The sequence below is a fragment of the Camelus ferus genome, chromosome 22 (assembly GCF_009834535.1).
Source record: "Camelus ferus isolate YT-003-E chromosome 22, BCGSAC_Cfer_1.0, whole genome shotgun sequence".
NCBI lineage: Eukaryota > Metazoa > Chordata > Mammalia > Artiodactyla > Camelidae > Camelus > Camelus ferus.
In genome coordinates this window covers 5,181,863-5,326,041 of record NC_045717.1, presented here as the reverse complement: position 1 = coordinate 5,326,041, position 144,179 = coordinate 5,181,863, and the positions used below count along the sequence as shown (strand labels likewise).

Sequence of the window (144,179 nt, the reverse complement as noted above, 5' to 3'; positions counted from 1 at the left end):
CAGGTTACAGGCACCTGCTGGGGGCCCCGCTGCCTGCTGGGAACTTCGCGGGCCAGCGCACTGAAGTGAGTCCTCTCCGCGCCAGTGAGAGCTCAGTCACTCACACCGTCAGTCTGCCAAAATTTGTGGAACACCGTTTCACCCCAGAAAGTATGGTCTGAGCTTCCACGATGTGCCAAACACTTATATATATTTTTTGCCCCATAATCGTCCATGAAGAGGGCTTTTCCTGTCATCACTCTAAGCTGTTTATTACAATTGCCTAATTGACTGCCTATGGCCATTTTTAATTTTTAACTTTTTTTTTTTTAGTATTTATTTATTTTTGTGGGGGGGGGCGGTAATAAGGTTTGCTTATTTATTTATTTCTATAGGAGGTACTGGGGATTGAACCCAGGACCTTGTATATGCTGAGCATGTGCTCTACAACTTGAGCTGTACCCTCGCCTCCTTGTATTCTGATTTAAGGAAGTATTAAATCAGAGCATGATATAGGGAGAGATTCTTTGCGGGGGATGGAGAAGTTGATTCAGATTGGAGGAGACCTGGGGAAGTTTCAAGATGAAGCGAGATCTGGGCTGGGTCCTGCCAGGCCAGGGCCTTGGAAAGTTGAGGTGGGGAAAGGGCATTCAGGCATGGGGCAGGGGAACGCCCTGAGCAGAGGCTGGGTGGCCAAATAAAGAAGGGTGTGTGTGGAAACCAAGAGCCGACCCTCTGGAAGGGGATTTCCCTGCAGGGCAGTGGAAAGGAGGTGGTTAGTCAGAGAGGAGGCAGGGAAAGAAGGTTCCCCAACTGGTCTCTGAGTGGCCTTGGGCCAGTCACCCACCTCTCTGGCTCTGTTCTCCGGTAAACCCAGGTTAATTAGTTTCCTCATTGGTGAAATGGGTGTGATGACAGGGTCTTTGTAAGTCTCAGTGGGCAGTGGCTGGTGGAACTCCCAGCCTGACCCATCCCGGCGAGTCCTCCCTGACCAGCTGCTGTCCCTGGGTAAACCAGGGCCTTCGTCACCTTTCCCAGGAAATCCAGGGGCCAGGAAGGCTGCTGCTGGTCCAACTCACAGGGTTCTGAGGGCAGGAGGGGTCCCACTGACCATCACTTCTGTCATTCACTTGTTTGCTTGCCCAATCACTCACTCACCTACTCACTGACTCCTTCAACAAATATTTACTGAGCACTGGGTGCTTCGCCGAAGCAAAATGTGTCAGGAATGTTTCTAACCTCGAGAGAGAACACACAAGGAAATTAAAAGTGCAGGGACTATGTGATTATGTGCTCCCTGGATGGGGCAGATGAGAAAGGAAAAGACACAGGAATTGGGAGGTCGGGGTGTGACGGGGCATGCCCTAGGGAGCATCTCCTGGAGGCCATCTGTGGAACTCAGATGGGTGGGGAGGAGGAGGGCCTCCAGGTAAAGGAAGCTGCTCACTGAGCAAAGGTGCAGAGGAAGGAGCACAGGTGCCGGTCAGACCTGCTTGGCTGGGTGGAATGGGTGGAATCTGGTTAATCCGGTAGCCAGGGTTGGGCAGCAAAGGGCCAGGAGGCTGAACACTTCCTGCAGCCTAGGCTCTCAGGCTGTCGACAGGACAAACTCCCAGGCTCCTGGAAGGGGGTTGGGAGGGAGGGTCAGCTATGGCTCCCTTCCACGCCCATCAGTGCTCCTTCCCCGCTGGATGGGTAGGAAGGAAACTGCATTTTTGGAGCAGCCTCTGCCTCCAGTTCACTGTGTGACCTCAAGTAGGTCACCGTGTTACTTAGACCCTCAGTTTCTAAACCTATAAAGTTGGAGCGACTGGGCCAGATGATCTCAATTGCTTTTCCAGCTCTGGGACTCTAAATCCTCTGACTGTTGATTCCAGACACACGTGTCATTGCAAAGCTACCCAACCAGTTAGTTCCTCAGCAAACACCCTCCCCACCAGCCACATGAGTGGCCTAGACGGCCATGTTTGTGCCTCATGACCTCTCTGCCCTGGCCAAGCTAATCGGACCAGATTTCAGAGGATTCCTGGCCCTGGAGAGACATATTCCATAGCAATCAGATCGGTTCTTTGCAGAATTTAAACCAAGAGATCCAGGCCCTGGATCACGTAGATAGATTAAGCCTGTAGCTGCAATATTCTATGAAGAAGAATAACTAATATTGTTGCAAACTTGTTCCCCAGTGGACTTTGTTTCATTCTCACATCACCCTGCAAAGTAGGCTCTATTAGTGTTCCCATTTTACAGATAGGGAAACTGAGATTCAGTGAATTACTATATTTGGCATGTTAGGGTATGCAGCTGGTTGAGATATATTCCAATTCTCTGGGGGAAAAAAACTAAAAATATATTTTCCATCATACACCTATTGAAAATACTTGGAAAGTATTTGTAGAAGAAACCATTTTATTTTGTTCATGTAAACACAATATATTATATACTGAAATCCCAGTAAGAATTCCAAACAAGTCCTACTTGTGATGAAATAAAGTGTTACTTGGAACCGGCACAAAATATAAAGAATGTAAGAAATGAATCTATGTGGGGTTTCTATATGGCGGAGGACTTCCATTGAGACCATGTGAGCATATATCTGCCATTAGGTCGAGCTCTTATTTTAAGTCTTTGTTATGGGCCTCTCATCGATAATATAGACACACTGGATATATTTAGCGGGGAAGGGAGAAGGAGGGACGTGGGGGTAGAATTTGTCTACATTGCTGCCATTTATTGATAATGTTCCTCCATCGGCAAATGCAGTAACCAAGTTCCGTAGACAGGATATGACCTGGGTCTTCATCATTTCATGCTCTTGCCTCCCCAGGGCATGATGGAGAGCTGGACCAGAGCTGGAGCAGGGAGAGAAAACCTGCGGATGATGTGGATCTGCCAGCAGGAGGGAAGCATGTGCTCAGAGAGACGTGGAAAGAAGGCGTTGGTTTCCCTGAAGCCCAGCGCACTTCCTGCAGCTCACGTCTGGAGGTTGCCCCAGGTCTTGGTGACCAGCTTCCTTTGATGTGAACTTTGCCAAGGAAAAAAGTCTGTTCCAGGCAACCACACAGTTCCTGATGAAAACCTCAGTGTGATGATTATGTCCCATTAATAAATATGGCGGGTGTAATTCCTACTCCATCAGTTTGACTAGGTAAGAAATGTTGCATTACTTTATTTCCTCGAAGTCTAATTAAATCGGACCCTGAGTCCACCTTCTTGTCGAGGTGACTGGAAATTTGATCTCAGTTGTCAGCAAGGTGAGTGGCCCCGTCTACCTTAGGGCAGCCCCCAGTATGGTAGACTCCCATCTGAAATGGGTCACCAGGACAATCTTCCAGCCATGGCTGCTGTTGGTCTCCCCCTGGTCCCTCCTGTGTGGCTCCCTAGAGGAAGGCATCTCTGGCCTCAGTTAAATGTGCCCCCAGCCTCCACCCCCTTCCCCATCATGGGGAAGCTCCCCTCTGTCTTATTGCACTCAGAGGTGCTTGGCATCCTCTCTTCCCTGTAGGGTAATAACCTCAGGTTCAGGCTTTTGAAATACAGAAGCCAAGGAGGCAGGCTATCATTGACCATCTTCTATGTATCGCAGGGGGCTACCTGTTTGCACTGGAGAAAGGAAGAGTGAATATAGGGGCACAAAACATAAAGTAACCCCCCATCCATAAACCTGACACGGTACAAGTGTGTGTTCCCAGTGGCTGCGGTGCCCGCACTTCTGGTGACCTCCCTTCTCCAGGAGGCCCTGTGGCCTCCGTACTCAGACCCTCCACTGACTTCTGTGTGGGTTCCTGGAACTCCGCCTGCAGCGCAGACCAACTGGCTCCAGGCGGCAAGGGGGAGAGAGAGAAAGAGAGAGAGACAGACAGACAGACAGCTTCTGGGTCCTAGCCCCCGGCCCACGCCCACCTCCTAGAGACCAGGGTGCTGTGGCAGGTGTGGTCAGCGTGAGGACCCAGCAGGCCCCCCGTGAGTTGTTGCTTCCTCAAACACACTTCCCAGAGACATCCTTCCCAGCCCAGGCCACTGCTGTTTCTCCTGGATTCTTCCTTGGAATAACTGTAGGTTTATTTTTATTGGATGTACAAAAGTCATTCTGCTTAAGCTCACATCTGACCTCATTTCCTTGTTTAAAACCCTCAGCCTTGGGAGAAATCCCAGACTACTCAATGTGGCTTTCAGACCCTTGTGTCATCCGCTCCTCGCTCACCTTCCCTCTTTGCATCCATTTGCTCTGGGCTCCAGAATTACACGCGTCCTTTTCCTCGCTTCCTCGGGCCTTCGGTTGTGCTGGGTCCTGGGTCCTCTGCCTGGGACGGTCTCCCCAGCGGCCTCACCGGCTGAGCCGAAATCACAGGGTCCAGTTGAGGATTCAGTGAGGAAATGGACACACAACACAGAGGACACCTAGAAAATGTGCCGCACTGCCATGTGTTTGTGCATCAGATCTTCTCTCGTTCCTTCCACGAATGTCCCCTCTTTGTGCTCTACCCCCAGCTGAATAGAAACAGAGGAGACTTTGTTGAGCTTAACTTGTTGGTGACCGACAACAAGCTTCTTGGCCAAGAGTTTGAGAAATAAAGTGAAAAAGACTGAAGTGACAACCATCATTTCTTGGCACTGACCGTGAGCCAGGCCCCGTGGCCTCATTTAATTCACAGGTCCCCAGCCAGAGAGTTTCTATTTATCTGGTTTTATGGACAAAAGAACCAGAGGCTCAGAGAGTTTAAGCGACTTATCCAGTGTCTCAAGTTTATAAGTGGCCCAGTCCAATCAGAACTGGATCTGAGTCCGAAGATCATGCAGTTAAATACACCCCCCCCACACACACACACACTTTGCAGTCACAACCACAAACGTACACACACATACTCATACACACACATACACATTCCATAGTGTATTTTCCAACACTACCAGGCAATTAACTCAAAACTCAGTGGATACCGAGTGAAAGTTCTATAATGTAATTCAATTCTGACACCATCTAACTGGAAATAGCGTGAGATCCCACAGGCTAAGGCCTTAGTCTTCCAAGACAGTCCGCCCTCCCTTGCAGATGCCAATCGCAAGTCCAGGCTGTCACGTGTGCTTCCGATCTGTCAGCTATAAATCAGAAGCCATGACTCTCTCTCCTTGGGGTCCCATTAATTTGCTTGAGCAGCTCACAGAAGCCGGGAAAACATTGTTCTTACTAGTTTACTAGTTCATTAGAAAAAAATAACTCAGGAACAGCCAGATGGAAGAGATGCCTAGGGGAAGGCGCTGGGGAAGGGGCTTCCACGCCCTCCGGGAGGGCACCGCTCTCCCTGCACCTCCACGTGTTCACCAACCGGAAGTTCTCTGAACCCCATCCTTTTGGGGTTTTATGGAGGCTTCATTATGGCAGCCTGGGGTGGGGGGAGTGAGACTGAAAATTCCAACCCTCTAATCCTGGTTGGTTTCCCTGACAACCAGCCTCCATCCTCAGGGGCTTTCCAAAAGTCACCTCGTTAGCAAACTCAGGTGTGGTTGAAAGGGGCGTGTTATGAACTCCAAAGATAACTTTACTGCTGCATCACTTGGGGAATTCTAAGGGTTTTAGGAGCTCTGTGCCAGAAACAGGGATGAAGACTAAATATATATTTATTATAAAGCACAATATCACATACAATATCGCACACGCACATGCACATGCACACACACGCGTAAGGAGGGGCACTGGGGACGTGCCCCAGCCTTGCTGCCCTGACACTGTGGTTTCATTGGGGTTTAAGGAGCTGCTGTCTCTCCTGAAGCATCTTCCTCCTCACGGAAGTCCAGATGATCAGGGCCAGCAACGAGATGTGCTCACTTCGGGGAGGGGAGACTGGGCCCTTGTCCCAGGACCGCCCCCCTTCACCTGCCCTGACCAGCAGTGCAGACATGCTGACCATCGGCAGAATACTTCTCTGATTTCTCCAACTTCCTGATGCTTTAATGATTGTGCAGCCATTATTCGTTTCCATGGACTGAGGTATAGATGTCATTTTTGATTTAAATTTGAGTTTTTAAAGAGGAAAAAAATTTAAATAATGTCTGTGAATGCCTGTCAACATTTTAGTGTTTCAGACATGTCCTCATTTTAGAAGTGACTAGTCTTGTGCCCAACAGACTGGCCCATCTGCAGTGTTACACATTCATTCATTCACCCTTTAAAAAAATGTTTATGAAGCACCTGCCATCAGCTGTGATAACAACCACGAACCAAACAGGCAAGTTTCCTGCATCCAAGGAGACTCCGGGAGGGGCATGGAAATCAAGTTAGCAAACAAACGAATAAGCAAAATAATTTTGGGTAGTGGAGTGTTATAGAGACAGTTCAAAAGGTTCTGTGATACCCCAAATAATTGAAAGCAGGGACTCTTTAACAGATGGTTGTATGCCAGTGTTCATGGCAGCATTATTCAGAGTAGCCAAAAGGTGGAAATGACAAATCACCAGCAACTGACGAGTGAATAACCAAAATGCGAAATATACACATAGTGGAATACTATTCAGCCTTAAAAAGGAAGGAAATTCTGACTCATGCTACAACATGGATGAACCTTTGAAGACATTACGCTGTATGAAATAAGTCAGGCCCAAAAGGAGAAATACCAGATGATTCCACTGAAATGAGGTATTTAGAACAGGCACATTCGTAGAAAGAGAAATTAGAATAGAGGTGACTGGGGCTGGGAGAGGAAGGGGATGGGGAATTAATGTTTAGTTGATGCAGAGTTCTTTTTTGGGGATAATGAAGGTTCCAGAGACGGATGGTGGTGATGGTCGCACAACATTGTGACTGTAGCTTACACTTAAAAAATGGTTAAAATGGTAAATCTCATATCATGCATATTTTACCCCAGTAAAAAATATTGATTTTTTTAAAAAAGGTTATATGCTAGCAGGGGAAGTCTAATTTACCTAAAGATGGTTGGGGAAGGCCTTTCTGGAGAAGGAACATTTGATCAGAGTGAGGCAAAAACAGGACCTAGCTTGCTTGGCCAAACTGTGGTGAGTGAGTAGGCTGATCTCCTGGCGGAGCGGGATCACATGGGAGAGGCGGGCAAGGGCAGCACCGTATGGGACCTCGTAGGCTAGGGTAGGGCGTGCAACTTCTATTCTAAGAACAGTGGGAAACCACGAAGAGACTGTAGCCGTTGGCATGACATAATCCGTTCTACTCTTTAAAAAGACCGCTCAGGTCTCTGTGCGGCACAGAGGGAGATTGCCAAGGGATGCTAGGGGAGCAGTGGAGAGGCGATGTGGTCGCACAGGCAGCAGATGAAGTCTAGCTCCTTATGCACCTCATCCCCTGACCTCCGCTCCCTGACTGTTTCTGCGTCACGGAGCAGTGGGCCACATGCTGGGAAAGGAAGATGAGGAAATCAGAGTGTTGAAATCTGCTGGTGTCTCTGTCAGTAGTAAAGACTCCTCACTGTTAGGAATGGGGCCTGGCCCACGCGGCCCCTCCAGGAGCCCGATTCAGCCAGCTTCCTGGAGGAGGGGAAGGCACAGCGATCTGACGTCAGGGCCAAAAGCAGGCAGGCAGCGGCTTGCAAGGGTATGGACCTGAGAGTCCGGCGGGGCTGGCTTGACCGCAGCTCTGGCACCAGCTGCATGTCTTGGGCAAAGAGGTTCACCTCCCTCGACCTCAGTGTCCGCATCTGTAGAGGCATGAGAATAACAGTGCTTGCGCTGCAAGGTCGTAGCAAGGCTTCAGTAAAATCGTAGGTGTCCAACTGCAGCATAGGGTAAACACTCAGTAAAGCTTTTCACCGTCCTCATCATTATTTTGCTACTATAGCTCTGAAACATCGATTCCGTCTGCTCTGGGTACATTAAGATCATGAGACATCTCCATCTGAAGGTTATTATTGTATTTTTTTTCAGTGGAGGTGCTGGGGATTGAACCCAGGACCTCATGCATGCTGAGCATGTGCTCTACCACTGAGCGATAGCCCCCACCCCACCCCCATCTGAAGGTTATAAGTTGAGTTTAAGCCCCTTTGATTAATAAGGTTGGCTCCTTTTTAAATACTCTGTGAGCATCTCCAGGGGCAGAGTCTGCATCTTCTTCATCATCTTTTTCCGCTTTGGGTCGCACAGTAGGCGTGGCCATCTACATCCCTTACTACACTAGTCCTTGTGCACTCTTCAGGACGTGCTGCACGTGCTCCATTAAGGCAAGGTTGCCCCTCCCCCAGGCATCACCGTGTTGATAGGGCACTGGTTCAGAATCTGGACTTCATGTACTTATCCTAAATAATCAAAAGCAGGATCTTTTTTTTTTTTAATTGAAGAATAATCAGTTTACAGTGTTGTGTTAATTTTTGGTGTACAGCATCATGTTTCAGTCACGCATATACATACATATGTTCGTTTTCATATTCTTTTTCATTATAGGTTACTACAAGATATTGAATACGGTCCTACAGTTCCCTGTGCTCTACAGAAGAAACGTGTTGTTTACTGAAAGCAGGATCTTGAAGAGAGATTTTCACGTCCATATTCCAAGCAGTATTATTTGCTAAAGATGGAAACAACCCAAGTGTCCATTGACGGTTGAATGGATGAACAAAATGTGGTAGACACATACGATGGAATATTATTCAGCTGTGGAAAGAGAGGCACTGCTGACCCATGCCGCAGAATGGATGAACCCTGAAGTCATTATGCTAAGTGAAGTGCCAGTCACAAAAGAAAAATACGGTATGATTCCACTTACATGAGGTACCTAAAGTAGTCAAATTCATAGAAACAGAAAGTAGAGTGGTGGTTGCTCAGGGGAAAGGGAAGTGAGAGTTGTTGTTTAATGGGTATAGAGTTTCAGTTTTGCAAGATGAAAAGTTCTGCTTTGTAGCAGTGTGGATATACTGAACACTACTGAAATGTGTATGTAAAAAGTAAGAAGGCAACCCACAGAAGAGGGGGAACGGATTTGCAAATCATACATCCACCATATAGAGAGAACTCCTAGAACAACAAAAAAAGCAAATAACCTGATTCAAAACTGGACAAAGGACTTGAATAGACATTTCTCCAAAAAGATATGTAAGTGGCCAATAAGCACATGAAAAGATGCTCAACATCACTAATGCTATGATCTGAATGTTTGTGTCCCTCCAAAATTCGTATGTTGAAACTCTGTCTCCCAAAGATGATGATATTAGGAGGTGGGTCTTTGGGAGATGCTTAAGTCTCATGAGGGGGGAGCCCCCATGAATGGGATTAGTGCCCTTGTAAATGAGGCCCCGGAGAGCTCCCTTGCTCCATCTGCCATGTGAGGGCACAGTGAAAGCCTGCAGTCTGGAAGAGAACTCTTAGCCAACATTGCTGACACCCAGATCTCAGGAAACTTTCAGCCTCCAGGACTATGAGCAATAAATTTGTATCCTTTATAAGCCACCCTGACGATGCATTTTGTTATAGCAGCCTGAATGAACTGAGACACTAATCATTAAGGAAATGCAAATTGAAACTACCATTAGCTACCACCTCATACTCATTAGGATGATTACATCCAAAAAAAAAAAAAAAAAAAAGGAGGAGGAGGAGGAGGAGGAGGAGAAGAAGAAAGCAAGTGTTGGCATAGATGTAAAGAAATTGCAACCTTTGTGCACTATTGGTGGGGATGGAAAATGGGAAAATGGGACAGCTGCTGTGATATGGTAGGTTCCTCAAAAAATTAAAATAGAATTACCATATGATCCAGCAATTCTGCTTCTGGATGGATACCCAAAAGAATTGAAAGCAGGGTCTTAAAGAGATATTAGCAGCACTCATATTCATGTCAGTATTATTCACAGTAACTAAAACATGGGAGCCACCCAAGTGTCCGTCGATGAATGAATAGGTAGGTAAAATGGGTCGTATATATGCAATGGACTATTGTTCAGCTTTAAAAAGGAAGGAAATTCTGACACGTGTTACAACCTGGATCACCTTGAGGATATTATGCCGAGTGAAGCAAGACTGTCACAGAAAGACAAATACTGTATGACTCCACTTCTATGAGGTACTTAGAGCAGGCAATGTCCCGGAGACAGAGAGCAGAATGGTGGTTGCCAAGGTGTGGGGGAAGGGAACAGGGAGTTCTTGTTTAATGGGTACAGAGTTTCAGTGAAAAAATGAAAAGAATTATGGAGATGGATGGTGGTGGTGGCTGGACACTATTATGAGAATATTTAATATGACTGAAGACTGTACACTTAAAAAGAAGAGTGTAAATTTTATGCATATTTCACAATAGAAGAAATTGAAAAAAAAAGTAACATCATCTCTCTTCTGATCGAACCCCCCCAATATCTTCTGTTTTCATTCAGGGTAAAAAGAAAGTCCTTACAGAGGACTTCAGGGCCCACATAACTGGCACTGTTACCCTGGGACCTTACTGCCTACCACCCTCCCACTGGCCCTGTGCTCCAGCCTCTCTGGACTTCCTGCAGTTCTTTGAACATCCTTAGCAGACCCCTGCCCCAGGGCCTTTGCACTTGCACTCCCTGAACCCGGAACCCTCTTCCTGCTGCTGGCTCTATGGTGTGCTCCTTCCACTTTTCCAGGTCTCTACTCACTATCTGATATGGCGTATAGCTCACTTATTAATCCTGATCATCATCAAATACCCACCCCCTGCAAATGTCAGCTCTCTGAGGGCCAGGATCTCGCCTGATTCCTAAACTGCTGTCTTCCCAGAGCCCGTCTCAAGCATGGAGGGGCCTCCGTATGTATGTGCCCAGTGAATGAATGAATAAACTCAGTGTTCCCATCTGCAAAGAGATGGTGACTTGCAGGGGTTCTCAAGGTCTAAGAGTCTGTGATTGGCTGAGATTCACTGTGCTGTGCCTTTCCTAGAAGAATGAGCATCACTGGCCATTCCAGGTGAGTGTACTGGGTAATCCCATGGCCAGGGCCCAACCTGGAGAATGAGATTGACTGGGTTTTTCCCCAATTTCTGCAGTGAGCTCCTCAAGTTCCTGTCAATCAGATAGCCCCTCTAGCTGGCACTTTTCCTAAAAGGGATGCTGTGTGCCCACAGTACCAGGGTGGAGTTCTGGATCCTCTGGGAAAAGGCCAGAAGAAATACAAATGCTCCTCCCCGGGACGCCGAGTTTTCTGGTTATATGCAGCAGACGGAGCCCAGACCCTCTTCCCAAGCCTTTCCACCACTCAGGCTGGGAATTTTCCTTCCTGTGCACTGTGGCAAACCTGCCTTGGTCATGACATCTGGCAATATTTCTCAGATTTCCTGGCTTTTTCTGTGCATCGCCATGGAAATGGGCCCCTGGCTCTCCAGAAAGACATATTCCAGTGACGTTCACTGGCACCTCCGAGGGCCCTGAAAATGCACACACACTACACACATGCATGCACACACAATGACCTCAAAGGGCCTTTGCTTTAGCTGCCCCGTGACACCACCAACATGAGAGAGTCACATGGCGGCGACTTAAGACTCACATGGGCTGCTCCTGCGGCTCACATGCAAAGAGGAGGGGAAATAAGCTTGGCTGGCAAACAAGATAATCTTTGCAGGAATCTCTTGCGCTCTCCCTCCTGCATTCAGCTAAGAGGCAAAACCAGGAGAGGAGCTTTTTGCTTTAAGGCAAATCAAATCGTTGTTCTAGGTCTCCCAGTGGTGAGGGGACGCACAATGCCTTGCTCTATTTAAAGGGCACCTGTGACCCCATCCCCTGTCGGTGTGCCTGCCATTGCATCATGCAGCTGGAAGAAGCTATGTCTGCCGTCCAGGCTGGTGAGGACCCCGCTCTGGTCTCCATGCAGATCTCACACACACAGCTCAAGCACACGCTTCACACACACGAGCACACGGGTGCACGCTCGCAACATGTGTCCACCCACAGAGGTCATTTCCACGCCCCCTACACACAGGTGCATCTCTGTGTACATACATGCTGTCCCTCGTACTCCCCACGGGCAGAAACAGACCCACATACAAGCCCATGCTTCCACTCAATCACATCTGCCAAGTGCATATTTGCTTATGGAGGACACTGATGGAATGATTTACCAAAATGGGGCCCCTTCTACCTCAAAATGAGGAGCTCCTTCACCTATGCAGGACCTACAGAGGTGGGGGGCAAAATTTAGCTTTTTAACCTTGAGCCCAACCCCCACTTTATGGTATAAAAGTGTTGAGACGGAGGACGTTGAGAGGAGAGACAATCTTGGGGAAAGTTATGGGAATCTGTGGCAGGCCCTGCTCAAGGCAGGAGAAGGACTTCCTTCTCATCCTAAGCCTGTGGCTGGAGGCTATCAGAGGACCACTTGGGGAACTTTGTTTCTGTCCCTGGGGTTTGGAAAAACACACGAGGCCGGAGTTTGCCCCCCATCCAAGAGATCAATGGTCAAGAAGAGGTTGGGCTGAGGAAAGCGGAGGGGAGGGGCACTGAGCTGTGAACGGCCAGCATGTGTGGGGCAGAGAATGATTGAACATTTCCCATGGTGATGTGGACCAGGCGGAAGAGAGAGCTGGCTGGAGACCTTCTCTAAAAAGGCTACCCAGGTGTAATGACCTCGATGATGAGTCTATAAGACATGAAGATGGTACACAGCCAGCCAGCATAGACAATCCACGGCTTACAGGAATCGCAGGTGGGAGACCCCGCAATGATAAGGGTTTCTAAGGACACACGGAATACTCAGGAGAGAAAGAGTCAGGCTTAAACCTCTGCCAAAGCCAAGAGAAACCAAAGCCACGGACCATGGGTACCAGGAACCATGGAGAGGTGAGCTCTCTCCAACCCCACCCTCCATTTTACCTGAAGGAGCCAGAGAAGACCTAGGCAGCCCTAAGCAGACCCCAACTTGGGGGAGGAGGCATAACTTCACTTTAAATAAAATTTTGGAGTTCCTTCAATTACCCAGACTACAAATGTTCATTACGGAAATGAGACCATTTCTGGGGACATGAGTGTCTGGGGAAGATTTGTTATTGTGCAAGATGAGTGACCAATGAAATTGATGGTGAAATTTCCACCTCTCAAAGATTTTATCCCAGGCAGCGGGGAGAACGGCATCAGGTTAACAGTTTACAAGGGCAGTCCTAAGAAAAAATGAAGGTCTCTGGCACCTAATGACTTGTGCTTTTCTACCAAGAACTGTACCTCTGTACAGTCAGCCTGATGGAAAGATCTAGCAATGAGCTTTCTGCATCCAACCTACACTCCCACCAACACACATTTGCCATCTCCTTGGACAGTGACAATATTTGATTTCTTCACCTCCCCCTCAACCTCCCCCACTCCCGCTCAGCACACACACACACGCACGCACGCACGCACGCACACAGACTCACTCACCATTAATGCCGTGGTTTTGCTGCAAGTCAACCACAACCAACCTTGGAAACAGGGCTTTAGCAACCACTACAAAATTATACATTCTTTTCCCTTTTAGATTCAAGGATAACATGTGAAAAAATTATCACATTTGAGACCCCAGACGGTGATGTTTTATCTTTTAACCTTTTATATCTTTGGCGAAAAAAGTTGCAGTGTGACCTTAGACCATATATTAGGTTGAACCGTGGAAACTGCAATGACCTACAAAACTATTATATGTGTTTTAACTGAATACTGTATCTTTTTTGAGATTCTAGGTCTAAAATGAGGATAATTCACACCTACAAGGATTGTTGTGGTGATGAAATGAACAATAAACACCAGGAATCTGGTAGCCAGACCCACCAGTTTTCAAATGCATCTTTGCCACAGGTTGATGGGAACCAGCTGTCCTGCTGTCCCGAGCTATGGCTGTCTGATATGTTACCCTCCCTAGACTCTGGGAGGGCAAAGGCCTTTAGAGTCCTTCTATTTTCTTCTCTCCTTTCACACGGACTTTTCTTATTCTCTGACTTTCATTTTTATAGCCTCTTAGTCTTATTTCAGGGGTGGAGGAGCTGCCCCTCTCTCTCTGGGGGTATTACTGCCATGGGTCTTCTTGTCATTCCTTGGCAGTTGGCTTCTGCCCTCAGCATCATCTCTGCCACCTTTTGATTCTCTTCTTTTCTGTTTGTTTTGTTTGGTTGTCTGGTGGCTTGTGCTGGTGTTCATCTGTAAGAGCTGAAAAGCTGTTGGAAAGCTCATCAGTGGGGCTTGTTGATTTCAGCGAGCGTCACCATTGTGCAGAAAAAGCGGCGACTTGGTTTTGCTCTTAGACTGCTTAGCTTCCCTAGGAAGGAGTCCTTCAACCTCCAGCCTGGGGGCTGTTGTCCTGATACCCAGGGCAGATCTCTGTACTCAACATGGAGACTTTCATTTACTACCCTTGTAAAATAAAATCTTTTGCACCTATTCTGATCTGCAGTAGTGTCTCTCCAATTCATCTTTCTCCAAAGCAACGCATCCAGGGTTTTGCTGTGATAGAGGAAGGATATTTGTCTGGATTTATCGGTTGAGGGAGGGAATGGTGGTGGTGGTGATCTCGCTATTGGTGCTGACGGTGCTGGTGATGCTGGTGGTGATGGCTGTGATGGTGGTGATGGTGGTACTTGCTGCCTCCTGCTGCTTCTGCCATTCCTACTATTTTCAGATCTACTCCTCATCCCATCTCCAAGCTACCTGGTATCCAATTCCTGAGATGCTTTGGGGTCTTCTGGTTTCTCTCTTGTAGGCTTAGATTAAAGCTTTCTCTAGTTGGCAAAGCTTATTACTCTTACCCAAATGCTTTCCCTTTTCATAAAATTAATTGATATGTCTAAGTTCCCTTTTTTTTTTTCACTTTTCTAGACTTACACCTTTGATATTCCCTTGTCATTTTCGTGGTGTTTAAGAAAGAAGCAGATACAAATGAATGGACTTGATCTCCATTTTAAAATGAAAGTCCCCCACTGCTCTTTTTTTAAAAACCTAAATTTTGCTTCTTCTCATCTTATTTTCTGTTTTTTTCTATTTTATTTTATTTTACTTTATTTTATTATTTAACATATGAATAACAGATTCCATTTGCAAGCACATTCAATGGCCCAAAATACACTAAGAGCTATGAGCTTGTCTCTACACCATATAAACTCAGACACCAAGAGTCTGGATTTCTCGGATTAAAATGGCCCTGGGCCACTTCAGTTTTCTTCAGTATTTCTGAGAAATTTTTTTTAAAAAAATGAAGATGTGCTAAAACAAAATTTAGAAAAATTATGATATGTCTTTAAACATTTGCATTTATCAAATTCACACTTTCAACACTGACAAAAAAACACAAAGCAATGTAATTATGCTATTCACAAGATAATTACAGAATTTATTAAATATATTAACTCAGAACACATGGGCAGAATGGAACAGTAATGAAACACAAGCTTAACACAGCGCCATGAGGGTCTTCTTTGAATTCTACCTCACCTCAGACGTCACATCAGCCTTCTAAACCTTACGGCTTCCATGAATAGTGAGGCCATGGTGTGTGCTTCCGCCCTCCCCACGCTCCCGCCTCCACCCAGCACTGATGCCGTGATGAGATGCCCCGGGGAATTTCAGCTGCGCAGCTTCCACGAAGCGCAGCAAAAGCCGAGCGGCCAGAGTTGGGAGCAAACACTTGCGCCTGCGCAGTGGGCAGGGGTGGGGGTCGCAGTGGCGGGGGTCGCAGTGGCGGGGGTCGCAGTGGCGGGAGCCCGGCTTCCTCACCCGCGTGCGGCGCAAGGCAGACGATGCTCTCTGCTTCTAGTTCGCATCATGGCCCGGGTCTTAACACACCACCAGTTCTCTGAAGCTGGATGTCTCCTGGACCCTGAAAGATATTATGCAAAAAAGGAGTTAACTGACCAACTTGGTATCTCCCTTTAAGATATCCAGGAAACTGGACTCAACCCTAGAAAAGCTTGGAACCGAGGTGGTTTCCTCTCTGTTCAGCTCACCCTAACATTTAAAGAAATTATATACAAAACAGAAGAAAAACATTCTGCATCTTCACTACTCACCAGCCAAGTAAATCATCCAGATTTTTTCCTCTACGTTTTCTATGGATGATATGATGATATAGACACACACACACACACACACACACACAAACACAAACACATGTATCTTCAAATAAATAGAACACTGGCTCAGAAGCCAGACAGAACTGGATTCAGATTCTGACTCCCCAGGGAGCTATATTCAATATCTTGTAATGACCTATAATGGAAAAGAATCTGAAAAAAAATACATATATATGTCTATGTATAAGGAATCACTTTGTCATACAACTAACACAGCATTGTAAATCAACTATACTGCAATAAAAAATAAAAACAAATTGTGTCTCCTTTCCTTACCAAATGCATGGCCTTGAGTATGTGGTACAACTTCTCTGAGCAACAGTTCTTCATCTGTACCAAAGCGGGTAGTAAGAGTATCAACTTATCTCAGAATAAAATAATGTGAAGTAATACAGGAGACATGCCGATCACCATGCCTGCCACGTAACAGATGCCCAGGAAACAGTAATCAAAGTTATTGTCATTGATTCTTTAAGTCAATAAACATTAATTAAGCGTTTATTAAGTGCCAGGTAGCAGAGAGAGAGAGAGAGAGAGAGAAAACACAGAGTGCCTGTCCTCCAAAAATGCCTCATCCGGGGCCAGAGGTGGACACGAGGATGAGTGTCTCTGTGCTCAGAATTTTCCATTTTGTGTTCTAGCAATGGTGGGGCTTGAACTAGGCTGGGCAGGAAGACAGGGAGGGAAGACCAGGCTGGTCAGGCTGTGGGGGGTCTGGGAGAACGTGCAGAGAGACAGTTTGGGATGCTGCCATTTCATGCCGAGTATCAAATTACAAGCACTTCTGATGTTGCTATGTAATCTTCCCATCATTTTTGATGACTGCGTACTATTACATGGCTTCAGAGTACTGTGTTTTCCCTCACCTTTCCCCTGTCATTTGGTTTTGAGGTTGCCAATTTGGAGCTATTAGCGATATCACCACAATGAACATGCGTGTGACAGTTTTTTTCCTTTCAGGAATTATTTCTGCAGGATAAATTCTAGGTCAAAAGGTAGGAACAGTTTTTCAGAGCTCTCACGATTCACTGCCAAGCTGTTGTCAGATGATTCACACCCTGAAGAATGTCATAATTTTATGTGTTTTGTCAGAAAAGGTAGACCTGGTACTTCAATGTTGTTTTCATTTCCATTCCTGTGATGCATTGTTCGGTGGAGGAAATTGGATTAAAATGAGTATCTTGGGGAGAGAGAAGGGAGGGAGGGGGCAGGAGATTGTGACTGCAGGGACCGGGCGTGGAGGTGGGTTTCCGCCATGCCTCACGAGGCACAAGACGAGAAGGAGGCTTATAAGCTGACACCAAGCGTGTTTCTTAATTGCATTGTTTGTGTGTTTCCTTTCTTCCGTGGCTGACTAAACGAATAACTAACGTGGTAATCATCACCCCTGGATGTCATAATCACAAGGTACGAAAAAAAATGGTCATTTCTCACCCTGACTGACAACGGGAAGATGGTGACTCTTAACTAGGGGCCCTTTGCTCTGCGGAGCCCTTCGAAAGCTTTGGGAAAGCAATGGAAAGCAGCATAATATTTGCCAGCCTTCTATTATTGATTGGCAAGCTGTAGGAATTGTTCTTGTGGTCTGCCTGTTGCCTGTCTGTCGTGGCCTCATGGAAGGAGTGGGACCAGCCCAGGATGGAGGGGATTAAATTGCCACAAAGTCCTGAGCCAAAGGAGGGGAGGAAGGGGAGGCCGGCCCCTTCTGCTCCCTTGTGCTTGTTCCACAGAGAAGAAGCCAGTGCAATGAAGGGGCCAGATGGATGTGTCTGGTTTTCCCAGATCAGAGAGGACCCCCAAAGGAGGCCGTGGTAGACACATCCAGGTGGGGTGGAGGATCCTGAGAACAGAGGATGGGGCAGGGGAGGAGGAGAGCTTGTGGCTCGATTTCTTGAGTGGCGTTAGCAGGCTGCCCCAGGCCATGTCCAGCTGTGTAGAGATGACAGTGCAGCCTGTGCAGAAGTGAGCAGCTGGATACATGAGCCCGAGACAGCCATGAGGCATGCAAGGTTTCAGCAAGTTCCCAGGGGCTGCAGCAAGGGACACTGAGACACCAAGGGCGAGTTAGAACCAGGGGCAAACAGCTGGACCGTGGACTTCAGTGATGGTGGCCACCCACTGCCCCACAAGCCAGTTGAGAGCAATTATTCTCAGCGGGCACCAATCCAGGGACCAGTCTAAACCAGGCAGTCCGCAGCAGGAGGGAAACCAAGAAGAAAAGAGAAGGGACATGACTTACATGTCAGGGTCCCCATCAACCCTGACACCAGCTGCTACCTCATGCCACCCACATTTGGGAGATGTTGAACCACTTTGCATAGCAGAGGGAAAGAATCTAGACTTTCTGATTTTCAGGAATTCTAAGAAGGAGGGAGAAAGTAAAGGAGATGGATGGGAAGATCTCTCAGCTTGAATGCTGTAGCAGAATGCCATTGGCTGGGTACCTTGAATAGCAGGCATTTATTTCTCACCGTTCTGGAAGCTGAGAAGTCCAGATCAGGGTCCCAGCATGGTTCAGTTCTGATGTCGACCCTCTTCCTGGTTTGCCGTCTTCTTTGCTATGCCCTCGTCATGACCTGAACTCCTCCCAGACCCACCGCCTAATACCATCCCATTGGAAGTTAGGGTTCCCACACATGGATATTTGGAGGAGACACAAACACTTGGGCCACCACAGAAGGGAAGGGCTGGCTCAAGAGACAGCAAGATAGTGGTAGGCGTGACCGCAGAGAAATCACAAAATTGGATGGAGAAGGGCTGTGTGCTTTCAAGTCTGAGACACTGGGTTGCTCCGACTTGGAGGTGCCCTGTTCTCTGGGAGCATTCTCTTTATGAAGAGACAAAAAAATGCGGGCTCTGGCAACATCTGGCAACATCCAAATCTTAGTTCTCCCACGTAGGAGCTGAGTAACATTGGGCAGGTCACTTGACTTTTCCTAACCTCATTCTTTCTTCTATAAGATGGGATAACAAGAGCCCTAGTGTCCTAGAATTATTGTGAGAATTACATGAAGAAGAATTTGTAAAGCACTGTCTATGGGGCCAGCGTGTGGTGAATAGCATGCAGTGTTAGCACTGATGGTGACGAGGACGAGGAGGGTGATAATGGAGACGGTGCTGATGACTGGGGTGCACACTGTCCATTCTCCCCCTTTCTTTGCCACCAGAAACGTACCCAGTCTCACTGATAAATCACAGGTAGTCTGAGGCAATTGTGATATTTTCCCAGCATCCCTTGAGGCTGGAGGTAGTCATGTGACCCAGTTTTGACCAATGGGACTTTAAGGAAGGCTGTTGTGGGCACTCTGGGAAAGCTTTGCTTATCCAGTTTAAAAAAAAAAAAAAAAGACAGACTTGGCTGTCACATACCTTCCCTCTTTGTTCTGCCTTGAACACCATTGTGGTGTCTGGAGCTGTGAGAGGATCATGTGCTTCTGAGAGACAAACATGAGAAGTGAGGCCAAGAGACTCTGTTACCAGCCCTGGCATTAGCAAGCTTCTGACTCAGGCTATCCGCTGCCCATCCTAGACCTCTTGTTGGAAATAAGGAGAATAAACTGCCGGGTCACATTTTCAGTTACTTGCAGCCAAAGACATTCCCAACAGATGCAATGATGGTCTATCCTTCAGGAGCAGAGATGCCCAAGTAGACTTCTAGGTTGCAGGTCTATCCTGCCCTCCAAACCTGTCCCATATAATCATTTCCAGTTTTCCAAAGTATCATAACATCCTCATCCCTAAAAAAAAGTGTGTCCAAGGAAATCGCCCCACTTTTGTCCTGCTTTCAACTGATAAGCGAACGAAGTGAGGCCGGGTTAGCTTCTATAACAATACCATGAAAGTTCTGCTTCCAGGAAATCAATGATGAAGAAATGGCGATGGAGGTGGGGTGAGGAGTTGAACTGTGATCAATATTATCTTGAAAAATCCAACACTTGTGTCCCAACTAAGAGATCCCACCAGTACCAAAGTCTAGATTGTTCTCTGGCCCTCAGTTCATCCCTTAACCCAGACTACTCCTGGTCCATCACAGCCCCCTGAGGTCCAAGTTGAACGCTCTAGGTGCTCCTTAAGACAGAGGACCAAATCTTTGTTATCTCTGTAGCCCCAATGTCCAGTATGAGGCTGACACATTTGGGGGCACAGATTGAGCACAACGTTGAATGAATGAAGGAATGGGAGAGAAGGAGAGATTAGGACAGCATATTTTAAAGCCAGAGTCTTCAGGCCCTCAGGAGTCCTGAAGATAGAGAAGAAAGTTACATGGCCAAGCAGTTCCACCCATGGGCTCTGGAATCAAGAGAAGTCAGTTCAAATCCTGTTTCTGCCCTGCCACACTTCAGCTGCATGGCCTGGCCAGGTCACTCATCCCTATACATCAGTTTCCTCTTCTGTGACACGCAGCCTTAGTTATGACAACCTCATAGGGTTGGCGATCAGTCAGTTAGCCAGTCAGTGAATGGCCACAGAAAGCACTCTATGGATGAAGAGTGTTGTTTTAATGTTATTATTATTATTATTACCTTCGTGCCTAGCGAGCATCAGGGTCACTTGGAGGGTTTGTTAAACACAGATCTTGCTGAGCCCCACCTGCTGAATTCCTGACTCAGTAGTTCTGGGCTAGTAGGGTCCAAGAATGGGCATCTCTACCAAGACCCAGGGGATGCTGATGCTGCCAACCTGAGAACTGTGCTTTGAGAACCACTGGCCTTACTTACTACTTATGAGGCCACAGGGAGGCTGTGCTTTACAGGAGGCAGTGGAGAGGAGCGAAGGAGTGAAGGGAGAAAGGCCACAAAAGCTTGGACATTCCAGCACAGATCTTCCCAGCTCATGTGTCCCGGCTGGAGCTGTGTCTGCCCAGAAGCTGATGCCTCACCCGTCATCAGGGTCCTGAAAACACCTGTACGGGTTGCGCACTGAACAAAGGCATCCAGCTTCAGCTTCAAGGGAAAATGGGGCTGAAATCTCCAGACAAGATGCCTTTTCTTACTATGCATACGGTCCAGCCCTTAACGGGGAGTTGGCGGGTGGGGGAAACTAGGATATCTGGCCTATTGCCTCTGGCCTCGGTCAGGCTCAGCTCTCTACCCCAGGCAGCCGTACAAGCATGATCACGTCCTCCAAGTGCTGTGACTTGAAAACATTTGGGGATGTTTTACCGCACCGTCCAAATAGCCACTCGAAACTTATGTCTGGTCCAAATTGAGCTGCACCATACGTGTAAAATCCTTACCAGATTGTGAAAATTTAGAACAAAAATTAGAAACTCATTAATAATTTGTTTGATCTTGATTACACACTAAAATGTTAATATTTTGAATATATTAAATATGCTACTAAAATTATGTTCACTACTTTCTTTTGACTTTTGAATGTGACTACTAGAAAATGTAAAATCACATATGTGCTCCCATTGTATGTCTGGAAAGAGCTGCCCTAGAGAGAAAATGAACATTTGGCAGAAACTGTAGGTGGTTTGGTCTGTCTGCAAGGGTGATGGGGGGTTGAGGGGGCCGGTAGTTGAGCCACTCAGGGGAGGCCGAGCAGGCCCAGGGCTAGGCTAAGTACTTGGACTTGACCCTACGGGGGACAGAGGGTGATTCAGAAGCTACGAGAGGCAGAATGACCTGATAAGACTGTTTAGAATGACACCTAGAAGCAGAGTGAAAGAGGGACGGGGAGGTCTCACGAAAAACAAAAGTCCTGAGAAGCAGCGCAGTGGAACTGGAAAAGGAGCCAGCCAGCGGTCAAGTTCACACGCCCCAAGTTCATACCGGGTATACTCAGGCTCGGGGTACACTAGTGGTTAAGAGAATGGGCTTTAGCGCCAGACTGCTCTGTTCACATCCCAGCTCTTCCCCTTCAGGTCACCTGTTTGACTGAACTTTGCTGCACCTCAGTTTATTCATCTGTAAAATAGGGGTCTGTATCATGGCGTTGTTACGAGGCATGAATGTGTTCAGAGCTGTAAAGTGCTTACGACAACGTCTATTTTGTCCTGCTTGGTCACACGCTCATCTCTTACTTTGCCAGGAGGATGTGGTCTCATGACTGGATTAGCCTGGGTCCTGTGCCCAGCCCAGGTGGACAGGCAGCTGGGCCTGTCACCCCAGGACAGGGGAGAGGCGGGGAGCGTGCCAGCACATACAAACAGCAGCTGCCCCGTCCGCTCCTCCCTCCTGGCTCGGTGACCTTAGGCAAGTGACCCAAAGGACCAAAAGCTCAACTTCCACTTCTGTGAAACCATCCTCAAGAACTTGTGTGTATTACGCAACCCCAGCCCCACCGAAGGTGGCCAGCTAATAATTTAAGGTGATGCTGCTGTCATTGGCAGTAAAGATCTGACTTTTAACTGGGGCTGGACTGTGATCTGAACTGGGAAGCTGTCCTTTCTAGGGGTCAGATCACACCTCAAACTCCCGAATCAGTGTCAACAGAAACATCAGCTGGGACTCTGGGGCTGAGACCTGATGGGTGGGCCCTGGCCTGGTGTCTGTTTAATAAACATCCCCTAGCCTTCGGGAAGGCTTCCTTCACTCGCTACACACTTTTGGTCCAACCTGTTCTTCTTTTGTGAGCTGAGGTTTTGTAAGAGGCCAAATTCCAGGCTGGGGCAGGATAAACAGGATCCCATGGCTAATGATTGGTGAGCTGGCCTGGAATGCAATTTACTGCAGATTTCCATGGAGGAGAGTTGGTCACCCCCTGGACAGTTTACAGGGAGGCTGTTAAAACAGGAAGGAGGTTCCAAGCTTTGCTGGACGGCTGTTTGGCATTCTTTTCCACCCTTTTTAAAGGAACAGAGATACCTGCTCCCAACTGGGAATTCTCTGCCTCAATGTTTTTGACCAAAAAAATTAAAGCCTCTTGGTCAAAACCTTATGTTTGTCCAGTGCTTTGCGGCTTAACAAAAGATTCTCAGTTCTAGCACGACTTGAGTTTTGCAGGTGGAGAAATTGGAGCTCAGAGAGGGCAAGTGACTTACCCAAGGACAAACAGCCAGGAAACAGCAGGGCTGGGATTAAAAAATTTTCCATGAAGCAAAAATAGTGTTTGTGCTCATTCTTCTGGTTCATCCGCTAACCCTTCTCGCTGAGGGTTAGCTTGACTTGAATATAATCTGGCGGGGAGGGGATTGAGAGGGTCCTTTGTTCCCATATGGGTATCATCATGGTGGGGAAATATTTTCCCTTTTACCGAGCTCAGAATTTTAGAAATCTGTTTTCTTGACCTCACACTGTCCTTTTCTTTTCAAACATAGCCCCAGCCTCTCCAACCCCACTCTGGTGTCTGTCCCATCTCTAAAGGGATTTCAAGGCAGACAGGTTAATAAGAAGAGATCTGAGTTCAGTCTTGGTCTCAGATCATAGGCAAATCACTAACTCTTTCTGGACCTCAGTTTTCTTATTCGAAAAAGAGGTGTGTAAAATCTAGCTGAGCCCTGAGCGGCCATCCATGTGTCTAAAACTTCTAGTCTGGCCCCTGCCTGACACAGGAGAGCTGAGGCCCAGGGCAATGTCTGGCCCTTCTCTGCACCTCAGTGACCTGTTCTACTGGGGACAGCCACAAGCCCCCCCCAACCCCAGGCCTCCAAGGGATGGCCCTGGCTGCCCTCTCTGGCGAGCTAAGCGCAGCACTCGTGAGAACTGATGGTGCAGATAAAGATAGCCAGGCTCTCCCTCTGTCCCCACACAGCCTTCCTTCCCCAAGGCAGCTGTGGACTGGCCTGGGGGTGGACTGGGTAACATCCCAGAATGATCTGGGCTTGGGGTGGGCAGGCTCCGTTAACTCACTCTCCTAATGGTTCTGGCTGGTGATCTTTTCTCCTGATTAATTTCCAATTAGCACTGGGGAGCCCAGCTTGGGTTCGATCCTGCCAGTTTTCAGAGCCAGTTCTCAGTTATTTCTGACTTGGCCAGACCCAGGGCCTTCCTGCTTCCACGCGAGCAGCCATTCAGGGAGGGCCTCCTGGACACTAAGACCACGTTGCCACCCTCACAGCAACTCTGAGAAATCCGTCTCATTGTGACCATTTTGCAAACGTAGAAACTGAGGCTCAGGGATGCAAAGTGGTGCCCGGGTTCCCACAGGGAGTAAGCCAACAGGCAAAGCTGAATCTGCCTTGCAGATTTTCAAACACACGTGCATTTTCGTTCCATCGTGTTCTTTTTCTGTTGAGCCAGATTCACTGCCTTTCCATCGCAGGGCTTGAATCATTCAGAAACTATCTGCAAATAAACCTCAGGCCTTGTCTTTCCCATTGGAAACCGAGATTCTGTGACAATCGGGCCATTTCTAAGCTAGCCAGGAAATCTGGTCGTGTTAGGAAGAAGCAAAGCCATTTGGGTTTTAATAACGTGGTGAGAAAATTGTGTGACTTTAAAGTCTTTATTAGCCCTGGAATGCATTTTCCAAAGCAGGAATTAGCTGACACAGGCGGAGTGTCAGCTGGAAAAACAAGGTCTGGGTTAGGTGGCCCAGAAAAAAACCTGCTTCGGTGCCCGGAGCCTCCCATTGATTTCAATTGCTGGTTAGCACAGGCCAGCAGAACAATTGTCCCATTGGTGAATGTGCCATTAGAAATGACCCCACGCAGCTAATGGGGGTTTAATGCTGGCTTGCTTGGTCCTTGCTATGGTTCTCGCTCGCATTTTCCGTAAGAAAATTACCTGTCTGTCATTCCCTCTAAACTGGTACAGTAATAATTAGCCAGGCCCCGAAGAGAAGCTGGTTACCCTTCACCTTGGCTGGATGAAAGCTCAGTGACCCATTAAAGTGTGTGAAGTCATTTGACTCTGGCCGGCGAGGGAGGAATGCTGTGGATATGTGGTAGCAAATGGTTATAATAACTCACATTTGTTCATCATTTCACAATCTTCAGAGCTCAGGGTAGCCTTGAGGTCATGAGCAAGAATTCTCACTCAGGGGTCAGCAAATTCGTGACCCGCGCTTTTGCAAATGAAGTCTCGTTGGAGGGCCTCTGGGCCTGTTCATTCACGTGTCGTCCGTGGCTGTTTCTGGACCGCAGGAGCAGAGTTGAGTTGTTGTGACAGAGACTGGCCTGCAAAGTCTAAACTCAGTATCTGACCCTTCACGGAAGAGGTTGGCTAACCTCCGCTCTAATTCACAAAAGCCCAGTTTGAATCCTGGATCAACCACTTACCAGCCGTGTGATCTTGGACAAGTGACTTTAACTCCTTTCTTTACTTCAGTTTCTCCGTCTGTTAATTAAAGGTGGTAAGAGTCTCTAGGCGGTCGGTGCTCCCAGCACTCACCAGCTCCTTCCGTTACACACTCTTGCACTTGGGCGTGACCAGGGGACGTGCCCTCGGCAGTGAAATGTAGGCGGGAGTGATATGCATCCCTTCTAGACAGAAGCGCTTAGAGCTGGGATGGGTCTGCCACACTCTCTTTCTCTGTCACGTAGACCAAGGAGGCCATGTGCCTTGGATGTTGTAACTGCTGGTTGATCAGTTGGGTTTCTGACGGATTAAAATGACTAGAGATCCCCTCAATGCACAAAGGACATTTAACATGAGTGAGAAATAAATTTGGGGTGTTTAAACCACTGAGATGTGAGCATTGTTTGTTACTTCAGCGAAACCTACCTTATGCTAACTAATTGACCTACTTCATGGGGTTTTTGTTAGGATGAGATGAGACTGGTGTGTAAGATCTTTAGAATAATGGTAGGCATATAATAAGTATTCAATGAATGCTAGCTGAAATTACTTTTATTTTTATGTCAATGATTATTTTAAAAAAGTTTTTTTCATAAAGGATAAATGTTCATAAATTATCTCATTTTCAACTTCACAATGACTATGAGGTAGTGACTATTATTTTCATTTATTTATTCAGTAAGCATTTAATGGGCACTTGTTTTATATTAGGTAAGATACTAGACGCTAGGCTCTAGAAGTAAATCAGAGAAGCTTTCAGTTTATAGAGGGGAAGTTCATCTAACTCAGACTTTAGATTGGAAGTGAAATGAAAGGAAAGTGTCACAGAACCTTGGAAGGTAAGTAGGGGTTACCAGATGGGGAAGGGAAGGAGGGGCATTCCAGAGGGAACCAGCATATACAATGACATGGAAGCTGAAATTATATGCTATTTTGGGGGGAACATGGATTGAATTGGAGCAGGATGATATTTTGGTTAGGGATATAGCAGACAGCACTGCTTGACCATTCAACAGATATTTGCAATCAACTTATATCTCCCCAACTTCACACTACAGAGAGGAATAAGATACATGATTTACCAGCCTCCCTTGCAGCTAGAGATGGCCATGTAACACAGTCTCATCTAAAAAGATGTAGAAGTTTCCCGGGGAACTTCAGATTAAAACAGAGAAGCCAACAAAGAGAGCTCCTCAATGCTACGTGTGAGTGTAATGCCTGGAGTGGTGGCAGCCATCTTGTGATAATAAGGAGAAGGCCAAGAGAACTGGGGAGACATGGAACCAATATCTGGACCTTGGGTTGCAGCTAAAGCAACCATGGAAGCATGTCCCCCCAGACTCCTTGCCAAGTAAACAATATACATCTTTGTGATTTAAGTGACTGCTTATTTGTTATCTGCAGCCCAAAGTATCCTAACTAATGGGAAGTCATGAGAAGTGAGACTGGAGAGGTTAGCAGGGCCTAGATCATGCAGGGTCCCTCAAGGCGATAGAGGCAAGTGAAGGACTTTGTAGAGGAAAGGGAAACACAGGCTTAAAGAGGGTAAGATCACTGCTCAGGATCCCATTGCTGTAGGTGTCAGAGCTGGAATGTGCACAGAGACCTTCCAAGCCAAAACCAAGTCTCTTTCCACTGCTGTATAAGGCATTTTGCCTCTTCCACTGAATGGCCCTAACCAGCCTCTACAGGAGAGGCTTGCTCATGGCTTGTTTTGGCCCATGGGTCATTTCTAACCGCATGCTGGGTAAATTGGGATTTTGCCAAAGCTTCTTTCTATTCTGGGACCACATCTGTGAATCTCATAAATGAGGAGATTTGAGGAGGTGTGTGGAGAAATCGGAGAAGGTAAGAAGGCAGAGCAACTTAAAGCCGAACCGGGCTTGGGGGAAAGACTCACAAAGACCCAGGACATGGAGGAAGTTAGAAGCAGGAAGAATGATGCCAACCCTTCTACCATCTTGGTTTCATTGGCTGAGAAGTAAGTCACAGCCACAGCACCCTCTCCTGCCTCTCCGTAGTTTGCGTCTCTCTGACACATGTTACTCCAACAGGCATCTATGGGACCCCCAAGCTCCTCAGGGTCAGGACAGTGCCTGACCCAGCTGTCTCTCTCAGAGCCTGGCCCCATGTGTGTGACTCAGAATGGGCACCTCTTAGCATCTGCCCCATGTGGACTGAAACTTAAGACAAAGGAAATTAGGATTGACCTCATCTCTAGGGTGGCCACCTCCTCAAAAGATAGCGTCATAGGTTATCCTAAATTTTTTCCCCAGGCTCCTTAAGCCAGGGTAGACCCGACTCATGTATCAGCCACTCCCCTGCCTCCACAAAAATAATAGCATGAAAAATCCACTGCTATTCAGGTCTGGTTTAATAGCTTAGAGAGCCAGTTCTGAGAGCCAAATGGCCTGGCTCTGCCACTTACTAGCCGCGTGGCTCTGGACAAACAGTTTACCGTCTTTACTTCTCAGCCCTCTCATCTAAGAAATTATCGATTCCATATGCTCGTGAGGATGAGGTAACACATTGAAAATTCTGACGTGCACGAAGCACTTGATCAGTGTTACTATGATATGGTTCTTGTCATGTCAGTCGTGGCTGTTATGATGATCATGAGTCAGGGCAGCCCTCGGGGCTCTGACCCTCACTGTCACCCCACTCCAGCTCGTGGTGCTTATAGGACACAGATCTGGAGTCTTCTGTGCATGCCTGATGGTTGCCATCTAGCCTGCGATTACCTCTCTGGATTTGGAATCCGTTTACTTGCCCCCAGGACTTGGAGCCCCGCATTCCCCTAGAGATTCTGGCTTAGTCAACCCCTCAGGTCCCAGTGTCCCCTGCTGCTCCAGGTAGAACCAGCCCTGACCCCACACTACCCCCGCCTCCCTCTGGATTCGTCCCCTCGCCCCAGCTGCCACCACTCTCTGCGCTCCCACCGAGAGAGGAAACAGGGAGGGGAAGGGTGCCCTGGCAGGCCCGGCCATGCTGAGCCTCATTTGTGCGTTTCCACCTTCACGCTTCAGTGGCTGTCACCCCTGACTCATCAGTCAGTTAGCAAACTCCAGAACCATCCCTCCTCCCTGTGGCACTTCACCCAACAGCCCATCCAGGCTGCGTGGGGCTATTTCTGAGGGAGAAGTTTGCTTGCCTGTGTCTCTCGGCAGCTGCCCTCCCGTTCTCATTGCTCCGAGAGCATCTCAAGGGCAAAGGCTCTGTCTCTTCTTTCTTTGGCACTTCTGAAGATGGGTGGAGAATTTTGCTTTTCACAGCGGGGAATCCTGGCCCAGCTGGTGGGCTGATCAGGAAGGTTTCTTATTATTGTTATTTTATCTTTTTTTTTTTTTTAACATTTTTAATTGAGTTATAGGAAGGTTATTATTTTAAACAATAATAATAGTAGCTCACACTTACTGAGCATTTGCTAGAAACCAGGCAGGCTGCAAAGCACATTGTGTGCCTTAACTTGGAGAATGCTCACAATAATGTTGGGAGGGCAGGTGCTTTTTTAAAATTACTATTTTACAGATAAAGAGACTGCAGCTTAGAGAATTACTTGCCCAAGTCGTACAACTAGTAAGGAACAAAGTCAGGGTTTGACCTCAGCCTTTCTGACTCCAAAAAGGTGCCCAAACTGTGCCTCTCAAACATCTGGGGACACGCAAATCACTTGGAGACTTTGTTAAAGTGTAACTTCTGGGTTAGGACCTAATAACGGAGATCGAAATTGCGCTATATGTCCCCCTGGTCTGTTAGGTTCACTGCAGGATGTTCAGTTAGGTTCTTTCCTGGAAGGAATGTCCTGAAACAGAGTCACGGAGAAGGCTGGTGGCTAGGAGTCCTGGGTTTGAATTCCAGCAGCCCTTTAGTTACCATGGCAACTTCCACTCTTAGAATCTCAGCTTCCTCATGGGCAGCAGGGAGCTAACTGTACCCCTGGATGGAGGCTGATGTGATGACGCCCCTAGTAAAGGGCTCTGTATGCTGTACAGAAAGGATGGTTATTAAAGTAAGAAAAACCAACATAATATTATTACTAGTAACAACTCCCACTTGAATGGACCGTGGGCAGAGTCCTGCAACATTGCAGTCATTCGAGTTTTCATTCATTCCACAAACTTTTTTTATTTTTTGTCATCTGCTGGTCAGAGGCTAAGAGATTCATCGGGGTTTTATTGCACTAATTAGGAGCTTTCACTAAGTCAGCATCTGATCCTCTAGGACCCTCTGTGAAGTGTCGTTTTATACCCCTGGACAGATTCTCCCAAGCCTCGTCCATCTTTGGCATAAGAGATGAAACAGGAGGAAAACCTGGCTCCAAAAAAAAAATAGGGAGAGAGAATCACAAGGACAGCCTGACCGAGCAGGAAGGCTGGGCTGAGCTGACGCCCACCGCTGAATTCCCAGCCACGGAGGTCCGGCGTGGAGGGCAAGAGATGCGTGGGAAAGACATTGGTATTTCTCATTCGGTCCCTTGGTTTGTCCTCTGTAAGATACTGGATAGGAGGGGTTAATGGTGGCTACAACTTCTTCACCGCCCCTCCCATAAAGAAGTGATTTCTAGTTTTCCTCCCCTTGAATCTATGCTGGCCTTGAGACTTGGTTCGTAATAACCAACAGAATGTGGCAAAAGTGATGCCTTGGGGCTTCCAAGCCCAGGCCTTAGGAAGAAGACTGACAGCTTCTTCATTCTCCCTCTTGGAAGCCAACTGCAGGCTCTAAAGAAGCTGGGGCAGGGAAAAAAGCCTTGAGGGTGAGAGGCCGTCTTGGGCCGTGTAGCTCCAGCCAGGCCTCCAGGGAAAGACAGGTGCCCTCAGCTACACCGTGTGGAGCAAAGGAACCACCCAGCTGAGCCCAGTCCACCCACAGGATGGTGAAAAAATCATACATTATTGTTGCTTTGAGCCCCTATGTTTGGGGATGGCTTGTTCCATGACAACTGATGCCTAAAAACACCCCCCGTTCCTGGAATCTAATTTTTTCCCCTAATCTTCCCTTTTATTTACACATCCAACGAATATTTCCTATGTGTTAAGCCTATGGCTCTGAGTATGGTCCCTGCAGAAGCAGCAGCATCACTGGGGAACTTGTTGGAGACGCACATTGCGGGCCGCACCCCAGACCTCCTGCATCAGGAATTCTGGGGCGGGACCCAGCAACCTGTATTAACAAGCCTTTCGGGTAATTCCAAGACAACACTCCTGTTGCAGGACTGCTGGGCTAAGCCAATGGTTCTCTTCCCTGAGTGTGCATCTTAATCGCAGTGGACTTTAAACACACATCCTTGCTCAGGGCTCCCAAACCTGCTGAATCAGGTAAGGCCGAGGGCTGTGTTGTGTTCAGATTTCCATGCTAATTCTGCCGCGCAACCATGGAGGAATCAGAGATGACCCTACGAAATTGGGCCCTGTAGGCCAAGGTTTCTCAAGCGTTGATGCATAAATGATTTATCTGAAGCTTTAGTAAAAGTGCAGATTGTGATTCAGAAGATCTGGGTTGGGGCCCGAGGTTATGCATTTCTGATAAGACACCCACATGCGGCTGGTGCTACAAACTTCACTCTGGTAGCAAAGCTCTGGGAAGGGTGAATGACTTAAAAGCACATGACACATCCACACAGAAACTGACACACACCGTTCTGTCAATGCTCCAGTCAGAGGTAGGTCTACAAAGTGCTGTTGAAGATGCCCCACTGTCTGGCCCCAAGGCGTAGTCTTTAAGGCACTGCATGGGATGCTATTTTAGCTTTGCCTCAAAAGATGAACGATGAAAAGGAACGTGCCTAAAAGACTTGGAGGATCCTGGGCATGCATCCAGAGGAAGCTCTCATTCAAAGAAATACACGCACCCCAGTGTTCATAGCTGCACTATTTATAATAGCCAAGACATGGAAGCAACCTAAATGTCCATCAACAGATGATTGCATAAAAAAGTTGTGATATGTACACACACACACACACAAACACACACACTCACACGCACAATGGAATACTATTCACCCATAAAAAGAATAAAATAATGCCACTTGCAGCAACATGGATGGACCTAGAGATCATCATACTAAATGAAGTAAGTCAGACAGAGAAAGACAAATATCATATGATATCACTTATATGTGGAATATAAAATAATGACACAAATGAACCTATGTGCAAAACAGAAACAGACTCACAGACATAGAAAATAAACATGATTTCCAGGTGGGGGGGAAAGGGGTGGGAAGGGATAAACTGGGAGTTCAAGACTTGCAGATACTAACCACTATATATAAAACAGATAAACAACAAGGTCCTACTGTCTAGCACAGGGAACTATATTCAATGCCTTGTAATAGCCTATAATGAAAAAGAACATGAAAAGGAACGTATGTATGTACATGTGTGACTGAAACATTACACTGTACGCCAGAAATTCACACAACATTGTAAACTGACTATACCTTAATAAAAAAAACAAAAGAACATGGAGAAAGGCATTCTTTTCTCTTTCTAAAAAATTGTAGTAAAAGCCACATAGCACAAAATTTACCATCTTAACCATTTCTGAGTGTACAATTCAGTGGTACTAAATACATTCATAATGTGCAACCGTCACCACCAGCCATTCCTCATAATTCTTTTCACTTTTTAAACTGAAATTCTATACCTATTAAACAATAGCTCTTCATTCTTCCCTCTCCCCAGACCTTGGCAACCACCATTCTATTTTCTGTCTCTGGAATTTTACCTTCTCCAAGTACCTCATACAGGTACAGTACTTGTTTTTTGGTGACTGGCTTATTTCATTTTGATGTTTTCAAGCTTCATCGACACTGTAGCATATTGCAGACTCGCCTTCCTTTTTAAAGCTGAATAATAGTCCATTATTTGTGTAGACCCCATTGTGCTTATCTGTTCATCCACTGATGGACACTTGGGTGGCCTCCATGTTTCAGCTATTGTGGATAATGTGGCTATAAAAATGGGTGTACAAATACCTCTTTGAGATCTTAGTTTCGATTCTTTGGGGTATATATGCAGAAATGGATTTGCTGCATCCTGTGATAATTCTATTTTTAATTTTGTGAGGAACTGCCACGCTGTTTTCCACAGCAGCTGCACCATTTTACATTCTGACCAGCAGTGCACAAGGGTTGCAGTATCTCCACATCCTTGCCGGCACTTGTTGTTTTCAGTTTTTACTTTTTTTTTTGTAGTAGCTACCCTAATGGTTGTAGGTTGGGAAGAGCCTTTGTTAAGGAAGCCAAAAAGAGCGACTCAGTGTGGCAAGGGTCTAGCAGGGCAGCATAGGGAAAAAGGAAAAGAAGCCAGAAATGATTTGTGGCTAGATTATGAATGACCTTGAACATCAAGCTTAAAAAAGGTTTGAATTTTATCCCTTGGGCCATGGGGAGCCATGGACGTTTCTTCAGCAGGGGAGTGACGTCTCTGCAATCAGAACCTGGCTCCCACATAAGGTGGGAAGGGCTGCCCCGATTGCCATCATGACCCCAAGATATATATGATGAGACAGAGCAACACACTGGAACTTGGGGGCTTGGAATGAATGTAACAGACCAATATTTTGACACAGAGGTGGCTTGTCTTCCTTTAAAGAAAACAGTCATCCCATCTCCTTGAGGAATTGTCCCGAGGAGGAGGAAAAGCAAAGCTTACACTCCCAGAGAGCGTAACTCTGGTCACACGTTCCAGTAAGTAACGTTCTCCTTCCACGATGAACAGAAAAATGTGCGTGATGGAATGAAAATCCTACTGGCCGGCTCGCCGTGGGCAGCCACAGTTACTATGGAAAATTCCTGATAAAAGTCAGCAGAAGAATTTCCTAGCTGGCGACTATTATTAACAGGCGCTTCAGCCTTGAGCTGACATTCAAGACTGGGTTCTTATGTCATTGCACAAGGCAGGTGATTAAAACCCTCTGTTTTTTAAAAGCAAAGAGAAAGCACCCACCTTTGCCAGGCTGACTACCCTTTTTAATAACCCACGTGATCCCGCCCAGTTAGCATGAGAACAAAACTGCAACCATGAAATTATTTTAAGAAGACCATAAAAAAAGAAATTTGCTTGAGTGATGTTTAGGAAGAAGGGGGGACAGGGACCCAGGCGGGGACCCACCCAGGCGGGGACCCACCCTCTCTCTAAACTAATTAAACTGTACTCTATGTCCTTGGGTAGTCCCTGACATTTTTCTGGTTCACTCAGTTTGAATGGTCGCGCAGGGATCCGCGCCAAACTCCCAAATGGCCAACTCAAAACAAAAGCAAGGTCCCCGGAGTATTCCTGAGCGTCCTGCAAATTGAGGGAAAGTTATTTTAAATTAATCAACGTACTTCAGTTGCAATCACATCTTGCCTTATGGAAAAGACAGAAAACAAAGAATCTCTGTTTGAAGTCCAACCCAGGATGGACTAGGAGGTGACATGGACCTACTATAGTCCCTTCATTTTCTTTTCTTTGACATTTTCTTCAAATCATACCCAGCTTTGGAAGAAGCCCTTGACAATGGTCCCTCATTTTTCATCCACTCACCCTCCCCTGACCCCCCACCCCGACAATTTATGTCTTTCCCACTCACACCGGCTTTTACCGGAAGCCACTGGCAGTTTCCTTAACATCTTTACAGGTGAGTGGTCTATTCGCAGCCTGGTAGGGTCAGACATTGATTAATGGCTGGGAGCTTTGGTTTCTGGCAAGACAAGCCTTGGCTGAAGCCAGAGAGATTTTGGGTGTTGGTCAGGCTCTCGCCAAAGCCAAACTGAAAAGCGTTAAGAGTTTTGGACACAGCACAATTGTGTATGTGTGAGACATGAAATCCCTTTGGAGACATGAGCCGGAATATTGTGCCCTTATAAGCCTTCAAAATCATGTTTACAGACTCCTTTGGAGTTTAAAGAAAAACTCTTTAATGTTGACGAGGCAGTAAAATTTGTGGACTACCAGGTCCCTTTAAATTCCGAAGAGGTGTGAAGCAGAGAGAAAACATATAATTCAATTCATTTCCATTTGAGCAAAATGCAGCCAGCACCGCTACGTGCGACATACCGATCGGGCACCATCCTTTGAGTGAACAAGATGAAACGGATAGAGGTGATTCCCGACTTCAAGGAAATCAGACTGTTCTGATTTAAGAGGGTATTCAGTCTGATAAATAGTAGAGCTGCTCACGGTGATAAGCCCTAATTTTTCCACTACCTCCTACAACATGCGACGTGCACACGTACGTGTGTGTGTACACACAGCTACGAGGCTGTTCTTACCTCCTGGCAGTGGATGCGGGCAGGCTCTGACTGTCTCCTACTGCTCCGAACATTTCTCCAACTCAATAGAAGGGAAAAACAGCTGAAGTCATGGGTTCCCTGTGGAGGTCAAGACAACCAGGTGATTGACTAAGAAAGTACGGACTTCTGGAGTCTGACAGAGGTGTGCGTCCTGGCCGTGCCACTTACTAACTCTGAGCTTGTCACACGAGAGACACAGCACCCACCTCTCAGGGTCAGAGAGCCATCTCCAAAATAAGATACCTTAAGCCAATGCCTGGCACATGGTTGGCTCTCAATGCCTAACAAGTCCCCTTCCCTCTCCGTCAATGCCCAGTGTGCCCTGCGCAGAGGTGGTGGGTCGAGTGGAAGCTCTGCCATGCTGTCCCTTCCCACAGTCCCCTGTCCAGTGCATCGCGCATCCCGTCTCCCGCCCCAGAACTCCGTGTAGGGTGCTGTCTCACTCTTTGTGGAACAGCTGCCTCGCCTCCTGGTCTGAAGGAGGGGCTGCCAGGACGGGAAGCTGCTGGGAAGATCAGCAACCCAGGTCGGGCTACTTCCTGTTTTGAAACTCAGGGCCTTGCTTGCAATCAAGGATGAGCAGTCGAGGAGTGGGGAGGATAGGTCCCAGCACCACATGCATAAGGGCTGCCCGTCACCCATAGTTAGCGCTCCTAACCCCGTATCCTCGAGCCTGCTTCTGGCATAAGAGTGCATCCTTCCTCCATGGGGTTCCTTTGCATCAAAATCCAAGATGGAAGGAAGGCATTATCTGGTGGCCTGACCTGACGTAGGAAGGATAGCCTTTATTCAGCCTTCCACCTGGGCCCACGGTATATGTTGTCCAACCTTTGCCCCCCTTGTGTTCTCCGTCCCTAAGCACGTGGCTAAGAAGGAATGGTACTGGTGCAGCTGGAAGGGCTCCTCACACACTACTTACAGCCTGCCAGGAGCACTCTGCCTGAACCCCATCTCTTGTCTTGGTATCTGCAATTGTCTCCCGATCACTGCTTCCCACACTCTCACCCTTGCCTTCCTGCAGCCCCCTAGTCCACACCCAGGTGGCAGCGGTCGACGTCATCTTTCAGAGTGTAACTCTGGGACCCAGGCCAGGCCAGCGAGCGTACAACATCCCCCTGGCCGGTGGGACTGGTCCAGGGATGGGCTGAAATCCATGCTAGTGTCGTAACTCGTCCGCTAAGCACCTGCCGCAGGCCAGACATGGGACAAAACACCTAACTGTGCGGCATCTCACTCCTTCACTTGTACAGTAACCCTCCGGGGTCAGTGCTGTTATTAGAGCAGGTTAGTAACTGGCCAATCAGGGAGGGCACAGCCAGCACATGAACTCAGTTCTTTCCGACTCCAGACCCCAGGCTCACACTTAAGGGAGAGGGTGGACACAGGGCGCTCTGGGGATGTTTTCTGCAAACAATTGGATTTGTCATTTTCAGCATTTGTCTTCTAGTAGGGATGGTGTTACAGTGCAATATGGACAAAATCAAGGAAAACTGAACAGCTTGTCTGCTAGGGGCTTCTCCCCCTCTCTCCCCTCCCAGCAAGTGTGATAATGAACATTTTATTTTTTTCCTGCATAAAATACCACCCCATCATAGAAATCTGGTGGGTCTTGGCGCATCTTGGTGGACTGATCAGTTTCTCCCTCTGAAACTGATGTGGACATTTTTGTGCATTCATCTTGGGATGAGGTCTCATGTGAGATCCTTCCTATTTGGTTGGATATGAAATAAAATTGGCTTTGTGGCCAATACCCACATCCTCAGCACCCTTCACAGACTCCCCAGAGAGAGGAGGAGGCTTGTGCTGTGGGGCAGAAATCTGGGGTCAAAAGGATCATTGTTAAGAGCTGTCTGATCTCCAGCCAGATCTGCCAACCGGCTAAACCCATCGGTTGGTGGGATGATGATTCTTCCTCCCTGGTCTGGTGGAGGACCAGGCTTATTTATGCCTCCTGCCTCCTGCCTAGCCTGGTGCCAGGCACATAACAAAGACAATGAATAGGAGCTCTTTTTACTCTTTTTTCTACAGAGAGGAAGACTTGGTTTCAAAACTCAAGCCTGGAATCCTCTGTTGGACTGTTTATGTTCTAACTTCCTTCCTGATCTTGGTCTATTACATCTATCTTTTCCTAATCTTGATTTCATCTCTCTTTATAAATTTCTTCTTCACTGTATTATTGTACACACATAGTATTAGATGTATTATTATAAGAGGCACATAGAAAGGGGTCAATTACATACCTATAAATAGCTATTGTGAAGATGATTTATCAAAGTATTAATTTTTCAATCTGCCATAATCACGTAATCTTGTAAACCCAGATGATGATGAAGCAGGTTGGTGGGGGAAGGGGGTTGTGTGTGTGTGTGCGTGTGTTTGTGTATGTAGGTGTGTCAGAGAAAGACAGAGACAGAGAGATGCTTTGAGCACACCATATATAACCCCATAGTCGACTTGGATCCTGGGTTTGTGATCTTTGTCTGCTGTCTTCTGATAAGCCTGGGTGACTCATTTCTTTCCAGTCTGTCCATCTGTCACAGCCTCCTGGCCACTCCCTGGGTTCTAGAATGATCACCTTTGACCCTCTTTCCATGGGATCCCAGGGTTACCCACAAAGGAACCTTTGAACTTCCTAATCTAGTGCAACCTTTCCATTTTATAATCGAGAAGAATGAGACTCAGAGAGGGAATGGGACTTTCCTGAGATCACACAGCCAGCGAGTAGCACAGTCAGGACCAGAACTGAGGTTTCATGCCTCTTTGTTCATTCATCCCTACATACACATATTTATTTATTTAAAAACGATCTTTGAGGGTGAGCAGGCATCAGGCATGTTGCAGGCGCCAGAGACGCAGCAGTGGGCAAGATGAACACTGGGCTCCCATCCTAGAAGGGCAGATTAACCCAGATGGACCAGGGGATTTCAGATTGTGCTAAGTGCTACACAGCCTACAAAGGGACACCAGGCTAGCGAGGGAGGGGTCGGTGTGGGAAGGTAGCAGAGATCCCTTTAAGTAAGGCGGTCATCAAGGGCCGCTTTGATTCTGATGTCTGAGCCAGCGGCTAGCCCGGGGAAGACCCGAGTCCGGGTGCGTGCATGAGGTTCCGAAGAGGGCACCAGCTTGGCTTGTTCCAGGATCAGGCACGCGCTCCACGGGGCGGAAGGAAGCCACAGGAGAGGAGGCTGAAGGGCACAGCAGGGCCACCGCAAGGTCTCCTGCTCTGTCTGCCTGGCCTTTCCTCCCGCGTGCAGCCCAGCCACAGCTCACCTCTTCTCTCTGGATCAGATTTACACTCAGCGGTATTTTTAGCCTTCTCTCTCCAGCGAATGCGCCCCACATGAAAGAGGAGACAAATTTATCTTTGCGGTTGAGAAAGGCTCACATGGGAGAGGCAACGTGACAACAGGAAAGAGCCTGGGCTTTGGACTGCAGGAAAGCTGGGTTTGAACATCAGCTCTGCCGCCGAACTAGGTGTGGTCCTTAAGTAAGATTACCTCCCGTCTCTTCACCTTGATGTCCCATCTGTGAGATGGAGTCAGTGAGAACCGGTGTTTGTACAATGCTCGGGCAGGTCCTTTATAAATAGTCTCTCGATTCTTCCCCAGGAGCCCTCTTACACTGCTGCATGAGTACCTTGCTTTACTGCGCTTTGCAGATATTGTGGGGTTTTTTTTTTTTTTTTTTACAAATTGAAGGTTTGTGGCAATCCTGTGTTGAGCACGTCTACTGGCATCATTTTTCCAACAGCATTTCCTCACTTCATGTCTCTGTGTCACATTCTGGTAATTCTCACCATATTTCAAAGTTTTCTCAGTATTATCATATTTGTTAGGGTGATCGGCGATCAGCGATGTTACTACTACAACTTGCTGAGGGCTCAGATGATGGTTAGCATTTTTTAGCAACGAAGCCTTTTTTAATTAAGGCACGTACATTGCTACTGTAGACAGAATGCTATTGCACACCTCATAGACCACTTTGTGGTATAAACGTAACTGTCATATTTCCTGGGAAGCCAAAAAAAGTCGTGTGACTTGCTTTGTTGCAAATACGCTGTTTATTCCGGTGGTCTGGAACCAAACCCACAGTATCTCCGAGATCTGCCTGCATGATCAAGCCCATTTTATACTGATGAGGAAACTGAGACCCAGAGAAGGGGACCTGAAATTCCAGCCCCAGTGGTCTTGTATCTTGCATGTGATGCAACTGTTAGGAGGCTTCAAGGAACTGGGTTCCCAGCCTGGACGCTCACGGTACTTAATCAGTCTGCTGTTTACCCTAAGGAAGCAGATGAATAGTGTAGCAACCAGATGCCCCGTGGCTGCAAACGGGAGGCAGGGGAGAGAAGCAACGCTGGTTGGCTGTGTTGCTTACCAGGACACCTGGGACGTTCCTCTTGCCTTTCTGCCCTGGAAAAATCAATGAGTTCATCTTATTCCCACCGTACTTACTGGTGATCCTTCAGCTACGATTCTTTTCCTCTGGGTTTCCACATTATTCAAGGCCCCTGTGAACCAGGCAGAGCACGCCCCGCCCCCGGGCTCCCCGGGCACTAGGTCCATCCGCATCACGGCCCTTATGAAGCTGTATGGTAATTACCTTTCTTGCCCCGGGCCAAGAACACAAATAGAAGTCCACATATCATAGGTCAAAGTATTGAAGGTTATAAATCAAGCTAACAAACTGTTAAATAAAATATGTTCTATCCACATACCTTGACAAATATATCTACCTAACAATCGGGAAGGCTAAGATGGAGTGGAGAAATCTCAGATGCCTCTGAATTTTGTGCCTCAATCTGGTGATGTGAGAAAGCTAGTCCCCAGTCCCAGGTCTGGCCCCGCCCCCACCCTGGTTTCTGTCCTGTTCTGAGATGGGCTTTGTGCAGGCCAGCACCTGAGGGGACCGCAGCCTCATGTCCAAGCCCCATGCTCTATTCCCCCTCCCCTCCAATGGCTGCCCTTTGGCCTCACTGCTTTCGGATTTGCACAAGGGCAGCTCTCTCAGCCTTTGGGAGGACAGACAGGGGGAAGGAGTCTATGCAGATTCTGGAAATGGGCTCTTAGCCATTTGGACAAAGTGTCCACAGTCCCCAGTATGTGTGCACAGAGCAGGATCCGGAAGGACACTGTCTTGTAGAAATATAATATGAGCTACAGATGCCAGTCGGGTGTGGCATTTAAAATTTACTCTTAGCTCACATTACCGAAAAACAAAAACAAAAACAAAAAAAAGTAAAAAGAAACAGGTCCAATTAATTTTAGTAATACATTCTATTTAACCCAATATATCCAAAATCCTATCATTTTAACATGAAAGCAATTATTTTAAAAAATTCATGAGAAATGGTACATCCTTTTTTTGTCCTAAGTCTCTGAATTCCAGATAGCATATCTCGGTTAGGTAGGTCCAGCCTCATTTCAGATGCTCAGCAGACACTCAGGAGCTAGCAGCTTTTGTGGGAGTGCAGGTCTAGACCCTGGCGACCCCAAGTGTGGTCGAGGACCAGCAGAACCGACAGCACTTGCGGAGTCTCAGGTCCCACGGAACACAGAAGCAGCCTTTCAGCACGATCATCAGGTGATGGGTTTGTCCATTAAAGTTTGAGAAGCTGGCTGCTTCAGAAGCTCCTGGACCGGCTGACTCCGCTGAGGGCGGGTCGGAGCTGGACTCAGAGCCAGGCAGGGGTGCTCTGAAGGGTGGGTTTGCTGGACTGTGTCTATTTATCCACTCCATCTTCCCTCGAGACCCTTCCAAATGGGCAGAAAAGACCAGCACAGCCTGAAAAGGGAAAATGTGGAGGGCTTGGGGAATAGGAAAAAGAGTCATAGTCATCTGTGGAAAGGAAAAAAAAAAAAAGAAGGAAAATTGTGGTCACAAGGAGACAGCAAGCCAAGTGCCCCTGAGGCAGGTCTGGGGCGGAAGCTTTGAGGAGACGGGACTATGACGGGAGATATGGTAAACAGTTAGGCTGGTTTCTGGGCATGACGAGGTGGGTGTCTAGTAAATGAGAGAAGTTTAAGGTCACCACATGGGAGGCTTCTGAAAAAAGCTGTACGGGGGGAAATTCTTGATCACAAACCCTTAATCTGCAAAATCAGAACTGTGTCTCAATCAATGAAATTTGCCAAAGGTTTGAACAGACATTTTGTCCTGAGGGTAGAAGCCAGTCCCATACAGCACTTTTCATGGTTTCTCAAACACACTAGAGGTGAAAGTTTCTATGGGGAGATATACAGTGGAAATTTCATTGTCTTCATCATTAGCATAATGAATTTTTTGTTTGTTTGTTTGAGAGAAGCATTTTAGGCTGTTAGGTTAAGCTGGCCCTGTAGCAGGGTGGGTTGGGTGGGTGATAGACCTTTTTGGATGTTTTCAGATGAAAATGAAGACAGAATGAGAGAAATTAAGGTCTACCTGAGCACCATGGCTTTGCTTGATAGATAAGGTGTCTCCACAAATGGGCACAATCCTCTCTCAGATGAGGGCAGGTGAGCTTCAGTGGCAGAACAAAATTTTTCCTATTAGCAAGAATCAACCGGGGTGTGGGGGTAGGGGATGGCTGCTTGCAGGGAATCAGCAGCCTGCAATGGGGACAGCTGTCCCCATTTTACAGATGGATAATGTAAAGCTCAGTTAGAAAATTGTGGAGTTGAGATTCAAGCTCATTTTTCCTGGCTCCCCAGATCTTTGCGTGGCCTCGTTCCCCCTGTGGATTTATTAATAACCCAGAACCGGGAAGGCATAAAAGGTTGGTTCTGTTGGCAGTAGCACACATTCAGATATAGATTATAATTTGGACACACATTGTCAGAAGAAGCGCCTGTGGGCTTATGCTTTGCTCGGCAAGAGATTTTTAAAATTTTATAAATTTATGTTCTGTATTAAAATTAGGAGATTTCAGGGGAAGGGTAGAGCTCCATGGCAGAGCATGTGCTTAGCATGCATGAGGTCCTGGGTTCAATCTCCATTACCTCCATTAAAAAATAATAATAATAATAAAAATTAAAATTAAAAAATTTGGAGATTTCACATTAAAATTCTGATTTCTGGGTCCATCTGAAGAAACATGAGAAGATCTGGCCCCTCTGGCCTGCCAGTCCCTCGTGGCAGAGATCGGTGGGAGCTGAGTAGCAGCCGCTGCTTTTAGCTGGGGCAGGGCACCTAATTTTCCTCATTTCCCAGCATTCTCTCTGACCCCCGCCCAGTTCACCTATTTGTGTTGCTGGCCTTGTCCCAGGCGGCAGTTTACAGCCTCTTCCACCCAGCCCTGCCCCCACAGAGCCTGTGCCTGCACTGATGCTGATGGGATCCAGTAGCATCTGTCCCCCATGCCAATGCTCCCCGCCACAATCTGCAGCCTAGAGTCCTTGAGGAAGGGCAGAGATGGGCCAGTGGGAGCTTCGGGAGGGAATCTGAGTTCTCCTGTGGGGCAAACAGTATTGGGACTCTGTAGGACCTCCCTGCAGGTGCTGCTCTGCAGCCCAAGACACAGCCCTAGGAGGAAGGCCTGGGGCATCACTCCCGGGGCACAGGGTGTGGATACGGAGCCCCAGCCTGCGAGCAGTTTGGGCAAAGGGGCTGGGATGGAGGAGGTAGGGACGAGCCGGGCTGCAAAACCTCCCAGAAGCTGCTTTCTGCTGAAGCTCCCCAATTTTCCTGGGCAATTTCATATCTCCTTAGACTCTCCATTTGTCCTCGGGGACTTGTTTTAGCTGTAAAACACTACCCGGGGACTGACTGTCCTCTAGCTGAAACCACTACCACAGGAAGTTGTGTATAAGCGTTGGGTCTATGTCTTCCTTTTGTTTTTCAGTTCTGAAATACTGCTTGTTTGTTTTATCTTAAGTACATTCATGAATTCATTTGGACAGTGTGGCCCCAGGAGCACTCCATTACAAAAGGAGAGGCAACAGCAATCTTAAAAATGCTGATGATGAAAGTATAGCTAAGAAATGAGACAATGTAGGAGAAAGGTCCTAGCCCAGTGCTGAGGACACAAATACTCAGGGAATTCTCAGTCCAGTGGGAGAGCCAGACATATAAACAGGCCATTACACTGGAATCTGAGCAGGGCGGTGCCAGAAGTAAACAGAGGGTATTCTCGGATCTTGGAGGACCGACACCTCCCTTGAGATGGGAAAGCTTCTGGAGGAGGTGATGACTGAATCTTGACATAAGAATCAGCCAAGCGAAGAAGAGGAGAGGGATGGTCCAGGCAGAAGACATCAAGAGAACAAAGCTCTGGAAACTGGCAAGAACAAGAGCACAGTGCGTGGTGGAACCTGCATGTTCCTGGAAGTTGCACAAAAAGGTTTGGGAGGAGGCTGGAGAAGGAAGGAGCAGGTCTCTGAGGACTGAGGATAGGTGCCATGAAGGGTCTTAGGTAGAAATGTGACATGATCAGACATGCTTATTAGAATGATCACCTAGACTTCAGATGTCTTAAGGCTGGAAGATGGATTGGAGGGTAGTTAAAAATTTTTTTTTTGGAGGGTAGATTTGAGGCCAGCAACTGCTCAGTATTATCGCCCACTAAGGAAAGAAGGAAGCTAATATTTGTCCTTCTGTTTCCAGGGTTCTTGATCTCTGTAGTTGGAACTTCCATTTCCCATCCAGTCAGAAACTTGGACATCCTCCTTAACTCCTACTTTCTCTTACCCTCTGTATCACCAGGACATACAGAGCGTACATCTTCAACATCTTCCCAAAGTGTTCATTTCCCCCTACCACTGCCAAGTTGACATCATCTTCCTCCTCGGTGGTCTCCTAACTGGTCTCCCTGCCCCAGGTGTTTGTTCTCCCCTTCCCAGGTGTTTTCCAAGTCACAGCCAGTGGTCTTTGTCAAATGCAGACTCATCCGGACACTGCTTAGCAGAAATGCCTCCAGTGGCTCACTTCAGTCAGGGTTCCTACTGCAACCAGATGGCTAGCCTATTTACGCAGAACATAAATTTATGAAAAGGGTATAAAGCAACATATGACATCAACAGAAGTTGGTTTGTAAGCTATCGAATGGCAAAGGACATGCCTGATGTCTCAGTCATTTGATGCTGCATAACAAAACATTCCAAAACTTAGTAGCTTAAAACAGCCATAACTGTAGATGATCTCTCAGGGCTCTGTGGGTTGACTGGGCTCTGCTGAGCAGTTTTTCTGCTCCACATGATGTTGGCAGGGGCTACTTTCATCTAGAGGCTCCACTCGGCTGAGTCAGCTCCGTCTCACAGTTGGTCTTTGGTCCTGGCTGTCAGCAGGGAGCTCAGCTGGGGCTGTCAACCAGGCTTCTCTGTTCTCTATGTGGTCTCTCCCTGTGGCATGGGCAGCTGGATTCCAAAAGGAAGTATTTTAAAAGGTGTGAAAGTGGAAGCTGCAAATCTCCTAAAGCCCAGCCTCAAGAGTTATACAGCATCACTTTGGCTGACTTGTATTAGTCAAACCAAGGCACGGGTCAGTCTGGATTTAAAATGGACTCTTCACGGGAGTAGAGGCAAAAAATGTGCAGCCATCTTTGAAGGCACCCTCCCTCCTAAATCGTTGACAGAGGATCCATAATAGGTTCTTAATAAATATTTGTTGAGAATTGATCAATCAATTCAATCATTTACGTATTTATTAATTTTGGAATCACTGACCATAAAACAGATCAGTTGTCCTCTTGGAATAAGTGAGAAGGCAGCTCCCCATCCTGAAGTGAGCCCACCAGACCTGGGGTCGGACCTTGTCTCTCCTCTGACACTTAGTCTTTTGGAATCTCAGTTTGCTCATCAGTAAAATGGGGATAACTATGCCAACAAGTGGGAACCAAAGACTTCAACCTCCCACTTCATTCTGAACTTAGTTTTTCCCTCTGCCAAATGGGGATGAGACCACTGACCTGGCAGGCTTGTGAGTAGCTAACCTGATAATGAATTATAAGGGATGCAGTGCAATGCCTGGCACAGAGGAGTGTCCTACATACACATCTCGTAAATAAACAATGATGGACAGAAGGAATATTTTTATAAGGCACACACATAATGATTTTCTTCCTGTTAAAAAAAAAAAGATAGTCTCAAATGATAGACTTGGATAAATTATGCCTCCACCCCGTGTCACAAAAAGTGCAGAGGGAATTGTACAGCATATTAGAGATAATTAACTCCAAGTTGAATCAGGGCTGCCAGAATTCAGGAAGGATTCCTCTAGTCAGTCTTGCCCTAAAAAGGCACTGAGGCACATGTACGGGAAGGAAAATAGAAGCCAATTAATTCAAAACATTTGGTACCTTGTAGCCTCAAGAGGTTTAGTTGGAAGCACTGAGTGACTGTGACTGAAATAGCAAGTGCGTGGGGGCACGTGGTAGGTTGGACGGAGCTGATTCGGCCACAGTCCCAAGGAGTCCAAGTCCAAGGTGATGTCCATTTCCAGGCACCGTGGACTCCAAGGTAAAATGCAACATCAGGGCCAGTGGGTCTGGAAGGGGAGCTGAGAGCAAAGGCTCATTCTATCTCTGGGGAACTATGTTTGAATCTTTACCCAGTCGCAAGAGAGAAAGGAAGGGAATTGATCAGGCACCTGCAAATGTGCTGGGTGATGGGCGGAAAGGCTCCTGCACAGTGCTTCTGTGAATCCTTGCAGTGCCCATGAGAGGCAGAAGAGGAAACAGGCCAGGGGAGGACAGGGGTCTTGTCCAAGCTCCCGTCACAGCTGAGTGGCCCAAAAGGAACTCAAACTCATGTTGCTTTCACTCTATGCCATGTATGTTTCCCACCCCATCAGGCATCAAACACAGTCAGCCCTACTTTTAAGGTCCGGCCATAACAGCCCCCAAAGAAGCTTCATCCCCATACTGGAAGAAAAACAGAAATCAAACGACAACATGGGACAAGAAACAGAGGACCTGGACTTAAATTCCAGTTCTGCCTCTGCCCCAGAGATCGCTACCATATCTCAATGACTTGAACTCATACGTATTTTTTGTTTCCACATTTTAACATCTGAGAAATCAGAGCATAATTTACAATGAACGGCATGTCATAGTTTGACAGTGGTTATTCTTTCTTACTGGTTCATAAAATAATGGTGTGCTTTATAATTGCTGGTGCCTTTATGACCTATTATTTATTTTTTTAATTTTTTTAATGAAGTGTAGTTGACTTATAATGTTAGTTTCAGGTGTACAGCAAAGTGATTCAGTTATACATGTACATACATACGTGTTTTTTCTTTTCAGATTCTTTTCCATTATATGTTATTGCAAAAAATTGGATATGGTTCCCTGTGCTAGATGGTGGGTCCTTGTTTTTTATGACATATATTGTTATCATCTTCATTTCTCATGGATGAGTAACAAACAGCCTGTTCCCAAGCGAATCAGGGGTCTCCCGCCTGTCTCCCTGACTTCCCCTCCTCCCAGGACACCTTCTTCTTGCTACATTTATGCTCTCTTCCCACCTCTCACCATCAGTTTATTCTTATTTATACTGGGTACTGTTGGTTGTCTTGTTAACACTCTCTCTCCCTCTCTCCGGGCTAACAGAACCCGGATTTGGGTAAATCTGTCCACCCAAGGAGGGTAGAGGGGTTACCCTACCCCACTGCAATTAGATGCCCAATCTAGTCATGGCTGGTGCCATTTCTCTGATTTGGGATTGGTTTGGGGGCGGGGCTTGTGAGTCAGTTCTCGTTTAAGAAAAAATATACCTGGTGCGCAGGGGGAGAGGGCGCGTGGAGAAGCCTTCTCTTTTAAAAATGACACAAGAGAAGTTTTCTTCCTTCCCTTAGGCACAGATCTGAAATATGCCTGGAACTACAGGCAGCCGTTCTAGGACCATAAGAGGGGGGGGTGCAGCCTTGGGATGCTGGCACTGGCAGTGACCCCTGGAAGACCCCACATTCTAATGACGTGGTTGAGCACAGCTGTGTCCCCCACTTTTCACCCTCGTACTTGAGAACGTGCAGTCAGGGACACCAGAAACTTCCTTATCATTTAAGCCACCTTGAACTGGGTTTTTCTGTTACTTTCTGCTGAGAATGTAGGCATAACCTTAAAGCTTTTCTGCTTGCCTGACCCCTCTCCCTCTGGCTGGCCCCCCCAACTTCATCCTTCAGTCCACCTCCTAGGTTACTCCCGGTTAACTCCCTCCCTGTTGGACATGCCTCTTGCCAGTCACTTCCGTTCCATCTTGTTCTGTTTCCTGTAGACCCCTCGGGACTCATCAAACTTCTCCTGTGTAGGGGCAGCACCCTCCTCCTCCACGCTGGAACGCAGGGCCCCGTGAGGGCTATTTATCCCACTTTCCAGGTCGCAGCTCAGTGCCTGGCATATCGTAGGCACTCAAGAAACCACTTCCAGGCAAAGGAGAAGTAGAGAGCTGGCATTCTAAACCGAAGCACCTCCCACCTTGCTAGACACCCCATTTCAGAACGCTTTTCCTCTCTCTTTTCAGATTCAGGTTCCTTGTTTTCCTAGAAGTGCGGGCAACTTCCAGTCAATTAGCCTCCCTGGCATTTCCCCCTCATCATCAGCATTCTCCCTTTGCCCTTGAACTCTTAAAAAACGGACAGTCAACATATAAGCTGCTTCCTGGTCTGCAGTTGGTTTCTCTGCCCAGGATTGATGGTTCCCTAGGCTGAGATCCCGGGCACAGGATTGGAATGGCTTTATCATGCCTCTGGTCCACCACCTCCTCTGCCGGGAGCCTTCCACCTCATCTGCTGCTGAGGAAAAGAAACGTCATGTCACATTGGCAATGGCACCATGGATCCCAAGAATTCCTCAGTAAGAAGGAAACTGCAGCTCAGACGACGAAAGTGATCTGGCCACAGGCAGTGAGTGGAAGACATGGACGAGAATCCTTGGTGTGCTCTCTTTTCAGGCTCCAGGATGTTTTCAATAATCTGTTACTTCTCTTAGATGGAGATGGAGAAAACTGGGGTCAGATCCCCAGAGTTGCCATTACCTCCAGAGTCACCTTCAAATTCTACGAGCCTCAATTTACCCAACTGAAGGTTGGGGTGCTCAGCCAGCCTCTTGGTTGTACGTGTGTGTTTCTTAGAAGACAGCACAAGGGCTGATATAAGGCTGATAAAAACACCAAATTAGCTTCTTCTTTAAGGCCAGGTTCAAAAGCCCATCTTAATCAGGCATTTTAAAATTTGACCTCTTATAAACACGCATCCCTGTCCTTAAAGGATGCTTAACCTAAAGCATCCTCGTCTGACGGGCCATCTCTCCCAGATCCCAGACATCTGGTGCCTGCGGCTGGTCCATTAGCTGCCTCACCTGTTCCCTCCTCCAACCCCTGCCAGAACAGAGAGATCTGTTCTCCACCTCCATCCAAGCCACCATGAAATATTTAAGCAGCCCTGAAAGCAGATAACTTATTTTGACGGGCTTCTGCTAGGACTGTGGATTGAGTTACAGATGAGAGGTCTGATCAGCTAAGAAGAAGTTGGAGGTCTGGAGCAGGGCAGGCTGCAACAGAAGGAAGGAACACGAACAATTAATCGCAGCTTCGGACGCCACTTTTTAAACAAATGCAAACTTTGCAAGCTCACGTTCGCTGCAGACTCCTAAGGAAGTACCCGCGACCTGAGAACCGATTCGGGATGGTGGAGGACTGCAGTCTTTAGAGTCATAAAGATCTGGGTTCAAATCCAGCCTGGTCCCTTTCTAGTGCTACTTCCCTGGTGAGTTACTAAGTTGTACTCGTTTCTCTAGCTGTAAGTTGGGGAAAGTAAAGCTCACCTCCCAAGGTTGCCATGACGCTTAAATGTGATAAGGTATTTGGAGGTACCTGGTAGGTGGTTACTTTATGCAAATTTCCTCCTCCTGTCCAATCCGGGGCTTCTTATCCAGATTAGCTTTAAGACATAGCCAGGCATCACTTGATGAACATAGGGTCACCTGGCACAAATTTACTCCATCCAGACACTTAAAACATACCCCAGACTCAGAATTTCTTTCCCATTTACCCTATTCCCCCCCAAAAAGATCTGAGGCTGTTCATCACAGAGTGTGTTTATATAAACTCCTGTTAATAAAGCAGGAGTAGGAATAATAAACAGCAAATGTTTACAGGGTGTTTACTCTATACCAGGTACCGAGTTAAGTGCCTTACCCACATTGTTTTTCCAAAGATGGAAAAAAGATCAATACTCGGGCAGGCAGGTGGCAGTAGATCTTCTAAGCACTGGTGGCCCATTTCTGGCTTTAATGCCAGCGTGACCCTGAGTTCTGGGTCATGGTTATAAAATCAATTCGATAGGAGAAAAAAATAAGGGGGTTTGGGCTAGAGAGCTTTAACGTTACAGTAGCAAAAATAATTGTTCCTCCAGGAGTCCCAGCAGTAAAAGTGTTTCTGTAGCTGGGAGTTCACAGCCCTAAAACCTAGGTCAGCAGCTCCCGTGGTGCTGGACCACGTGCCACTCCCTTTATGGCCACTGGTTCTGACACTGGGGCAAAACATCTTCGGTATTTTCTTATCCTCTCCATCGTCTTTTCCAGCTGGTGTTATGACGAAGTCTCTCAAAGCAAATGTTACAACTTCAAAGCCTTTCATCAATCACCCTTGTGGTTCCCTTGGGGGGACCCTGTAAGGCAAACCGTACACCATAAATAATCCTTTGGGTTATAGCCAGTTTGCACAATGGGCATTCACACTGTAGGAGAAAAGCCTGTGGTTGAGGGTCTCAGGTCTCTCTGAGCTCCCTGGCAGCCCATTCCCAAAGGGAAACTCAGGTGAAGTCGGGAGGGAGCTCTTCCTCCCAAAGCACACAGTCTGGGTATTGATGCTTTGACTTGGCTTCTTTGAAGTGGGTGCCATCTAACAGGATTTGGGCTGGTTGATTGCTTTCCACCCCTCTGGCTGTGTGGGGATGAACATGGTATCTGTCTGCCCTGCTCAATACAGAACACCTGTAGGATTCAACAGGTCCTAGGCTCCCCTCCCATCACCCCCGGAATGTGCCAGTCTGTCTACACGCACAGATTCCACACACACCATTTCGAGGAATCTTAACAAGTCTCCTGTGAGGTAGACAGTACAATCCCCTTCGACAGATGAGGAAAAGGAGGTTCAAAAAGAGAAGATGAGCTGTCCAATCACACGCAGCCAGCCAATGGCAGATCTCAGGCTAGACCCCAGGTCTCCTGATTCCACTGCCGCTTCTGAGAGGTCCGATGACAGACTTAATCACACACGGAGAGCAGGTCACAGAGCTGGGACTCAAACCCAGGGCTCTAGACTCCGAGTCCAGACCTCATCCTACAATAATACACAACCTCGTAGCTTCCACACACCCACCTGATAAATATTTGCTGTGCACTTGCCAGGGACCAGGAGCTACTGGAGGCCCTGAGGGTGCTGCTGTGAGCAAGACAGACAGGATCTGTGTTTCTTGGGTTCACCTTCTAGAGGGGAAGAGAGACTCTAAACAAGGAAGCTGGTAAGTTGGCAGAATCATTGTGGTTGGGATGAGTCTCATGGTGGAAATATGCAGGGGCTGTGGAGGGGAGAAGGGGTGAGGGTGAGGGGTCGCTGCTTTAGACAGGAGGTCAGGGAGGGCTTCTCTGAGGAGGTGATGTTATCTGAGAACTGCATGGTAAGCAGGAGGCAGACACGGAAGAGAGAACAGGCGAGGGAGGGCCTGGAGGTGCGAAGGCTCTGTGACAGGGACTGATACGAGGGTGGCTGGAAGGTCATGGATGAAGACTAGAAGTAAACTTGGGGTGGAGTCAGACTCTGGCTAACTGCTTGAGGATGCGTGGAGGGGCTGAATATTTTCCTACGGGCGACACAGAGACATTGGCAGTTTTAGGCATGGAGGTGATGAGGCCAGATTTGCATTTTAGAAAGATTACTTTTGGCTGCTGCTGCTGCTGCTGCTGCTGTGTTTGTGTGTGTGTGTGTGTGTGTATGCGCGCATGTGTGTGTGTGCTCATGTGTGCTGGGGGTGGGGGATAGGGGTGGCAGGTGGGGGGTCAGGGAAGCCAGTGAGATGCTGCTGTGGCGGTCCCAGCACATCTAGACTAGGGTGGTGGTAACGAGAATGGAAGAAGGAGCTAGATTTGGGTCATGCTGAAAAAGCAAAATGATCAGTACTTATGGATGGCTTGAAGGTGAACAGCGAGGGAAGGGGAGGTGTTCAGAATGTCTGGCCTCAAGCACACCAGGTGCAGAACAGGGGCTTCTATTTTGGGGCTGTTAGAACAGGACTGTGAGGGCAGGGCCTGGGGAAAGATCAAGGGCCCTGCAGGGAGGCTTGAAGTCTCGAGTCCCACCCAGCAACGGGAGCCCTTCCAGCAGCAACCGGACCCCTCCGCCCACAGCACAGGCAGGCAGATAACCATCCCCACTGTACCCAGGGCCTTCCAGGAGCCCCAGCCAGCCAGGCCCTGATGCAGCCAGGGCATTGCACTCTCTAGATTGGGTTCCTGGAAAAACTGTTCCATTATTGATAAGGAGCCCTCCTGACATCACTGAAAGATGATGAGGCCCTCTCCTCACTGAAGTAACGCCTCTCTGCCCTGCAGGTCCTGGTCCCCCAGCTCCACAGCTGGAGTACGGGGTGGGGGGGGAGTGGGGGAGGGGGCAGGCAACAGTTGAAATGCAGCCGCAAGAAAAACACTCAGCTGCATAATAATCATCGTCATGACAATACTGTAATAACTAACATTTTCTGAACAGTTGCTGTGTGCCAGGCTGGGTTCCAAGGGACCACATGCTTCTAAAAGAACTCTAAGAGGGAAGTGCTGTAATTATTCCCACTTTACAGGTGAAGAAACAGAGGCCAAAGGAGGTTAGGTAAGTTGCCCCAGGTCACCCGGCTTGGAAATGGCCAAGTCAGGCTTAAACCCCAACAGTCTGGCTCGACAGTCCCTGGAAACTCCCACTGCTCTGAACTGTCTCCATGTGCTCGCCCAGGTGGGGAGCTGGAGCTGGCCGCAGGGTGCCTCCTTTGTCTTTCCTTGTTCAGAACGAATCCACTAGTGAAACAATGTCATCAGCAGCAACATGGATGGACCCGGAGGTTATGATGCCAAGTGAAGTAAGTCAGCCAGAGAAAGACAAACATACGGTATCACTTATATGCGGCATCTAAAAAAAGGACACACATGAACTTATTTACAAAGCAGAAATAGACTCACAGACATAGAAAATAAACTTATGGTTACCAAAGGGGAAAAGGAGGGGAAGGGATAAATTTGGAATTTGGGATTAACAGATAAACATTACTATATATAAAATAGGTAAACAATAAGCACAGGGAACTATATTCAGTGGCTTGTACTAACCTGCAATGAAAAAGAACATGAAAAAGAATATGTATATATACATATATGTACAACTGAATCACCGTGCTGTGCACCAGAAACTAATACAGCATTGTAAATTAACTATGCTTCAATTGAAAAAATGGAAGAAAAATGACTTCATTCACTAGAGGATGTGGGAAACATGGAACTAAACCCCTGTTGTGGTCTTATATTGACTACTTTACTTAATTGGATTCATTAGCCCCCCTATCAACTGAGGAATCTTGTCATGTCTATTTTACAGATGAGAAAACTGAGGCTAAGAGACAGGAGAGGTTTTATCAAAGGCTGGGCAGCAAGGAAAGGATAGACCTGGAATTTGATCCTTGGTCACGGAACACCAAGGGCTGAGACCTCTAACTTCCTTGCATGGGTATGTATATGTATATTGTATTAATAAATTGCTCAAGTTCATTGAAAAGACTTACTGTTTGAACACAGAGCTCTGAAACACATCCTGATGCGGTGAGGGGGGACCTCCTGAGCGTGTCCATCCCCAGTGAAAGATTCACTCAGAAGCTCAAATTCCAGCTGCTTCTGTGTTTTCTTTTCTCTGATCGTGGGCACGTGCCGGTCTGTTCGTGGCCTTAGAAGAAAGGAAGTTCGATCCTAGACCCATTTTATCTTCCATCCATTTACTGCTTTGATATATTCTATGATTTCTGTCTATTTTGCTGTCTTCAACTATTTTCCTTATTCCTCCTTCCTCTCCTCCCTTGCCTCCTTCGTCATTCACCCCGAGCTTACGGAGCCCTTGCTCGGCTGCTGTGGTGTTGCAGAAAGAGCACCGATAACGGGGCTGAACAGCCGGTGCTCAACTCCCAGCTCTGCCCTTTACTAGCTCTGCGGCCTTGGGCGAGCTCTTTCCTCGCTCCCAGCCTCAATAGCCTCACCTGTGAAATGGGTTAATTGTACCCTCTGTTCCACAGGGGTTGCCACCAATAGCAAAGCCGGTTGCAGCATGACACTGTCTGGCATGGAACGTGGCGTGCAGACTTGTGCTCGGTGAATGTGGGGGGACGCTGAGACTTTGGGCGTGGTAGGAGGCAGAAGGGCCAGATGCAGACGCTGCCTTTTAAGAGCTCTCTGCCTAGAAGGAGAGAGAGGGCAGAAATCAAGGCAGACTGTGTCAAGGGCCATAGGAAGAGGCACTTGAAGTTCCTGTGGACTAGCAGGCATTGTCATGGCAATGCCTTAGGTTCTAAAGAACAGCCTAGAAACACATCCCTTTCTCTCTCTCTCTCTCTGTGACGGGTCAGGAATATGTTTTTCTAGGCCAGATTCAAATCCGCCCTGAATCCTTAGTAAAATAGGGCAGAAGGTAATAAGCAGGGATGGAGGTGATGGTACCTATGATTGAGGCCAGCAGGTTTAGAAGCAGCAGAAAGCTCCCTCGGGCTGGCCTTGTCCACGGGCAAGACCCACAAGTCCAGGTCTGCCCCGAGTCCCCCTCTGCCACCTCCCAGCTGCGTGACTTTGGACACACGCCCCACCACCCGAAGCCTCAGGCCCGTCACCTATAAAATACAGCTAACGATCAATGGTTCTATCTTCAGGGTGGCTAGGGGGAGGGCTATGAAAGATTCAAGTTCAGGGTGCATGGAATAGGCATAATGAGGACCAGCTTTTAACTTCTGTTCTCTCTTTGGTAAGTGGGGGTGTGTTTGGGGGCTCTTCTGAGACAGGTGGATTTTATTGGCCAATTAGAATTTTGGCAGCTCTATTGCAGAATGACTAAAGGGTAGGCACTTGACAATTTCATGTTTTCAATATTCGACAGAGGAAACTGTCAGAAGCACGCGTGCTTTTAATCAATGGGAGCAAGCCATTTATGGGAGGGCCAGGCTCCTGCATCCAATTTAGAGCCGAGCTCAGGGGCAACAACCATCTGACCCGATCTCATGGTCCTATTGCAGCGTGGGTTTCCGGAGACTACACAGGGAGGAAGTCCACGAGTGCTTTAGTCGGCAGCAGCCATCACACTGGGATAAACACCGGCAACAGGCCAGCACCAGCAATGATCTTCAGAGCTTCACAAAGCACATATACACACACACAGAGGCTCCGCTGAGCTCATGCATGCAGTCAGCTCATGCATATGCATGAAGTTAGCGTTCAGTGACCAACCAAGGGACACCTTCTGATCAGGAAAATAAAGTGCATTAGATCAGGGAAGCGGAACTCCGTTCAAATCCAGACTCTGTGTCTTTCATCTCCCTGAGCCTCAGTTTCCTCATTTGTGAAAAATGGGGCTAGTAACTGGGACTGTAGGGAATATTAAGTTGGAAAATTGATATGAAAATGACCTGACACGGTGCTGACAAGGTGGTAGGGGCTTAATCAATGCCGGTTAAATTAGAATCTGCCGAGGACTTCAGGGACGTAAAGATTTAACGAATATTCATCGGGATCCTACAGTATGTCAATCTCGTGTCAGGTACTGGGCAGACAGAGATGAATAAAACATGCCATTGTGGGGTCTGCAGTTTAAACAGTGGGACACCCACATGCAAACATCAGGAGAGCCATCCCAGAAGCGAAATTTATGCCAGGTTTGAAGGATGTGAATGGGTTTGTAGTCAGAGCTGCTCCTAAGCTTGCAAAGTCCTCATTGGCCGTTTTGGCTTTTTGGAGAATGTAGCCATGGAGAAAAATGAGATCCCATAGTCGATTCAATTTGAATTGGTTAAAAGACTCCATCCAAAGTGTGGAGGGACAGGAGGTGAGGTCAGGTTCCCAGTCTGGCCTGCATGAATCTAAATATGTACCAGCCATCCACCTCCACAATCCCTGGAACAGGCTGCCATCACTAAGACCCTTCATTTCTCTTGGCTTTTGAGTCTCCGGTCCCAGGAGGGCAACAACCTCTCTGTGGTTCCAGTTGAGAATGAGTGTTCCAGAAATCTTCCTGTGCCCGTCCAGACCCACACGCCACCCTCTTTCACCCTGCTCTGTGCCCTAGTGAGGCTGATCTTGGTGGATTGAATCAACGAAGCCCCTGACCCTCTGGTTCCTGGTTGGGCTCAAACGATGGGGAGCCTGAACAGGAGGCTGGAAGGAGGCAGGAAGATGCGGTTGGTTATTTGTTTCCCTGCCTCCGCCCTGCTGGGCCCCTGTCCGGTTGGCTGAGTCCCTCTACCAAAAGCCACAGCTCCTGCCAGGTGGACCTCTCCATACAGCACTCTGTCTCAGGGTTCAGGTCACCGCTCTGTCCCCTCTCCCTTCAAGCCTAGGGGAGGTGACAGTACTCAGCTATTACCAGCCCCAGGGAACCGCGCTATCTCTGTGGTTCCCCCACACCTTCGTAAATAGCTCCTTTATTCAGCTCTCCTCCAGTTGCCTAATTTGAGCGTGCCATCTGTTTCCTGCCAGCCCTGACTGACACCTCCAAGTTCTCAGCCTGGAGACCGCTTTGCTCTGTGCATATATTTTTCTGGACCAGTGGAAAATGAGGCTGGAAATTTGGCCACGGCGAAATTGCCCTTCCGAATCTTTGCACATCCTGTTTGCTCTTTGGTTTGGAGCAGCTACAGTCACTTTTCTTCCCAGCTCTAAGGAAAAGTGGTTTTCAAGCCTAATCTGAGCTCAGGAACCTCAAACGTGTGTGTGGACAGAATTCACATGAACTACTGGGGCCTGTTTATCTACCACGCGTGCTGGTTCTTGGGATTAATTTGCAGTCACATGGGCCAAGCCCTCAGGAGAACACCTGGTATACAGTAGGCACTCGTAAACTTATTTGCTCATATCAGTGGCTTGTCTTTATTCCCTAACAATTCACACAGATATTGTCCCAAACATTCATTCTGCTTTGTCGCCGTGTCATTTTACACCTGCAATGTGGAAAAATATAATTCACGTTTTATTTTTGATCTCCTGTGGCAGAGTGGGGGTGGCAGAGTGACGAGCCATGCTCACTCTACCTACTTCCTGCCTTGTTTATTTACCAGCTATGACCTTGAACCAGCGACTCAAGGCCTCTGTTCATGCCTGTCTCCTCATGTGTAAAATGTACACAGTAATGGTCCCTACCGCTTAGATTTATCGTGAGGCTGGGACGACTTAGCTGTGTAAAGCCCTTACACGTGCTTATTATGATCCTGCAGTTCTTTAATCCTCATCACCACCCAGAGGTGTATGTGACTGTCAGAGCTCTGCAGGTCTGTCTGACCCCAAAGTCTGGTTCCAGCACGCTGCCTCTAAGGCCACGGAGATTATGCTGGGGACGAAGCTGGAGAAGGGGTGTAACGAATATATTAACAATGGCTGCTGTGTTGGGTCATTACCATCCCCGCAGGATCGTGCGTTAAGCATCTTACACGCATTATCCCGATTTCAACTTACAATGATGCAACGAGGAAACCATTATTAACCCCATTTTATGGGAGGAAACTGGGGCACCGAGGGTTAAGTTACACATGTAGGGTCATGCATATTAAGTGGCTCTGGCAGCATGGAATCCTGGTCTCTCCTTGACTCAGACAGTCATGTTCTTCACCACCAGGAAAGGACGGTACAACGTTTCTACTGACATAACTCGTGGATCCTACAGAAGCCTGGTCGGGTGGGGGATTCTGCACTGTGAACTCCATCCCAGTATAAACCTGGTTGGCATCCTCTGCTGCAGCAGTGAGACGCGTAGCTCAGCACCGAGGCTGGCAAACGCAGATCTGATGTAATCTATTCCATTACTGAATGCGCAGTAGCTCATGTTAAAAAAAAAGAAAAAAAGAAAAAAGAAAGAAAGGGGGAAAAAAGGCTGTAAAAATGGCAGGAAGGCAGGAGGCTTAGAACCCAGCCAACTGAAAAGTAGCAGCTGGCCCTGTCAAAGCTGATCACAGTGGCCCTCAAACAGGAAGCAGGGGAGGACCCTAACTGGCCAGGTCATCACCATCCCTGTCCGTGGGACAATAAAGGATGAGGGCACTTTGATAAGGCCCGGTTCAGCTGGGCCCAGCTGTACAGAGCAGTGTCACTGCCTCAGAGGAGACCATCTTGGGGGTCGGGCATCCCAGTACATAGGCCTCCGACCTCGGTGTGTGCTGTCATCGCCCAGCTCTGTCATCACCCTCCACCGGCCGCCCACCCCAGGACAGAGGGAGACTACCCTGTTTCTCCATTCAAGGCCTTCCCTCAGGGAGGAGAGATGGACAAAACGCAACAGGAAAATAAGATCTGGCTTCATCCTACAGAAAAGGAGGACAATGTGTGTCAAACTTGGCATGAAAGAGTCTGCGGACAAGGTGGAGGAGGTAGGAGCCCTCCTGAGCAGGAAGCCAACAAAATCTAGCAGCCGGCAGCTGCCGGGAGGGAAGGGTGAAGCTTGCTAGAAGCAGCCCCACTGTAGGTGGAAACCTGGCCTCGCTAGCTTCGGGAACCGGAAGCCCTGGATTCCACTCCTAACTCGGTCTCTCCTCTGGGATTCCAGCCACCAAAGCTGTACCCTGCGACCCCTCCTGTGAGCACATCTGATTGGGCCACGGGAAGGGGTCAGCTGACCCAAGATAGACCAATCAGAATCTCACCGGGAAGGACCCCCTACCCCACCTTGAGTTTGTTTTGTTTTGTTTCTTTTTTTCCTATCTTGTGCACCGCTAAATTCCAAGTGCCTGAGATAATGCCAGGCACGTAGTAGGTACTCGGCATATATTGAACTGAATCTTTCTCTGCACTTGGAATCAGGATTCAGCCAACTGGTCTCTGCAAGGGCTGGCCCTGAGGGACCCCCTAACCTGGGAGCTGAGGCAGCCACGATCTGTATGTTCAAAGGATTGAGGACTGTGCAGAGGCAAAAGGAGGAGGACGAAGGAACAGGAACGAGAGGAATGGAGGCAGAGAGAGTCAGAACAGGCTTCCAGAATACATCCGTGTGTCCTTACGGAAACGATCCTCACCCCCTCACCCTCCTTTCTCCTTAAGCGCGCTTGAGTGGGTCTTGATATTTAAAACCAAGTCATTCTAACCACAACAGCATGTCCCCTTAAAGTCCTTCCCCGGAGGGATTGGTGAAAATTCCTGTGAACTCTTGAAGTATTTTTGGCTCAGTGCACTTGGAGGCACGAGGGACGACTTTAGCCCCTGCCTGATCTGCCTGCTGAGACACCGAGGTGGGAAGGTGGGATGGCACTCTGGAGCATGACTGCCTGGTTTCCAGTCCTGGCTCCTTCCCACCCATCCTGCAACCTGTGTCCGATGAACCAACTTTCCCGAACCTCAGTTTCTTCCTCTGCAAAATGGACCATATAATAGCACCTACCTCCATGGATTATTTTGAAAATATAAAATGCTTTGCAAGAACTTAGCCCATGGTTAGTGCTAGGTAAGTACAAATAGTATATCCAATACAGTTACAATTTTTAAAACCTTTTTTTTAACGGGGAATTAAGTGTATTTATTTATTTTAATGGAGGTACTGGGGATTGAACCAGGACCTCATACATGCTAAGCATGCGCTCTACCACTGAGCTGTCCCCTCCCCCTCCAATAGACTGAACAAGCAGGATTCTTGTAATAGCAACTTGATTTTTGTCTCCCATCTCCCTTTAAACCTATTCATTGCGTGTAATCTGTTCTTCACTCTAGAATGAGATTATGGGCAGCCCCATGAATTTTCTAATCACTACTAGGTAATAAAAGGTCCTGTGGTCACTTTAAGTCAGGAACAGCTTCTTCAATTCATTACTCAGCTCTTGTCCCCTCTACCCACCAGGGCCCAGTGCCAACAGGATCTTGCTGGTTTGGTGTATCTGCTCCTCCACTAGCTCGCTAACCTAGTTTCTGGTCCCTCCAAGGATCATGTGGCGATAGAGAAGGAAGGTAAGGGGGTTAGGACAGTTCTCAGTTGTTTGGTACCGTCAAAGCCTGGCTTTGTGCTCTCTGAGTCTGACAGGTGTTTTCAGTTGACAGTTTCGCACCCAAGTTTTCTGGAGATGCTTCTGCTGGACCGCCTATGATGACAGGCCCTGGCTTTCCATTTGGCCAGTGTCCCCATTCCCCCTCTTGGCCTCTCCCTTCAGGTACTTGCTTCAGACAGGATCCCTCTGACAAGGATGCCAGGCTGACGTTCCTATTGCTATTCTGAATGTGACAGTCCCCTGGCCCTCGTCCTCTTTTTGCCTACCTCTAACCTGCCATCTTAGGGCCATGTCCCTCCTTCCCCTTCTCTGCTGCCACCAGCCACTGCAGCTTTAGTGAGCAGAGTCAGGGCACACAGAACAAGCTCTCTGAGAGTCCCCATGGGCTGGGGCTGCAGGGCACTGTGGAGTTTGCATAAACTCCTTCTCCAAAGCTTCACAAAACCTTCCCTGAAATTTCAACAACCACCCCTTTTCGATCCTCCAAAATGATGAGGAGCTTTGAGAAGGGTGCAACTGGTGTTTAGAATTTTCTGTTTTGTAAACTTTGCACTTGACTGGCCTTGCCCCTCCTGCGGAACGCAGCAGCTGCCATACCTGGGCGTCCTGGCTGAGACTTCCATTTGACTCTCCTGTTAATAACACATTGCCAGATGAATGGGTAAAGAAGACATGGTATACATATATGATGGAATATTACTCAGCCATGAGAAAGAAAGAATTCCATTTGCAGCAACATGGGTGGACCTGGAGATGATCTCACTAAGTGAAGTAAGTCAGACAGAGAAGGACAAACATCATATGATAACACTTACAGGTGGAATCTAAGAAAATAATACAAATGAACTTATTTACAAAACAGATATAGACTCACAGACATAGAAAACAAACTAATGATTGCCCAAGGGGAAAGGCAGGGGGAATGATAAACTGGGAATTTGGGATTAGCATATACACACCACCACTGCAAATATTAGCCACTATATATAAAAATAGATTTAAAAAAACAAATTTCTTTTGTATAGCACTGGGAACTATATTCAATACCTTGTAATAACTTTTAATAACAAAGAATATGAAAATGAATATATGTATGTATATGCATGACTGGGACATTGAGCTGTGCACCAGAAATGGACACATTGTAACTGACTGTACTTCAATTAAAACATAATAAATAAATAATAGGTAAACAACAAAGCCCTACTGGCTAGCACAGGGAACGATATTCAATATCTTGTGATAACCTATAATGGAAAATAATCTGAGAAAGGCTAGATATATGTAGCTCAGTCACTTTGCTGTCCACCTGAAACATCGTAGATCAACTATACCTCAGTAAAATAAACAAAATAAAATAACGCGTTGACATGTACTTTCCGTTCACAAAATGTGATCAGCTGCATTATTTCACTTATTCTTTACAGCAACTCTAACGAGGTGGCGATTCCGCTCTCCCCATTTTTATGATGAGGAGACTGAGGAACAGAGACGTCAGAAAGCTTGTCTGAGATCACACAACTGGAGACTCAGAGCCAGACTGGCACTGTCTCCCTGACTCTTTTCCACTGCGGCACACAGCCTCCCGAGGGGGAAGGCAGATCGAAGCTCTGTGCCCTTGCTCTGTGCTGTGTGGTACTTGGGCTGTGGGCCTTCTGCGGCCCCAAGACACTCCCGACTCGAGGGATGTCCTAAAGGCCTGCCCGGAAAGGTGGCAGCCTCCTCAATACAGAGCTGAAACACAGACTGGAGACTTCCTTGAAGCGGACTGAGGCAGCCAGCCCTGTGACTGGCAGCTGGGTTCAGAGAACCAGCCAAAGAAAAGCCTTGCTTCCTTTGCAGATAAAGCGTCCATTCTCAGCCATACACACTGGCACAGACACTCACAGACCAGCGCCTTCAAAGGGCCGGACAATGAAACAGACACAGGCAAGAGCAAGAGATGTTTTTTTTTTTTTCCTTTCCAAATGCAAAACCCGGATAATACTCAACACTTATACACAATTTGCATATGAGCTGACATTTTTTATAGGAAAGGCAGAGATTTCTTGGTGCCAGAATTTTGGGGGCAGATGGCTGGGGGAGGTGTCTATGAAGACAGCTTTATAGCCTGTGGCCACTTCCTCATGGTGATCAACACATGGGCCCCAAACACACCAGCTCGTCCCCCCTCCCCACCGCCCCCCAAGTTTCTTGTCTTCTACCCATCTTCCTCTCTCTCCTCACCTTCTCTCTCCATTACTGATGGTTTCTAGTGGCCAGCCCTGGACTAGCCACAGAGATGCATAGCATTCAGACTTGCCCTCCAGGGGCTCATAGTCAAGTCGGGGAGGTGCGAGAGGAAATGAAACCAACAATGAAAATGCAGGATAATAAAGTAAAGGTGGAGATGCATGCAGAGAGCTGGGGGAATCCCAGAGTGAGGAAAGGGAAAGAAGGCTGGGGGTGGGGGTGTGGGCGGGATTTTCAAGATGTTTTACAACTGAAACCGATGGACTGGGCAGAATGGTTGCCTAATCCATCAGAACAAATTCCAGCCTTTACATAAAACTGGGTGAATATCAGCTCGTGGTAGACCGAGAGAGAGTTTCTCGGAGGAGAAGACGCCTGAGCTGGGTTGTGAGGGCTTGGTCATTAGGCAGACAGACTTCAAGAGCACAGATAGGAGAGTCAGTTGGAGGAACTATCGAGACCTCTTTGTTCCTGGCCCCTTAGAGGCCCAGAGTTGTCAGGAGACGTTTGTTGAATGAATAAATGAATGAGTGAAGTGGAGGCAGGGTGATGGGAAGTCACAGAGGATGAGACTGAAGAGGGGCAATAATGTAGCTGCCATGTATTGTTGTCTACTGTGTTCCCTCCTGCCTGTCAGAGGGAGATGAATTGCCAAGATCAGAGGAGTGAAGATATATATATATATATATATATATATATATATATATATAAAATACCTAAGTCAGTCCCTGGCACGGACCAGGTGTTAAATCGGTGTTAGTTATTATCATCCCGAAGTTACAGATACACACGTTGAAACTCAGATTGGACAGCCAGGCCTGTCTGACAGCAAACCCCATTCTATTAGCCCATATCCTGCAGGGGAGTAGGACTGTTTCACTTATGTGAATTGCACCATAGCTATTTGGGAAAAGAAAACACACAAAAAAACAGAACATTTTAATTCTCAATGGCCTGCACCACGGAGTAATTGTGGGGAAGAGTCCTGGATGTGCAGTTCCCCTCACTCATGGCCTCTCACAGCTAAGCATCTCAGTGTGATTGCCACGCCACAAGGTTCTTAAATGCAAACCTATACTTTGGGGCTTAATCAAAGAAACTGTGATCTGGTCCAACAATGGAAGCTAAACCATCTTATGGTACAACACACATCGGACAGGAAAGTTTAGGCATTTTCAAGGGTGGTTTTTACAATATACATTGCAGTAAAAGCTGAAGTGTGTTGTAAGGTTGTGCCGTGTACAGCCACCAGGGTTAGGAATAGTGAGTTGATCTTCGGGTTCAAGGCCCTTGGCTTGGCGGTCATCCTTATGCCCCTTTGTCCTTGGAGTGTCTAGAAACCTCTGATTCTCAGTGGCCAAAGCACCCAGATTTTGTCTGAGACCCAATATTGGGGTTTTCCCAGCTGTGGGAACACAATGAAAATATAACAGACCCCGCTCTGGTCTTGTGGATGCTGCACCCTGGTTCTCCCCTGCTGGTCTTTCTGTCATTAACCTTTGAGCCCCCGGAATGAAGACTCGATCTCAGACTTGGAAAGTCCTCTTCAGGACAAGAAGGAGCTTCTGAGCTGAGACTGTTTCTCTTGACAACCTGAGCCTCAAAATTCAGTCTAGCCATCGCTTGGATCCATATTTCCAAAATGACCAAGCCTAAATTAACCCAGGCACCAAATACCATCCAAATTTTACACTATGTGGAGAGAAAAAAAGGAAAATAAATTCAGACTACTTCATCATTCGTCTCTCGTGAACGCATCATCCTATGAATATTTTTCTTTAAAAGACTAATGTGCTGAGGACTAGGGAAGACATATCTGTGTGTGCATTCATTAAGTCTCCAACTCAGAAACACATTCTGGGACTCATTATTTTTTAACTAACTAATCAGCATGTTTCATTCATAAATTGGGATTTATCAGTATAGCACATGAAAGGAGGGAACATATTATTATTTTAATTTGGTTAATATGCAAAAACGTGCTGTGTTTGTAATGACCTGCTTTCAGTGAATAGAAGCAGGCTGGAAATAGTAGCAACTTCCTCTAATGAGGGTGCTGGCTCCCGGCCCCAGCTGTTCACCACTAGACTCCCTGCTTGCTCCCTGACCCATCAGTGCGCGTGTTCCTCTGGTGAGGGGGCAGGAGCGATTTCCTCACCAGGGGGAAAACTGAACGCCTCGTGTTTGTTCTGCTGATAGAACCAGTTATATCTGCTTTGTTAGTGGGAAGAAAAAGCCTGGAGCGTGGGGGTGGAGGGTGGTGGGAAGGAGTATTCACTTTTGTTGCCTGTAACACACACACACACAGACACACAGACACACACATACACATGCCCTGAAATTGTCAAGACTAGGACCAAATCTATTAATAAGTGATTCCACCATAAAAATCGAGTGATTCTTGTCTTCCTAGCCTACTGTGCCTGCCATCCTGCCTGTAGCCTGTCTGCCATGCGAATAAATCCTCTATTCTGAAGTCCCCCGATAAAGGGATTTATTTATCAGCCCGACCTTAAAGAGTGGCTCCTCCCTGCTCTTGGGCATTTCTGATTTAGAGCCACGGAGGCAGGTTCGCCTGTCTATCAGGAGTCTCGATGATCTCCCTCCCCGCCCCTCCAAACACCAGGTTGGGCTTTGAACCACAATCCTCTATTGCCCTTCTGGCCGGGGGAACCTCTCTGGCCTCCCCCAGGAGGGCAGCGTGGGGAGGGGTGGGGGCCCGAGTCACGCCGGCCCTCCCAGGACACGCTGGAGCAGGGTCCAGCTGCATTCTTTCTCTCCAGCCCTGGTGCCAGCCTGCCGAGGACTCCGCCCGGGGACATCCTGATGTGGCACATTCTCCAGCCAGGCGCTGCCTTTGTGTTCTAAAGGAGGACATTTCCTCTTCTGTTTTTTTGTTTTTTGTTTTTTTTGCTTTTCCTACTTGTTTGTTTTTAACATTTTTACTCTAGGAGCTATTTTTAAATTATGAAAGAAATATACATGCTTATTGTAGAAAATTTAGGAAAAGCAGAAAATTCTCCATTAAAAAAAATCTAAATGCCAAGAGACAACCAGCCTGCACAGCCTCTGTTTGGGGTATTTCCTCGTGATCCTTTGTGCCTGGGGTGAAACAGGTCCCCTCAGCCAGTGAGAGCAGTCTGGGCTTCCTCTGTTTGGGAGGCACATATGAAAGCAGGATGGAAAAAAAAAAAAAACCAACTGTGCTGTATTTTAAATATTTATGTGCAACAATCAGAGTCACATGGTGTCAGCAAGAGGAGCTCTGTGACTCTGTGTGACTATTCAGAGCATCCCTGTGATTATTTATATAACTGCATTTAGAGATCATGTCAAAAGTCTAAATTTGAGACCTTGGGGGAACATGCAGCCCAGTCAAATCGCTCTTCTGGTTCCCCTACCCGACCCCCGTGGCCCTGTGTATGTGTATCTGGACTTATCTTATATCTGAGATCATACTACCTTCACATTTTTATATTCTGACTCAGTATTACTTTGTTAACACTTTTACAAGGCAATAAAATTTTTCTGCAACGAGGTTTGGATGACTACTCAACATTCCATTACATAAACTTGCCATTGAAGCTTTCACCGGTTATTGTACATTTCAGATGATTCCCCCTTTTTCCCCACTGTGATAAATAATACTGCATTGAACATCTTTATATGAAAATCTTTGTGACTCTGAGATTATTTCCTTTGGATGGATTCCTAAAAGGGAAATTGCTGGATCACAAGGTAGGAACATCTTAGTATCTTGTTTCGTGTTGCTCAATTTGATTCTAAATAAGTGGCTCTGATTAACCCTGAAAGAATATTTTCATCATTTTAATTAATCTTTAATTTGCCGAAGTAACTCATCGAATACACACTCCTTGTAAAAGATTTGAAAAGGGAAGGCCTATATCTCTTTTCACTACCTCCTCCAATCTCTGAACCCCTCAGAGGTAGCCACAGTTTTCATTCCAGCAAAAGCCCCCAATCAATGAGATTTATTAAGTCTCTGCGTGTTTATATAAAATGTATATCTATAAACTAATAAAAGCGTGTATATCTCTTTAGCTATAAAAAAACATGGCATTTTTGTGAGCGGATTTTTTTAGGTGAATGATACCATTATTGTATGTGTATTACGCGATTTTTTTTTCCCCTCAGCTGTCTGTCTCATAGCCTTTACTGCGTGTATATAAATCTACCTCACTCTTTCTAACTTTTCATACATTTCTGTGGGATAGAGTCAGCCTAGTTTTGATAGCCACTCATCTAAGTATGAACATTTGAGTTGATCCCAATTGTTTTTCATTTTTACAAATAGTGCTGCAATGTGTACATCCTTGTATTCAAACAAATGATTTAAGCAGGTTTTTCCTCTACAGTAGAAACCAAGAAAGAGAATTTCTGGCTCATGGTATATGCACATTTTTTTTAATAATAAATAGTGCCAAATTGCAGAGGACATTTTAAATTACTTTTATTAAGGATCTAGAATGCCTTGGATTTGGGCTTAATTATTAGGATGTATTTCTGAAGTGTTCTATCAGGTAGGACGTTACCCAAAGATCTGTTCATGTATTCATTCATTAACCCCATCCACCTCAGTCTTCTGAGGACCCAGCATGGGCCCTGTTACATAGGACACAGTCAATAAATGTTCATTGGGTGCCTGCCTCTGCATCAGCCACACCCTCAAGGGGCCTCAACCTGACACCAGATTCCTTTCCACGGCTGCCAACCCCCAGCTCAGTTTTCCACACAGCTCTCAAATATCCCCTCTTCTTGGAAGCCCTCCCTGGAGCCCAGGGTGAGTAAGGCAGCTTCTCTTCCATGTCCCCATGGCACCCTGATTTACTGGCTTGTCATGCTTGTTGCAGTTTGGAAATTGGCCACCTCTCCTCCGTTACACTGGGTAGTCTGGGGATTTCAGTAGTGCGTGGCATTCAGGCCCCACCTGATCAGTGTTTGTGGACTGCAGTCAGAGCAACGCGCTCGTGTGCCTGGTGGTCCATCGGCTTCAAAAGAGAGGGGGCCACGAGTACATAGCATTCTTCACACCGAGCTTAACAGGAAAAGGTTGTGAAAAGGGAGATGGCTAATAATTGACCCTTGACGGTGATTATGATGTTGATAAAAATGATGAACAATTGGTAAGTAGGCTGCATCCCAAACACTCCCCGACGCAAAAATATAGAACCACATCATTCACCTCTGGGGAAAATGCCTTATAACACTCCCCACTTCAGTATTTCTCCATGAAATCTAGGAGTTTCGTATGCAATTCATCTTTTAAAATGCATCACAGGGAATGACAAACAGTAGCAAGAAATCTGCTCAAATTCTTGGAATGTGGCAGCTCACTGTCATAAATCTCTGGGTGGCATCTCAACTATGAAAAGAAACATACAAAAAGGGATGAAATAAATAAATCAAAACGTTAATAATGGCTGCCCAGGAAGAGTCAGGGTGATGTGTGATGGTTTTGCCTTCTTTTTACTTTTTTGTAAACCTTTCAGATTATTTTACCATGTATGTAAATTTGTTTCACATAAGAAAGACAGAAATAACCAAAAACATTCCTAGCCATAATTGAAGTTTCTAAGGAGATGATTTAAAATCATCTGCGATGTGTGTGCATCTATGACAGGACAAAATCATTCCAAGAGGACAAACCTGGACTATCATGTCTCAGGCTAGGTAGGCATCATTCAGTATTAATTGGGTACCACAGCCGAGGACTGTGCTTGGGCGGGGGCTAAACCACGAAAATCACGTCCACTTCCCATCCTCACGAAGCTCCCAGTCTAGCGGGAGCCACAAACTCAAGTACTGATGGGGGCCAGGCAGCAAGGAGGAAGGATGAAAATCCACCAGTGGGCCCACTCCTAATATCTGCTGATACTTACAGGCCCTGGAAAGAGTGTAAATGGAAGTTCATTTACTATATGACTCAATACTTACAAGTTATACATTGAGTTAATGAACTGAAGTAACTTCTAGTCTCCTACCTGAACAAATGTAACTTTGTAGTGACCTGGAAGGCCAGGTGCAAATTTAGAATTCTCAGACTCCTCGGATTTCCTGACCTGAAGATGATGACGTGGGGAGAACTGGTCCTTAGGCCAAGGGCCCTCCCCATCCCACTCAGCACATCGTCTGTTCTTTTCTTCCTGTGCTTGACTCCGTCTCCCACAGCAAGGAACTTTGTGCAGGTGGGATGGACACCCCAGCTTTCTCTTGGTCACCTCTGGGCACGGGGTGTGCTCCCTCGCAGTGCTGACCACCCTTGGGAGAACTAACTAGAAAGAGGGGCCTGCAGGCTCTGGAAGCAGGCTCAGGTCATGTGGGCAGGGAACTCCAGGGTCTGCGCCCAGCAGCATGGTCTAGAAGAGGCAGTGGGGCATCCTCTGGCTTTATAGACGTCTGGCCGCATGGCGTCAAGGCAGGGGTTGTACCTGCCTGAGGGTAGCGACTATGATTTCCCGCAGAGCAAACGCCCCATCTTACAATAGCAGCGGCTACTCAACTCCAGCCCTAAACGGCCACATGTGGGGACATGGATTCAGCTAACCACAGCCTCCACTTTTTAAACAGAGGACACAAATCTGGGTTTTCTCATGAAATTGCACACTTTTTACATGTTAGCAAGTAACAATAATAGTTCAAAAAAACCACACAAATCATTCTGCCGGCCAAACGAAAAACATCTGTGAGCCACTGTGACCTCTACAGAAGGGCAGAAATTTAAACTTTCATTTATATGTTGCTGGACCACTATCTGACTTTGAAAATGATATTCACCAATTCATTAATGTCACTTAAACCTGTAAGCAAATATGTCTCCATTGCTGTATGTATGTTTAAATTTCATGCACTTTCTGTTCCCCAGCAGAAATCCAACTTACTTGGAACCTACCAGTACTGATGTATGTCCCCATAAGCTATCAGGAAAGGCCTGATTTGGGGATCTGCGTATTTTTCTTCCCTGAGATTGACTTTCATCATGTCCCCTTCTGGCCCGCCATCATAACCTGGGCACATACCTCTCACTGCACATCCAAAAAACCATTGTCACTAGCTATACATATCTGTCACTTCAAGACTTATCTCCATGTCCCCAGGGCCTACCACAGAGCCTGTCATATGGTAGACACCTAGCACATTTTGTTTGTTCTGAACTGAATTTGTTGGTCGTTAATTCTCTGTGACGACCCACATCTCCACAATCACAAATTAATAACAGACATTTCTTAGACACTTGCTATAGGTTAAATGTCATGCCAAGAGCTTTACATGTATTGCTTCATATAATTCTCTCAACTAACCGCTCAACAATTTTTATCCCCATTTTCCAGATGCAGAAACTGAGGCTCAGAGAGACAAAAGACCTACTCATGAGTTATTTGGCTGGCAAATGGCAGAGGTGGGACTTGAACCAAACTTGCCTGATTTGAAAGGTACATATTACTTAACCAGTAAGCCAGGCTTCCCTAAAAGTGCCACTGACCATTCTTGAGATGTTTTTAGGCAGTACACAGAGGAACTCTTATTTCAATTTCTAGGCTTTTGTTTGACTTAGTATGTATTTATTTCAGTGTGTGTTCGGAAAAAATAAATGATGGCCTCTGTTTATGGCATGGTGTATTGATTTTTCTATTTACATTCGTGATACAGAATTTTTCTTTTAAATTTATTCAGTTAAGTTCTAAAAAACTGAGTCCACTGCCAAATAATGTTGCGTGAATAATAAATAAGATAGGTTGGACAACAATAAAGCAAAAATCATGTGCCCGAGTTTTTAAAAAGGACTAGAATTTGAAAAACATGACCTCATAAACTGCCATATATGGGACTAAAAAAAAAAACACACGCACGCGCGTGCACACACACACACACAAAATGAAACTAATTTTTGAACTCAATTCACGCACTCACAAGTTTGTAGAATGTGGCTTATAAAACGCACCCCAGAGCCTGTCTAAGGAGACTCTAACTAGATTCTAAACTTCTAAATGTGACACGTGTTTATTTCTTTTTCCTCTTTCTATATTTGGAACTTAAGTGGTCAAATGGATTAAAAAAAAATAACCTGCCTCTAAATAAAATATGAGCTAGGGGCCTGGAGCTCCCCTCAGCCTCATTTCAACTCCGAACAAATGGTGAATTACAACACCCCTGGACGTAGAGGTTTCTAACTACCAAGCTGCCAGGCTTTTAAATAACAGTAGCACAGAAGTGTGGCCATAACGCTACCTATTTCCCTTGCTAAATTATTTATGCATTTATTATATTTCACATGGGCTGTTGAACCTGAAGGTACTTCCGTGGGGGGCCAGGTCATTTCAAGAAACCCATCACTGAGAATCAACTCAGCTCCATTAGAAACGGGCACATCCAATTGTATATGATATTGCTCGTTAATGCGACCTAATTACGGCCCCCGCAGTTGTTTTCAGCTGGTGATAACTTTGTGTGTATGTACATGCGTGTGTGCAACTACCCAATGGCTTCAAGGCAATCCACTCCATTAAGAAGCTGTTTAACACTGAGGGTATATCAGTAGAGACTGGCTTAATGCAGTTGTGAAACTGCACCTAAGATGACTCGGCCAAATGAAGCTATTACCCTCATAATGTGTTTTACACGAGATTGAAGTGGTTTACTAAGTTTATAAATCCTCTCGCCGGAATTTACGGTGACTGATTTGCCCTAAGCTCGGCAGCGTAGTAGACGTTTTATGCCAAGAGAAACTTGATGTATGCTATGAAGAGATTTCTGCATTTTTACCCCCATTTTCCCAAGGTATGCTTATTGTTAAAGGCAACCTAATATTTATTGCTTTGCATGACTTGCCTATAAAGGAGAAAGCAAATTAATTCAAACTTAATGCAACAAACTTAAATGCAACAAGCTCACTAAAGGCCTACTGTGTGCTGGGCATAATCCTGAGCTATTTTAGACAAGACCCTTCTCTGGACCTGTTTCCTCACCTGCCAAATGAGGGCACTGACTTGGCTATAAGACCTCAGGTGAGTCATGAAACGTCTCAGGGTCTATGTGCCCCACCCCCTAATATCCACCTCCTTTTGCTTCTTTGGTAATAGAATAGAAATTTTTACCTAAGTACATAAATAAAGACCGTACTTCCCAACCTCTTTTGCCATTAGGTGTGGCCACATGGCCAAACTCTGGCCAAAGAGAAGAGAATGGAAGTGATATGTATGTCTTCTGAAAATCTTCCTCAAAGAGAAGGGTTGTGTCCTTTTCATCTTTTCCTCCTTCTTTTGGTCTGGAATACAGATGTGATGGCGAGAGCCTGGCCAATTATCTTAGATCCCAGGCAGCAGTTACACTTTGAGGAGGGAAGAGGAATGAAAGAGGAAGGAACTCTTGTTCTGAGGACTTCTTGAACCCACGCCACCCGCCCTGTATTGATTCTCCCAAACTTCTTTTATGTGAGAAAGGAAATTTTTTGTTTTAGTCATGCTTCATTTGGGTTTTCTATGCTTTCACAATAGTAGCAGAAAATCTCTGTACCTTATAACTTTATGAGGAAACACTATGAGAAAACTTACGTAATCAGAATATCTTGGGGGGCAGTGCCTGAGAATCTGCATTTGATGGGCTCCTATGGGGACAGATGCATGCCAAAGTTTCAGGTTGGATGCTTACGAATTAACTCTTGTAATTGTTCTTAAAATATATATACTCTGAGAATAGGGAAGCAAGAAATTTGGACATAAAATGAAAGGATCAGCTTTAGTAATTTTTTTTTATATATATATAGATGACTTTCTTTGACCCTCTTGAGCCCTTAAGGGCTCCAGAGTGAAACTCCTTTGGTAGTAAAAATTCTGTCCGAAAGGTAATCATCAAACAAACCGGACCAGTGCCTGTGAGTTTAAGGCTATGTTGGGGCTAGAATTTTGGTCTCTGACTCCCAGCTCTCTGACCTCTGGACTCTGCAGCTTCCCTGCAAGCTCTGAAAAGCTATTATTTTTCCAACATCGCAGGTGAAAATCCTCCAGTCTAGCCACCAAGGGTGAGATGGCAGCTGTTTGGCAGCCCGGCCACGGTTTTGATACAGGGAAGTGAAGTGTGTCCAATTAAAACAGCCAGGGGTAATCTAGGTCAACAGCCCATCCACATAGGTGGCTGGGGCCGCAAAAGAATCCAAGTCTTCCCATGTGATGCCAGTCACAGTTTGGAAGGTCATCCCTCTCTGTTCCAGCTCACCTAAATCGTTGCCAGGAATATGGCAATTTCAAGTAGCGGTGTCTCTGCCTTGGACTTTTCCAAACCTTTTGTTCAGGAGCGACACATTAGAAGAACTGTCTTCACCTCTCCCCACCAAAATGGGTTGTTAACTATGGGCTCCATGTGAATGATGATACCTTAAATGGGAAAGCAGGAATTTAAAATGCAGAGGGCTTGTGCAGGTTATAAAACAACAAACAAAAGGGGATAATGTAACCCAGCAATTGACTGTAAGAAAAAAACAACAACGGTGCTTTCTAAGTAAACATGCACACTTCCCAATACCAAAACAGGGTAAAGATCAGAGGTGGAGTTTAATAGAATCTGCTTTCAGAACTTGGTTCTATTTCTGTCCAGTTTGCCTTCTGGGAGTGAACTTCCAGGTGCCCTTGGAAAAGAGGATATTCCAAAAGTAATTCTATGATTCTCTCTTCCTCTGCCTTTGCAGGACCTGCCTTTTAATATTATTATTATTTTAGTTTCAGTAACATACGTATTCCACCACTACATTAGAATGCTTATTAGCGCTGCTAGGCAAAGTAACTGCTGGGTATTAATCTCTTAGGGGACTGGACCATATACTTGCCCAGACTTGTCTCCTCACTACAGCTCAGGACCAAAAACAACACCAAGGACACTGTGTCCTTCAGTTCTATTACAGAAAGTCCCTGAGCCACCAAATCTAAAAATATCAACTGCTTTACATATTTCTGCATGTGATGAGCATGAGCTCAGGTAATTTATGGTAGTATCTGGTGGCTTTTTGTATGAGTGTCATATTTCCATAATGTGCCTCTGTGGCTGATGGAAATAAACCAAAGCAGAGCCGTTGCATCGTGCAACTCCAGGGGGTGGCTTTTACATCATGGTAAGTGGTGCCTCATGGAGTTGCACAGTGCACAACCTGGGCAACCTTAGGTCGTGGCCCTGATTGCTGAAGTCATCAGATAGGCCCCTGGGGAGCTTGGGTGTGTGCTGTTGGGAGCAGTCAATGGATGCTTCAAGCGCAGTGGTGGACATTAGCAAGTGCGGGGCAGAGTTCACTCTGTGTGATTATGGGATGAGATTTATACCCCCTGCTAAGCTTTAAAAGAGGCTGGTGAAGGCCCTGTTTCCTGGGAGGCTCCGAGTTTGGGTTATGGTTGACCTCAAACCCCAGAGGGAGCTGGGCAGTAGCCAGCAGGGTCCATTCACTAGCCCACGATTTCTCTAAAGGTGTGTCAGCCCTCGCTGGATGGGGAGGGAGAGTTTAAAAAACTTTTTTTAATTAAAAAAAAAAATATATATATATATCTGGTAGCACCTTAACGTTCGGGGAGAGACTGCTTTCTCAGCAACCTGAAAGCTTCCCAATGAGGCTGCTTCACGGGAGGGGCTCTCTTCTGCCAGCAGAGTGTTCAAGCCAACACTCATCTGCAACTGTTCATCTCTTTGGAAATCCTAAATGGAGCTGCCGAATTGTTGTCATGGTTACCTGGGACTGTTTCTCAGGCCAGAATGTTTTCCAGGAGGGCAGCTCAGAGATGGATATCCTGGCTTTCAGAGTCAGGCAACTGACTCAAGAGAATTGCTTTCCTCTTCCTTCTCCCATGTTCCTAGTCCCTAACCAGGAGCTGATGTCTCCAGTGACAACCTGAACTTCAGCCCAGCCCAAACCTACTGCTGATGCCTGATTTAGCCTTAAGAGATCAGGCTGACCTGGCAGCACCCTGACTGTGGCTCTGGTGTACCCTCTCCCTCTACAAACCAACACAGGTTCCTGGATTCACTGATGCATGCAGCTTCCAGACAAAAGACACTTGTGAAGTAGTTCTCTGCCCTTACTATGTTAATAAGGAACTGACATTTTTGAAAACCTCCTATGAGCCCAGCCCTTCACATGTATCTCATGTAATTTACCACCTCTGAGCCAGGGAGGAAATATCATTCACCTCTTATCTATGAGGAACCAGCGGCTTGTAGAGGTGATGTCCAGGCCTCTACGATCAGGAAGGAACAGAGCTGGGATTCAAATTCCCTGTTTGGCTCTAAAGACAGCCCTCTTTCCTTCAAGCTTGGCAGCCATTTTAGGGCACTGAGAATTAGTAGTTCCAAAGGACTCTCAACCATCCACTGGGCACTGAAAGTTCATTCATTCATTTAATAAACATGTCCTGAGTCTGCTCTGTGCCAGACCCTCTGCTGGCCACTGGGAACACAAAGATAAATCAGACACAACCTCTGCCCTCAAAAAAACTAAGTCACTGACAACCAGCAGTAACTAAATAAGATGAATCTACAAGAAGCTAGAGAAAGGAGCAGTCAGGGAAACCATTCCTGGAGGAAATGTTACCTAACCGAATGAGCTAAGTCTCAAGGTATGCCTGGTTGTGGCAAATTAACAGCGGGTAAGACCCAATCCCTAACACTCAAGGTACTCAAAGTGCAGTTGCAGAGACTAGACTCATGCTCATGATACAAGGAAAGACAATAAAATCACCGACTAAGATTCCAAAGAGATATTCTACGGGGAAGTGTGAGAGGATTGAGAAACTGAGGCAGCAGAACTTGGGGCCCTGAGGAAAGGCTGTGGACATGAAATGGAAGCCACCTTTGTTCATAGATTCTTCTTAAAAGTCTTTGATTTCTTTCTTGCTCTCTCTCTCTTTTTCCTACTCTTGCCATAATCCCTTGGGCTCTACTCTGATTTCTCCTTTTCATTTTCATTTCTCATTTTCCACTCAAGGAAAACACTCACTTATTCAACATCTTTAGAGTTTGTGCTGAGAGCAAGCCATTACCCTAGGTCCTGCTGGTGCTCATGGTGGAGGAAATGTACAAATATGAATAAGACATGGAGCCCCTGAGCAACAAACAAATACCCTAAATGATGAAAGTCTGAGAGATGTGAGCTCCAAACCAAACGGCATGAGGAATGAAATAATTCAGACTTGGAAAGGGGACTGTCATTCAGGAAAGACTTCACTGTAGTTGAAGTGTTCACTCATTTCTTCAGCATTCATTCACTGATGACGCCTGTCTACCAGGTCCCCTCCTCAAAGAGCCCACAGTTGACCACAGGTCCAGGAGACAATAGGGAGTAATCATTAGAGGATGATAAACAAGCAGGAGAGGTTCATAAAAGGGAATTCAGAAGACAGAGTTGGTAGCTTTTGAGCGGGTTTCTAGAACTAAACAGGAGTCCACCAGGTGGAGAAAAAAGGAGAGGAAAAGCAAAAAGCACTGAAGATTATATTTGGAACAGCTTGCTGTGGAGCGTTTGGAGGGAGAGGAGGTCTTAAAACATACTGCCCCCAGAGTGTTAAAGACTTGACTACTCGACTGAAAAATTTAGTCTTTTTCAAGGAGGTAGTGGGGAGCCATAGAGAGATCTGAGCAGGCGAGGACAATGATAAGATTCTCGTTTTGGAAATGTCCCTCTGTTAGGAGGGTAGGGTGGACTAAAACCGGATGAGGATGAGGGCTGAAGCACGTATGCCTACAGCAACTGTATCTTTTGTGCCTGAGAGACTGCGCCAGACAGGAGCCTAAACCAAGCAGAAGGAGTGGGGGTGGGGGAATGGAAGGTGAAGGGAGTGTCCCGCGTGAGGTCTACAGCCGGGACGAGAACATACGCAGTTCTAGGCACAGCACAGCTGCTGGGAAGCCCCGCCTCCCCTTCCAGATCCCTCTGGGGCGGAGCTCGGGCCGAAGCACGTGATGCCTAGGGAACCACGTTTACTATGGTCAGTCCTCCGATTCCTCCACGCTTTCGCGGATCGCCACTCGTATCTCCCACACCTGGACTCTTTCCTATGGTGCTAGAGGAATCTGTTTTCTTCCGCGCGTCCCTGTATGCTCCTCCTGCGGAGCCTGGTTAGGCAAGATAAACAGCGCAAGAGTCCTTTGCCCACACTAAAGATGGCGACCCGCTGCGCTCCTCTGGGTTGGGGAGCGGGTTCCAGGCTCCAGGCCTCACTGGGCTAGGCGCAGACGGAAGGGGCGTCCCTCGAGGTAACTTTTCGACCTTCCTGGGAGGGGACCTGGGCCAAGAGGCGTGGCCTCATCTGAATTCTAACAGCTGGTTGGTCTCTCGGCAGGTGGGCGGGGTTTCTGCCCAACCCCACGCCTCCCTCTTCGAACCGGAAGTGTCTCTTGGTCTTTCCAGCTGGTTGTCATTTCACTCGGCTCGGTCCTGAGGAGAAGGACTCAGCCGCGGCTGCGGGACCCGGGCACCGGGAGGCGGTGGCGGCAGCGGCGGCGGCGGTAGCAGCGGCGACAGCAGAGAAGGAAGAGGAGGAAGGAGAAAAGAAGAAGAGCCGGGCGGAGTCCGCCACAACGACAGCGGGGACTGCGGGACCGGGGTAAAGCGACGGCGGCGGCGGCGACGACGACGGCCCGGCAACCGTGAGGAGAAACAAAAGCCTTCTAAATTATACTTTTTAAAAAAAATCTGGGGGGAAAAAAGAGAGAGAGTAAAGGGGGGAGGCCCTTCTCTTTTAGGATAAGCACCCTAGTGGGTTTTTCCTTTTTTTCCTCTTCCCCCTCCTCCTGCGGAGAATCGAACTGAGAGAACTGAACAAACCGCCCCTGGGTCCCATGAGGGAAAAAAACCCCGGAGCCGCAGAGAGGGGAAGAGGCCGAAACCGCAGGACCTTCCAGGTCACCCCCTTGGTCCCCGCACCCCCGGGCCTCCAGCTCGTCCTCGTCGAGTCTCGCTAATCCCTTCTGACCGCGGCACCCCCAAGAGGGAGAAACGGGTGTTTCCAACCCATTTCATGGGGGAGAGGAGGCCGGGGGGAGCCCAGGAACAGAGACCGCAGCAAGATCTGCACGCAGAGCTTCAGGAACAGCCCCAGCGGCCAAAGCTGCACCCCGTGAAAGAGCAGAAACAGGACCAGGAACAGCAGAAACCTCCCTGCAATCATCTTTCCATTAGTCAATGCTGATTTCCTCTCCCGCAACCAGGAATTCGCCTCCCACCCCAGATAACCTAATATAATCTATCTATCTATCTATATATATAAATATATAATATATAATGTTCTTAAATTATTCCTGATTTTTTTAACCAAGCTGCCAAGAAAAGAACGTATTCTCCACTTAGCCCTATTCTAATTTTTATGTGAGTAAATCTAAACTGCTGAAGAAGACCATATGTGATTGTTAAATTATATATATATATATTTTTACTCCGCGCAGTGCTTATTCTTCTACATCCATAGATGCTTGAGAAGCTGTGTTTTTGTCATTCATGTACGTTTTCCTTTGGAAAAAGAAAGCGCCTATTTTACTAACCAAAGACTTGATTTTTTACCCTCTTCGTTTTTATTCCCTCCTAGAAATAAGCCCACTTGGATTCATGTCAATGTTTTAAGATTTTTTTTTTTTTTAAATTTCAGAGACCAGAATTCCAAATCTGAACTATTTAGGGTGATAAGCTGCGATCTTTGAGCTAGCTAAAACTAAGACATTTCAAACAAGCAACTTAAATTTGGGGTAGAAGATACAAAGGCTTGCTGTTTTTTATTGTAAGATTTTTATTGTAAGATTCTGAGCCTAAAAATAATAAATGGGGGATTACGGGTTTGGAGTGCTAGTGCAAAGCAATACTGGGAATAAATCTGCTTTTCCAGTCAGATTCCATCCACATCTGCAGCCTCCACACCATCACCAAAATGCCACCCCCAGCCCTGCTGCTTTTATAAATAATAACACAGCTGCCAATGGCAGCAGTGCCGGGTCAGCTTGGCTCTTTCCTGCTCCGGCTACCCATAACATTCAGGATGAGATCTTGGGGTCAGAAAAAGCAAAAAGTCAGCAACAGGAACAGCAAGACCCTTTAGAAAAGCAGCAGCTCTCCCCAAGTCCAGGTCAGGAAGCTGGAATACTGCCTGAAACTGAGAAGGCAAAATCTGAAGAAAATCAAGGGGACAATTCTTCAGAAAATGGCAATGGGAAGGACAAAATAAGAATCGAATCACCAGTGTTAACAGGGTTTGATTATCAAGAAGCCACGGGGCTAGGTACTTCGACCCAACCCTTGACATCTAGTGCATCGTCTCTTACTGGTTTCAGTAACTGGTCAGCAGCAATAGCGCCTTCTTCCTCTACAATCATCAGTGAAGATGCAAGTTTCTTTCACCAGGGAGGGGTCCCAGCTGCTTCGGCTAATAACGGTGCTCTGTTGTTTCAAAATTTTCCCCATCATGTCAGCCCTGGCTTCGGAGGCAGCTTCTCTCCTCAGATCGGGCCTCTCTCCCAGCACCACCCTCATCACCCTCATTTCCAGCATCATCACAGCCAGCATCAGCAGCAAAGGAGGTCTCCTGCCAGTCCCCATCCCCCACCTTTCACACATAGAAATGCTGCTTTTAACCAGCTGCCTCATTTGGCGAATAATCTTAACAAGCCCCCCTCTCCATGGAGCAGCTACCAGAGTCCCTCTCCTACACCGTCTTCTTCCTGGAGCCCAGGAGGTGGTGGATATGGTGGCTGGGGAGGTTCCCAAGGCCGAGATCACCGCAGAGGGCTGAATGGAGGAATAACGCCCTTGAACTCCATCTCGCCTTTGAAGAAAAATTTTGCAAGCAATCATATTCAGCTCCAGAAGTACACTCGCCCCAGCTCTGCTTTTGCTCCTAAATCCTGGATGGAAGATAGCTTGAACAGGGCTGACAACATTTTTCCTTTTCCGGTAAGATTATTATGTTCCATTATTAGATTAAGATGAATAAGGAAATGGCATGGTGTAATAACTGTGTAACTATGAGAGTCTGAATTGTTCGTATTCATATCAGAGCTCTTCTTGAAAATGAGTTAATTACTAGATGTTATTTTGGCAGGAGAGGAGTGTAATTTGGAACAAAATATTCAGCTGTTTTTTTTGAGGGGTAAATTTCTAATTATTATCTTCCCATAGATAATTGTATAAATTGGCATAATTATGAATACCAGGTAGCTAGTGATGTCATAATTATTAACCATAATCTCTGTCTAGCTTGACAAGAGACTCGGGGTTGGTTTTTCCCTACTTATTTTAGTGAGAATAAATAATATATAGATATAAATATATTTCACTGTGGCAGCTGATGGGCATTTTCTATCTATATCCATAAGTGTATAACCAAAACACTTAATTTTTCTCCATTGTAAGGTAGTGAATCCCTGAAAATCAATTATTGAATGACAGTTTTCTCACTGGTTATATTTTAAACCTGAAACCCTTCCGAACCACGCAGTCTGAACAGTCAGAATTCAGCAAACCGGCAGTTCCTCATAAACCTTTTTGCAAATTCTGCTTTGTGGCAGTAAGGATTGCTAGAGAGAAGATCTAAATGTTTTCGTCATCCCTATGTATTTTTGAATACTGTGAAGCTGTTGATCTCAGAGTGACTCTTTTATGATGTCTTTCACCCATTTGTTTATTTTCCAGTGTTAACGCTAGGGGTGTAGATAATTCAGCCATTCCTAAAAATAGATCCAGGCAAAGATCACTTGTCTTGCTTGCCACCAGTGTAGCCTTATGCTGCAGGAGTCACATTGTTTGATGTTTTTGATTTTAATGAGCAGCCAAATCTAGTTGATAGATGTGAGATAAAGGGAATTTCATAGTTAATTGAGCATCAGATGCCCCACTAAATTTGTATACTTTAGGGTATGGTCATTTATATGTGTTTAGGAAATTTAGATGGGTAATAAGGTAACATTGAATCAGTTTTCACAACAAACCCTACAAGGTAAGTTCTAATATTATCCCCATTTTACAGATGAGAAAGTTGAGTATCAGAAAGGTATAATAACTTGCCCCAAAGCACATAACTGATAAGAGTACAAACTCTAGGTTAAAAAGCAAGGATTAAAAGCTATGTCTGTAGACATGTGTACATGTCTATATACATGTGTACACAAACATACGTGCTACGTACATCTAGAGGGTTAATTTAAAGATCATTCTGCAAGAACTAAAACAGATTTCAAAATAGGTGCGGTGTCTCCAAATATGATGTAAGTACCAGTAGAATTATCTGTTTTAATTAATAATTTGCTCAGAGGAAGGGGAAGTTTGCTAATAGAACCCCGTGTCATTCCAAGGAATTAAATTGCTCTCTAAGGATTCAGGTAGAATGGTTAGGATGTATCTTAAAATATTTGGTGAAATCCAGTTTTAGATTTTTTAAAATAATTTTTTGCCCAGGTATAAAGAAGCTGTTGGCTTTTGTTTTTAGAAAGGGTTTTTACTCAAACTGAAGAGAGCAATTATCATGCCTTAGTGGTCAGGTAAAAGGCTGTTTAAGACGTTGGCAGTCCCATGAAATCTATTTTTAAAAAGTTGGTTTTGATATTCCTTTGAACATAAATTTAGAGGAAATTTAATGCAAAAGTAACTTTTATGAATTATTTATATATTGCTAACTTAAAAAATCCAAGATGGCATTCCCGACATTTTAACTAGATTTAAGATTGGCTCAGAATTGAAAATACTTTTCTTTTGCTACTATAAACTGACAGAATGAATATGTGACCTCATAGTTTGTTTTGCATTCTCAGTTTATTGATTTTTGATAAAGGTTTGCTTTGGGAAAAATAAAAATTTCAGAAAGTGAATAAACCACATATATGCCCATTACTGATATTTTATGGAGCTAATGGAATGTGCTTGACGTGTAATTTTTTTCAATCAGATGGTTTCTTAGAGATTAAGCTGGTTTATGAAATAATAATAGACTAAGATTGATGCTAAAAGATATCGTTAGAAGCTAACTCTTCCCTTAGAATTGTTGTCTGTTATGCTGAGGATGGACAAAAGATGAGTCAATATACCTGCCTCAAACATGGTAGAATGAGAAACTAGGTTGTTCATTTCTGCTCACCGTCCCCATCATTTTTAGGAGAGTGTGTGTATTTGTGTGTGTGAAAGAGAGAAGAGAGAGAGGGAGAGGTCGGGGGGTGGGGAGCTGAGAGCAAGCATTGGGGTGATTTGAAAGTCCTATGTGATTTAAAAAAAATCTTTATGACAAGAAATTCCTAGTTGGGTTTTGAAAAATATAAGAAGTTAGTGAACTGAGTACTGTGGTGCTTACTTAAATGAATGCAGTTCTTTGTATGTGTGTGTATGTGTGTTTTAAACAATTATTCTTTTGAATTAATTTTTGGCAAAAAAAAATACCATTTTGAGTTGATATGAATTACTTGATTAAATTTGATATGAAAAAAGTTGAAGGAACATTTATTTGACTGGGAGCCCAGACACCTAGGTTGTAGTCTTGGCCCTATGAGTGTAATAGCATTTGGGGGCCTCAGTTTCTTCATAAAATCGGAGGAGGGGGTGACCTAGATGTTTCTTAAGTTCCTTATGATCCTAAAACAAGCTGCTGTGGGGTTTAAAGTGCTACAGTCACAGTTCACACTCTTTTTTCTAAGTACTGCTATCTTATTTAAATGTATTACCTTAAACGCTATTCATTTTAGCAAAGACATTTTATAGATGTTAATATTCAATTCCCATTGCTGTTAGAAAGAATTCCTTAGGTATTATAGAGAGATCTTGAAGTTTACCACAGAAATTACAAGATAGAATTTACATGGCTATATTACAATATTGGTATTCAGTCAAAGGCCAGGATAATATTATTGTATTAAAAGGAAATAATTTACCTGAAATGTAACTGATACTGGGCAATGTTTATTTTAATTTGAAATGAATCAGAATGGTTTTTACATTTGTTTAATACAGGTTTGGGTACATACCGTGAATTAAAATTAGTGATGACATTAAGTTTTTTTTGTTTTTTTTTTTTGCCAGTCTTAACCTCTCTTTTACCAATGTTTATGAGCAGGAGCAAAGATTCCAACTATGTGAATAATCCTCTAAGTAACTGATATGACAGGCATTATGTTTTGGTATTTTCTATGTATTAAAATTTGTTTCTAAATTGTTCTTGCTTAGCTTAAAGTTTTCTTCGTGTGAATTCAGATAACATGCCTCAAACCCAGTTTTCAAATACAACTGAACGAATGTGTATTTAATAATAGCCAACATGCCTATGATAATTCTGTTTTACGTATATTAACTCATTTAATTCATTCAACAGGCCTATGAAGTAGAAATTATTGTTTTTGATATTATTATTACAAGTCACACATGAGGTTGGGGGTGGTGGGAATGCTTCCAAGAGGCATGTAAGATTAGAAGAAAGATTTTCAGAGTGAATAATTGATACCTGCTGATCAAAAGCTGATTATGGATTAAGTTTTGAAGTGGGAAATAATAAAATACATTTATTTATCAACTTTAAAATATTAGATAATATTCAAATCAATTGTTTGTTTGTTTGTTTTTAGTACCTACTATATACCAGGCACTGAGCTAGGTGCTTTCACATATGTTATCTCACTTCCTACATAGGATTTCTCAACCCTGTAAGGTTTGGCTTTCTTGTCTCAATTTCAAAATGAAGAAACAAGGTCCATATTCATGTGACTAAAGGCATGATTTGACCTTACATTAAGGGGGAAAAAATATCCTACCCATCCTGCCAAACACATCCTGGAATTCTGATGTCCAAACCAAATAATATATTGGGGCACCTGCCAATAATTACGTTTGAATATAGCACTTCTTTGGAAGGGTGCCTAGATCTTCTCTCCTTACAGGAAAGTGAAGGGAAATTGTGTGGTATACATTCTGATACCCTCTTATCTTCAGCTCAGTTACGCCCTAACTAAGAACCGAGAAGTAGGCCACAAGAAAAAAAAAAAAAAAAAAAGCAGGGAGACAAAATCTGTCACAAAGACCATCCTAAAACTCGGTTGACAGGGAGACCTTTCGGGGTTTAGAGCCCATTTGCTCTTACTTGGTCATCAAGGATTTGTTGTTAAGTTGTCTTAACCAGGCAAATAATCCATGCCACTTGAATAACTCTCCTTGTGTTGTCGGTTTATTGATCCTTAAAATTGCATATGACATCTTATATTTGAAAATAGGAAGTTACTGCATTGCTTCAGTTCTGAAAGTCATGGTGAATTATTAAAATTGTCTGAAGTACAACCTCATTACATTTTTTGGTTTTTAATATAGTCCCAAGAGGGATCTTTGCATAAGAAACATTTTCTTTGACTTTGTATTTGTTTATATTAGAAGAGGGGAAACTATATATATATAGTTTATATAATATATATGTTTTAACTATAAAGTGTGGGTTGGATGGCTCTGGCTCCAGCAGAACTGAAATATTGGGAGAACTTTGGGAATGCAGATGCAACGTTACTCCTTTTTGTAGGAAGCCTTTTAGCTAGGTTTAATTACTTTTCTGATGGAATCAAAACTTGAGCCGGGTAGAGTTTTCTGATTACTTTTTGTCATGTCTTCAGAGAAGCCATGGAGTATGATCAACACACTGTTTGAACATCTTTCAGGAAGAACCTGTTTATTGCAAGCCTAGTGAATGTGGTTGTTGCTAGTTTCAACTAGAAAGATGCTACTTAGTTCACGAGTTTATGCTTTTGAGAATAATTTTTGTTGGTGTTAACAAGACAGAGACGGAAAAGTAGTTTTAAAGTTAACGTATACCTACCTTGAATTTTAGTCTAAATTTATTTTCCTTATGACTTTTCTGTCTTGCTATAAGGAAAATAAGCTTGAAGTTCCATTATCACATTTTTTTCACCACTGTATTGTACCTTAGTTTTTGGTCCCATCACAGATAAGCTAATGTGTCTGATCCTTTTCTCTTTACGGCAGGGAGCTTATAACATAAACATTCATTTTAATTGTTCTTGACAAAAACTTACGTTATATTTAATTGTTCAAAGAAAATTGTTTTTGCAGAAATTAAAGTATATTTTTTACCATGATACATTGATAGCAATATTATCATTTTTTACTTCAAATTTAGTGTAGAGTCTCATCATATTTTATAATATTGAAACAGAAGGAGTTCCACTTTCAGATTTTCAGAAAATTCTTAGTAGATAGAAAGGTCTATAGATCCTATTTTTAATTAGTTTCTGAAGATGCAACTTTAATAATTACTGAGAAAGGCAATTGTGAGAGGCCAAAAATGTAGTAGACTGAAGCCCAGGCCCTGAATCCAAACAGACCTAAGTTTGACTCTGAACTCTAATTAGCTGTGCGACCTTGAGCAAATCGTTTAAATTTGGGAAGACAAACCTCATCAAGATATTAATTCCTAGGAGGAAAGGATTATTGTGAGGTACTTTAAGTATGAGGCCATATTAGGTGGCTTAATTTTTTTTTAATTTAAAATATGACTCTCTAATATTGGGTAAAATCATGAAATTAAAGTAATTACAAAAAGCTTGGGTATCTATGAAAGATTCTGAGCAGTCCTTAGAATTGCTTATTGTATTATATAAGCTCTACTTCTCAGAGTACTCCTTTTGAATAAGCTAGATGCAACCCAGAGCAAGTAGAACATTTAGCAGGATTATCAGTTTTCTTGAAGAGAAGTTTTATAATTGTACATATACCCAGACTTCTATTGGCGTTGGCAGCCTGCATCTTTCAGTAGTTTGAGAGATTTGGCTTATAGCAGTTTTAAGAAATTTAGGACATTTGATTGTTTTTGTATACATTAAAGGAGACTCTCCGTTAATGGAGCATTTATGATTGTTGGTAAGAAACAGGAAAACGTACCGTACATTTGAGTTGGGAATGTTTTAGCTTTTATCCTGGAATTAAGTTTTTTTTTATATTTTAATTAATATATTTGGTACATATTTATTGAGTGCCTCCTGTGTTATAAACTAGGCACAGGACTAGATATCTCATAAAAATTGTTTTGATTTGATTTGTAATGTATTTCTCTGCTAATCTTTGAATGATACTGAAGATGCATTTTTTTTATCATTATAAACAAATTAGCAACTAGCCCAATAGTTATATTTTATTTTAATCCAAGAGCTGTTTAAACTTTGAGGCAAACTAATAGGTTCAGCTTTAGGTATAACAGAAACAATGTGTAAATGGCATTTCCAAATGTTTTATTAATGGTCATATTTATAAATACACCCCTATTCATAGTAAGTGCTTTTTTAAGTTCTGTGACAACATGGTACCACAAAAGGCAGACTTTAGCCAGTGGGTTGCAGAATTCAGATCTCATTACTTGTCCAGGGAAAAACTCCATCCAGCCACTTGAGGTCCTCTCTCATGTTTGCAGACTGAATTTTTAGTTCAAAGCCTTAAGCTGAACAAGTACTTTTCATATTTGTAGAGTTATTTAGATTGGACAAAATTTCTATTTGCTGAATATTCATCTGATATATCCCAATCATTGTTTTCTTGTAGATCTAAAATAAGTTATAGTTAATCCCTCAGTATTATGCATTTTAAAACATGTTTATATTTAAATATTATGCAACATACTTTTAATAACAGTTTTCCCAGGTATTTTCGAGGAGTGATTCTGATGCTCGTCAGTAAAGTAGCTGCTGTAACCTTACTGTCTGTAAGAACCTTAAAAAGAACCAAACAAAGAAAGTTAATATAAGAACTTAGAAAAGTTATCCGAGTTATCGTAGGGAAGTCAGATTTGAGTTCCAGCAATGGTTTTACCACTTGCTAGCTATGTGACCAGGGCAAGCTACTCAGCTTTCCTGATCCTTCATTTTCTCATTTCTTTTTGTCCAGTCTTTTTGAGGATAAAATGGAATATGTCTAATATTTGGCTTCCAAAAGATTTTGTTGATATAAGAAAGTCAACACATAGAAATATTAAAAATTTTGTGAATAGCACAGATTCTTCTTATGTGAAAACCGTTGTGTGAGGTAATTTGAGCTTCCTGTCAAAGAAGGATTTTATAAACTGAACTGCCAATTTTGTTTAATAAAATCACTGCACTTCATAGTCACTGTACTTAACAGCCTACATGATGCTCTCATTTTCTTGAGCACTGCAGGAAAATCAAGTGACCAGCTGTTTGTTTCCTCTTTGGGTAAAGATTTTCCCCCTCATGTCTCTTCAGTTTCTTATTCTGGAAAAATTTAAATTTAAAAATTTAAAATATTCCATAGATGGAATAATATAGCAAACTACGAGAACATGTCATGTGGCGTCCAACAGTGGTCAGGTCCTGGACGGTCCTCTTTCATTTCTCTTCCCGACCCTCTTTTCCTGCTTTCATATTATTTTGAAGCATTTCCCAGCTAATAGATCACTTCATCTGTAAATGGTTTAGTATTTCAGAGATATTTAGTATCTCTAAAAGAGAGTCTTTTTTTCTCCCTAAAAAACATACAAAAATATTTTCTAGCTGTTTTTTTTTTTTTTTTTTTAAAGAAAGATAGTGGAAACTGAAGCAAGGCCCACATTTCTGTTGTGCTTGTTTAGCCTGTTTCACTACTCAACCTGGTGCTAATATCTAAAGAAACCACTTCTGGCCCCATCTCCTCCCTCCTGGGCTAAGAAGGGTGCTGGTGGTCACATGGCCATCAGAAAAAAAAAAAAAAAGAGGGAGAGAGAGAGATCCAACAAAACATCATCTGATGACCAAAAATGTGAGAGGAGATTGTCCAGGTTTCCTCACTCCATCTCAGCCTTCTCCCAGGTTCAGGCTTCTCTAGACTTTTTGGAAGGCTGTCCAAAAGGAGAGAGAACAGGACAGGACTGAGAGCTTTTCGGTTGCATTTTTATTTGCTAGACCAGTTTTTTTTTTTTTTTTTTTTTAAGGGGAATTTAGAGGTTTGGAGTCTTTTGCAGGCCTTTGGACTACATCACACTTTTTCATCTCTTTCTCTTTTTCAACTCACAAGTGTTTGGTGCTTACAGTGGCTTGTGTGCTGGGAATACAGGACCAAGGCAGACGTGCTTCTCAAGGAGTGTACAGGCCAGTGACTTCTTGCTTTGTGCCTGAGTGTTGAGAAGCGCTTTCTGCTCAGGAGACTCTGAAGAGCTAAGGGTGTGAGGGTGGGAGTTGTGAGGGCCCTGAAAGGCTGACACCGGGCACAGGCTGCCTCTTGACATTGCTGTCAAGGCTCGCGAAAGCTCAGAGATGTTAAGGATATTGTGGGTTATAGGATACGAGCCTCAGTTTAGGAATAAAGATTGTGTATTTAGGTGACCATTCTCTCTGCTGACTGTGGACCCTGATCAGGCCCAGCAGACGTGGAGCAGAGGAATGCTGACAGCCAGTAAGCAGCCAAAGATAGAGGAATGGCCAGAAAGGATCTAAATGACTTCATTCCTTAGGGCTGCATTTTAGTAGTATTTACCTACTGTCCTGAACTAATGACCTCTTGCCCCAAATAGCTTATTTGATGGAAAAAAATCTTTTTCTATTTTGTTTATGAAAATGAGCTACAGGAAAAAGCATGGAACAGCTGAATTATTCAGATATACACAAACAGTACCTACTTAAATATGTTCGTTTCAGGCCCTGTTGCTGTTTGACCAGAGAGAGAAGGGGCAGAGCGGGTCTCTTAACTGGCTCGTGTCATGCACGGTCTGTCATGGGCCTCATCTCATTTCTCCTCACTCCTGTTTAATAAGGGAGATGCCATCCTCATTTTGTTGATGAAATCAAGGTTCAGAGATACAGTATCAAGATTACTCATCTAGCGAGTGGCGATTTAAACACCGGTCTTGGAATAGATTTTAATTATTTCTCTCTGCCAGGCAAGGTGAAAATGAACAAACAGTTAATAAGAGGAAGGGGTCTGTTGACCCAGGAACTGACTGATCAAGTCTAGAAATGCCAAGTTGTGATTTTAATACAGTTAAGTGGTGAGAAGAAATATTTACCGTTTTAAAATCTTTTAATGCTGAAAATGAGTGTGGTTTATTTAGTGAAGTTAGAATAAAAGAAAGTTTTCTAAAAGACTTTCTGGAGAGATCTGATTCATCAGTTCACATGGGAGCAAATGGAGCTATTGATCCAATCAGGGTAATCCGCCGAAGACATGGATTGATTTTGTTATAGTGTATTATTCTATTAGGGGGCACTTGCTAGCCTCAGCTCTGTAAGAGGCTTTGCCTTCATTATAAAGTGGTCATAATGGGAAAGTACCTACTAAAGAGGGACCCTGCTAAGAAATATGAGATGCTACTAAACCTGGTTTCTCCTTCTTTCACTTTAACCACTGATGCTTGTTCTCTGCATTCAGACCCTGTAGACGGTGAAGGATTTCAGACCTTACAGGTGTTAACAGATTGAAATTTCTAGGTCATGACAAAGCTCATTTAAATGGACCACTTTTCTGAGTTTCTGCTCTGAAGTCAGACTCCACCACTTACTTGGTGACTTTGAGGGCAACTGGTTAACTTCTCATAGCTTCATTTGCCTAAAATGGGGGTAATAATTGTACCCAGTTTACATGATGGTTGTGAGGAACTGATGTGCATATGTCATACATCACTCATGTGAGACACAACACTGAGCTGGAAGGGACGTGTTCGCCACTTTAATAATGATGGTGACGATGATGAGGGACTTACTGTATGCTGCACAGTTGCTCCGGTCTGTGGCTGTGGAGATGAGTGATACAGTCCAGTGGTGGGAAGCGGGGTTAGCTGTAACCGAGCTTGTCGATATCACGTGGGATGTCAGCGTGCTAGGGGAGTCTGGGGGAAAGGGGGGCTTGTGCCTGCAACAGGGATGGAAGGGTCTTGAAAGTTGACTATATTGTCAACCTGTGATGTCTGTGGGTTTAAGTATTTAATCCAAGTAGAGTATTTACATTTGGCAAATTTTGGATTAAAACTCCCATGGTTACCTTTGATTATGGGCTCTGCTGGCATCTCAAACTTCCTAGTTATTTTGGCAGCTCATACACTGGCATAGACTTTCCTTTCAAACCAAAATATTTTCCTTTCCCTTCAAAGTTTAAGACAGAAAGAGAAACTTCCATAAGCTGATACAGAGCCATAGCAGTCTGAGAAGTGATGATCACGGTAATATCTGTCTTTATAAGAAGATAATGAGTAAAGGGAGTAGCTGAATTTTGGCTTTGGTTCTTAATGATGTGGTTATATTCAATTTAGTATATTTTGTGTTTTAGACCAGATCTAGTAATGCTAAAATATACTATCTCAAATATAATAAGGCAGGAAACCAATAGAGGAGTGGTCATGGTGGTTGATTTCTTGAAGTTGAACTTGATTGTAATCTTTTTCCAATTAATGCATCTTAGACCTGGGAAGAGAGGGCTTTGTTTTGGGTTTTGAGAGCAAAGCCCTTCTCTTCATAAGGAAACCTTAAAATGGCTGGTGTAGACTATTTAAGCTGGACTGCATCACAGCTGTCAACCAGGATGTAAGTTACAAATCACACCCCCAAGTATCTAATGATGTTAACCTGTGGAATGGAATTGCTTAACTCAGTGGTTCTCCAAGTGTGGTCCCTGGCTTCACTTGTAAACTTGTTAGAAATGTGAATTCTTGGGTCCTACCCAGACCTACTGAATGAGAGACTTCAGGGGTTGACCCAGTAGTCTATGTTCTGATGGGACCTCCAGATGGCTCTGATGTACTCTTAAATAGGAGAAACACCAGCTTATATTATCCATCTGGATGTTTAAGAAAAAGAAAAAGTTATGAAATAATAATTTTGGTTTGTAGCATAGTTGCAATCTAGTTGTTCATCCTGACAGTGATAGACCATCAGGTTCCTGTGCTGCTTTTGGCTGCTTCTGGGATGTTAAATAAAAAGCCATGTCATCAATTCTATGCTGATGTAGCTATTTTGCCGTGGCAGTCAGGATTATTCAGATATATTAAAAGGACAGGTCCTACTCTGTGAAACACTAATTTGCTTTGTCAGAAGTTTATTTTTATCAACTTTGATTTTCATAGCATCTTGTGTGGTTTTTCCCTTAGACATTGTCCTGTGAAGTAGAGATGACAGAAACTGAAACCAACCAGTTACTGACCTGTAACTCAATATATTTAGTATAACAATTAAGATTACAAAATAAAAAGAGATCTAGGCACAGTTGTAATCAAGTTTGCTTTGCTGAGCCTTGGAAATAATTGGTGGTCTTTTATTTTTATTGATAATTATTAAGTGTACATGTTCTAGAATCAGAAGGTCTTGGTTCAAATTCTGCCTTCTCCACTTACCTGACATTAATAAACTTACTTAATCACTTTACTTTCTTCATCTGTGAAATGGGATAACTGAACACTTCATTGTATAGGCTTTTTGTGAGGAGTAAATGCGATTGTGCATGTAAGGCATTAGAGCTTGATACATGTTAGCTGCCTGATATTATTGTAACTATTACTGCCACTTCAGTTCCTGTGGTTGGCTGCAGTTAATCTAGAGATGCGTTTGTGTTAGGTCTCTAATCTGTGTACCACTATCTGTCATCTCAATAGGAAGAAGGAAGATACAGCTTCTCTATCTCTTCTTACGTTTTAAGTATCTCTGATATTATCCTATGTTACTCTTATGCATACATTTTGTTCTTTTGTTTTATTGAGTAATAATTGAGTGCCTACTGTTTGCTAGCTGCTAGCCAGCATGTTCCTGCCCCCAGGACCCTTATGGCAGAGTGTCTTGTTTATTCTAATTTATATCTTAATGAGTGTGGTATTTTGACTACCATGACCATTACTTTACCCAAGGAAGCACCACCTACTTTGGAGTGAAACTTGAGCTTGAATCTTGGTGAAGCTGCTGAACTGCGCGGTAACATACCTGTGCAGTGAACTGTGGATTTTCCCCAGTCTTGATTGTTATCATTAAAACGAGAATAATGCAGTCTAACTTATAAGGTTTGAAGATTAATTAGGACAGTATTTAAAAGGCACCTAGAATAATGTCAGGTGCTTAGTGGATGCTCAGTGAAGGGCAGCTGCACTTTTCTCTTTTTCCTCCCTGTACGCTGCCGAGAGAGACTGGCAATGATAGCTTGGAGCAAATAGAGTTGTCACTGGCTTTTGCTTTATCATAGATTCCTTGGACTTTTATCTGAAATCAGAATATCCTGCTTCAACAAATTATTTTAAGTAACTTTTTTGGAAAAAGCTCGATATTTTGCATTTGTGAATAGCTTAATGAAAATGGAGTGACTATCCTTTTAAGACTCCAAGACATCATTTTCTTATTAATCTGTCATTGACCCCACCTTTTTGTGGGCAAGAAGTGATAAACTTTGGTTAGTCATTGCCCTTCACATTTTTGGTTGCTGCCATACTCAATCAGAACTTAAACTGCAAATCTTGAAGAGCATAGACCATCTTAGAATGTCAGAAAGCTAGAATATAAATAAATGTATTATGGAGCTAGGAAAGGAACATTAGAGATCTAATCAAACTCCCTTTTCGGATCAGCAAAGAGGTCTAGAGGATGAACGTGCCCAGGTTCACAAGACACGCCGGACTTCCTGGTGTCTAAGGCTCGTTTCCACTGATGCTTACCTTCATATCTTGGTCATCAGCTCAAGTTCCATTAAGAAGAGCTGTCACTTAACAAGATTTCTATTTCATAGTTAGTTTACTTTCCGGGAAATGGATACTAGAAAATAGATAAGTGGTTATGATATTTGGCCCAATTAGCAAGCCAAAAAGGTAAGACTGAAGAGTGAAATACAGAGATCAAAGCACTCTTGATTTGATACTTTGGTTGTTGGGCAGGAAAACCAGCATTGTTTGTGCTGTTCTTATTCCTTGGATTTATTTGTGTCTGTACACCTCTGTCTACTTCTTAATGGCACAGACATTTATATTTCAGTCCTTTTAAAAAAAATGGTTACTTTAAATGGACAGATCAGTGAGGGAGTAATCAGAATGATAAACTTTGGACCCTCTCTGGGAACAGAATGCTTACTTGACAAAATATGTGGCTTTGAACTCTTTAAATTGCCACAGCGTGTTAAGAAACAAAGTGATATACAAATGTAAAGGAGTTTGTAATGATCATATTTACAAATAAGGTTGGATTATGGGGAGGAGTACATATTAGACCGGAGTTGGCAAAAATGTGGTACTTGTGCCATTGGGTCTTATATCTTGCATGTAGTCATCCTTGTTGATCCGTTGAAACACTGTTTTCTTCTAATTCATACAGAGCCAGGAGATTCTTGTCAACGCATTGCATCTGAGAGTCAGTACCAGTTGATCAGAGTTTGTATATTGGTATTTGTTTGTCATCCTTGTATAACATTGTGACAAATGAAAGCTAGTATACGTGTGAAAAGGGTTTTTTTTTTCACTTCTTAATCCCACAAAGCATTACCAAAATTTTAAATATTCATTTAGGGTTTTAGTTTCAAGGTACTCTACCAGTTAGAAGTCAGTGGTGGTTATTTTCGCAAAAGTCTTTACCTTCTAGGCAATAGCCTGCGTGAGGGTGTGAGTATGAAGTGGCTTTGCTAAATTCCAATAACACATTTAGAAACTTATAGGTGAAAAAGCTGCTTCTTTACTTACTGGAAACAGCTGTCATAAAACAAACCAAACAAAAAACACTGTGTGTAATATTCCTCATCAACTGATTCTCTGTGGTGCTCTTGTCATTCAGTGATTGGCAAAATGCAAGTTCTGGAACTTGAAAGGTTGTTTCCTACTTTAGTTTCACTGAAAAAAAAAAATAGTAGGCTGAGGTCTTTTTCTCCATCTCTCCCCCCGCCCCCACCACCATCGCAGTTACTTTGAACAAAAAACCCCTACAATTCTATAGCCAGAAAGGGGATGTATAAAAACAAGCCTGTAAGATAAGGACATAGGAGAAAAGAAATATTTTAAACACTTAAAAATTACTTGAAAGAATTCATTCATTAAGCAAACACATGCATGCTTTCTAACCTGCCGGCTCCTGTGTGAGGCACAGTGATAGAGATACATCGAACGAGGCTTTTCAGCCTGTTTTGCATCATGGCACATATAGAAAATGATCATATTGAAACAGAAATCATCTGCCAGGGACTTCCTACCACAGCAGGCCCCCTGGGCAGTCCTGTGGCTCGAAGAGATGAGCATCTCGGCACACCATCACCCTTTGGAGTTACAGACATTGGGAACATTTGATGGAAGACATACTTCCTACCCTTGAGAAACTGACAGTCAGAGGACACAGGCAAGTGAGCAGACACTGAGAATTAGTGCCTCCGAGACTGGTTTTGTGTTGGAGATAGAGACAGTGGCTGGCCTGATTATGAGTGTGGTTCATAGGATGCTGAAGGGCGGACACATCCAGCTACTGCAGAATGAGATAGTGGAATTTTATTTTAACCTTTTTCTTAAGTTATGCGTCAAATTCACTTTGCTTCCAAAGGAATACGCAGTGAAGTTTTGATTTTATTCAGTGCTTGAGATGAGGAAGGATAAAAACAGAAGAGTTTTTTCTTTTTGTGAACACTAACCCTTAGAAATTCTCATTCTGACCACCTGACCGCCTGCCTCCCTATAGACCTTGTCGAGAAGATGAGGGTAATGAGGAAAGAATCAGGAGGAAAGGTGGGAAAGATATTCTGGAGGAGCCATACCAGTTGGGAGCAGAATAGCATCTTAAGGCACTTACTCCCCATCCCATCTTCATCCCCTGCCACACTAGGGGAGAAAACCTGTAATACTTCCTGCTTAAAATATTGGATTATATCCCAATATAACTGCCCTTGGACTCCGCAGTTTGCAGAAGTTTAAGAAAATTTTGTATCATAAAACAATTCAGTGAACATTACTGACTATCTGTGTGGTGGGGTGGGGTAGGGGGGAGTGGTGCCTATTTCAAGGAAAATAATAGTACAGGGTGAGTAGTGTTACAGAAGGACAAAGGAGAGATGTCAGGGTGATCAAAAGATGCTCTTGAGTGGAGGACAAGCTCTGTCAACCTGAAAGTTCTAGAGGTAAGCTAGGAAGCTGGAAAAGTGAGATCCCGACAAGCTTAAAAAGGGGGGGATACAATTAGGTGAATTCTTTGAAAAAGCCAAAGCTTTGAATTAAAAACTAATGAGAGGCTGGGGAGGGTACAGCTCAGTGATAGAGTGCGTGCTTAGCATGCACGAGGTCCTAGGTTCAATCCCTAGTACCTCTGTTAAAAAAATACAATAAAATAAATAAACCTAATTACCTACCCCCCAAAAAAATTTAATAAAAATAAAATTTTAAAAATATAATGAGAGAAAATTGAATTGAAGAGAAGTTTATGAAATTGTGCTCATCACATTCCTTTAGCAGCCCCCTTTTCTTTAACACCCTTGCTGTGGTGTCTGTATGTAGATGTGTTTATTCTTAAGGTGGGCCAGAAATGTGTACTACTGCTTCCCCTTTGGTATTTAATTTGAAAATGTTTTCATCTACGTTCCACTAACAAGCTAAACTTTAATTTTAGTTCTCTCTTGTACTTTTCATCCTGAAGAATGCCTCAGCGCTTGGAGGGTTGTGTCTTTTCAGATTCCTCACCCACTAGTGACATGCATTTTGTTAACCAGGGTTTAGACCAGCAATGTTCTCTACTCCCTGTCTGCCTTTTAATTTGAAGGGCAGAAAACTCAAGAATACTTTGCCATTCAGTGGTCTTACAGACATTGGATGACTATTTTCAGATCTTGGCCTAAGAGTAAATATAGCTGTTCTGAAAAGCACGTGTAGACGTCACCTTAGTAAATGACGGCTGGAACACATTACTGCAGTCTTAAGTGGCAGAGAAAGATTACAAATTTTATTTTTACCTTTGTGTAATGTTCTTAACCGGATAGAAATTAGTTTGTTTTTGCTTTGTTCATAAAAGTATTGCTTTAACTGAAATTATTATTAAAATCAAATCAGTCTTTGCTGAGCACTGGGTACTTATTTTGTGGTTTTTGGTGTTTCGTAAGTGTTAAAAATAAAATGTAGTAATTATGTGCCTTACACGGGAGGGAGGAAAATTGCCACTTTTTGATCTTTGTCCCATCAAATGCAGCTTATTGTCCTCTTTTATAATTAAATGCTATTTTAAAAGTGGTCTGTGGCTGTTTGTGTTTACAGGATCGCCCCAGGACATTTGACATGCACTCACTGGAGAGTTCACTCATTGACATAATGAGAGCTGAAAATGATTCGATTAAAGGTAATTTTCAAAATGTAACTATTTGATTTTAGTAAATATTTTAAAATTTGTATTATCTATGTAATATGATGGGCAATATGGCAGATACTATAGGTTCCTATTTTGTATCCAGTCAGTTCCATCATTATATACATGTACCTCTTCCTGTTAAAAAAAAAATCAAGCATTTGATACCCACTGTCGGCCCTTCACAATAAAAACAGCTAAGGGAACTACAAGAGTGCTAATTGCTAAGGGATGGCGGTTAACTGGGAAGATGGGAACGATTCTCCTAATTTTTTTTAATATCTTAGGCAAAACCTGGTTAGTGCCTCAAACGTTTATGTCTGTCCACCTATGACAGTGACAATGTGCTAGGAAGAGTTCAAATGTTGACAGATTTTTTTTTTTAACCTAGTTTCACATTTTAAGAAATGGCCGACAGTTTCAAAGTTAAAATGAAGCTTTGTAGTTCTTGAAATATTTTTTATGTATATTATGTTAAAAAAAACAGTGTTACTCCTACTTGGATTCTGGTCTCACTTCTTTTACCTTGAATATGATATTGCAGTTTGACTAGGCCTCAGTTTCTTCCTCTTTAGAATAAAGGACTTAGAACCACTCTTATAATAAAGGCCTTAATAATGGGGAGCTTTAAAAATAAAATACGGATGTCTGGGCCCCCAGACATCCCAGGTGTGGGGTGGGGCTTATGTTATTTCTTAATGTCTCAGGTGATGTTCATGTGTACCCAGAGTTGAGAATGACCAGATTTGATGTTCTCCAAGGGCCCTTCTAGCTCTGATTTTGTGAAAAATATCCTACAAAATGAAATACTATTCTGCACAAAAATATCATTTTACTAGACTGCAGGGTTTTTTTTTTTTTTTTTAAGAAATTTGGGTTGTTTAGTGTATTTCATCATCCCACTTAAGTTGTTTGTTCATTCATTCAACGTTTTTGAGCCTGCTTTGTGCCAGCACAGCTTTGCACTGGGGTTCAAAGTGGCGAAGAGCCTGTCGCTTCAAGTGGTAACCAGCTTAACCCAGTTCCCTTTGAGTTCGGTTTGTCTTATTACTAGTGCAGTAAAACTAACAGCCCAATGATAGTCATTTTTTAATGAGGAGTTTTTTGAGGTCTGGAGAGATGAAAAATAATATGTGAAAAAAATATGCATCCATCTGATGAACTAATTTTGAAATAGGATTATTTTGAAGGTCTTTACCGAATTCCTTAGGGAATTCTGACGGACTCTAATCCGGTTGCATACTTTGTTTTGAGGAAAGATGATCTCTCAGAATTGGCTTTATTTTTGCCACTTCTTAGCACTCTGACTTTGGGTCCTTCAGCCTGTTTGACCCTTTGTTTTCCCATAAGAAAAATGAGGAGAGTCTAAGGCCCTCTCTAGCACCAGAGAAGCTGCACACTCTTCTTCTAGAATTATGTACGGTAGCATTTCTCAGTGATGGTAAAAATCATTGTTAAGTACTGTAATGGCTGCTATCTCCCTCCCCTCCCCCACCTTCTGATTTCACCCCGCTCCATCCCTACCTCCCATTTCCAGCCCTTCTCCACTCAGGGTCCAGCCCTTACCAGCCTGGCTCAACCCAGCCATCTAGTCGAACTCTTTGGAGGGTACGCGCACTCGGAAATAAAGTAGCTAATGGAGAAATCTGAATGAGGCCTGTGGATTGCACCAGGGTCACTTTCCTGGTTGTGCGCTGTAGTTATGTAAGCTGCTCCCCGCTGGGGACCCTGGATGAGGATACACAGGATCCCCCTGTACTACTTTTTGTAATTTGCTGTGAATCTTTGATTGTTTCAGAATTAAAAGTGAAGTACAAAAAAGGTTTCTAAAGGACATTTTTTTTCCTTTAATGTATTTGATTATTTCAGCACCTTTTTTTTTTTTTTTTGAGAGCCTCTTATGTACTAGATTCTAGGGGTGATAATTAGAACTCACTTTCATGATAAGTGCCTATGTCTTTTCTCTGACAAAAGAAAGCAGATATAAAAGCAGCAGGTATGGACACTTTATTATGTGATGCTTCTAAGAAGTAAACCCCTAACTAGTACTTATATAAGAGTTTGCACACATTATTCTAATAGGATTAACTGTATTTCCTTGGCTTCTCAGATGCAGTCAGGACAACTCTCTCACGTTTATTTCTTCTCTCCTAGTTTGCTAAATGGCTCATTGTGTAAACTTCTGCCTTTATTCTGTGTTCCCATTTTAATTTTTTCTTACCAATTTTTACCTACGTTAGTTTTCTTTAGGCTGACTCTGTAGAGATAATCAAAAGTTAAGCCTGGTGACAGGAAAAATTTAAATCTGATTGACCTAGTGTGGGAATACAGAGGTTTTGTAAAATTGTGGCTTGTAAGAAGTGTGGCAGAGTGGAAAGAACATGGGTTTTGGAGTCAGATAAACTTGGATTTAAATTGCCATTCTGTGTGTGAGGTTGTGAGGATTAAATGATGTGATGTGTCTGTGAAATCCAGCATACTGCCTAGTTCACTGAGAAGACAATAAATAGTATCGATTATTACTAAAAATCTATTAAGTATGTTTTCATGCTTATCAAATGAGAAAATCAATTTCAATTTAAGTGCCAAGGTGACTGAAGCATAGTAAATGAATTTTGTGTATTTTTTCCTTCTAAGAGCAATAAAGAATTCACAGATGAGTTCATGGTCCTAAAATACCAGACTCTACTTAGGTTTGATCTTTTTTTTTTTAAACCAGGATGCTGCCCTTTCTACCTTTGTAGTCCGTCACTTCCAAACTGCAGTTTGCTCAGACGAATACGAATAGTTTATTTTTTTTGTCAAACTCTCTTCTGATTTAAAGAGCTGTTTTTAAGAAAACTGTGTTTGATTTCAACAGTGGTTCTATTGTGAGATTTTGTTAAAAGGTGAAAATAAAAGTTGAATATCTTAAAAAACATAACGCACTGTCCTTTTAAAATAAGTATATAAAACTGCCTCTCTTCTGTAAAAATGAATAAGTAGCCTTTTCATGTGCTCTGCTTCCTTAGAAATATAGAAAACAGAAAATGGGCCTTATTTCTTTAAGTCTAGTAGAGAATAATATGCCTCTTAGAAAAAAAGTATAAAAAATTAGATTAATTTGAAAATCGTTTTAAAAAACTATCATATGGAGGCAGATTTTTTATTTTGGTTCCTTTTCCCATAAAAATCATTTTATAAAATATATTTTGAATGACCTTATTTATTTTTAATTTTCATTTGCAATTCCTAATAGATAGTTTGTGTGTATATGTTTAAATAATAAAGCCTAAAATTGAAATAAGAACTACCAATTGAATGAATTGGTAAGGATGTATTATTTATTTAAATTAAAAAAAAAACACAATTGAATTTGCCTCTTCTTTTGGGGAAAAAAAAAACTTCCTTAATTTAGTAGATTTAAAATTATTTTTGCCATCAACTAACAAGACGTTAATATGCCTAGGAACTTTCAAATATAATTTTTGAGTTTCTTTATGAGTGTGCTGTTCGATGCCAACTGGCTTGTTTAGAAACTTTTAATCTTTTTTTTTCCTTTAAGAAATGTACAAAAGGAGTAGCTAGCCTTCATTTCATAATTTACATTAGTTTTTTTTTTTTTACAGTTTATTTAAAAATAGTTTTTCTAAGAATTTTAAGGCTGCTATCATTTTCTGCATGTGCAGAGGTTTACCTCTTTGAGAGGAAAAGGGGTCCTCCCTGTCCCTTATCTCCATGTCCTTTCACTGATCAGCTGGCATGTCTCTAAGTTATTTTTATCCACGAAATTATGTATTGCCTCCTCCATAACTAACACCAGTTCTTCCCCAGAGACCGATTGCATTTTCTTCACTACACACCCAGTTTCGTAAACTAAGAGCCTGAGCTGCAGACTTATTTTTGAATTTTGATCTCCGAGGTGGTAGCTTGCGCGTAGCTACAATAATTAATTCGTCTCATCAAGAGTTTTATTCATCTGGAAAGAAAAATCTTTTACTGTTGTAGATACTGAGATGATTATTTGGGGAATATTGTAACTTACTGTTATTTGTTTTTTTTCTTTTCCTCACCTGTGAAGTTGGTACGTATTGTTTAGAAATGAAGCAGTGTGAAATAGATTAAAACCACATGCGATGTATCTGTTTTCAGGCTTCTGAAGCATAGTTTGGACATAGTGAAATAGAGATTTCATGAAGCGGTATTACATTCAGTGTACAGTAGGAGAGACCTCTGAAAATTAAGGAGCCTTTTTTTTTTTCTTTCCTGTATGTGAAGGGAATAAAGGAATATGGGTATAAACCAGGACGCAGTAGTTCATGGAATGGAAGCAGAAGGAGAGGGCAGAGGAATCAACTGACAAAAACTAGTCCTTGAAAATCATCAGATGTCAGACAGAGTAGAGCAATCCAGTTTCATAATAAGAGATTGAGTATTTTAAATCCTATATATGAAAACCATTTACTATCCAATTAGCTTCATTTCACTAGAAAGCCAAACGAGACAGCAAAATTATTGGGAGAACAAAGGCAATCTGTAAATTGTCAAAATATTATAGAGTTCTTCAGATATTAATTAACTAAATTACGAATCAGAATATCATCTAATTTTTCCAGAGAATATTGGGAAATTAGAGTCCCTTACGCTTCATATTGTTATAGAATATGTCTTGCTTCCAATTTTTGGAAGGAGGAGCTCAACATATCCACCCTGCTCTGAGTTTCAGGCATTTTAAATACTTAATTTGCATGTGGGCAATGATGATTGCATTCAGAAATGCAGCTTGTTTAAAGTGCCAGTCTTTTACTTATTCCCATGGTGCCCAAGAAACCTGTTGCATATGTTGAGTGAGCAGTGGGAGTGTGTTACACGGTTAGACATTACTGCCTTACTTCATGCATTCATTTAATAAGAATTTATTTTTAAGAGCTGGATCAACTCCAGAAATGCTATGTATTTGATTCCTGACTGCTGAAGGTGTTTGTGACCTTGCATTTTAAAATACTTCTGCGATTTTTTGTTTATCTACACATTAAATTAGGGGGCCCGTCCCCCACTATTTTTCATTGCTGTGAATTTGTTTGAAACAAATGCTTAAATGAGTGGGTAAGTGCTGATTCCATCTGTGCCTCTTTTCTTTGTTGCTAAGCAAAAGAATTTATAATAATCTCTCTAGAAGAAAATCACGAAACTCAGTTGAAAGTTTAGTACACAAAGCCAGTTTTGTTAATTTTATGTAAGATTTTTTTATGGCACGGTGAGAGAGTGAGCCACTGTTGGGATGACTGACTAAATTATGTATCTTTATAGTAGCAGGAGGAATGAAGTTAGTGCTACTTGAAAAAGATACCATAAATGATAACCAAAAAGCCTTAAATTTTCCTTTGACCCACTAGTTATCTTAATATTCCTCCACTCCGAATTGCAGTCAGGTAGTTCTCTACAAGAACAGATGTTGTATACTGATACAGATGTTTTCAAACAGATACCGTATACTGACTTTATGTACACTGAGATAGCTCTGGAAACCATGAGCGTTACTGAAAACAGGGCTAAGTTTTAACATCATTCAGTTATAAATTTGAATTTCAAAGTAAATACAGTTTTAAAGAAACCAAAGGAACTTACACTAAAATAAACTCTGTTGCTATAGTATTAAAACAATTGATTTAAAATGGTGGTGGGGGGAGTATATAATTTCTTCCAGTATTTAGACTTTTTCTATTTAAACCAGTTTGCCTGAGGCAATTTAAGAATATACAACTATGCACTACTCTGCACCCCCCCCCATCACCTTTTTAAAAGATCAGATGGACATTTTCCTTTAAAGGATATCTGGTGGGGCATGATACAAAGTACCATAAAGACGACATGGAAAATGCAAACAGCTGAATTTTACTTGGATTCAGAATCACATTTCTCCTTCCAGGCAAATTACCATTACGTGGTCTTCTGGTAAATGGAGGGATCTTTAAATATTACAAGATTCAGGGTCCTCCAGGCAGCTCCCCGCAAACCGGGCTGGAGCTTTCCTGAACTCGGCTGGTTCTTTCTGGCTCTGTTTGGGTGATACCAAGTAATTCAAAGCAGCATCGCAGGGGAGCGGCTGAGGTCCCTGGGGAGCAGAAAATTGCTTTAGTCCTAGAAGCCTCAGGAGTAATGGAGTAAGGCACATAGCAAAGAGAACCACTTCAGCTTGGCCGCAGTGAACTTCGCGCGTGGCTATTTAGAAGTGAAGTGGTTTCCTCCCCTCTTGCGCTCCCCCTTCCCTGACTGAGGAGATGGAACATCCTAACAGTTCCTCTCTCTTGCTTGGCTTAGCTGTGCGGCAGGATGGGACCTGGGCTTCTGTGTTGAGGTAACTTCCTTTGTGAGGACTAGAGGGCAATGGAGTGGGGCAGGTTTGTCTTTGCATCACCGGCGCGGGGTGTATTCTTAGTTCTGACCCACTGCCTCGTTTCTGGGTTAGTGTCGGTCAGGATTCGGTGGATCCCTCACTGCACTGTGTGTGTTGTACCCAGAGCTTACAGAGATGTGGATTTCAAACTGCGTGATTGTACTTTTCCAGGTGGAGGACTGCTGTTGTTTTTGGGTTTGTTTTGTTTTGTTTTTGTTTTGTTTTTCAAGGGGAGGAGGGAAAAGGGAAGTGCCGGGGAGGCCAAAATGTGGTCCTTGTCAACACTGATGTGCTCGTAGCATTGGGCTGAAGTCTTCCTTACTCTGAACTGAAACCTGCTCGGTTCATACTAAAGGCTCCTTGTGCCTTGGCCAGATCCCCATCTGCCCGTTTTTTCTATAATATGTACTGGTAAGTACAAAGTAGTGATCCTCTGTCCTCTACCCTCCATGTGTGTGGGGTGTAATATTGACCCTTGTTCTTACTTGTTCTGAAAATCCTATAAGCAGTTGTCACAAAGGGGGAGTTTGTCTTATGTCATCCGTGATGTGAGTCCATAATTACTCAAGCAGTCTCCTTATCTTAATCCTGAACATTTGAGCATGAAGGATCTTACTTAAATCCATGAAAACGGAATAGACATCTTAAAACATTGTTACAACTCTGCTATCACCTGGGTGAGAGGTGAGGGTAAAGTGGGGCAGAGGGAAAGGTGACAGGAAACTTTTTATTTTATTAGAAGATTAAAGAGGCTAAACATTTCTTCCAAAGATTCTTTGAAGTCATTAACTTTTTTTCCTCTTTACAGTTGTATTAAGGCTTACATATTTTATGGCTGTTGTGACGTAATTTTGTTTGATTCACATTCAGGGCCGGGATTGGTAAAGGAATAAACTATGTGTGACAGTTAACGCTTGGAAATACCAAATCAGAAGACAAGCAGCAGCCAGGTAGCAAATTAACAGGGGCTTTTCTGTAATCTACATTGTCACATTAAGTATTATGTACAATTTAAGGATAGGTATTACCATCTGGACAAACTAATATTTTCCATTCAGAAATGAAATCTGAACAACGTTTAAGTAGTAAAAGTTCTCAGACTTTGTCAACAATGTGTCTGTGTTAAATATTAGGGACCTCCCTACAGTTTAAAAAAGTAGAAAGAGGTCCACCTAGAACATTTGTAAAGATCCGTTTTATTCATGCACCACATCCAAATTAATAATAGTATCTTGTACCTTCTGATAGTGTCACTTAATATATTTCTGTTAGTTCCTTCTATATAAAATTCTGTAGAGAGGTGACTTGCTGTTTCATTTCCTGACAGCTGTTAAAACAGCCCTATATGCTAATAATGTGCATAATGAAAACCCTTTTGATTATGGAGTAATACAATGGGGAATTCTCTGTGAAGGGCTAAGACTTTCCTCGATCATGTTATATAACCCTGGAGTACGTCCTTTGCTGACTTTGAGGGTGGGGAAGCAATGCTGCTTGATTCATAGTCATAAAAATATCCAGGATTCTCTTTCCATTCAGTTTAGCTACAGGAAGGATGGAACAGTTGCATAATTGTGCCGCAAAATTATTTTTTCCTGACATGCATGGAATTTCTACTTGAATATTGTGTGCAGCTGATTCATTTATCAGCTGTTGTATATGCCTGGTTTGTGAATTTCTCTATTCACTGCTCTATTTTTTTGCCCTCATGTTGCCACTATCCTCCATCCTAAAGTTAAAAGAGGGGAAGGAGAAAAGAAAAAACAAAAACAAAAACAAAAACAAAAACGGCAAATTTGTTGCTGTTCAGCAGTAAAAAAATTGCAAAAGGAATACTTTTAAACTAGTTTTAAACTATTTACTACTTTTCAAATCAGATACTGAGATGGCCAGACTGCCTCTGGGCTTCGCTATTTTGTCTAATAGACTGATTCTGAATTCAGCCCTACACCAGTGCACTCCGTTCTAAAAGCAAGGCTTTGTTTTATTCTGGATATTACCTGGTAACCGGTCAGTTAAGAACATTAATGGAACTCTGAAGGGAAAGCAGTTCCATAATCTCTTTGGAATCCATTTGGGCTGATGCCAGTTGCTATATATCGGGAAAGAGAAGGAGGAATCTACCAATTAGAGGACCCTTTTTTAATTCATGAGAAACCGACAATAAAATGCAGATCTTCATTCTGAAGAGTAGCCATGATTAATTGAAGTATGGAGAACCTAAAATGAAAAAAAAATCTAACTTGTACTGGCTATGATATTCCAAATAATAAATGCCTGGTATGATTAATTAAACAGATTTAAATCAGCCACTTGCTCTTTATTGTAAATAATCAGACGTTGTTAGCTTCTAATACATTTTCCCAAATTGTAAGACAAAAAAAAGAGAAGAGTTTAGGATTGTTATTAAAACCTGGTTTTGCCATTAGCAGTTACATGGCTTAAGAGGGTCACTTCCCTCTAGATCTTGGTTGCCTCACCTGTAAATGGATGGATTGAACTTAGTGATCTTTAAATAACCATCAGCAATTCTATACAGTCTCTGGCATGGTATTCCTAAGTGACAAAACGGAAGGTTTTCGGGTTTAATGATGGAAAGTAGCGTGTGGACTTCATGTGACTTGGGTGTGGTGGCAGCATTTCTATTGAATAGCTGGCAAGAAGGGCTATCACCAGAAATCAATCAAATGCATTCAGCTGAGTGAAGGTTTTGTTTCTAGACTGCATCTTTCTGTTTTGAGGTAGGCCTAAAAATACTGTGTTCAGGAAGCAGTTGTTTAAATTTGGCCTTACGTAATGTTTCTGTTCTCCATTTGTGGACCACAGGGCCTCTTCTGCCGTGGGAATTATTTGATGGGGTCTGTGAACCTATCAGAACCAAGCATTCCAGTTAGGTGATAGGTTTGTCATGTATATGTGCATGATCATCCTTCCAAATGCGCGAGGATGCTGATGTAATACGATTAAAATACATTTGCAAGTGTTGCTGAATTCACAGTAGCCTTTTATTATTAAGGTTTTTTGTTGTGGTTGTTTACTTGTAGCATCTCCTGAAGTGGGGCATGCGGGCTTCAGTTGTTATGATGGGGAGCCTCTGGGAAGTGTCTTCAAAAGAGGTCTTAATATTTATACAAGATTATGAAACACTGCTGTAGAGAATTTCTCTAATTGTTCTGCTTGAAACTCCTGCCATTAGAATGTTCCCCAATACCAAAAAGAATGGAACAAAAAAGGGAATTTAATAGAGGAAATGGTGGGGAAGTAGACAGAGAAGAGTGAGCTGTCGCTTACCCTATCGGAGATTGTCATCTCCACCAAATGGCATCTTGGAACTTTGTCTCTGGCATCTGAAGCCATTTTTTTTTTTTTTTTTTTTTTTTGCCTTTGGAGGCATGGTTAGGAGTGTGAACTGTTTAGGCTTCATCCAGCACAATGCCAGGAGGCAGGGGGAGTCATGTGACAAGTGGGGTGCATCCTGGAGTTGGGTAATATGGCAGTCTCTGTTAGGAGGGGGAGATGGCCTTCTTCAAGTCACCTGGTTTGGAAGTGCCTTACATTTTAGCTTCTGCTTATATTCTGGTTCTACAGACATTTGAGCATATTCCATGACTAGGTATAGTCGGCCACAGGACGCATTTGATGCTGGTCAGCGTGTTTCTTTCTTGTGGTGGACCTGCTCAGCCTGTATAGATAGGAAGCAGTGTTAACAACCAGTGTGAAGTGAAAGGGCAGTTGCTTCTGAGACCATTTCTCTGGCTTTTATAAGAATATATGCCCCTTCTGAGAATTATCTTTTAACTTAAATCCTTACAGTAACCTTTCATGTGAGTTTTGTGATCTCTGATTTACAGTGGAAGAAACTGCATTTCAGAGAGATACAACAGCTTTTATAAAGTCATTCAACTAACTGGTGCCTAGAGGATCAAGATAGGATCACGTAGCCTCTGGCTTCTGGTTTAGTAGTTTAGGTACTTACTGTGTAGCTTTTAAGAGAGAAACAAACATTTAAAAAAAAAGTTTACCTTAGTATACTTTAGACAGAATGTAAGGCATTATGGTTCTTAATTTCTGTTTAGGAGACTGGGGACAGAATTTTAGATCTGTATTTTATCATAATCGTTCGTAAAAAACATTCAGATCTCACACCTGCTGGTTTCTTATTAAGGGCTGCCTTTTTGGGGGTGGAGATCAAAATAGAACCACCGAAGGAACTTTTCCAAGCTGGCTTATTTTTGCTGATTCTGATTCACCAGGGCTGTCATGGGACTGAAGCATCTGTATTCCTGAAGTGATTCAGATGCGCTGCTCTCCCTCCTCACCCCCGCCCTCACTCCGCTTTGAGAAGCACTTTGGATACATACGGAAAGTCTAAAGCGAGGGGAGGCCGTTCATAAGACAAATACATATCAGGCATATACTGTGCGCCAAGCACTATTTTAGGCTGTTGGAATATATCAGAAATAAAAACTAAGACTCTTGGCCTCATGCAGCTTATCCTCCAAATAATTTACAGACATCTTTGGGATGTCCTGTTTATTAGTTTTGAAGGGTAAAAGAGGAAGACTCAGTGCCTTGCGTATTGATAAAGGAAGTTAGGAACTGGGCCTTTGAGAAATAACAAAAGGTAGAAATTAGATTAGATACGAAATTCAAGCGCGATCTTCGTTAAGTTTCAGTAAAGTCATCAGCATTTATATTAAAGAAGTGATTAGAGTTGTTGGTTGGTATGCATGCAGAAAGCCCACTGCTGGCTCTGCTGATTGCTTTTTGGGGTTTGGACTTCAGTAACCAGTGTTAAGAGGGACTTTTCTCATCTCTAAAGTTCTCAGCCATTTGCAAGCAACTTAGCCTGTGGTCCATAGGGATTTCATAAGTTTGTCTTGATCTTCATGTCAGTACAAAAAGCCATTTCTCAAAAATCATCTTTACCTTGGGCCAGCTCTACAATTATTTTTGTTAACTATTTCTTTTAAAATGTGTCTCTTAAAACACAGGCTTCTCTTAATCAACTGTTTGCAAGGTGGGAGAATTTTAATTTACTGTCTTGGCTTTGTTTCTGGATTACTTAAAAGCTTTTCTACTATCCATTGGTCTGTTTTTCCACTTTTCTTTTCGTTATATTATTATTATTATTATTATTATTATTATTATTATTATTATTATTATTTTAACTGGCTTTGGCTGGTTTACTTTGGATTAAAAACTATGCCTAGTTTTTTTTACAGCTTAAAAAATTGCCATTAATCACTGGTATCATAACATCCTCTTAAGGCAAGTTATCTTGTTGCTCTGTCCTCTAAATGTAGCGTCCAGAGTCAGAAGGCCTTTGGCAGGGATAAAAATAGCCTTCCTGCTTGCTGGTTTGTTGTTAGGTTTACTGGCAGTAGGAAATCTTTTGAATTCCTTAATTGGGTCAGCTCTGTGCTGGTGTTTCTCTAGACATTCTCTTCTGCCTGAAATTCTTAGATGATTTTAGATCTTCCAACTTTGCACCTGCCCTGAGTTAGTCAAAGCAATCCTTCTTGTATATGAAACTTCCCTCAATCTGTAGAAACATATCCCACTGACTTTACTTATCTTAAAGGTAAATGTTCTTTTTTGTTTGTTTGTTTTGCCACTGTTACATTGTTTTTCAGCTATCATATCGCAATTGAAAAATTAAATCTGAGCTGTTGGTACAAAAGGAAGATCTTCCTTGGGTTTTATTAAAAGGAATATTTTAAAGTTGAATTTTCGAAGTTTTCATTTCCTAAAATACTTCTGCTACTTTGCCAGTTTGGCTACCATAAAAGTAAAGAGGTTTTTTTCTCTTCTCTCCCCTAGAGAAGAATGAGATCCTCGTTTGTAACTAAGAACATTAGCAAACTCTCATTTCTCTGAAGCTGAGAAATCCCCCAGTTGGCCACTCCCTTCTCCACGGTTCCAGTTTGGGTCTTATTTGGCTAAGAGGAATCCTTCCTCTTTCTTTCTCTCACAAGTGGAAGATTGTTGATTACCTCTGGCTTACAGTTGGTGAGGGGATGGGAATTAATATTCATTGAGCACATACTCCAGACTGGGGGACTTTTCTGGGCGTTCTGTAGAAATTATCTCATGAGTTTCTCACATGTCAATAGAAATATCTTTTACTGAAGTTAAGAGAAACTAAGTAATCTGGCCTAGCTCACAAAATGGGATTGGCCCAGTTCTACCCTTTTCACTGCGTGTTCCATGGCAGAGAGACCACCAGTTGCTGACTTTGTTTCAGTCACTCATTCAAAAGCTATTTATTGACCATCTTTCTCTGCTTTAAGCTCTGGGATGCAAGACCCAAAATCTGTCCTCAAATATTTTGTTGCCCTAGAGGAACAGAGTTTAGAAACAGGTGATTTAAATATAGTATAACTGTGAAGAGTGTTGTATGGCGCCCATAGGGATACCTGAACCCCAGGTGGCTGGGGGCAGGGACTTTCCATAGGGTGTGAGGCCTAACAGGGAATCTACCTGGACAAAACAGGGGAAGCCGGAGTGGTAAAACATTGGGGGCAGAAAGAAAGGAGGGCATTCCAGACAGAGGAAGGAACCCAGGAGTTAATGGACCAGGAGTTCTGAATGTTTAGCCGATGTGGGAAGGGAAATGGCAGTGTGAGAGATGAACTTGAAGAGATAAGTAAGAGAATTCAAGTATTTTTTAGAAGCCCTGGCCTTTAAACTGAAAGTCAGATCCGTCCTGGAGAGGAGTTCTGTTTAGCCTAAACTCTGTGTGTGTGTGTGTGTAATTTAAATGGCTCTTTGGGAGGATGTAAGACTCTCCATCCAGTTGATGTCAGTCCTAGTCAGTTTCTCCTTTGTAATTTTGCATGGAAATGTCTTTACTGGAAGTTGGTTGTATCACAGATAAATCAGGAGGTAGAATAAGATTACTGATTGATTTGGGGAGTTACTTTTAGGTCAATAGAATAAATTATTAAAAATGATTACCTTTGTATCATTAAATGATAGAACATAATAAACACATTTTTATTAGTTCATATTGATAGGTGTTCTGCGTTTGTGTAAATATAAAGTTGGTATTCAAAAACAGTTTATTACACATTTCTTGAACCTTGCTTGCATCGTCCAGGTCCCCACAGCGCCATCTTGCTGCAAGTCTCAGGCAGTGTTGGTGAAAAAAACAGCAGATGCGGAAAGGCAGGTGGAGCACCTCCTTTAAAAAATTATTTATGGCAGTACAGCTTTGGCTTACTTAGATGTGAGCTAAATAAAATTAGCAGGAGCATAATTGGGAGGAGCATCCTTGTTAAATATGTGCATACATGTGGTCATGTGTGTAGATGTTTGATCTGTCTTAGATCTGGGCCTAAGTCCCTGCTTATCCTTCCCTTGTTAGCAGTTTTCAATGATGTCCTCTGAAAACCTCCCCCTTTTCTTTGGAGTATGTTTTTATACTGTGAGTCAATTAAAAAAAAAGTCAGAATTTCACACTACTTGTCACTTTGTTGGACTGCATGGCTATGTTTTAGACAACCTTGCAGAGTTAGCCCCTCTTATCATTCCGTGGCCTATACCACGTCCCCAGCAATACTGGTGTGACTGGAAAAGAGAAGGTCATAGAATGAAACCTAATAGCACTGTAGAACGTTTGATATTTTTTGTTGTTTATATGTTTGAAATGGCAGCATTTATTATATCATTTCTTGCTGAATCATCAGTAGCAATAATATCTGGGTTACTTTTTAGAAAATAACTTATTTTATCTAATTTTGTGGGTGATAGATACATCTACTGCCAATATTTTAGAGTATTTCCTTCTAGTCTTTTTCTCCTTTCATCTCATTAACTTGGTTCCTTTAGTTAGCGTCTTAAAAAGAGTATGATGGGACATACTGTTCTTTTGAGCACCTCCTCCCCACAGCAATTCTTAGTCATTCTGGTTGGTAAATATTTGTTCTTTCCAACTTGCAAATGCCTAGCATAGAATTGCCTAGTCGGAGTCTGAATCTTTTCCAGGCTGTAGAATTTGGTAGTGTGGTTCCCCAGACTCACACTGTATCAGTTGCCTATATTTGGCTAGGTTGAGTCATGTCACCAAATATAGTGTATGCCTTCTCCATGATGTATGCCAGGTTTCTGGCTCCAAATGCCACAGCTGGCCTCCAGAGGCTACTACTTTCCTTGTCATTGTGTCCCCTAAGGTTAAGACTGCTGATCAGGCAGTATTTCTTTGTATTTATAACACAGTCAATACCAAGAGCCCTCAGAGGCTGAATTTCATTCACTAAATAGATTTACTTGCCTAAAATCCTAACGCCTGCCTTCTCCCTTGAGGAATTCAATTCTAAATGTGCCAAAACCTGGGTTATGTCTATAGATAGATGAATTATCAAAAAACCAGTGAAACAAAACCTACAGACACTGGGTTACATTCATATTTAGATATCTCAGTGATTTTTATTTTACTTAACTTTACTCATTGTGAAATGCTGGTGTTTTAAGTTCCGTGGAATGAACTCATAGAGTGCTTACCTGGTGCCCGAACAGGAAACTCAAGGTCCCTCGGTTTAAAAAAAAAAAAAAAAAAAAAAAAAAGCTCTAGTTCCTAAAAGAGCCTATTACTTGAAAGAGATAAGAAAGTTAACCAGTAGCTGAAATGATTACCTAAGAAGGTTGGCTGTTACAACACAGATAGAAATAAAATTTGGTGAGTTAATCTAAAAAACGGGGTTTCATTTTTTGGGCAAGATACCCTGGAAAAAGGTGAATCTGAAAAACAGACAAGCAAACAAAAAAAGATTTGAAAATATCCTCCTTTGGAAACAAAGAAGAAGGGCCACTGTCTCAGGGGAAGGGACAGGATTGTCAGTAATCCAGCCATGGAATAGGAAATGCAGATATGCCGGTTAAAATCGGCATCCGTAGAGCAGAGAGGATGCTAGAGCAGAAATGAAAGGTGTACAAGGAGAATGTGAAAGGCTTGTAAAAGGCTGTAAAGTCCCGCGGTGCTTACAGTGGGACCTTTTGGAGGATTCCCAGAAAGGAAACGATACACGTTCTCCATAATAGATGTCATGAATGGATGACTCTAGACAGTTGAATGATTTAAAGAATTTATAGAAAGATTGGGCGGGTGGGGTAGGGGAGCATCATGAACGTTTTTTCTTAAGGGTTTTTTTTTTTTTTTTTAAATGTCACTGCTAATATTGAAAGCATCGCTGATGGTTTAACAAAATATTACAGGTATATTTACTACTCAGAGGCCAGAACTGAGTCCAGCCTGACAGGACTCATGTAATAAGAACAGGTCAAAAAATAAAAGCAAGTATCACTTTCAGAGTTAAAGTGAATTTTGCCAGTGATCCTTCAGTGCCCTGTTGCCTTAGCTGAAGGGCAGGAATACTGTATTCGGAAGTCTAAGGAGCAGAAAAGGCATCAAGGCTTCCCTACCTCCGGGGCGGAGGGTGGCATCTCTTTAGGAGATGTGTGTTGAGGCAGACTCAGATCCTAAGGGATATTTTTGTGCCTGTCATGTTGAGATAGTCTTATCTCTCTCTCCTTAAAAGCTACCCCAAATGTGAGTTTCTGATAAGGTGGAACTTGATTTGTTAAACTGGGCCAGCTAGTTTGGGAATTTGTCCTTTGGGTTCTCTTTGGTATCAAATAAGAGACATTATGGTTCATATGGGACAGCCATGGTTTCAATTCTCATGTTAGCATTACAAAAATTAAAATATCTTCTTAGAAATAACAGAATATTTTCTTCAGTTAATATTGTTAAATGTTTTTGTTTCTGTGTTTATATCATCTTTTTAAAAAACGTTTTATGATAAATAGAAGTGGTGATGTGTGATAGCTGTTTGTTCATTTACTAGAGAGTTTTACAGCTACAATATTTATGCAAATGTTCCATTATAGAAAATCAGCTGCTACTTTGAATTAAGTGATTCAGAAACAGTACTCACCCCACCCTGAGTTTTTAACAGTTAAGATCACATTCTTATTCCAGCATCTCAAGTCTGTGCTTTTTTTTTAAAGATATGCTTGTGGCACGTCGTGTGATCTGGGCTTATATTTAAAGCAGTTCAGCTGGAATTCACTGGATTTGGATACTTGGCTGTGTACATTAGCATTAAATAATGAAAGTAATTTTTAGGAAGAAATTGAAATATCAGAATTAATTTTTACCTCCTCCTCGCCCATCTCTCCCTACCTCACCTCCCTAAATAGAAACAAGCTGAATTTTAAGTGAAACAATTAGCAACTCAATTTTTAAAATCCTTGTATTTGGTTTTAAATTGTAGAAAAACTGAGTTCAGATTTTGTTTCACGTTGGACTCCCAAGTTTTGCGTATGGATTAAATAAAGCTATTAGCAACAGAGAACCATTTCATCTTTTTAATGGCATGAGTTTATTTCTGTGGAGACTATTTCAAAGAAGCAGGCTTTTGAGAGGTTGAAGAATAGTTGTGGCCTAAAGTTCCTTTCCAAAGAGTTAAAAATTTGTAGCTGTTGGATTGATAGGGTCACATATTAGCTCTCACTCCTGCAGTGTTTATTGGAACTAGGTAGAGTCTTCTTGGCATCTTGAAAAGCCTGCCCCAGCCTCTAGTGCTTGCCCACTTTTTCATTGTCTTGGAGAGCCTGCTGTGGTTCTGTGGGGTCAGAGTTTAGACTGCTGCTTCCTTGTAGTTTTGTAGTTTGTAGTCTGTAGTTCTGAGTCAATTTAAAATTCTCACACCACTCCTGATTTATAGAGTGCTGGACTGTGGTAGATAATTATCAAGTTCCTCTATCCATTCCTTAGATGAACGAGACTTGTTGACAGTTTTCCAGCATCCTTGTGAAGGCCATGTGGAATAATATGGTGGCGTAAAAATGTTGTCATAATGATTTTTATAACTTGTAGCATGAACTAGGTACATGGTATGTGGTCTGGACACCTCGACTTACGTGTAGAAACGCTTCCAAAACAGAAATGCATTGCCCCTCTTTACTTGTGGCTACCAACTTGGAAGATGGGGCATCCTCCAAAAATTTTAGAGTTTTATAAGCTCTTTTCCATGGATATCTTGGGTGCCCATTTTAGACTCAAAATGTAATTTTGAACCACTTCATAATTCAAAGGAAATTAACCCAGCATTTATTGAATGCTGTTGTGCTGCGGGCATTGTGCCACGTGTTTTGATGTTTTCTTCATGTGTAAGTACAATGAAATGTGTTTCTTTACCTTCTGTATTTATTCCCCAAAATACGAATTTAAACTCATTAGCATGTCTGTTCATGTAGGCCATAAGACTAGCACTTTTGTTATGAATCATATAAAAATTACCGCTAATTACCTACTTTTACTTTTATTTTTTAATGGAGGAACCGGGGATTGAACCCAGGACCTTGTGCATGTTAAGCACGCACGCTGCCACTGAGTTATTTACCTTACCCCCTAATTACATACTTTCAAAAAGCAGCCAAAAGCTACACATGAAAGAAAAAATTGCACATTTATGGGGGGGAAGAACGTGAAGGTTGTTATTGTGAGCTGGTATTAGAACATAATGGTATAAAGAAAGTTATTTTGGATGGAGATTTGAAAATTAGAATAACGAGATAGTTGAATATGAGGGAAATTTTGTTTTCCCACTTTCAGACTTTCTCTTTTTGAATGTTTGTGAACGTGCTGTTTGATACATCTTCTGACTCATTGTGTTCATTAGGGCAGCAAAGTTTTATTCCCATAATACAGCTTTTAAATGCCTTTTAATGCAGTTACTTCAGATTTGTTGTTGAATACGTTTAAACCATCTATGAAAAAAACACATTTAGTAACGGCCTTCTTTTACCCTCAGGTCGTCTAAACTATTCATATCCAGGATCCGATAGCTCTCTGCTTATTAATGGTAAGTGATAACTGATTCACCCCAGCTAAATTCACAGAACTGTTAGTGCCAGGTAGAAAATACAGTAGTTATGCTTCAGAAAGTGGAGAAATGACATTAGTTTGCTCTGTAATGGTGACTGCAGGTTACTACTAACCAATCAGCTTTTTTATGAATAATGATTATTCCTCCAGATCATGGCAGGAACTTTTTGAAACTTTGAGAGCCAACTGATTTGCTGTCTTGAAACTGGTGGCAGTGAGACTAACTGAGAATCCCATGACAACACACAAAGAGTGACTTCATCTGACATTAGCTTCTGTAGAGTGACCTTTGAAATTTCAACATAAACATTTCCATGTAGTTGGAAAAAAATGTCCCAGGAGAAAGGGAAGGTAATCAGATTAAAATCAGAAAAAGCAGCGTAAGACCACAGGGCTTGACACTGTGAAGGACGAGGTCATTCACTGCTGTCTGATGAGGACAAGGAAAGTGAAGTTTTACTGGCCTTTATTCTAGCGCCTTCAGTAAGTTCTTGCCTGTTCTAAATATTACCACTGCACAGTTGAGTCTCTTTATGTGCATATTAAGCAAACTAAATTTCATAGGGAAGGAGGGGCCATCTACTCATGAAAGGAATTAAAGAATTAAAAACTGTCTGTTTTCAGACTCACAGATGTAGAGAAGGAACTAGTGGTTACCTGTGGGGAGAAGGAGTGGGGAGGGGCAAGATGAAGGTGGAAGATTAAGAGATGTAAACTATCGGGTATAAAATAAGCTATAAGGATGTATTGTACACTGTGGGGAATGGAGCCAATATTTTATAATAACTATAAATGGAGTATAACATTTAAACATTGTGAATCACTATACTGTATACCTGTAACATATTGTGCATCAACTATACTTTAATTTAAAAATATGATACTGTAAAATAAATGCATAAATAAAGTTTTAAGTGTCTGTTTTATAGTACTATAGTTTAAAATAATTGGGTGGAATACAGAAGTCTTGTTTACTCCTACTCTTTTCCTGTTGAATGTGGATTTCAGACTTGTGTGTTCGTAATGCCTTTCATTTGCCGAAACTTGACATTGTAAGTCCCACAACCTAAGAGATGTTCTTGACTAAATAGCTTTATTCTCATTATTCCAGGACAAAGCAAAGCCGAAAAATCCTACTCCTTGTCCAAGGAATGGGGAATTAAAAATGATTTTTATGACTGGATTTCGTTTTGGTTAGTGTTTGAAGTCAGTGTTCTGTAGAAAATAGAGTTGTTGAGCCGGGAAAAGTTAGGAGATTTGATTTATGAGAGTTACTGGGAGTGTAAGATCCCCTAGGGACTGTAAGAACCTCACTTGTTCATCAGTCTTTGGTCTTTTCATGCTGCAGCTGCCAGAAATAATGCCAAAGCATAATATGTCAACATAAATGTTTGTAGACCCAAAACCAAACACAGCGGTGACAGTGGCAGTCAGGAGAAGGGGAAATATTGGAAGGCTTCTTGTTGGAGCATGGGTTTATCTTTTCCTGTGGACCGAATTCCAGAGGCAGGTGCTGGAAATGCAGTGAGCCAAGATTTGAGATACTGTTGTGTGATCTTAGGCAAAATGATCAACTCTTCTTTGTCCCAATTTCTTCATGAAGTCACTAAATTAGATCAGTTCCCCCTGGGGTTCATCTTTGTTGAGTTGAGAAAAAGTAACTCTGGTGGGTTTTCCTTAAAGTCAAATTCACTTAATTTTTTTTTTTTTTGAGTCTGTTATGATGAGATTTTTTTCCTTTTATCTCCCCCGTTGGTATCCATTTTTAAAAGAATAGATTATTTTTTAATGACCCTTACTTGGCAAAGAAAAAAATAAAGGTAACTTCCCCTCCTCTAAGCATTTTATGTGTTGAAATTTTATTGGTCAGTAAACTCTAGAAGGAGACTAGATGGTTCTTATTGTGATATACATGGAAATTTTATTACAAAAGTATACTGACTGAGGTTAACATTGTCTCAAACTGAAAGATAGGAAGATAAAGAACAAAGATGCCAAAGAGGGGAAACTTGCTGGCTCCTCAGGCAAGACCCAGAATATGGGGTTATGGCTGCCATAGCCTTAGGTCCAGAATTGAGCTTTGCAGGGTCCCAAAACTTGATTGTCGGGTTTGATCAAGTGTTAGTTCTTAATAACCATCCACCTAGGACTGGATGCCAATTTATGCATTCATAATGAGGAGTAAAACTTCTAGGTAGACCAGATACTGGTGTTAAGTGATAGGCCCATTCTCTCTCCAATAGCAAAGTCCAGATTGTAGAATATTGCTTAAAAATCTTGAAATTAAAGCACAGTGGGGATGGAGGGATGTTAAGACAATTCTTTAGTCACCTTGATTTAGACTTAGGCATTGTCCATTCTCTTCAGTCAGATTTACGACACATCTTCCATGATGGATTGCTTCTATAGATAGATCGATCTCATTCATGCATTGATTCGTAGTAGCTTTGTTTTCCTGAGAGCTCAGGTTTTGGGGCTCCTCATATTACAAGTCTAGTGTAAGGCACTAATTACGTTTAATGAAGTTAAATTCAAAAATCATAAATACTACCCATCTCATAGGATTGCGGTGAAGATTAAGTGCGTGTAAAGTAATTTAGCGTAGCACCTGGCGTATAGTCAAATTAAAATAATTCACGTCAGTTTGGGGAGATTAGGAATATTAGTGCTAAAGATAAGGAAAAAACACAAAGCAGGGGATTATGAGGAGTTGTAAAATTTGTCTGTGATTGAATGTGCTTTCTTTGTCTGTTAATTAAGATAGATAACCTGAAACTTACTTTATGCCCTTTTAAATGCAGTCCCTTCACATCTTAAATCCATTCAGCTTTTTCTTAAAACTGAAAATAAAAGCCTGATACATTGTGTTGCCTTATATTCATTATTCAATTTTAAGACTTTAAGAAACTATCAGGAGCTGTTCTTTCCTGTCCACCATAAATAATCTATTCAGGCTTTCAAAAACTAGAAAGGTGATTATATATATTCTACTTTGCTGCAGTTACATCCTTCAGGCTTCTGTTGAGTTGAAACTTTTCTTGCTTTGTTTGGATAAAAATCTGAATGAGCTGTTTCCTTTCTTTCTCCTGTGCACATTTGAATTTCAGCTATGATTTTTATTGTACAACTTGTTTTGAAATTTTCAAGCAACCTCAAAGCTTTTTGGAAAGAAGCGGGGTTTAAATCCTAAATAAATAAAAAGAAAAAAGATTCAGAGTAGTCAGTCTACCAGCTTCAGCAGTTCATATTGGAATAATACTGGAATTTGCACGTACGAAGATAAAAAGGGCTTACTCATCCAGCAGGTCAAGTTGCTTTTTTCCCCTTGGCTGTGCTCAATCATCAGTTTTCATACTATGCCGTTACCTTCGTATTCCACTCCTGGCTTGTAAAAGACATTGCCAGAGTAATTCAACAAATAGTAATTACAAATTATAGAGAATTACTGTTGTTGTGTTTTTAGTTGTACAGATTTTTTTTGAGGGGCATTCTTGGGGGGAAATCCTTGTATTTTAAATGTATTTAAAAAAAACTTTCTAGCTACTTTTTGGATACTGTATTTCTTTGCTAGGGCTGTCATAACAGGTCCCATAGACTGGGTGGATTAAACAGAAATTTATTTCCAGTCTTAGAGGCTGGAAGTCTGAGATCAAGGTGACAGCAAGGTTGACTTCTTCTGAGGCCCCTCTCCTTGACTGGTGGATAGTTGTCTTTTCCTGGTCTTTACCTGATTTTTTCTTCTGCTCATGACTGTGTCCCAACCAGTCATACTGGATCAGGGCCAACCCCAGTGCCCTTTAACCTTAATCTCTTCTTTCAAGACCTTAGTTCAAATACAGTCACATCTGGAGGTTCTGGGGGTTTGAGATTTCAGCATACGAATTTTGAAGAGGGAACACTATTCATTCCGTAACAGATACCTTTTCCTAGTTAGTCTTATGTAATAGGAATACAGTTAGAATGTCTATCTTACGGTTATGAAAAGCAAGCCTGCAACTTAGTGTCTCAGCTAAGTCAGAAAAGAGTGCTGAGCATAGGTCAGACTTCCCTCACACTCCCCCCGTGTGTCTTGGTTCAGCTCTGAGATAGACATCAGATTAAATGATTAATTTTCCATTTTACCTGACTTGAAGCTTTAATTTGCCCCAGAAAACTAACATTTAACCACCACCACCTCTGTGTAAAAGGGCTCGTGCCGTGGTACTTTCTCCCTCAACCTCCCATTTCACTGCTTTAGCCCTTAGGATTAGCTGCTTCAAAAATGAACCTTACGGCAGGGAAAGTTCTAGAACAGCAAAATACGGATGTCTTTCACTTAGAAGCATCAGCTAAAATATTTGCTTGTCCCAGAAGACGAGATTAGTAAGAGATCTTTTAAAGGTTAGCATAGAACAACATCTCTTAATTATAGTTCTTTGGAATGAAAGGGGAGAGATTGTTTGCTTAAGGAGGGGTGGGGGACGGAAATCTATGAAAAGAGAGGGTATAATTTACCCAGGAGAAATGTAGGTTGTAGTCACTTAATGAAAATGTATGTAGTGTGGTTCTATAGTTGCTACAGTTAGGGGCACATTGAAAGATCCCGATCCCTTCATGAAAAAGACAATATGAAAATGTATTGTCAACTCTGAAATGCTCTGTAGTCACTAGCAGTGAAATAGCAATGAAAAGCTGAGAGTCACTGTTGAAGACCAAGCTAAGAGTATGTACGTAGGAGTTTACTTTTGAGGAAGAGAGAAAACTATTATTTACTGAGCACCTGACTGTCTGACCATCATATATACACATGGGATCTTTTGTTATTCTCTCTTCATTTCTTCGTTTTATAAATAAGAAACTTTTCATTCATTTTATAGATAAGAGGGTTAGGGATATACAGAAACTGAAATTACATTCATTCTCTGCCCTTCTGTAAGGCAGCTCTTTATAAATAATTGTCTCATGTCTTGTCAGCATACTTTGGACATGGTTATACCAACAAGCCTAGTACAAACACAAGCCAGTTTTAACACAGGAAGTCCTGTTAAGCATGTATCTAAAATAATTTTGTGACAGTGAGCCCATTAATAAGTTAGGAGGTAATTTATAAAATCATTTAAAATGACTCTTTGCATCTTTGTTGAGTTGTGTGCTTCGGTCTTTGTAATGATAGATGATCGTCTGCTTTCTGGTTCTGCCACCTTTATTCTTTTGTTAACAAATTAACTCCTTTTAGCTTCCAGCCTTTGATTTATATCTTTTTAATTGATTTACTCATTTGACTAATTTCCCCACATACATTGGTTTTTTTTTTTTTTGGTCCTACTGGAAAAAATCCGTTATTTGATAATATCTTTTAATCTGAGCCCTCCCCTGGTTTTTCCGAGTAGCCTTGCTATCTGCCTTCTCAGCATGGGGCCAGCGAGAGGGAGGTGAAGCCTGAGTAGGATCAGTCTTTCACTGATCTAGAAGCTAATAATATTTTATTTCTTGTGGCCTAAAGGCCTACCAGATTTGATGAGATGTCCTCATGTAGGATAGGATGCTTTTCTTTAATGTATCATTTATTTGCTTTTAACGTAAATACCAAGAAGAAAACCAAAAAGAGCCCATTAACAAATATAGTAACATAGGCGCTCACAGTAGTAATAAATGTAAATAGTACAAAAAAGGGTAAAGCAAGAATGGAATCATTCTTCCTTTGCCCATCTTAGATCCTGTTCCCAAAGGTTCTTGTGGTTGTGTTTAGAAAAAAATATTTACGTATCTTCTCACATACTTATATTTTCTTTATTTTAGAATTCACACAATAAGAATCATACAATACATATAGTTAGAGAGCCTCATTGGTGCACAGGAATATGTGCTATATTTTTTAAATGGCTGCATTTTTCCTTATGAATATACCACTATTACGGATACTTTCTTTTGTGACTGTAACAAATTTTACAACAAATGAGAAAAAAGATACATTTTAAGAGATAAACAATATTTCCATATATGTATATATATAAATGTATTTTGAAAAAGATCTGGTAAGTCTTTCTATACCTTCTTACAAGTCGAGCATCTCAGACTAGTGGAATGTTTTACTAGAGGAAATTTAATGATGAATATAGGGCATTTGAAAGCAATCTGGTAAAGACCCTTTGGAAATAAAGTATTTATCAGTAGATCTAATAACAGCATGCATCTAGAAGTTATAAAAATTTATAGCCATAATGGTTCCAACCCATTTAGAACGTTCTTGAACCATTTTAGTACTGAACATTAAATTATTGAGGACTTTATAAATCAAAACTAAGAAATAAATATAAAAGCTAAACATAGAAATAGTATTCAGTTTAACTCTGATGGGAACTAGAGGATTTCTTTTTTCACAATATCTGAGGCTGGAAGTCTGTCTGACATGTTCCTCGGGAAAAGTGGTGAAGATCTGTGTCACAAGTATTTCATCCTAATATTTTTGAGCCAAGTATAATTTGAAATAGATAAGAGAATGGTGCTTAGAACCTCTCTCATACATAGATGAAGTGGCACCACTTACCATTCTGTTAATATCTGGGTTTTGGTTACATAGGTGTGTTCATGTCATAGAAAATTCATTGAACTGTGTACTTATGATTTGTGTTATTTCCCGTGTATGTCACATGTCAAAATCTACATAAAAATAGTATACAGCATTAATAGCATTATAATAAGTGGAAATCAAAAATTTAAATATTCTCATTTTCTGTGCTCCAGAATGTCACTGTCATTTTATTTTCCCCAGTACTAATTTGGGCAGGTTTGTAGTTACAAGCATTGTACACCTATAGCCTTGTTTTCCCTAAATATGGGAAAATGTTTCTAAATAGATTTTAGAATTTAATCTCAGAATTTAACCATGAGTTACATTAACCAGCTTGATTTTGTGGTACAGGATCAAAGTTTGAAAGTATACATTTGAAGACTCTGAAAGTATTTGAATTTTGCTTTTGATCTATACCTTTTTTTTTTTTTTTTTTTTGTTACTGTTCCTGATACTATTTTTGAACTAGTGGAAGCTATGAAAGTTTTCCCCTTAATTTTGTACCTTTAAAAGCCTACTCTTTTCAAATATCTATTTTCTTAGAAATCCAAGTAGCATCAATCAACTTTTTAAGATTGACAAGTAAGATTTTCAAATCATTCATTTCCCCAAACTCCCTTGTCTTTGAAGCAGTTATATGAATAGAATGTTCTTAAACAAGCAGCTACTCTTGTGATATCTGTGTCTTTCTAACCTCTGTCAGGTTCACTAAGTGAGAAAATACCTCCCCTCGCCCTAATTTAAGAACTATTTAAGTGAAAACCTTACTGCTTGAGGGAGATTTTATGTGGTTTTAATCCATTTACCCAAGTACTTCGGTGACATGCGGTGTTATCTAGTAGTGATAAAATTGTATTTTAGCGTGAGACATAATTTCATTTTGAAAAATGTGCATATGGTACTTGTAAGTTATAACTCAGTTACAACTGAGTTATACTTCCTTAGCATTTATCCAGAGGGCGAAGGATTAAAACCCTGACCAGTTTGTGTAATGATCTCTTAAAAGGTGCTGCAATTTCTAACTCAAAAAGCTATCCCAGCTTCCTGTTTAAACTTCCTCTCCAGCTAGGACCTGACTTGTTCCATATGCTTCTGTTCTGGGCACCTCTCCGTGAGCTTTCCAGCATCTCGAATTGTGATATTGCCAGGTCTGCAGTGCCCTTTCCCTGTTTTTCCTTTAAGGTCCCTCTCAAAGCCACACCCTCCGGTCTCTGACTCTTTAATCAGAACCAGTTTCTCCTCTTCCTCTGCTCCTGTTGCACCTAACATTTAACGTGCCAATTGCTGTAATAGAGACATTATCATTATTTGCTTATGTGGCTGTCTGGTCTTTAAGTTCCTTGGAGTCAGGGCCGCGTGCTGTTTATCCATAGTGCTTGGCAAGATCAGGCAGTCCAAGAAATGTTTGTTGACTAGAATTAGGGTATTTGGACAAACTGCACTTTTAAGTGTCAGTTTGTTTGAGGGAAGAGATTTTCTCAGCTTTCCTGATTTGAAGTTTATACTGCCGTTTTCTGAGTATTCATTTAAGTGTTGTATGTATCATGGTTTTTCTTGTCTTCTTGGTAGCAGCCTTGGTAATAAAGTGCCACACTTTTTACTTTTCAACATTTGGAACATGGTAGAAGGTTTGATAAGGGACAAGAAACTTTGGCTAAAAGGAGGTTCATAAGTTTCAAAGGTTTTATTTGTTATGATTTTCTTTATTAGGGAATAAGTTGAGAAATGGTATAAACTTGCTGTTTATCCTGTAATGGTGGAAAAAGTCCTGAATTAATTATTGAAATATCTACTGAATGGCTAGTTAGCAGGGACTTGTGGGAGAAATTCAGATCAATTTGGTAGGAGCTGGTTTAGACTGTGTTACACACTGCCTTAGTTTCACGCGAGTTTGGACCTTGGATGAGAGTGATAGCAGAAAACTTCCTTGAAAACAAGTAAGGGTCAATACACTTTTACAGTGTCCTTGAAGAACTTAAAAAAAAAAAGCATTAAATTGACCTCTCACATTCAAATTCCTTATTTTTTGAGATATTTACCAAGAAATGAGGAATTTAGTCAGTTTTTGTTTTTTCAGTTTCTAAAGCTGGTAGATAAAATCATGGTTGATTCTTCTGACAATGTTTGAAAGGTTGTTTTTTTTTTTTTTTTTTTTCTCATTTGACATGCAGCAAGGACATATGGGCGAAGGAGAGGTAACATTATTGTTTCTAACTTTTGAATGTGTAGTTGTATTTGGAGAGGACCCAAATTTGCTCAGTTTCTAACCCTGGGGGCGGGGGGATGAAACATAGCTTTGATCCAGACATACTTTATGTGTTACAGTTAATGTTGTAGACATTCTAATTTTGAGGGAGTCAGAATGGGAGGATTTGGATTTGAATCTAAATAATTGCCCTATGTTTTAAACTCAACTTATTTACATCTGAATATTTGTTTCCTTTTTTTTTTCTTTCTGAAAAGACTTCTTAGGAGAATAAAATTAAGAATCTTTAAAAAGGAAAATACAGTCTGACTAGACTCAAAATACCTGGTTATATTGGAGGTTCAATTATACCTGAATACTTTATGTCTGCTTTTTTTTTTTTAATGAAGTCAGCATAATACATTTGGTTTAAAATGAGATTAGCTAAATTAATGACTAGCCTTATAAACTTCGAACATTGGGGGAGGGGAAAGCTCTAGAAATTTTAGAAGATTTTTAAAAGATTCATTTCCTAGAGGTGCCTGAGTAAACTTTATTTTTGCCTCCTTTACTAGTTTTTCCTTTTTACAAGAGAGTTAGACAGTTAAATAGTTTAGCTTTAAAAATAAGTGACTTTTTGAGGATCCAGAAATAACCTCCAATTTTATAGTCATTTTTTATCTTCATTATGTAACTTTTTTGAACTGTGGTTTTAAAGGGTAAATTCGTAACAAATAAGCGGTGGTTGTTTGTGTTTAATAATGAAAGTTGAAAGGAAGACAAGTGTGGTGACAGAAAGACATTGGAATGTTTCAATAAAGGAAGAAAACCTAAGATACATTTCTGCAGGATCCATTAACAAATTCCTTATGTAGTACCTAGAAGTAAATCTGCAGCTGGGAAAGTGACCAAACAGTGCCTGAGAGAGAGTCTACAGTTATCTGTAGTTCTTTGTTTTGCTTATGATTTATAAATTTGTATTTTGCTGGGAGGTAAGTACGGGAAAGATATTAACCACACCGGCATCTCTGGTCTTTTCTGCTTTTATATTCTGTATGATAGGATTTTTCTAACAGCAAGCGTGATGACTAGTTTTTAGAATTAGATACCACCTGTAGCAGCTGATAATTGCTCAACTTAAAAAAAAAACAGCTTTTGCATGCCTAAAGCTCTTAAATTTTGTAAGACTAGACTGTAAAGCTGGGTAACAGCATTAAGTGGGTTTTGATAATATCCCATCAGTTAGGTAAATCAACATGCGTATTCACTTTAAAAATTGACTTGTTTAGGGGGCAGGGTATAGCTCAATGGTAGAGCGCATGCTTAGCATGCACGAGGTCCTGGGTTCAATCCCCAGTACCTCCATTAAAAAAAAATTAAGCAAATAAATAAATAAACATTATTACCTCCCCCTCAAAAAAAAAATCGATGTTTATTTTAAGGACATTCTTAGAGGAAATTGTGCAGGCTATATTATGTGATGTTTTAAAGACATTTAAATGATCTAGCATCTGATAGTCAAATTTAATACTTAGTGTACACGTCCAAGTTGCCTGTGGCCATGGGACCCTGCCAAGGCAGTGCCGTCTGCTGCCGGCTGCCTTCAAAAGAGTGCTCTCTCCTACTGTACTGCCATTCCACCTCGCTGAAGTGTCTGGAGCCCAGTGGGGAGAGTTGAACAGCCTCTGTTTAACCATGTCCTTTCTCTCTGACTCAGTTGGGACTTTAAGGTGATGGAAATTCAAGAGCGTATCTAAGTGATTTGTTGTTCAGTGAGAAAAAGAAAAGCTTTAATGAGTCTCCTGCTTTCCTTGTTTCTTGTGTAAGATGATCAGTGGCAAGGAGCATTTTCTGTTAGCATTTTTTTTTCCTGCTTTCTGTTCCAGGTCAGTCCTCACTGTTTCCAATGGAAGATGGATTCTTGGATGATGGCCGTGGGGATCAACCTCTTCATAGTGGCCTGGGATCACCTCACTGCTTCACTCACCAGAATGGAGAAAGAGTGGAACGATATTCTCGCAAGGTGTTTGTGGGCGGATTACCTCCTGACATCGATGAAGGTATATTTACAAAGAGCCGTGTATAGGTAACGCATAGTAATGGTTGCTGTTAGTATAATGGCCATCTTATCTGGCTCCGGGCGTTTGGTTTTGATTGCATTGTTCTCTGGTCAGATCTTCTGATCATAGTGTGGAAGATTAGTTCACACAAGGAAGGGGAACATGACTTTGGGAACCAGCTGAAGCAAGTGATTGGATTAAATGACAAAGAGTGCACATCATTGGGAAAACTTCTCAAGGATTCTGTTGTGGGCAAACAGACGCTAACTGCATTTCTGTGTGTCCTGCCTTGGCCTAATTCAGTTATGCATTTTCCTCTCTCTTTTTATGAGCTCTCTTTTAAATGTACAGTTAATTGTTTAAAAGCGTAAAATCTTAGATTCAGCATGAATTTTTGAAAACATAACCTAGAGTTGTAGGGAATCTTGAGTTACATCATTTTGTGAGTATTTTTTCACTTGTCCAATATTTTACATGCTTTCTAAATGCCATGTGCTGTTTTGAGGCTTGTTTACAATAGTAAACAAGATAGAAAGCCCCTTCTTGGATAGATTTGACATTCTAGTGGGGGAAGGCAGATAAGAAAGTGTATAAATATGCAAGAAAATATTAGAGAGCAAGTTCTGAAAAGAAAACAGGTCGATGTGATATAGCGATGCGGGAAGACTTGAGAGGTGAGGTGGTTAAGGAAATCCTCTTTGAGGAAGTGATAATTGAGCTGAGACCTAAGTAAGGAGCATACAAAAGGATGTAAAGGACTAGCTGTCACCTGTGGGCCTAAGTGACCCCAAAGAAAATCAAAGGAGCAGACCTGATAGCAATCGTGTATCTATGGTTGCTTTTTACCCCCTGATCTCTTTTGTCTTGGATCCTGAATGGAAAGGGAGAGAAATGTTGATGGAGGATAGAAGAGTTTTCTCTAAAAATCTTTAGTGTCTAATAATAAGGTTTAATAATCTCCCATTTAGATTGGGATTAAACATACTGAGCCACCGTGTTTTCCTTAAGGTGATCGATCTTTTGGAAAGTTGAGACAAAAATGGTTTCAAACAGCCAAGGATTGAAAAATAAACTCAGATTTCGGGGTTTTTTTTTTCGGTCTGTGATAAAATGTCCTGGAGGAAGCTATGCTGAAATATCAGGCCAAACTGAATCAGTCTCCATCCTTTTCTCAGGAAGTGTAGCTTCTGTTCAGAGTGTTCATCCTGGGCTGAACCTCTGGTCACAGTGTTGTCCACTCCAGTAATACTGGTCCTGGGTGTGGCCTTCTCTTTTCTCTAGCTGGAATCCTCACTTTTCTTACTGTAATGGATTCTAGGGTAATAACAGACCAGGGTCAATTTTTTGACCCTTTGAGGTCAGATCCTTAACACTCCTGAGCCCTGCTTGGACTTTGATGAGTAAATTAACATGCTTATATACAAAAAAACGAAGGCTGAATCTTATCTGACCTTGCTTGGAATAAATTCTTTCTCTGGCCTAGATAGTCTAAATTTTTTTCAGAGAATTACTGAGCAATCTTAAGTGTATCGTTCCTAAAATTCCTAGAGGCACCAGTGAATTTGCCAGTTTGGCAGATGACGTGGTTTAAGCTGAGCAAAATTAATGGAAATTGTGTTAGTCATCTTGCTATGTGCTCGAAACCAAGTGTGTTGATAACAGTAGCAAGTAGGTGGGCAGGCCTCTCTACTAAAGTGTGAAATACGTCTTCCTGAAGAGTATTGTGTTCTGCAGAATTGTGCACTGAGAATTACAGAGTTCATGGGGGAAATGGGGTTAGAGGCAGAGCACGTAAAACCTAATGAATTTTTTACCAGAAGCAGTAACAAAAAGAGAATTAGTACCTTGGAAATAACCTGGATGATTCAGGCAAGTGGCTCAGCATGGTTAGAGGCTGCCTCAAGGAATACTGAAAGTACACAAAACCAACAGAGCAGAAATCCTGGCTTTGCTGGCTCAGGGGCAGCGTAGACAAAACTGGACCTCTGAGCAGCTGAGGAAGTGCCATGTCCCAGGAGACAGGAGCCCTGCGAGGCTGGGCACGCACCTCTCTGGCAGGAGAGCCTTGGTTGCTGTGCTCATTTTTAATTTCCTTATGATGGAGCCGAGGGGGCTTCTGCACATCACAGAAGCTGGGGGCTTTTCCCTTTCCTGCTGAAGGTTGTAGTTCTCCCTCCATGCTCGCCCGCCTTGCTTAGGAGAGATCATTTGTGGACCAGTATAGTGTCCAGGTCACCCTGACATCATTCCCCTATTTACTAATCTCACATGGGCTAAATGGTACAGAACATATTTCTCATCTCTCGTTCTGTTCCTCTGTCCTCCCTACTCCCAGGTCGTATCCACACATGCTTGCTTACTCTTTCCAGAAATACCCTGGAAATTTATTTTCCTAGCGTCTACTCATCAGTTGCCTCCTGTATAATACAGCATGGCTGGTATTGGTTAAATTCATAGTAAAATGTGATGAAGCCTTCCCTGCCCGTCCCACATGCCCTTCCTTTTCCTACCTCATAAGGCTCAGAGACATTGGTGTCCAAGGAGGAGGACTGGTGAGGGGGGAAAGGGTGCCCAGTGGAGGGGGGCGTGGGTGTGTAGGTGGAGGGGGCCTGGGCAGCGGCTTCGGCAGAAGTGTGCGTGGTGTCTGATAGATCAGGGCAGCGAGGGAACAAGGGCTGGGGTGCAGAGGGGGAAGGTGGAGGAGACTGCCCGGGTCTCCTAGCTGAAAGGTTGGTCCCATTGATCAAGTGGGCAAACGTACTGAGGATGTTGGGAGCTTGGATTCTCTCCACGAGGAGGGAATTCACGAACATGGGAAGGGGGAAGGCTAGAAAAAACTGGGAGACGTTGGAGTAGACTTGCAGGTGTCAGTATGAACTCATTTTTATAAACACACATACAGATACAGAAGTAGTTATAAATGTGTCCGTGTGTATACTCATATATTTCCTAGCTTTGTCCTCTGAGAAGACTTAGAAATAATAAATGCCCACTAGCCATGGGTGTATGGAATACCCAGATATTAGTTTCTAACTATCTTTTGTTACTGAAAGGAACCAGGACTTAAGAATTTAAAAAAAAAAAAGCTGATTCTTGGTAGAGAAACAAGAAGACGAAAGCCTTGGGTCAGAAAGTGTGGAAGCACTTACAGAAGGATGGGGATAGGACAGAGGACATAGGAACTCCCACTGGCCAAGTCAGGGACAATTTTGGGGACAAACTGAGCATCAGAATAAATAAGGAGAGAATCAGATTATAACCCATTAAATAAAATAGGTCCATACTGATACACATAAATATATGAGTAAATGAATGGGGGAGAAGGGAAGACTCTTTCTTACTGCATAGTAGTAACTACTAAATGTAGAAAGATTGGAAATAGGTAATCAGCATTGGGCATTTATCGTCGTGGTAGCTGATCTAGGCAGGAATCTTCAGTGGACGCCAAGCCTAACGAGGGAACAGAATATTGATGGATAACACCATGTTCCCCTACAGCATATTAATCAAATTCAAAGGGGAAAATGGTTTCTCATTGGTGGAGACAGCAGGCAGATATCAACCTGACTAGTGGGTCAAGGTTAACACACCCAGTGAAGGGACAGGGCGACCTCGCATCACTGTGGTGGTGTTCCTGTTCTGAATGCATAGCACGCGTCCTGGCGTGAGGAAGCAGTGCAGACCCAGGTTGAGAGTCATCCTGCAGAGCGGATGGCCTGTATGGTTGAAGGCTGTCAGGTACGTAAAAGACGGGAAAGAGTGAGGAGCCGTGGCACACTGCCTGAAAAAGACTGATGCCCTAGGGACATGACATCTAAACGTGGCATGGTTCTGGATAGGATTCTGGATCAGAAAAAAAAGAGGTATCATTGAGATAGTTTAAAAATTGGGTGGAGTGTGTGAATTGGGTAAGAGTGTTGTATGAATGTTGATTTCCTGATTGAAAGGAGTGTATATGGTGGTACATAAGGGGGTGACCTTGCTTTGAGTAGGTACCAGCAGTTGTGTTTTGGCGAGAGAGTCGTGTCAGAAGAAGGTGATAGATGCGATGGATGGATGGATGGATAGATAGATTAGTGCATTCACACAGATAGGAGGAGGAAGGGAAAGAGGGGGAAGGCAAATGTGCAAAATGTTAACTGTTTTTGCTAAACTATTTTCTAAAAGTGATGATAAAAATACTTAAGTCTACCTTTTTGGTTTGTCGTTCGTTAGATGAGATCACAGCTAGTTTCCGTCGCTTTGGCCCTTTGATCGTGGACTGGCCTCATAAAGCAGAGAGCAAATCCTATTTTCCTCCTAAAGGTAATTCTCAAGGTTCAACATCCGTGTACAGTTTATCCCTATATTCTTTTCATAAGTGTTTACTTTCACTGTATAATTTTTCATTGTTAAACTTACGTTTTCCTAAATGTCTCTTTAAAGTTTCTGCTTACTATATACTCTCAATTCAGATTTAATTTTGTTCTAAAAGAGGTTTCAAGATCATACCAAACTGAACTGAATATTGAATTATCAGACTTTGGGTGGGATTCAGTTTTAGTTTTTTGGGGGTTTTTCTTCCTACTCTTTTTCCCTTCCTTAGTTTTATGCTTCCTTTCCCTTGAGGAATTACCAAAAAAAAAAAAAAAGAAGAAGAAGAAGAAGGAGAAGAAGAAAGAAAGAAACTATATAAGCCAATTTCCCCCTTTCTTATTAGGCTATGCATTCCTGCTGTTTCAAGACGAAAGCTCTGTGCAGGCTCTCATCGATGCATGCATTGAAGAAGATGGAAAACTCTACCTGTGTGTATCCAGCCCCACTATCAAAGACAAGCCAGTAAGTGCAGTCTAGCTTGAAAATAGCTTCTGGTTTTTGGCCTCTATTCATTAGCTCCGAAAAGCCCACAGACGTCTTAATGTGTCCGTTAATTGACATGTTTGTACTTAGAATCGAAATGGAAAAGTTTTGTTGTTGTCAAGTTCCTGACAGTTGACGTCTTGTATATTTGCGGACATGATTTTCACATTGAAATTTTTGTTACTTAAAATATTGGTAAATCATTCTGTTAAAAGACTTCCCCCTGGGAATGCATTTGATAAATATAAAGTAGCTGAATTTTTTCTGAGTAATAGAACTCAAACAACAAATGTATCTGTCTGGCTTCTTCCTCTCTTTGATGAAGGTTTTATCCAATACGCTCCTTAACATTTTGCATATGGGACTCTCACCAAGTAAAATGAATTAGGTCTGTACGTAGATGTACATTGTGTGTTGTTTCTCTTTGAAAAAGTTTTTCTTTAATCTTTAGGAATAGTAGCAACTAGTCTGTTTTGACAAATCTGGCAAACCAGTAATCTGTTATCACTCAGCCAGAGCCTGGTGATGAGGTGGAGTGCATAACGGGGGCGCCAGTGGGCTCAGCTCAAGCAGTCATTTGTGGAGCATCTCTTGGTGTCTTGGGGTTGTCCCGGGGTTCCTGTGTGGCCTAGACTCTTTCTGCTTGACTTGTTTGTTCCCTGCCAGTCCCCGCAGATATTTAAGTTTGGGACCTTCTGGCTTTGGGACTTGGTTGGCATGCATGTTGGGAATACCCCATTATCAATCCCTCAGCCTTTGGTGTGACATTGGTAACAGTTAATAAATGTGGACAATTAAATTGAGTTTCTTGATTCTTGGCTGATGTAATGGACACACTTTTATCATAAAAAGGTTTACTGCAAGTAGCATCAATATTTTCATTTTGAAATGCTTTTTGAAACAGTGAACAAACAGATTTGTTAGTATTGGGAATATTTTGTCTTTCCTGCACATAGGATTGGGCACACGATCCTAGTGTACATAGTACTTTATGCTAATTAATGTCAAAGACCATGCCAAAATTAAATTACGTGGGTACGGGGGGGGTTGGGTAGACTGGAGGCCCAAATAAGCTGAAAAATAGCTAATTAACTTACAGATAATTACGAACGTGTTAAGTAATTTGGCTTATAATAAATAAGCAGTTAAGTTGAACTTTCCACTTTGGTTTAGTTTATTCTTAAAAATGAAATAAAGGGTTGGGACATGCTACTTTTTAAGTCTTTTCTAGTTTTACAGTTTTATTCATTTGTACTGATATGGATTATTTTTAAAGTGAAATACTCTGCAATAGTTTTAAACATCTTTCCCCCATTATTTGTATTCAGAATGAGACACTTTGGTTTGCACACTCCCCAGGTACAGATTCGGCCTTGGAATCTCAGTGACAGTGACTTTGTGATGGATGGTTCACAGCCTCTTGATCCACGAAAAACTATATTTGTTGGTGGTGTCCCTCGACCATTGCGAGCTGGTATGATTAAACAAAGAAACAAAAACCCCTGTTTATCCTTTACCATAAGAAATACAAAGATTTTTAAAAGATTTTTTTAGGGATTAATTCTCCGTAAGCATTTGTGTTAATGTCTTAAGAGTGAAAGTTCTGGAATCAAGGGTCTGGGTTTGAATTCATGTCCTCTGGTCCCAGTTAATAGTTGAATAACCTTGGGCAAATTAATTTCTCTGATTTTCAATTTCCTCATCTGTCAAATGGAGTTATAAGTATGCACTTTATGTAGAGTTAGTTTGAGGATTAAATGAGATAATGGATGCAGAGTGCTGTGCTCACCGGTCGCATCGTCATCTAAGAGAAGTCTCTCAGGAGCAGGTTATGGGTCACGGTGTTTGCTGCTTGTTTCCCAGTCCTCGTGTGCTTCGCAGCTATTCACCGAGCTCTGAACTGGAACAGGGTTCTCAGCAGCGCATCTTATTTTTAGAGCAGTACTTACGGAAGAAATGTCACCCCCAATTTCAGATAATTTGAGGTTTAACAGCATAAATGAGATAAAGAACATAAAATGAACAAGAAAGCCATTTCAAAATTGTAACATTTCATGGAGAGGATACATTTATTATTTCAAGTTTCTTTATGAAAAATGGGCGAATAGCTAGACTATAGGGAAGGTGAAAGGGTTTTGATGGAAATACGCTAGAAGGACCCCCAGGGAGTCTAGTGATCAGTTTTCTAGTGTTCAAATGATTATTTATATTAAGCAGTACCTTGTTAACTGGTAAATATATGGCGGCATCATAGTAGAGAGCAGGCAGACCAGGGTACAAAGCCCAACAGTCACTTAAGTACTGTGCCCTTGCACAGACTGAGCATCCTCTCTGTGCCTGAGTTTCCCCAGGAAGCTGCTACCTGCTTCACAGGGTTGTTGTGAAGATCCAAAGTGAACGTCCGTGGAACACCCCGCAGGGCCCCTGCCCTCAGTTACTAAGACGAGCACAGCGGACCACTGGTAGTCAGGGCTAGTTTCACTTGCATAACGACTGTAACGACAGATGAGCTGCTCTTGACGAAAGCTTTGGTGAGCCAGGTGAATTGTCCTGATTGCACACACCCTTGCTCTTCCCTGTGCAGTGGAGCTCGCCATGATAATGGACCGGCTGTACGGCGGCGTGTGTTACGCTGGGATTGATACCGACCCTGAGCTGAAATACCCGAAAGGAGCCGGGCGCGTGGCATTCTCTAATCAACAGAGCTACATCGCTGCTATCAGTGCCCGCTTCGTGCAGCTGCAGCATGGAGAAATAGACAAACGGGTAAGTCCTGGCCTACGCTCTGGAAAGTTCTTGAAATGGCTTTCTGACTGTGCCGTCACCAGGCTTGGAATGGGGCAGTTTTATATGACGGCATGTTGACAGCTGACAGTTACACCTAGAGGGCCCATTTGATGCATGGTCTAGAACGCATCTGAGAGTTTGCTGTAAATTTCTGCTCTCTCTTCGTTTTGTGAGTAGCTCCCCAGAGCACTAGAGTCAATTTGCTGGAGTCCATTTAATCTTTCCTAAGCTATCACCTCCATCCATTCACTTACTCAGTTAGTCACTCAATAAATGTTTACCAAGGCCTTCGTACGATGTTTTATCAAGTGTACAAACACGAATGCCCTTGAGATCTGACCTTTTTAAGCCTGGGATATGGAGAGTAAGTACCTCAGCAAGACCTAGTTTCCTATGCACTGTGTAACAGGTGATTAAATAAATTCACTTCTAGGACTGTACTCTTAGAAATATTTCATCATAACAGACTAAGTAGAAGAAGTTGAACCCTTTGCATTTGTAACCCGTTTTACCACCTGAATTTAGGTAATGGTTCACTGGCATTATTTTCACTTTAAATTCCTCTTTGTTGCGTTTACCCTCTGACTCAAAAGGCTGGAGAAAACCTCAAAGGTAACTCTTCCCTCTGTTTTCGAATATATTGTATTTGAGGCTCTATGCTCCACTATGTGTCTTCTCTCTTTGCAGTCACAAATTTCTTATCTTTGTGTCTGAAGCACTCAGCAAATATGTTAGCGCCTGGGACAAGAAGTCCCTGTTCTTATGGGTTTATGTTCTGGTGGATGGAACTCTGTCTTATACCAATACCACTCAGAGTGTGGCCTGTGAACCCGCTGCCAGTCAGTAAATGGCTTGTTACGAGTTTGTGGAGAGAGAGGAATTTACACCAGAATGTGAATCCACTGCAGTAGTAAACACAGTGTTTAGTTCAGATGAGACATTTTTTTTTACATTGAAAGACCTTCTTGATGAAGGAAGCAGTGCGATGATTTATATTCTGGTGTCAGCTCCTTATTTCACGGCAGACTGGTGCTTTCATCAGGGCTGCTTAGACGTCCAGCTCTCCGAGGCATTGTGCTCAAAAAGTCTTCACTGATGGACTGTATGGTGCTGTTCTCAATTCAGTACGTAGAAACGGTCAAGTCAGTAGCGGCTTACACCTGCTGCTCGTGTTCCATTTCGTGTATATTCCACTTCACTGGCAGCTGGAAGTTTATCGTCCTAGTGGTCATCATACCCTACTGTGATCATATTAAGGAGAAAGGTGTGGATTCTATTGTAAACACAGAGGAAGGGGCAAGGTTAGTTGCAGTATGTAATCTTCACACGCCTCCTTGTATTTCATTCACACTTTAAAAAACAGTGCATCTGAGTAAACAGCCTCCTGCCTCACCACTTCACTCCAACACAGGTTTCAGAGTTGTGAGGTTGGCCATTAGAAACTGAGACTTAAGTCGTATTCCTCTACGATCCAGTTCTTTGACCAGCGTTCTTGTCACTCTGGAGATGTGATGGGACGGCCCTGGGGCCAGACGCCGGGTCCTCTAGTCACTTCCGCTTGTCCTGCCTCCCACGTCACTCCTTTTGTTCCCGGCTAATCTTTGTCAGGACTCCTTGTCAACAGTGGACGGCACCAGTGGTAGGAATAGCTCGGTGCAAAGGCGTTTCAATCATGAGCCTCTCCAAGACTAAAAATAACCAACCCTTTTCTCGCTGGAGAATTAAAAGCCAGGTTATTTTTAATGCTTGAGAGGCTCAAATGACAGGTCGGCCTATTGAACACAGGAACAGTTCAGTTTTATAAATTCACCTCTGACTTTTCGACTGAAGGAAACCATTCTTCCTGACAAAACAAAGCGGGGCTTTAGATCAGGAGTCCTATGGCTGCATCTTGTTTTCCCCCGAGTTCGAGGTTTCTGATTATAACCCAAGACGTGTACGCTGGAAATAGAAACCATGACCCAGGCCTCACTTGCAGCTCAGATGCTTGTGATGCAGGAGCCAGGCAGCTTCCCTCTGATTTGTGCATTAAAGTGCTGTTTTGCGGCATAGGGAATCTCTCAGTTGGTCTTGTTTAAATTATAATTCCACATGTGACGAGAATTCAGATCTACTAATTAAAGTGACAGTTTCTGACTGTGAAAACTCTCCTGTGGGTTTAACCTCATAATAGTCTAAAACATTAAGTTGACTTCACTTTTTAATTTCTGTTGGAATCTTTTTTTTTTCTTCATTTGAAAAGTGCTCATTTAATAAGACAAAAATGTAAAATGATGGTATAAAAGCCTTATTACCAGGTTCTTAAAAGACAGACTGTCTTAATTTCGATAAAAGAATTATTGGCCCCTCCTTTTGGGCAGCTTGGCGCAGACTCATTCAGATCGTGGACAGCAATGTACACACACATCCCTTCATGGATGTAAACTCCTCTCTTTTACTCTTGATTGCAGGTGGAAGTTAAGCCATATGTCTTGGATGATCAGCTGTGTGATGAATGTCAGGGGGCCCGTTGTGGGGGAAAATTCGCTCCCTTCTTCTGTGCTAATGTTACCTGTCTGCAGTATTACTGTGAATATTGCTGGGCTGCTATTCATTCTCGTGCTGGCAGGGAATTCCACAAGCCCCTGGTGAAGGAAGGCGGTGACCGTCCTCGGCATATTTCATTCCGCTGGAACTAAAGGATGACGACAGTGCTTGTGTCCAGGCCTCAGAATGAGTGCACTCTTCTGTTAATTCTCACCCCCTCCTCAACCTCTTCACCTGGCATGTCCTTTTGTGCAGTCTGTTAACTTAACAATAGCCCAACGGAAGGAATGACCTATAATATAGGTGTTTTGTAGATTCTCGTGTCACTGAAAACAATGCGTATGAACTCCCTTTTCGTATTGCCATCATGTTGCCTGGAAGTTTCTCTCCTCTTGTTTAGCTGGAGACCAAGAGGATCCAAACTTCCCGCAACACTTTCTTAGAGGAGAGAGAGAAATATTAAAAGAGAAATGAAACAATAGAGTATTTTGGGTTTTTAATTAAATTATTGTTAATAATATAACAGATAAGAATACTTTTATTAAAATAACCACGTAACAGTAACACTATCCGTCTCTCCTGACGCGGGGTTCCCCCCAGGGAAGCGCGTTTGCCTTTCTCTTTCTTTTCTTTTCATCTTTTTTGCCTCTCTCTTTTTTTTTTTTTCCATCCCCTTTATTTTTTTTTTAATTCTTGTAACAGCAGTGGAGGAAGTTAACCATTATTAACAGGAAAGAGCATGTTAAAGCAAACACAAATGCATGAGCAAGACTGAAGCAGCATTATAACTAATTTTAAGGGTTTAGAGGCGGAATATAATTTCATTATGCCTCAAAGTTACTACCACATCAGAAAAAAAAAATAGTAAAGTAGGTAGAGCTAGGTTTATTTTCTTTGAAACAATTTTTCAAATTTAGAATGTAAAAAATGGGGACCTTTACTACTGAGGGGAGTGCACTTATTTTAAACTTACTTGTCTGGTCACAGCCCCAGGAAACCTACCAAAGCGAAAATTAATGACAACTGGTGGGAAAAATTAGCATTTCCTCTTCTAAAGAACAAATATATAAATTTTATTTTTGTTGTCATATATAAACTCTATATCCTAATTTACTAACACTCATCAGGTGTCAGCCTTTGCTCTCCATTTTGACGTTCAAAACAAAACAAAAAACAGATCTAGAGATACCTCAAGGATATCACTTTGATTTTGTGTTGGGCTACATGTGTCGCCCGAACTGGAAGACAAAACCTATATTCGAATTGGCTGCTGATTGGCTTACTTTTAGATTTAAAGTTACTTTGGGTATCCTGTAATTTAGCTGTAACATAGAAAATGAAAAAAAAAAAAAGTTAAAAAAAAGTTAAGTAGTTGCAAAGTGTTTTGCACTGTTGAACTAAGTAACTGTGTAAATCTGTGCAAAGGTACGTATGTTTATCTTACTCTTCCTATAAAATAAATAACATTACAGTTTCAGAACTTAGCATGGGACATAGTCAGTGTTTGAAGTGCCAACTTCATCAAGTAATGCATGCTTTATTATAAATAAAATTCTAGCTTTTGAAAGGCATTATTATGTGTTGAACAGTATGCTTCAGGGGTAAGTTTAAAATAGTCTCTTGAAGCCCTGGTCACGGAAGTAATTTTTATTTTAATTGCCATTGTCTTATTAAACGCCCTATCTGACGTTAAAAGGATTAGAATCAGTGTGCAAAACACGAAACAAAACAAAACAGAACAAAACTGATGGCCATCTTGCTAGCTGTGCTGCCTAACAGCACCGTCTTGGATCCTTCAAAACCAAAGACTTGCCCCAGCACTGCGGTGGAACCACCTGGCTGATGACCCCTACTGATGCTCTTTGGGAAAAGCAGTCCTTTATTTTTAATAACGGCTTTAATGAACTCTATACCTGTTAAGTTCCAAAGGTCAAAATGGAGGCATTTGCTGTCAAACAGTCAGACCCAGAAAGGGAGCTGCTTTTTAAAAAGAACCCCCTGCAAATACAGAAAGCAGTCATGCGAGGGGAGGGCGCTCTGGTGTAGCTGGTCAGGGACTTTTTTTCTTTTCTCCTGAACTACATAATTCTAATCGGAATGTTCATTTGCCTCTTTTTATTCTCTTAAATGCTTGTAGGTGGCTTGGGGTGTGCTATCGTGCCGGTCCTACTCAGTAAACAGGTGTGATGAGTTAACAAGAAATAACACTGTTTGAGAACTCGCTTTGAATAATAATTTTTCCCTTTGTACATGACCTGCTGAATTTCGGTACAGTGTTTTTGTAGCTAACTTATTTTGTCATGCACATAATGTATACTTGTTATGCACTACTTTTGTATATCTTGTTTTTCCAACAGTGAACATTTTTAGGCACACTTTTCACTGACGGGATATCTCTTTATGCAATACCTCAATTTTTCATATTGCAAAGAGTAGCTTTTTGTACTTTTATTACTGAGAGATCTTCATATACTTCATTTTTTAATATAAATAATTTTAATAAATTTTATTTTCTTATATTCTGCTTTTTATACATTTCAGTGCTCTGCATACATTTTAAATTATGAATGTTGTGCACTGGCAATGCTATTTTAGAGTCTGCAGAGAAGAGAAAGCATGTTGCTTAAATTTCCTTCCCCAGCACCAGCTATTGGTGTACCTATAATTTAAGAAATAATCTATGTAAAGTCACAAATTAATGAAAAAAAAATTCGCATGAAAATGACAGATAACACTGTAGTTCCTAAAAAAAAAAAAATTTAAATGCGTAAGCATAGGGTAGAAATTTAAAATAACGAAATTGTCTACAGCTTCTTACTAAGTTTTTAAAATTATTCATAACGCAGACATTTTGGGTGAATGTTTAGCCATTTTTAATATTAATAAATTGATGTTAAGTGTTTGATTCAGAGATGTCTGCTCTTTTAAATTATATAAAAAGAAAAAAAAATCGCCTGCCGTGGGCCAGGTGTGTAATGTTAGTGTGCATGACTAATGTAAGAAATCGTTATTCTACTAATATTTACTTGTGATTGTGTGACAAGCGTGTTTACAGATTATTTGGTTACACTTCAATTTACAGGGCATAAACAATTATTACCTATTACTCTGAACTTTCTTGATTACATGTCCTTCAGATTACATGGGATTGTAGTTGGGAGTTACCATGTAACTCAAAACATAATTAACATGTAATTAGTTTACAGATTTTAGGCTGTCACGTCAATTTTCCAAGCATGTAGTTCTCGCGCACTAGCATGGCACCAGCCATGTACTTACAATGTAGTTACAGAGTAATTACATGGTTATTTTTGCAATGTAAAATAAAGTGTTTCTGATTATTTTCTATGTAAAGGAACCCTCTCCCTTCCCCCTCTGGTCCCCACGCTTTGGTATAATATGTATACTTCTCCATACACAGACCTCTGCAGAATGCAAAATAAAACTTGCAGTGAATGAATTTAGCATTTTATGAGAGTGCTGTTGGAAAGACTTGATAATTCACCCTTTTTGTTTTGAAGAGTTGAATCTTCTGTTAAAAGGTGATTTAAAACTTGAATGTGACGAATTGTGGCAAGTTAACTTCAAGTTATGTGCAATACTTATTTCAAACTTTTGAAAGATCTTTGCAGTGTAATTCTTTGTTTTTAATTGCAGACATTTAAAAATGTCATTTTCTACTGTTAAGAGTAATCCTCTTTCTTGCTGGTGTTTCTAAAGAAAAGAATCAGAAATCAATCTTTCTACTAATGTAAATTTGAGATTATTTTTAAAAATGGAATAAAAGAGGTTTTAGTCATCTGCTTTATTTTATTATCTTATTTTAAAGCTACTGTGATTGATAGCATTGTAAGAATTGGGACAATATTGTATTCAACTGTTTTATTTTTTATATTTTTAAAATTTAAAGTATAATTAGGTTTTATAATTTTCATCAGATTTTTGTTATATTTTTTGGAAGTGAAACTTTTAGCAAGTGGGTGTCTAGTTTTTACTAATCCCTAATGTTTTTTTTTTTCCAGTGTATTGCTCATATTATCAGAAGGAAAAGTTATTTAAGTATGTCAGTTAATTGTACTACTTGGCTGAATTTCCATATAGTTTTTACTGTGTATGGGGAGGTTGTAGTATTTATTATAGCATTTTAAATAAGGGTAATTCATTTTTTATTAAAGTCATTTTCACGTTAAGTTCCTATTTTTGTATGTTCTACTCTTAAGTTATAACACAGTTCCTTTTTTAAAAGAGTTCATTTGTTGAAGTGCTAGTGGAAAATTAATGTTATTAAATAGTTTGCAAATGACTATTTATACCAGTATGCATATAATTTTTAAATATTTGTAATGTGAGATGTTGAATGAATAAAACTTTTAACTCAGCTTTCTTTTAACATATTTATTTTCACCATAAGTAGATTATGCTTCCATGGTTGGGAATGTAACATTTTAAAAATGTTAAGAATATATTCTTTGGCCAAAGCAGAACAAACTGAAATGGAAAGATGTCCGGTTGTATAAGACCTGCCGGCAGGCGTGCGTTGCTTATTTAAGCCTGTAAATGTCAGCGGGCTGTTGTTTTTGGCGGCACTCCTGGTTCTCATGCGGCCTGCAGAGGTCTTTTTATTGGTAGCCTTCAGTGTGCGTGTGAGGCCTGAGCCCAGGCTCTGAGCGTTCGGTCATCTGCATGAGGCCAAATGTCCAGTAAAATAAGAGAACATGCGCATATTTATTTAATAGGAAAGCGCAGTATCTGAGAGCTTTGGTTTGGGGTCTTTGTCAGTGGAGAGCCTTCATTTCTAGCCACTCTACAAGGGGATCTTGGTTAACAAGCCCCTTTTGAGTTTTAGTCCCCCGGTTCCTCCCTAGCTCCTAGCATTATAGGAGGTGGCCTCTGGGATTATAATCTCTCTCTCGTGTGAATTGGAAGTACTATCTTTGGGTTGGTCCAGAAACCATGTGATCTATATTTTAAACTGCATTTTTAAGCTTTAAAGGGTTTATTGTAATGTGAAACGTTTTAACACTGAGAATGTCTCATTTTTGTCAAGTTTAATTCCTGCTCTTTCTTACCTGAGTATGGTGTTCTTAAGACTAGAAGAAGCAGGTCTCGTCCTGAGACAAATGGACTGTGGTGGTCTTTTGCTTCTTAATTGTCTATAAACAGTCCTAATACGCAACACTTCCAGCTGTAGGGGCTTCTGAGAGTAATGCTCAGGACCCCCCAGGGGTACTAGGTCCCAGTAGCTAAAACTTACATCCGGAGTTCAGTGAAGGGCTCCTGAGAAAGCCCCAGGGCCATTGGAGATGTGGGTCACATTGATTGCCACCTCTGCAGTACCTCTGGGCATTGTGGCATGGTTTCAACGCTGTGGGAAAGAGAGAGAGAGAGAAAAAAAGACATGAGTAGATTTAATTTATTGCAAGAAATATTTATTTTAGGCAAGTGATATTTCAACTGTAAGTGATGTAACAACTAGATCTTGAAATAATACGTAGCTGCAATACGGCTGGTGTCTCAAGTCACAGAGTCAGAGGGTGTGAGAGAGGTTGTAAGGGCTGTGTCGTCTTGCTGCTGGTTCACTGAGACCCACTCAACAAGGAGATCTGTGTATGCCATCCTTAATTGTCCTTGACAATGAAGTTATTTCACTGGTAAGCGGGTTGTGTTCGCACCCAGTTCAGAAGGAAAGTAAGTCATCTTGTTAGGATTTTTTTTTTTTTAAAGTCTGAGCAATACTTGAAGTCTGATCAAAAGTCATGGGGGAAGTAAATTTCTGATTTTAAAAATTAAGGAACATTGAAGATGTCACTGAAGTAAGTTAAAAACATTTAAAAGTTTAATTTTTTATCCCAGCGGGGCCTCCAAAAAAAAAAAAAAGAAAAAAAAAAGTTTAATTTTTTTTTCCTGAAGTATGTAATGACAATAGTAAACAATAAGAAACCCTTAATAAATCTATTTCCCAAGTTATGATCTTCAGAGCACTAAGTTCTTACTGCCAGAAAAGGACAAAAAATAAAAAATTGTCATGAAGTAGGTTGTGTGTGTATGTGTGTGTGTAAATTTTATATAAAACAAAAGAGCTACAAAAGAAAAAAGTTCTGTCATTAAATTAACTTAGAAAGTAAAGCACCCTGTTTCTTGGAAAATCAAAATAGGAGATTGGCTTATTTAGGCTTTGAGAAGTCCTACAGAGGAGAAACCTATTTGTTTTGTTTAAAATGTTTTCCTCGTTAAGTTTGACTGTTCACAGGTAACATAGGATCAGGACCCCTGGGAACATAGTTTGGGGTCCACTGCTCTACATTTTCGTATGTTTGCCAGCGTCAGCCTTAGAACCCCACTTTGGTTTTTCTTCTGCAAGGCCTTGTGTTCCTGCCCCACCTCGGTCACCCAGCCATTGTCCACATTTACTTGCCCAGCCTCTAACCCCTGTCCCATTTCCACTTCAGCTCCTTCCTTCCCTCCTCCCTCCCCCCGCCACCCCAGAAGGAAAAGAAGCCATTACTCTGCAGCAAGAACCATCATCACCTTGCAAAGCTGCTTTGATTTGGCTCCTCACTGGCTCAGGTCAGCCCTGATTTTTCCTGAGTGCCACAAATACCGCATCACACAAGCAGCCTGTGTTCCAAACCTGCCAGTCTGTGCTACGCCATGTACCTTTCTGATAGCGCGTATCATTTCACTCCTTCAAAAATGTCCTTTGCAAACTTCCCCCAGCACACCTCCTCCCTTCCTCATGGTCTGAGAATAGGGACCACAACCTTTGAATAAACTCGAAGAATTCAGAAAATGAACGTTTGTGCCCTACTATGAACTCTATCTAGCAGTACCAGTTCAGCCTCTCTTACTAGAGAACATTTTGTTTTGGCACGCCTGAATCTTTGTTTTGGCACGCCTGAATCTTGGCGGCGTTTCAAAGGTCGAATCTTTTTCTAGTCCAATTGGGTGTCATTGTTGGCTGGCTGGGAAAAGTGTCTTCTTGTGATTCATTGTGGTGACCAGAGCTGGAAAAGTAAAGTTTGTCTCAAGGAAGTTAAAAGTGTACAGCAGCCTCGAAATCCCGTGTGCACCCAAACCTACCATGTTTTCTATTGTGTGTGAATCTAATCACATGTCAGTTAAAAACCTGCCTGTGGGTAGATGGGGGCGGAGGGTGATGAATCAGAGAATGTAATCCCAGAAGCTAAGCCTGCACTTTCTTCATCCTTTTCACTGGAGTTCTATTTCAGTAAGCAGGGCTTTGACACCATTGAAATGTCAATGTGATCAAGCAGATGTCAACCATTTTTAAAGAAAAAAAAAAAAAAGCTTCTCTGACCCCAACCCCAAAAGAGAGGAGAAAAGAACCAGACATATCTAGGAGCAACCCCCCTGGAATTCACTCAACGCAGGAGGGCATTTAAAACGTGGTGCCCAGAAGGTGGTAATAGAAATCTGTGAAATCATGAAAAGTTTTAGACAGAATCCAGGAAAGACCTGTGCCTTTTTACTTGAATGAATGGAGGCATAATTCACCTCATCTCTAAGAGAAAAAGCCAAGTGGCCCCTCGTGTGTTTCACCGCGGGGCAGGGAGGGATGTGGAATGGCGTGGTGACTCCGCCCTCCTGACCCTGCGAGGTCGATGGCTTGGTTCTGGAAGGAGAAACTAGCAACTGCTGATCGCCTGTGGGGCGTCAGGCACTTAGGTACATGAGCAGAGTAACATCCCGCCCCCAACTAGTATGTGGTGAAGCCTGGATTACAGTCCCCACCTACCACAGCCCCACTTCTTCCCCGGTAAACCTCATTGCCCTGTGGTATAGCAATGGACAGGATTTCCTTTTTTCAAGTTGAGTTTGTTTTTAAAACAAAAAAAAAATTTCATTCCTAAATCTAATCGGGGCACAAGCTCTCATATTTGAAGGTATAGAGCTAGGAGGGTGAAAAAATTCTCCAGAGAGGTGAGTTTTGATTGTCAGTCCTCACACGAGGGCACTTACTCCTCGAAAACCGGCTCTTGGTTAAAGGATTTGCTCCAGGTCACACAGGTGGGTAGTGGAGGCCAGGTAAAGAGGCCCAGTGGCTCCCATCTCCCTCTATAATTCTCGTCTGCCTCGTTGGCCTCCCTTAAATGTGTGTCCATGATTCAGCGGCCAGACCTGGGCGTACATTTCCAGGAGTAGCGGCAAGGGAGTTGAAATGTCATTTCCACCCACTTCAAGGAACTGCAGACTTCTTAGGGCATATTCTTTCTCTTTGACTTCACCACCAGGAAAAGACATCTATCAGTTTGGGGCAAGAAAACAAGGGAAGAGGAAAGGACTTTTCTTTAGTACTGTGACCCCCTACCACCAAATCCCAGAAACACAAGCAGTTCTGGGAATGAGAAGAATAATAATGAAGATTACAAGCACCACAGGCATGGATGGGTCCTTCCCAGGCGCAGGCATCGTGCTGCAGGCGTCCTGCTGCCTGGCCGACTGCCCCCAGCCCTCTGCATCAGGGGCTGCTAGCATGCTCATTTTAACATGGTCATGATTCGGAAAGGTGAGCCAGTTTGCAAAGTCAGGGTTCAAACACAGGTGTGCAGATTCCAGGTCCTGTTTCCCCTCAGAGAAATTTCATTAAAATTTTATTCCCCCTACAAAGCCATCAAAAACCATTTTTCCTTTATTTTGTTTGACAAGGATGATAGCTATTCTTTGTGGCCGTTGTGTTATCCACTAAATTGTCAGGCGACTAAGAAGTGGTCCAACCAACTGTAATCACATGGGTGCCAAGGAGGGCTATCTAGTTATTCACATGGACGTATGGATGGGTGGATGGATGGATGAACAGATGGATGGATGGATAGGTAGTTAGGCAGGCAATAGATACAGATATTGGAGATACTAGAGAGAGAGAGATACAGATAAGCAATTCACGTATACATCTACACATCACGGTGGGGTTTTTTTTGTTTTTGTTTTTGTTTAGATTTAGATTTTCCACCAAAGAAAAAGGCTTTTCCTTCTTTCTATAGAACTATAATTGAATAACACATTCTGCATAGAAATCAAGCCTCTTCTTATGAATCTCATCCTTTGAGACTCTGCACAATCTCTGTAATCGGAACAAAAACAGCCCTGAAATGCAAAGGGGCAAAGGAAAGAGGGTTTCTTACTGCTTTGTCCTGTTGAACTGCAGAACAGCACTTGAATATTTTGCTTCTGGACTGAGATGTTAGAATCATTAAAATAGATTTCTAAACAGAATTTATGTTCCTGATTATATACATGTATTTAAAGAAAGAAAAGAAGCATTTGCCGTTTTTAGATCACCGGAGCTCTGGAATGCACAGCTTTGATCGTGGCTGCAGCCTGAACAGCTGTTCCTGAACAGATGTGAGGCTGTGGAGCCTGGAAGAACCAACTTAGAATTCTGGAACACAGATTTGCTGCAAAACATCCTTCTGAGGGACACATTCAGGCCGTAGCCACAGACAACAGCAACTTCCTTTTATTTGCCACTCAAAGATTTCAAATCTAACAAAGGCCAAATACAAAATTCTGTAATTGGAAGGGACGCAAATGGGGGCTCAGATTTAGGCCCGTAAAGCGTCTGACTTAAATCAGGGTCAGCAGCCCTCCCCCAAGGGGTGTCAGAAGGTGGCGGGAAGGATGGTGGGTGAAGGGGAGTGTGGCGGGAAGAGGAAGAGAAGGACAGTGGAATCTAACCATCAAGTGCAATTTAGTGTCCAGAAGCCAATAGCACCTCGTCCACACGCACACCCCAGCCCCAGGGCACAGCCTCCCACACTCCTGATCACCATCCCACCTCTCTGTCTCCCAGGGCGAGGCAATTCTGCAGGGATGCAGTCGTCACTCATAAAGGGGGATGTTGGAATCTTTCGGGGGCTTTCCTTATAATGCTTTCTCCTTTGAATTACACATGAAGAGTGGAGCTCCATTAACTTTGGAAGCTGGGGTCTTCACATGTCTTCATCTGTTTCTGATAGGACTTGGCGCCCTGCCTGGCAGAGAGGAAGTACTCAGTACATGTAACTGTTATTAGCAGCATCAGAACGATGGTGGTGGTGGTTGCCATTATCATCTGTGAACTTAACGAAGTGCCAGTCCCTGTGCTGGGTCACGGGCAGGAGGTGGGAACGCTCTGAGGATGCCGCTTTCCCACCTCCTGCCTGTTCTCGCGGTTCCACCCCGGCCAGCCTGCCAGAGTTGCCATGGCAACGGGAGAAAGCACAGGGACTCCAGGCCAAGCGTCCACTGCCGCGGCGCCCAGTTCCTGCTATCTTTCTTCCCATCTTGGGAACAGGGCTCCTCCCACGGAGCCGAGGACCACACACGGCTGAGTCTGGGCTACCAACGTGAGGGCGACTCCAAAGCACTATGCCCTGGGTCCCTGGTTTTCTGGAATCTTTCTCTTTAGGCAAAGAAGCAGGGAAAGGTGAATGCGAGTGGGAAAGCAAGCTGTCTCCTGGCTGACAGCTCATTTATTCTGTCTTTGAGGAAACACGATTTTCGGGTCCTCAATTATTTTTCCTTTGCCCTTATGAATGGCAAATTGTAGGCGACGGTGACCCAGGCATGGTAGAGGCCACTTGGGTTTGGAAGTCAGGCAAAGTAGGGTACTCAAACCCCAAAGGCAGGGATCGCTGGGGTTAGGGACGGGGTTCTGAGATGAGACCCTCCCCCCCCAGGATTTGTCCCTTTGCCATCTCTGGTGGAGTGACTTTGGCCACACGAGGTAACCTCTGAGTATCAGTCATCTCTTTAATCAGAAGGGGCAAATAATATCTCCATCATCGGGCTGAGGTAAGGATTAAATGAAGCAATCATAAAAAATAAAACCCACAAACTATCAACATTAGAGACTCTCATTGTCATAATCATTATTGTCCCAGATCTG

General features: G+C 43.0%; 1 protein-coding gene across 4 annotated transcripts; it reads left to right on the top strand.

Annotated features, from left to right (window-relative positions):
- The first annotated feature begins 75,225 nt into the window (after nt 1-75,225).
- On the top strand, nt 75,226-137,090 carry CPEB4 (cytoplasmic polyadenylation element binding protein 4). 4 transcript variants are annotated; one of them, XM_006183433.2, is made up of 10 exons: nt 75,226-77,753; nt 93,988-94,069; nt 112,271-112,321; nt 121,066-121,089; nt 122,966-123,139; nt 127,355-127,444; nt 127,839-127,957; nt 129,338-129,452; nt 130,563-130,744; nt 133,216-137,090. In XM_006183433.2, exons 1-10 carry the CDS (start codon nt 76,629-76,631, stop codon nt 133,441-133,443), a joined length of 2,190 nt encoding a protein of 729 aa, XP_006183495.1. In that variant the 5' UTR covers nt 75,226-76,628; the 3' UTR covers nt 133,444-137,090. The 4 variants fall into 4 exon arrangements, with proteins under 4 accessions (XP_006183495.1, XP_014413664.1, XP_006183497.1 ...); XM_014558178.2 differs by lacking the exon at nt 121,066-121,089; XM_006183435.3 differs by lacking the exons at nt 112,271-112,321; nt 121,066-121,089.
- The last annotated feature ends 7,089 nt before the right edge of the window (nt 137,091-144,179 follow it).

Coding starts and splice junctions, on each gene's coding strand:
- CPEB4 (XM_006183433.2), top strand. CDS start 76,629: ATGGGGGATTACGGGTTTGGAGTGCTAGTGCAAAGCAATACTGGGAAT. Junction 77,754..93,987: donor ACAACATTTTTCCTTTTCCG/GTAAGATTATTA, acceptor TTGTGTTTACAG/GATCGCCCCAGGACATTTGA. Junction 94,070..112,270: donor TGAAAATGATTCGATTAAAG/GTAATTTTCAAA, acceptor TTTTACCCTCAG/GTCGTCTAAACTATTCATAT.